Genomic DNA, 143,552 nt, shown 5'->3' on the forward strand with positions numbered 1-143,552 from the left:
CTCTTTCACTACGCTTTTACAAGTGTTCATAAATCATCACACGTGCTGTGGACTTTCTTTTCCACTTTCCATATTGCTGGCTTCCACTGGAAAAAGCTTTTATTAATGAGTTTGTCATGGTTTTGGTTTTTTTTGTTTGCTTGTTGTCCAACGACTAACTGCACTAATCTTGTCTTTCTTTGCAGAGACACGTCCCCGCTTAAGGTCACACTTTTACATTGTGAAGAGGTTTTGTTCCACCGTTATGTAATCGAGAAAACCTCTGTCCAAATCCCCCGGGGATTAAGAGTATATGTCAAACGGCTTCCCGACAGAGGTCACGTCGTAGCGGCTTCCCGGGTGCGCGCGCGCGCTAATGCCCGCGCTAACGCCGCCGCGTGTCTCCGCGTGTCCGCAGGACCACGACTACCTCAACGGCAGGAAGAGGGGGATGTCCAAGAGACTGACCAGGGACCTCCCGCTTGTCAAGCTTCTTAACATTTCCATCACCCTGTCCCCTTTCCTGGGCGTGGACACCACGCCGTTCCACACGTCCCTCGTCGACGGCACCCAGGCGTACTGGCTCAGCCTCCCGTCGGCCCCTCAGGGACAGCTGGTGAGAATCCAGGGACCCCCCCCCCCATCCTCCCCAGGTCGCTCTACGAAAAGGCTGCACGCGTTAAAAACGTGACAGTGACGTCACATCCCGGTGTCAAGAACACAAGACCCTCTAATCCCAACAAACCACCGAGCAAATTGTAATATTTATGTCTTACGGCTCTGTGGTATAGTTTCTTTTATAGTTGCTGTCACAACACTGCACTTCTGCTGACACTGCGTTTTAACATTGCGAGAGAGCGACGGTAAAGCACTTATATTCTATTCAAATTGTAAAAATGTCAATGAAAACGTTGCTTTTTTTTAAATAATTTTTTTTAACAAGCAAACTTTTTAGTAGCGACACAACATTAAAGGACGACTGCCATTTTAAAAAGTAGCAAGCTTGACCTCAGAGCCATGCTGTCAGTAAAAAAACACCCATAATGCAACATGATTTGGTGACATTTCACTGTATTTTCAATCAAATTGGCTTCATGTTGAGATTTTAGTCATTTTTCATGGAGCTGTGAAAATATGGACATTTTCATCTCGTGTACTCTGCGCCACAGCAAAAAGAAGAAAAAAAAAGTAAAGTTTAATGGAAAGGTTTCTGGAGTAAACAAGCCTGTGAGATCAGACTTCTTCCTCAACAGACTGCTATTCCAATAAGTTGACAAAAGTCTTTGCGTTTTGGGCCCCAAGTTGTTAAATCTCTGCTTTAAATGATCCGTTCAGTTCATAGTCTTACTTCAGCCGTCTGACCTGAACGTATTAGTTCCCGTGGTGCTGAGCCGAGTAAGAAAAAGGGGGAAAAAAATTGATTTGTTCATTCGTGGAAAACATATTTCACCTCAGTTCTCCACAACAACGAACTCTCCTGAACTCCAGAGAGCACTTTACTGTGTCAAAAAAGAAACCAGACGCATACTTTGATTTTTTCTTTTCTTTTTTTCCAAGTAGATACTTTCCATTCATGCCGCAGAGTCTCTCTGCAGTTTGACACAAGGCAGAACGTTGAGGATCCAGTTTTAATCCAGAGAACCTTCCCGTCACTGAGGCGGATGATTATTGATTCGTTTGGATGTTCACGCCCCCCCCCCCCCCCGCCCCACAGATCCCCGTGATGAGCCAGTGGCGAGGAAAGTTCTGCGTGAAGTTGAACATCACGAACCCGGGCGCCGTGAGCTGGTTCCTGGACCGGGTGGGAGCGCTGCAGGCCCACGTCGGGATGGAGTACGTCACCCTGGAGGGCGGCGAGGGCAACGTGTTCGAGGAGCAGGCCCTGCGGCCGCCGCCGCCGCTGGACGGCGACAAGTACATCGGCCTGCTGGCCGACCTGGCGACCCGGATAGGGGACTCCGCCATCGTGACGGCGGGGACTCGGTAACCGCCGGTATTTCCCGCAGAGTCGTGTTCTTAACCGGCTTCCGCCGTCAACGCTCACGACGTCTTGTGCTCTCCCGGGCGTCTCAAGGTCGAGCCACAGGCCGCTGTTTGTGAGGATGAGCCCCCTGGAGTCCGACTGGAGCCCGATGGGCCTGAAGGCCATCATTCCCTCCCTGCTGCACCACGCCCTGCTGGGGTACAACTTCCTCATTCCTGACGCAGTAGGTCAGTGTTTTTCAACCGCTGTGCCGCGGCACACCGGTGTTTCCGCGAGATCTAGACAGGTGTGCCGTGGGGAATGATCCAATTTCACATTTCTTTCTAAAAAAAAACACTTGCTAAAGTGTGTTGCAGAGTAATCATGTATAAATACTCTTCGCCACAAGATGGCAGCACAGAACTTTGCCGTTGAAATGTAAACTGACAGACATCAGTCTGGTTAATCTCCACCTCCTGCTACCATCTTGTATCAAAGTACTGTGTCAGTGACAGTGATGGAGAAGTTTTTGAAAAGGAAGAATGTGAACCAGGATCTCAGCTCTTCATCCATCAGGTCCAGGTTTCACACTGAGGGAGTCACAATTTTAAAAAAAAAGAAATTGGGAAAGACTTTTTTTCTGTATTTACTTGATCCCTGTTGATAAAGCATTGATGAGAATGACTTTATATTGTTAATAGAGGCTACAGAGTTTCACATTTTAACATTTCCGGATGCTTGGGGTGCCTCCAGAGTTTTCCAAAGACAAAAGTGTGCCTTGGCTCAAAAAAGGTTGAAAAACACTGCAGTAGGTAATATCAGTAGCTTTTACTCCAAGTGCAAACCTCTACTGTGGGGAGAAAGAAAAAAAACGGGGGTGTGTGTGCTTCATCTATGTCAGTTCATGCAAAAACATCGTGAGCTTTCCAATACGTTCACTGGTTCAGAGAAAATATCCAGAGCTTCGTGCTTTAAGCACAAACGTAAATTGGTTTGTTGAATTGAAGCGATTGGCTGTAATTGACAATGTAGGCGATTTTGGTTCCTGATACTTAAAAGAAATCCTCAAAGGAGTACTGGAAGAAGAGGAAGAATTGTACTTTATCGATATTATCATTATTCTTATGTACTTTTTCTTGTAATCCAGGACAATTTTATAATTTTGTACTCTTTTCACGTCTTAAATAAACTTGTTGGACGAAAAGAAAACAGTTTAACATTAACAATCTATAGATGCAACGTAGTTTTTCTAAATCTCCAGGAACCGTCGTTTGTGGTGACGCGTAGCTGCGTTTATGTGTAAATACGACGCCCAGACGCAGAGAAACATCACAGTTTTTTGAAAATACCCAAATACGTGTAAACGTGGCCTCAGTTTAAAGCTGGGATATTAACTTTATTTTGAAAGCAGAATCAACAAACCATTGGATGATGAAGGTTCCCCTCATGTAAACAAACAAAAAGAGACAAAAACAAAACAAAACAAAACAAAACAGCCATATATTTGTTAAATAGCATAATGATAGAAAGTGTACAAAATAATAGTAGGGTTTTGAAGGAGACTTACCAGAATCAGATTAATAAAGTCATTCTGATTCTGATTCAATAGGAGAACACGGACTTTCCAGTTGGATTGTCGTTACAGTGACTGGCTAAATAAAACGACCAAGTCCCGAGGAGAATATTGGACGTGGAGTCGTGGCACGAGGGAGGCAGACGTTGTTACTGTCCACCTACTGAGCATGTGCAGAAGAAGTGTTAATGGTTTGTTTTGGTTTGGTTTGGTTTTTCCCTCCTGTGTGCAGGCGGTTCTCTCTCCGGGGAGCTCGTCACCGATGAGGAGTTGTTCATCCGCTGGCTGGAGATCGCAGCGTTTCTCCCCGTCATCAGCTTCCACACGCCGCCGTGGGTCTGTGGCGAAGATCAGGTACACGGAACGAACCGGTATTTTTTTTTTTCTCTACGGGGTTTCTCGAAAAAAATTAAATAAAAAATTCTGTCCACACGTCTCAGTGTGAGGCTTCGGGGCATGTAGTACATCTCCCGGGCCTTTAGGGGCGCTGTGACTCACCAAACACACCAAAAAAAAAACCGCGAAAGAAAGACGTGGAGAACATAGACATTTCGAAGTAGATTCCTGCTCGTACAACTAGCTCTATAGGTCTACGCTCCCGCTACGTCAGGAGCTTCTGCAGCGCCACCCGGAGCACGTCGCCCGCCATCGTCGTGGTTATTAGACGACATCGTGGGGCGAATACGTCATGTTTTATCCACAGATGATTGGTGTTTGGAGACCACACCTCACAGCAGAGCCGCGGTTCTGGGACACGATTTGAAAAAAAACAAAACGAAAAAAAAAACGTTCTCGAGCTTCTAAAATTGGCGTTCTCGTGTGGACGTTATTCTACGCCAGGGGTGTCAAAGTCATTTTAGTTGAGGGGCCACATCAACCTAATCTGACCTCTGGAGGGCCAACAAGTCAAACATAACATGTTAAACTGCAGATATGGACAAATGTCAAAGTCTTTCCTTCTTTTGATCCTTTTGTAACTGCAAGAATTTGCCAGTCTATTCTGAAATATACATATTAAAGGAAATCAGATATTATATTTGGTAAAAAAAAGAAAAAACCTCAGTCGCCTGTATCTGGTATCGTATTCGGGATTAAAACAATTTGTCATCATCTGGAAATTTTTTTGAGTTTACGTGTCTAAAGTTTTATTTCACATAAATTGGACTCATTGTTTTATTGTGAAAGGCGTTGCGTCATGTGACCTCCACAGATGCATTAATGTCGGGGTGTCAAATTCTGACCGAGGGCGGTTTTGAATGTCATTTTTGCCAATCTAGTGTTTTTTTTAGATCAGCATCTGTCAGTCAAAAAAAAAAATCACATGGCGGGCCGGATTGGATCCTCTGGCGGGCCGGTTCTGGCCCCCGGGCCGCATGTTTGACACCCCTGTTCCTGTTCTACGCCCTCCATAACAAGGTATCGAGTGACGTGAGATGAGACGCCCTGAAAAGGGGAGCAGAAAGATTATCCCTTCCTTTTCACGGGGCAAAAAGAGAGAGTCGGTGTATTGATCCGGCCTCGGGAGGCTCGTCGTTGAGAAACGTTCCCACGGCGGCGCCGCCGAGACCCGATCTGCGAAAAACGAGGGGTGGAGGGAGGGGGGGGGGGGGGGGGGGGGGGGGTATTCAGCCCCCGGGCCTGAATCCCGTCGCTCTCCGCTGGAAAGGAAGAATGTGCTATTCAGCGGGAAAACAAGGCCCGCAGTCTCACGGCCCGAAGGTACTGATACTCCTGACGGTGTGGTACCAGGGGCTCAGGTTCCCAAACAGAGACGCTCTGGACGCTTCCAGCCAGGATAAAGGCTTTTCTTTGTCCCGCGGCTCCTTCACCTGTGGGGGGGGGGGGGGGGGGGGGTTTCGGGGGTCCATCTGTTCCGAATTACAAAAAGATTTATGGCTCCGCTCTCGCTCTCGACGGCCGGCAGGAATGATAATGAATTTAAGGACTAGGGGGAAAAATATATATATATATATTTTATTGGAGCAATTAAGATTTCCATGAGTAATTGACAAGTGTGACGGAGTGGGAGTGATCGACTGTTGGGGTTTTTTTGGGGGGGTTTTTTTCCACGAGAGGAGAGGATGCAGGCGGCGGAATATATTGGTTGTGACTCGCGTTGCGTGACGGAGATAAAAATAGGCCGTTTGGACGGCGAGACGTTTGACAGCGCCAATGTTTTCCATTTTGGTCTCTCGCACGGCCGTCATCTTACGAAGAGAGAGACTCAGGAGACATTCCGGTGGACAAAACGTCATAAATGACTCTTTTTTTTTCTTCTTTTTAAAAAAAAATAATTGCACTGCACCTTTATTCCTAACAATGCGTGAGACTCGCGTCCGTCCCGGCCAAGGTCACACGGCAGCGACTGCGCTGGAATCCAATAGCAATAAAAAGAAATGTTTAAAAAAAACAAAAAAAAGCCTCAAAACCACACACAGGCCTGGCTTCTCAATTGCTCATTCCTACAAATGTTCTCATGAAAAATACATCTTTTTTATAGATGCGGTCAGCTTTTTTTTTTTTTTTTTGGTTTTTGTTTTTGTCGTGGGACGGCGGGGGAGGATGTGACCCTTGGAGGAATGCTGGGAGACGGGAGGACGACTTGTGGACGGTGTCGAAAACCGCCGAGTCAGCGACGGGGTCGTCAAAACACGCCACGCTCAGCGTCACTATTACTCTTTGTGGCGGATCTTTTTAAGTGTTGCTTGGAGTTTTCTGGAATTTTTTCTTTTTCTATTACTCCCTGGGGTTTTTTTTTTTGTTTTAGTTTTTTTTAACAACGTGACACATTCAATACGACAGTCGTGTGTGTCGTTCCAAATGTGGCGAGCGTTATTCCCGTCTGTGGTTCCCGTGTCTGTGGGTGTACTTATTAACTGTTCTCGAAAACATGGGAGTTCACGGCACGAAGACAAAACGGCGATGGAGAGCGTCGACGCCGGATTCTATCCGGCTGTTCGGGGATCGTTTTCATCCGATAAAACCGCCGCAGAAATACAAAATCGTCTCAACAACGTCATTTATTTCAATATTTCCAGAAAGCAGGAATAAATTCAAACGGCTCCAGTCACGTTCTTCATATATGCAGTTAGACTGCAAGATTTAAGAAAAAAAAAAAGACTTTTATGTTCAAAAGCTCGAAAGGAGAAATATTCCTTTAAACTTTAAATTTAAATTCCTGAAGTTTTTCTTAGTATACGTGTTGAAAATGTCTGTTACTTTCCCAAAACCAAACAATAACTCGCGGAAAATGACTACAATCGCAATAGAAAGACAATCTTGACGACGCCTCGATGGTACGTCTCTGCCGTTTACGTGCAGACGAACATTGTTTTCCAAACGTTGCCACATAAACGTGAAACTTTCCCAAGACCAAGTTGGAAAACAAGGTTTTCTTCACTTGGTTCTAATGAAAACCTTCTGCAGGGAAATGTCAAGGAAACATCTTGAGCTTGTTGCATTATGAGTGGTTTTTTCTTTTTTTTTTTTTTTTCAATTTTTATACATTTTCTTGCAGGTTGCTTGTATTATGTTTGACATCCCTGATGTAGGACCTTTAATTTATTAAATCATTCAACTTTTCAACACTTTCACATGAGTCTCGTTGGTCCAAAAAAAACACTGTATTCAAAGTTTATTCGCCCAAATCCAGCTTTTTTTTCTTGATTTTCCCTCCATTAGAATATCGGATCACAGGAGCTACATTCAGAATCTGCTGTGTCTGTGTGAGCTGGACTGGCTCCGCCCACACACACGCCCATCTATGGGAAGATGGAGGAAGAACTTCCTCTCGTGGCGCCATGTGCCAGAGCAGAGCTGCTTAATTGTGGGAGGAGTCAAAGGGGGAGGAGCCTACCTTGATTGTGATTGGCTAAAAACCCCCGATGACACTATATAGGGTTTGATTTCTGATTGGCCGGTTGGAGCAACACACTTTTTAAAACCTGGAACAAGCCAGGGAGAGAGAGGACACACGTTCTTCACTTCTGGGGCGTCGTTCTAGTTATGGAGACGATTTGTACTGTTGGAAAACTTTTAAAAAGTTGATTTTGTTGACCCCCTTTTAAAATAAACTCTTTTAGAAATCACTTCGTTACCAATGTTTTTGGGGTGAATTTGTGTGGCCTGGCAGACTCGAAAAAAAAAAATCCTTCTTCCAGGTGCTGAACCTGACCCGGAGCTACGTGGCCCGGCACCAGAGGGACGTGGTGCCGCTCATAGAGAAGTACGCCGAGGAGTGGCAGGCGACGGGGAACCCCATCTACAGGCCCATGTGGTGGCTCAGCCCCAGCGACCCCGCCACCTTCGCCATCGACGACCAGTTCCTCATCGGAGACGAGGTGGCTTGACCAGACGGGGGGAGGGGTGGGGGGGTTGGGGGGGTCTGGTTCCCGGACGTTATACCGGATACACCCGGCATCCCATAGCGCCGGAGCCAAACCCTACGCTCGTAACCCCCCCCCCCCCCATGTCCTTGCTAATTGGGTGTCCGGTGTCCCTGTCATACCAATATTTGTTTTACCAAAACCTTGCCATGTGTGTGTGTCCAGGTCCTCGTGGCGCCGGTGGTGGAGAGGGGCGCCGTGCGGAGGGATATTTATTTACCCGACGGGGGCTTCCAGTGGCAGGACAGCCAGAACGGCCAGGTGTTCGACGGCGGGACGTTCCTGCAGGACTTCGCCGTGCCGCTGGAGCGCGTGGCGGTTTTCTTACGGAGGAGCTGAGTCGGGCGACTTCCTGTTACTGTTGTCCAATTGTTCGAAAGAAAAAAAAAAGTACTCGTGCTGTTCTCAAACTTGCACTTTTCCACTAAAGACCATTGACCCCATCTCGAGGAGTTCTCTTGAGATATGTAGAAAGATTTTTTTTTTTTATATATATATAATATATATATATATAAATATATATATATATATATGTATACTTTATATATATGTATATATATATACTTGCACTTTAATGTTCAAATTTGTGATGATTTTTCTCTTTTTAAAAAAACAAAACAAAAAAAAAAATCAGTTTTTACCTCTTGGTTGATTTGTTTCCGGACATGTTAATCCATTTTGCTTGTTTGTTGTTTTGTTTTTTTTATTTACATTTTTTTTTTTTTATAGTTCCGGAGGAATCTGTGTGTTTACATACTGCATTTCGACAGTCTTTAAACTTTTAGTCGCTGCTGGCTTTCTTGATACGGAGGAACAAAGCAAGCCCCCCCCACCACCCCCCTCCTTTGTTGGCTTAAAAGAATCACAGAATCTCTCAAGAAGACCAAACGAAGGTGTAGAAAGACACTCGGAAGGGTTTTTTTGTTTGTTTGTTTGTTTTTTTCGAGGGAATCGCTTGCTGCGTGAAAACCAGATCACAGAAAGCTTCGACGTGGTGCCACAAGACGCGTTCAATCGTTTGAGGAGCTTTTTACTTGAACTCATCAGGTCGAAGAGCTGTTTTAGCCGTTTAGTCTCTTATTTTGAAATGTACCTCGTGTTACAGTTTTTCACTGCTTCCTGAGGCCCCGTTTACACCAACAAATTTTTGAAGTTAAAAAAACAAAACAAACAACAAAAAAGCAAAAATGTCCTCGCGTTTTCAAAAATGGCTCCCGAAGTGGAACTTTTCGACAATGCTCTGATTCAGTTTCCTTGGAAACAGGGGATGGGGGGAGAGCACAACTTTTGGAAAACGTTCCACCTCTTGTCTCCATGGAAACAAGGGTAAACGCATCTTTCTGATAACAGATTTTGACCCTGTCTCCGTGGAAACGCAAGGAAACTTTTTTTTTTAAATGCTCCGCCTCACTCTCCCTGAAAACAGGGGAAAATGCACATTTTTAAAAACGCTTCATCTTCGTATCCGTGAAAATAGGTTAAAACGCAACTTTTTTAAAACGTCATGTCTCCGTGAAAACTTGGGGAACGCATCTTTCTGAAAATGTTTTGACTCCGTCTCCATGGAAATCTTAGCTTATATACTCTGACAATACGTATGTTTTTGAAAGCGTTTTGAGTCCATCTCCGTGGAAACGAGAGAAAACATCTTTTTGTAAGCATTTTGATTCAATCCCTGATGAATTGGGGCAAAATGCAACTTCCTGAAAACATATAGACTCCGTCGCCGTGGAAACACGGGACAGCACAACTTTATGAAAACTCTTCGTCCCCGTGGAAACGGGGGACATGTGACTTCATGAAAACGCTCTGTCTCCATGGAAACGGGGAAAAAAAGACAACTTTATGAAAACTTTTCTGAAACGCTGCTACTGGCCGTAGCGAACAGTCCTTGTTCTCCCATTGTTAGCGTTTATAACGTACGGTCGCCGCAGACGGCGCCCTCTAGTGGCCTTACATGCCGACTACATCGTTTTCTGCTGTGTGAATGCGAAACTTTTCGAAAACCACCTGCCTCTCTCGACACGCCGTGGTGTGAACGGGGCATCGGGACACAACAGCACATTATCTGTTCGTACTGTAACCAGGTGAGCTTGAGGCCAAGCCGCTGTTAATCTGCATATGTTTGAATTTAGATTAGAATCTTTATTAACCTGCTGTAATCAGGGCTTTTTAAATGAGTGGCTCCTTTTTTTTTTCTCTCTTTCTATTTTTGTTTTTTTTCCTACTAACTCATATTGTGTTGAAATGCTCTTTTAATAGCTTCTACAGAAAAAGGCTTTCAGTTGATTCCACACAGGATCTTTTTTGGTGAGTAGCTTGACATTTGAAGGGGAAAAACAACAACAACAAAAAAAGCTTATTCGGGACCTTTTTTCAGAAGACTGATGCCGCTCACATGTGTGTTTTAAGCAGGGTGTCCAAGACATTTAAGTTTACGCTTTTTTGTTTCTCATGACACATCTTGCCACCACATGTAATGTAAATGTATTTAAAAATAATGAAAAAGATCAATTAACTACAGTTATAAAAAAAAAGAAAAAATTATTAGTTATTTATTAGTGAGGCTTCTGCTCATGTATATTTTCTCTAAAATCTCCAATATTTTAATATACAAAACACTATAAATCACACCCTGCATCCAGTTTTCAATTTTATTTTTTGCGGTTAATTAAAACTTTACACCACACATGGGAGCAGTGGGACATTTTTCAATATCGCTTCAAGAAAAAAACGTCCGACAAGGCTTTTTTTTGTTTTTTTTTCTTCAAATATCAGCCAATTTTTATTTTTTTTATGTAAAATTTTTTTCAAAAATCACACACGGAAACCAGACAGAGACGCCTGTTTGGACACACTTAAGTAGTTTTAGTGAAGACACGGTGTCGTGTTTTTTTTTTTTGGACCCCCCCCCCCCCCCCAACGAGGTTCCGATGAGACGGCCGACTAAACTCGCCGCCGTCGCCGTCGACTACGCGACTTTAAATTGGACGAGTTCACCGCGTCGCCTCAAACACTCAGGTCTACTGAAGCTTATCCGATCACCCAATGTCTTACGTTGTTGAACACGTCAAGGTCTTAATCTCTCCTGAAGCGGAATGTACGACGGATAAACTGTGATTTCTCCCCCCCCGCCCCTCCCCCGCCCGCCGCCCCTCGTTCACATGTGAGATGTGAAAAAGAACAAAGTATTAAAAAAAAAAAAAAAAAAAAAAACACTTTGTGGTGTTATTCCTTCCCTCTAAAGACTGAGCGAACCACGTGCCTTAATATGCCACTCTTAAAATGCGGGCGTCTGGATTATTGCATTATCAGCAATGTGCATATTTACGATGACTGTGCCATTACAAGTGTTTTTTTTGTTTGTTTGTTTTTTCCTCTCTCTTCTGTAAATCAGAGAACGTAGAATGACAATAAAGTTTACATTTTCTTACTTCACCTCATCCCGTCCTCTCGTCGTTTCTTGATGAATTTTGAGTGAAAATCTACATTTTCTGTACGGTTTCCTTTTGAGAGAAGAACAATGGAAGGAGAGAGAAAGTCGGGTTGTTTGGAGGATTTTAATGAAATCTGCCAGAAAAAAAAACAAAATATCTGCACTGTTTTTGTTTAGTTTTTAGTTGTTTTTTTGTACTGAATTTTCTTCAAATCAAAGTCGCAAATGTTTGTCCTGGATTCATGTGGTATTATTTCCCTGAAGTGTGTGTGTGTGTGTGTGTGTTGTTCTACGTCTCCATCCACGCCGCTTCCAACCATGATGTTAACTCAAGCCACAAACGCCGCAGCTCCTTCCAGACCCCCCCGCGCGTCTTAAGCTAACATTTAGCCGCGGCGACGTTCAACCCGATTCGAAACCGACGTACGCTAGCGGCTTTTAGACAAACGTGGGGTAAAGATGGCTTCTCTTTTCTCTGAGGGTGAAGCAAGTGGCACATGAATTAAACTGGTGACAAGCGGGTGGGGGGGGGGGGGTGTGGGGGTTTGGAGGGGGAGGGGGAGGGGGGGCCGGATCTCTCCCAAAGTCTACTTATAGAAAGTGCAAGTCAAGGTTTTGGGTTTCAATGTCTGCTCTTCAGTGAATGGCTTTTCCAGCTTGACAATTAGGAGCTAAAAAAAATATAAAAAAATAAAAGTCCCGTTTATCATCTTTTCTTATTGTTTTTCTTTTTGTTCGTTTGTTTTTTCTCTTGTTTTAAACAGAGTGTAAGAAAGTTATCCATGTATCTATTTTGTTCAAACTCTCTTTGATCTTCTTTTATGTGCGGAAACAAAGAGAATTGAAATTAACAAACGGGCTTCAGAGCCAATCGGTCGTTTCTGGTGCGGAAACCTCAGGAATGCGTGTCTGGAAATGTTAGCCTGCGATCGGAAGCCCGGGCGAGTGTGTGTGGAAGGGTGTGTGTGTGTGTGTGTGTGTGGGACATTGATGTAAAAATAAAAAAGGAAATGACTTCCTCTCCATCACCTCAGTCTGGCTTCAACTGAATACTGGAGTCTTCACAGAGATAATAACTTTTCTTTTACCTATTTACATTAATATTTGTATTTTGATATCAAATTACATAAAAAAATGAATTTGACAATGTTTTTTATATTGTAGTTTATTTTTTTACTTTTCTGATTTTTTGTTTCATCTTTTTTGTTCTGTTTTTGCTTTTTTTAGATGGAGGGATTACATGTTTGTAAAAAGTAAAAAAAAATGAAAAGATCATTAAAAAAAAAAAATGGCTTTAACCGGAGGGAAACAACTCGTAGAGACGTATTAATCTCCTCTCTTATCAGCGTTTTTCATACCTGATGATTGTTTCTCCTTCTTCACTTTGGTTCAACGGCAGTCGGAATCCGGGAAGTTGCACTACCGCCACCTGCTGGCTCCAGCTCGTCCATCAAGAAAGAAAGAAAGAAAGAAAGACTGTCAAAATAAAAGCACCACGTCCCAGGAGAACTTTATTTTTCAATCCTCTTTTCTCCCTTTTTTAACACTTAAATTTTTCTCCCCGTTTTTATTTTTATTCTTCTCTCGACAAGACCACTTTTTTCTCCTTTATACCTTTTATGTGTTTTTCTCTCCACAAGATAATTTCTTTCTCTTTTTTCTTACTTTTTTTTTTTTCTCTCTCCATGAGATCAGTTTGTCTTCAGATTTATTATAACCTTATTTTTCCTGCCTTACCTGTGCGTCAGGTTTGATCCAGTCACTGGAGGTGAATCACTGAATATAAAAATGGCTGAGAAATAACTCAGGATCTATTTCTTTTAACTGAAAGGTTTTTATCTCCTCTTATCATTAATGAACTCGTAAGAAACCCGTTCACCTTCTCGACCACCGCACTTACATTTATTACCGTCGTTCTGATATTTTAAGACGTCTTCAGTTCGTTTTCATTCAAAATAGAAATGTTTTCAAAGCGTCAAAATCTCTTCCCACGAAATATCTGGAAACTTGTTGACGCCGGGAAAAAACAAACAAAACAAAACAAAAAAAATAGATTCAAAATAAAACCTCTGAAATGTCCAATCGTCAGCGGATTGGAGATGAATGAAGATTTCATCTTCTATTTGGGAATATTGTTGGAATTCTTTTCCTGGAAACGGAAAATGAAGCCACAAACCATCCACATTGAAACAACAGCCAGATTTCCACTTTTCCATAATTGCAGTCGATAATATCTTTGGAAATAAACAAAGAAAAAAGTTTTTTGATGCTGTACTCCTGCAGTTTGAATAGTTGTAAAGTTATATGATTATTAGACGCGATTATTGAATGTTGGATTAAACACATTTTACTTCTTCCTCTTTTCATACATGTTAAACTAGATGTGTATTTCTATAGGCTAGTAGTATGGTTGTCTCGACTCCATATATATATATATAGTTTATTTTTACATAGAATTCAAGAAGCAGGATGATTGTAAAAGTATTTAGTCAGCCACCAATGGTGCAAGTTGTCCCACTTAAAAAGACGAGGGAGGCCTGTAATGTTCATCATAGGTATAACCTCAACTATGAGAGACAGAATGAGAAAAAAAAAATCCAGAAAATCACATCGTTATTGACCAAATGCTTATTTTCCACCATAATTTGCAAATAAATTCTTTAAAAAATCAGACAAACAAGCAAGATTTGTGTCTCTCACAGACCTGGAACTCCTTCATCAAGAGGCTCCTCTGTCCTCCACTCGTTAGCTGGATTAATGGCACCTGGTTGAACTGGTTATGCACACCCCCAAACTCCACAAGTTCAAACAGGTGCCATTAATCCAGGTAACGAGTGGAGGACAGAGGAGCCTCTTAACCCTTCGATGCCCACGCGGGGTCAAAAAATGACCCCACAGGTTGTTATTCTTCAACATCTTTCAAATGAAAAGTTGTAATATCTTCATATTCCAGGCGTTCCTCAAAAAACATGTTCGTGACACGAGGCCATTTGTATTTTTATTTATCTTTTCATCAATGGGTAAAAATGACCTGCTGACATCACATTTGTTAGTGAGACTGTCAGAGTTGCTTAAGAATTAAAGTTTCATAAAAGATTCCATAGGAACTGCTCGGGGTTTATTTTTGACCCCACTTGTGGAGCAGTGGGGTCGTGATACAAAAACTGCAATTTCTTAAAATTAATGAAAAAACAATAAGGCCGTTGCTCGGCTAATCCCCAGCCGGAGGGCTTTATATTTTCTCACAAAGCAGCTCTAAGGCAGCACACTTGGTACACTAGAGGGTGTTCCATGGGTCCTAGTAGATAATTATGTAGAATCTGAAAGGTCTTCTTCATAAGCTATGTCAAAATATGTCTCCAGAGCCCAAAAGGTGTTTTTATGCACTTAGTGACCCTGTGACCTGATATGCAAATTAGGTCCTGGTCACCATGGTGCCCCTTCTCCCCAGGTGGAGTGTCCATGTGTGAAGTTTGGTGACTGTGGGCCCAGGAACTGCTGAGAAATGAGGAGAAATGTTTATATGAAAATACATGTATTGTGCAACCATGACAAGCAAACTTCAGACCCTACCAATCTTCAAGGTCAAGGTCAAGGTCAGGTCACTTGGTATGCTGGAGGGTGTCCCCAGAGTACTAGTAGGTGTGTATAAAATTTCAGAGCCCTAGCTCAAAAACCTAGGCCTCCAGAGCCCAAAATGTGTTTTTAAGCACTTCGTGACCCTGTGACCTACTTAATATGCAAATTAGGTCAAGGTCACCATAGTATCCCTTCCCCCTCTGAGATGTATCCACATGTGAAGTTTGGTCACTGTGGGCCCAGGGGTTGCCGAGATATAGGTAGAAACGTTCGAACGGACGTACGGACGTACGGAGACTGTTTCAAGATCCCCCTTCGGGGCCTATCAGCTACGGCGGGGTATAATAAATACAAATGCTAATGGACTCATGTCACAAACATGTTTTATGAGGAATACCTGGAATATAAAAATACTACCACTTTGTTTTAAAGATTTTGAAGAATAACAACACAGTATATTGCAAAAACGCATTGATTTGAATTGGGGTCATTTTTGACCCCACTTGTGGAAGAGTGTAGGAACTGGTAGGTTCTGGTAGGTTGTGTATCCGAGGGTTAAAGGAGTTCCAGGTCTGTGAGCCACAAATCTTACTAGTTTATTATTGACCAAATACTTATTTTCCACCATAATTTGCAAATAAATTCTTTAAAAATCAATGTGATTTTCTGGATTTTTTCCCCTCATTCTGTCTCTCTCTGTCTCTCGGTTATACCTATGATGAACATTACAGGCCTTCCTCGTCTTTTTAAGTTGGACAACTTGCACCATTGGTGGCTGACTAAATACTTTTTTGCCCCACTGCTTCACGTTCTACTTAAATTCCACTTCCCCCAACCCCTTTTCAGTCTATATATACGTTCTACGTCATTCTATGTGTGTAGTAAGTGCATATGTCCAGACAGGAGTGTATTATTAGTATATTGGGCATTGATTTTTTTATGTTCTGTATTTTTAAATAAATAAATGACACACGGGTCGTTCTATAGGTATAGTAAATACGTATGTCTAGATAGGAGTGTATATATTGGGCATTATTTGTGTTCTGTATTTTTAGAAAAATAACCTATATACACATAAACAGATTTTTTCTAAACTAAACAAATAAGCGACACACAGGAGTTGCAGCTGTCCGACATTCACTTTATTGTTAAAACTCTGTTTGGTATACGAGCCGCTTGTATTTTCCACACATCTTTAAATTAAAAAGGCAAACATATACAGCTTCACTCCCCCAAAAAACCCGGAAAACGGAACTCAACGAATAAACCACATGCGGCGGCGCAAAACGCGGTGAAAACTCTCGCGTCTGTGAAAACCACACCGTGGTGTCGGGGAGATTTATGTCCTTTTTTTTTATTTTTTATTATCATTTATTTTTTTAAACTTCTTAAATAAGCAAAGCTATAACTTAGTGCTCGTCGTCACATTCAGCTAGGCAAAGAAGCGCGGCGCGTTTAAAACCCGGCGGGAATAAATATGAACCGACAACATATACAGAATAAAAACAAAAAAAAACAAATGAAGTGAAGAGAACCACAGAGCGATCCTGCAGTTTTTAAACCTTTTACAGATCATCCGGATGTTCGACAGTCATGGAGTGCGAAAACGAGACGTTTTAACCCTTCCGGCGCCGCTCTTTATTATCCTACAAGCGAGCGACGTTTCTTTCCCAGACGCAACAACCTGAGAGTAAAACTAGACTAAATAAGTGCACACACACACACACACACTTCCTGTTGCTACACTGTGAAACCATAGCAGCTAGAATGGACACACACACACACACACACACGAATGGCGCAGCAGCTTCCGTGTCCAGATCAATGATTATCCATCATCTATGTTCCTCCTCGACTACAAACGAGTGTCCGGATTGATAATGTCAGTTTCTATTCAAAACTTCTCTTTGCATTCCTCAACGTGCAAGATTTTCTTTTCTTTTTTTTTTAAATGTCCTTGATGATTTCCCATCAAGTCTGCTGCTTTGGTCAGTGACGTTTGACTCGGTTGAACATGAAAGAGAAAGAAATAAAAAATCGCCGTCTCAACAACTTGAAATGTCTTTTCCTATATTAGACGATGCGACTTGAACACACAACTTCATGTGTGACTACAGACGTCCTCCCTTTCTGCCCTTTTTGTTTTACATTAGTGGGTCAGTAAGGCACCGGTGCGTACAGTCCAGTAAATAAACACTTTGATCTGTGCACTACCTGAACCTACACCACCTAAGCACATATAAACACCTCTCTCTCTCTCTCTCTCACACACACACACAGGAATATCTCCAAATGCCTTTCAATCATTCTTATTTCTGTAACATTAATTAACTTAAAAATAACCCCTCCCCCCAAAAAAAAAAAAAAAAAATCCAACGGTTGATTCTGTACACGTTTCGGGGAAGAATATATGCTTTGTTAAAAGTTTGTCATTTCTTTTTCTTCACTTGGTTTTCTTGTCCAGCTGGAAGAGATCCAGAATATCCAGCATGGCCTGTCGAATGTTGGCCCCGAAACGATGGGAATCCTGAGATGAAACAAAAAATGATTTTAACATTTTTTTATTTATTTTTTACACAAAATATGTCAAAATTAGAGTTAAAAAAGTGAATTTCTGCAAAAAAACTCACAGTTTCTGGACTGGAGTGTTTACTAGAGATGTGGAAGTTGATGAGATTCTCGCCAACGATGATGTAGGAGACGCCGTAACCGTCGTCCGCCACCTGGTGGACAAAGGAAGGAATGACGAGTTCAGTCAAAATATATACAAATAAAAAAAATACAAATAAATGAATTAAAATACATGAATTAAAACAAATAAAATTAATTAATTTATACATGAATAAATACATACAATAAATAAATTGATTTTAATGAATTTATACATGAATAAATACATAAAATAAATAAATAGATTTAAAATTTAAATAAATTACATAAGTTTAAACAAAAATAAATAAAAAATAATAAATAAAATCATTTAATAAATGAATTAATTGAAATGAAAAAAATACATATCTTTATCATGAATAAATAAATAAAAAATACATAAAATAAATACAAAATTGGGCCACATGGTTCCAGTGTGGCCAAACTACCCAGCAAGTTGTAAAAAGTTGTAAAATGTTGATCTCGTGGTCTTTTTCCACGAATAAATGTTTGGTTTTGTGAAAATACTGACATTTTCATCACAGATATGTGACGCTGCAAAGAAAAAAAAAGAAAAAAAACTCAAAACTACAGGTTAATATGGTGCCACTTCATCGTTTACTACAAAAGATAACGTGAACAATTGTCACGTGACGGTGTAGATTTTTTTTAAATTCCGAAATATAATCATGGAAAATATTTGCACGCAAAACATCGTGCTGCGTTTAATGACTTGAACTCGAGGGTTTCAAACGCAGTGCGGCTAATCCACCAAGAAAATGGTCCAAAGTCCAAAGAAAACATTGATTTTATTCACATTTTCTGAAACAATTCAAGTTGAGATTGTAGTAATTGGTTTTCGTCACAACAAAGACAAACCGAAATAGAAAAGGTTCAATATGTCATACATTTTCAACTCATCATGCAATAACGGCGCATTTTGCAATAAACCTTTGCAGCATTTCGTAATAATTTGTTATATATCATTACTAAATGGGAGGTTAAATGATTAGATGCTTGGTCCCACTGATGCATACTGGTTGAACTGGAACTTTAAAAATCTATTTATTTTTTTGTCATAATTAAACATAGAACCGTGTATAACGATAAAGATCTATATGTATTAAACTACGCACCAAATTATAAAATTTTCTATTGCCTTTAACAACATGGAGATGTGACAACGCGGTGTTGATTACATATTGCACCATTATTACACAACGCGGCGCCACACACGGTTCTACCGGTGTAAAACAGTAGCGGAACGTGGCTCCTGAACTAAAACGTGTCCCGGATCGCTTACCGGACCGAATCCACCTCCAGAAGACACGTATTCCGGGTGTCGGACCAGATCGAAGAGCTCCACCTGCTGCAGAGGCGTCTGGCTGGTGGACAGCCTCCAGGGCTCTGACAAGACCTACAAAATAAAAGTACGAAATAAAAAAAACATGAATATACAAGAGACGCGTTCAAACAAAACGCCTCGTCCTTCCGGCGCAGCCTTACCTCCTTGAGGAAGGCCGAGTCCTCCCCCAGGTATTTGGAAACCACGTAGAGGCAGAAGAGGTGGCGGTCGATTCCGTCGCCCGTCATCGCCAGGCGGTACATGTTCTGGTGCTTCTCCGCCGCCGCCTTGAGCAGCGTGAGACGCTCGTCTCTCTGCGCGAGGGAAAAGTACGGACGGGCGTGAGCCGAGGCGGCGCGATCGGATCGGGGGATGGGGAGGGGGAGGGGACGGGGGGGGACGTACCGTCTCGTCTCGGATCATGGCGCGGACGAAGGCGCAGGTCTCCATGGTGCAGGAGCGCACGGTTTCCGTCCGGCCCTCACGGAACAGGCGCGTCATGGAGGCCTCGTACGTCAGGCAGAACTTCCCCTTGTCCTGGTGGGGGAGAGGGGGGGAGGGGGGGGGGGGGGGGGGAGACGGAAGCCGGGGTTTTATAAAAAAAGCTCATGAGGTCATCCGCTTTATTTCACCGAAAAGTCGTTTCGCCAATGTGGAATTATGGAAAAATCTAAACATCTATAAGGAAAAGCGTCTCAAAAATCTGGAAAAATCTAAACATCTATAAGGAAAAGCGTCTCAAAAATCCAGAATTTCAGTGAGTTTCGTTTTGCGAGTCGTGACTGCCCCCTGCTGGAATACAAGAAGAGTGACACGTTTCTGTGGCACAGTCGTTTAGACCTGTGCTTTTCAACCTTTTTGAGTCAAAGCACACTTTTTTGTGTGGAAAAATCTGGAGTCACACCACCACCACCACCCGAAAATGTTAAAATGTGAAATTCTGTAGCCTCTATTAACAATATAAAGTCTTTCTCATCAAAGTTTTATCAACAGGAATCAAATAGAGAAAAAAAGTATTTCCCAATTTCTTTTTTTTTTTTTTTTTTTTAATAGTGCCTCCCTCAGTGTGAAACCTGGACCTGATGGATGAAGAGCTGAGATCCTGGTTCACATTCTTCCTTTTCAAAAACTTCTCCATCACTGTCACTGACACAGTACTTTGATACAAGATGGTAGCAGGAGGTGGAGATGAACCACACTGACGTCTGTCACTTTACATTTCAACGGCAAAGTTCTGTGCTGCCATCTAGTGGCGAAGAGTATTTATACATGATTTCTCTGCAACACACAGAGCAAATGTTTTTTAGAAAAAAATGTGAAATTGGATAATTTCTCATGGCACACCTGACTAGATCTCGCGGAAACACCAGTGTGCCGCGGCACTGTCAGTTTCGATTTCACCTGCAAAGTTCTGTGCTGCCATCTAGTGGCGAAGAGTATTGTAAGCGATCACGGAGTTGGTCGCTGCAGGGCATGATGGGAGTTCAGGTTATGTGTTGCCGGAAGGTAATCGAGGGTTATTGTCGGGGTTGTTGTGTGTGTTGGCTTGTCCTTGTGTTGTGTTTTTGTTCCTCGGCTCAGATAGTTCATTATTTCCTCTAGTTTGGTTTGTTGGACGTTGGTGATCAACCATGAGTGAGAAATGTGTTGTGTGGAGTCTCATCCTGTTATGAAGTTCCTGTCAAAATAAAAGCCTCTGGAGAGCAGCTGGCAGAAAAGAATCTCGACTCTCGCTCGCCACAGTGTCTACAGGCGATGACTGACGCGGGGACTCACTCGGTAGTGCGCCAGCTGCAGGGCGATCTGGATGAAGGCGTCGGGGCTGGTGCGGCACTTCTTGATCAGCCCTTTCCCAAAGTCGCTGAAGGGGAAAATGTGACTGTCCACGTCGTCCGCCAGAGCCCGGGCCACCGTCAGCGAGCTGTCGATCACCTCCACACACTGGAGAGACACACCGGGGGCCATTTACTGCTTTTGTTTTCGTCGTTTTGTTTTTTTTTTAATGAAAGATACGTGAAAATGACAAGAGGCACGTCTAACATCGCGAGTTTAAAGTCTCTTTTTAGGGTCCGAGCAGAGCCGAGCTGGTCGGGACCTTTAATTACTATCATTATTATTATTTTACTTTCTTCTGCTGTATTTTGACTCCCGAAACAAAAAAAAAAAAAAACAACTCCTCTATAGCGCCCCCTACACTGCAACACCTAAAATGTACATCAGGCCTTCCTGATGAAAATTCTAATGTTAATATAATCTGAGAGGGCGTGGCCACGGCGCTCCAATGATGGTTCGCCAGGAAAGAGGAAGTGTGTGTGTGTGTGTGTGTGTGTTTCAACTACAAAACCAACCAGCAGTGCCGACTTGTGGCCCGGCATGCCAGCGAGGTAGCCTTCAGCATTTCTACAGTTTTTTTTTTTGTTTTTTTTTTATTAATTAGTATTTTATTGTGTTTTCCATTTGATTTTATTGTGACTTTGTGTAGGACCTACTGTAATGTATGTATGCTTTGTGGACTATTTCTGTCTGAGGACGCTAATCCTTTCTACAGAGGCCGGGTAGACATATATATATATATTTAAAGTATTTCTTAATTTTTACCCCTGGTTCTGTGCTACAACTGTTTCTTGTATTTTTGTATTATCTATATTTTTCTTTTTCTTGTCTGTTTATTTTCCTTGGTTTATCGTGAGTATTCCCTTTTATTACAAGTATGAATATTATAAAGGACATTGAGTTTGGGAGCAAATGTGTTTGTATTGTGAAGGACTGACTGTTGTACAGCATTTCTACAGTTTTTCATGCGAACGCCAATGTCTTCTTTTTTTTTTTTTTTTTTTTAAAGCAAAAAAAAAAAAAAACCCCGATTCGTTTTCACTCGAAACGTCGTGGTGTGAACGGAACGGGGGGATGGGGGGGGGGGGGGTCTCACCTCGGCCGAGATGTCCCACTGCAGCCTCTGCGGCCCCGGCAGGTTGGGGTGAGGCTGCCCGCAGCAGTGACCCTCCTCGGTGTAGCCCAGCTTCACCGGGTCCATGGAGAGGACGTGCTGCGGGACACAGACGCATCGAAACCTCAAAAAACCACCGTCGCCGTCTCGGGTGCGACCCGAGCGACTCCGGTACGAGGGAGTACCTCCCACAGATGTCCGATGATGGGAGCGTCGGCCCAGGAGTGCTCCGCGTTCAGCCCCATGGTGCCGTTCTTGAAAACGATCAGGTTGAAGGACTTGTCGAACCACCTGAACAAAAATATTTTTTTTAATAAAAAACGTCCACGTAAGAGGAAAATGGCGGCCGTGTTTCTCCCCCACCCCCCCCCACACCTGTCGTAGCACTTCCCGTGCAGCAGCGACTTGGCGTAGCTGTCCAGGGACTTGACGGGGTTGGCCTCCTCGTACCGCTGCTCCGTGTCGTCCAGGGTCACCACGAACGCCGCCTTCTCGATGGCGTCCAGCGACTGCCTGTTCTTGCCGCGGCTGAAGTACGTCTCCCGCGCCTTCGCCCACGGCGTCCTGCGGGAGGAGTCCCGGCAATTCGTGACGTCTGAACGAACCGTTTGCGTCTTCAAATTGAAATTTTGCAGGTATAGAAGTCGCAACCGGGACCGTCCGAACGCAAGAAAGTGTTGGGAGAGGATGTGGAATGGTTGGCGGTCGTTCACATATATTCTGGGATTGCGCAATTTTGACTCCTTTCTGGAGGGGCGTGAAGATAAGAGCTAGATTAAGGTTCTGGGAGTCGAGGTACCGTACACGCCAGGCCAGTTTCTTCTCGATTTGACTCCCGAGAACAAGTTTACAAAAAATCAAATGGCGACCTATAGAAAAATACCTGTCGAACTGAATGGTCGCCTTCACGACGCGGTATTAATGTCTTAATGGTCCATCTTTTTATGTATTTGTCTCATATCGGTTCCGTTGTCATAGTATTATTATTGTTATTTTTCTTACATTGTCATGTATATGCCGTCTTGCTGTCGAGGAAAGTTCTGTAACGCGATTTCTCGTGTTCATGTTTATTATTAAAAAATAAATAAAAATAAAGTAAAAAAAAAAAAAAAAAAGTCGTGATGATATGAAGTGAAGTCAGTTCTACTTTCGAATTCCTGTTTCGACAACAAACCAAACAAGATCTGTTGAAATGCAGAAAGGTATTGATGCATGGCGAGGTAGTGTGGTCGTTCGCCCACCAGGTGGCAGTACTGACGCAGAGATCAGACCAGAGAAGTTGATTGCTTCTCCTTGATTTTCCCTCCATTAGAATATTAGATCCCAGAAGCTGCATTCAGAATCTGCTGTGTCTGTGTGAGCTGGACTGGCTCCGCCCACACACACGCCCATCTATGGGAAGATGGAGGAAGTACTGCCTCTCGTGGTGCCATGTGCCAGAGCAGATCTGCCTAATTGTGGGAGGAGTCAAAGGGGGGGAGGAGCCTACCTTGATTGTGATTGGCTAAAAATCCCCCGATGACACTCTATAGGGTTTGATTTCTGATTGGCCGGTTGGAGCAACACACTTTTTAAGTGTCTTCGATGATTCGATTGTGTTGAGATGTGACTGATCTCCACCCGTACATCCACCCACCTCTCCCCGGCGGTCAGCGCCGCCAGCCTCTCCTCTCCAGGGAGGGGCTCCGACTGGTCGGCCAAGATCCGCTCCATCTGCTGCTCGATCTCCCGCGGCAACAGCAGCCGGCCGTCGTAGAACATCCACACCTTGTAGAAGCGGCCCTTGTGGTACACGGCGATGTGCTTGCTCTCGTTCATGTGCTGCAGCGTGTCTGAGAGACGGGGCGGTAACACAACGGGAGGAGGAAGAGGAGGAAGAGGAGGAGGGAAAAACAAACAAACAAACAAACAAACAGAATCTCAAGGTCGCTGCAAAACAGTTGACGTGTCTTGATTTGCTTTTCAGTGCAATTAAAGAGATTTAAAAGATCATTTCTGTTCACTCTGAACAGCCATTGTCAATCAAATCAAAGTTGTTTTTTTTGTCGCCAATTTGATTCAGAGTGTGGACGTCGCATCATTTCATTCCTGGGACCGTTAAGACGTGTTAGTAATTCTGCCAAATCCCACAAAATGAAATGATGCGACGTCTACCAATCAGTGACGGATCCGATTTTTTTGCATTTTCACAGTTAAAAAGTGTCGTCAAGCCTGTCCAGCAGCTGGACAATGTGTAAATGGGGGGGAGGGGAGGGGGGGGGGGGGGGAGCGGGATGAGAAAGTAAAATGGGAGGAGAGGATGGGATTAGGACTACGATGGACTGAGACGATGTTCGTTTGCAAAGAGCTGAGCTCCACCGACTGAAGCCGATCCCAAAGCTTTGTGTGCCGTTTTGTGTCGTCGTTTACCGTGAAGTCGTTTCGGTGACGCTCAGTGTCTCAAACAAGCATCGTTACAGACCACAGAAAGTGTGTGTGTGTGTGTGGGGGGGGGGGGGGGGGGGGAGAGGGGAGGGGGGGTAGGAACACCACAAACAATCCAAACAACCCTAATATATCTTTTCAACACTTCGCAGAAAGTTTTAAAAGAAGAAGCACCTGGAGGTTCATCATTCAACACTTTTCCATCAGAAACATCAAAGACCAAAATCCTGGACTTCTTTGATTTTTTTTTTTTTTTTTTTTTTTTTAAACTTCCGGACGTTAAAACAATCTGGCTATTCGTCACAATACCGACTGCGTTCCATCACGCTGGTTCTTAAAAGACTCAATGCCCCGTTCACACGACAACGTCTCAGGTGAAAACGCCTCGCCTTCGTTTCAGAAAAGTTCCGCATTCACACGGCAACGTCTGAAAACGTGTAGTTTTCACGTTGGGCCACCAGTGGGTGCTGTCGCTTTGTTTATTTAATGGAACTACACACGCATGCGCACAAAGAACAACACCCTCTAAACATCAACAGTGGCAGAACGCGGACATTCTAGTGGATAGACGACCTTTAGCTGGATTATTACGATGACTGTGAAAATAAAACTACCAAGTCCCAGGAGAACTATAGATCGGGGAGTCACGACACGACGGAGACCGCCATTATGGTCACTGTCCATCTACTGAGTAACGGTTCAAAAAAGTTACATTTTCTGTAACTCGGAGGCCCATTGTCACGTAAACAAGACACTCAAAACACAACAGGAGTTCCGCGTTTCAACTTAAAACCTGCAAACGGGGCCCGACTATCCTGTTTCTCCTTCAAACACTCTTAAAGTCCTAGTGAAATGAAAATTCGACCTCCAAAACACTCTGGCTGTCGCTTCTAGGGACATTTTTTATGCTAACTGGCCGAAGGGTAAAATGTTAAAACACGGCAATCTGCGGGAAAATAGCCGATAAACAGCGGTATTTCATCACGAGTTGTGCACACGCCCAAGTTGTGTTTACATTATGGAGGATCAGAGTTTTGACGACGAAGAGGCTGAATTTAACCATATTTCATCATCATCATCATTTCAAACCCAGTGATTGATGAAGAAGACACAGAATGTGTCGTTCTGCCATCGGTGACCCCGTCTGGAACATGTTTGAGGAAGCAGAAGACGCTTCGTCCTCCATTCGTCCTCGTCTCCTCGCCTCAGCAGCCGCCAGTTTTCACCTTTGAGGCTTTGAGGCTCCTGACTTTTGGCAGAACGACCGACTTCCTGGATCATGTCGAAGCGCTTTTCTGACTGCGCGGAATCACCGAAGAGGAGTCCAGGTATTACTTGATCGCCTGAGCTAGCGGCTAGCCGCCTGAGCTAGCGGCTCCTGCTAGTCGCTAGCTGTGCGAGCTAACGGCTAGCCGCTCCCATTGCCTGTGCTCCTTCTCTCCTCTCTCGGTCTCTTCCAGGCTCAATCTTTCGTCAAGGCTCATAAAACGCCGACTACAACTTCAAAACACAGTAAAAACTTTGATATTTAAGAGGGAAACAAGCCGATATAAACACAACAGATGGAGATCTGCACAACTCTTGACGTCACGCCCACGAAGAAGGATTCCCCCGACTTCCTCGGCTAGAGATTCAAAATTCAAATAACTTTGTTTTGCGACAACAGTGGTGGGGCAGAGTCGGAGGAACCTTACAAGTAGAACCCCAACTATCGTTTTTTTTGCAAAGTAGTGTTTTACATTTCACTAGGACTTTAAGCTTCTTTCCTCGGTCACTTCATAGAAAATTATCATTAAAAGCGTCTCGCCAACGAGCTTCCCGTCATCTAAAACCATCGTCCGATGACGAACCGATGCTTCTACCGGGGGGAAAAAAAGTGAATTTGCCTCCAATAATCGACTTTTATTTACTCTCCCCCACGAGACTCGAGCGTCCGGCACTTCCAAGGTCACACGACCTCGACAGCCGTCGCCGCCGCCGCCGCCTTCCACAACTTTCACTCCCATGCAGATTAGCTGCTCACGCAACACATGCGTCGTCAAACTCGTGGAGTTCCGTTCGTCCCCCCCGAGTCCGAACAGAGGAGGAGGAACAGTAGGAGGAGTGTGAAGGAGGTGGCACTGCTCAGGGGTTGGGGGGGGGGGTTGTGAGGGGTGTGGGGGGGGGACACTCTACCTGTGTCTACACCTGGAACGCGAGTCGTGTTGAACATACGCTCGTATTGGGCTGAGCACATGGGGATAGTGTGAAGGAGCATGAGCTGAAAAGCAAAAGGGGAGAATCAAACACACAGATGACAAACTAAGTGACTAAAATCCCAAGAGAGCGGCAGCAGCAGACACACACACACACACAAACACACACACATACGCCTACATGGACAGGAGCATTGATGGAGGTGGAGAAGGAGTGACGGGGGGGGGGTTTGATAAGGATAGAGGAGGGACCTCAGGAGGGGGTGAGCAGGGTCCAGAAACCAGTGTCCGGCTACCTCGACGTGACCAGCAGAGCCCCGCCGCCGCAGCTCCGGCTTTACGTTTTAGCCGCGAATTGAATGCGACTGAAATGTTCAATGACACTCAACGCTGGGAGGGGGGGGGGCGTCGGGGGGGGCCGTGCTGTGCAGGGTCGAGGATAGGAGTCAGGGTTTCCGGTGGCTGTTGCCGTGGCAATGACCAGGGATCGCAGGAGGGGTTGTAGGGAGGAGAGGGGGGGATTGGGGGGGGGGGTCAGAGGGCACGGTGGAGAGTGTGCCCTCCTCTTACCTGTCTCCAAACCGGGGACGCGGGAGGTGTTAAACATTCGCTCCCACTGAGCCGAGCACAGCGGGACCTTGTTTGCCAGCAAGTATATCTAACGCAGCGTCCGACACGGCGGGAGGACAAAACAGAGACAACCGGGTGTGAGAGTGGAAACTCATGCATTGAAAGAGAGTCTGCAGAAGAAGTCGGCATTCAAGTTGTCGTTGCAAGTTTGTCCAGACAAAATTTGCACTTTGGGGGAGGGGGGGGGGGGGGGAGGAGGGAGGGGGGGGACACGTCATGCAGGCTGGTGCAGGAGAGGAAGACGCCGCGGCGGGGGGGAAACTACGGGTCCGCCGCCGCTCGTTTTAGCGAGTAAATCCACGCTTTACTTCCATCAGAAGTAACAAGCAACAAAAAAAGCAAAGCACAAAAGCTCACTGTAAAGTCACACAGTACAGCTACTGTTACATTAAAGATCTACAATGGGGGGGGGAGGAGGAGGGGGGGGGGAGGGTCAAACATAGTTTAGTACAGTCCGGTTTCATCGACCGCTTTGTCGTGGTGCAGAATATACGTGATGAAAAACTCAAAATTGTAATTTTTAACAAAAAACTAACAATTACGACTGCAAATACTACAATCTGAACAAAAAAAAAGAGGAGATTTTAATGAAACCTTCTGGTGCAAAATACAGTGAAAGGTCCAGGCTGCTGCTATGACTGTTGCATTCTGGGTGTTTTTACAAACTCGGCCCACAAAAAAAAACAAAAACGTGGTTTTGAGGCTCGTTTTGTACCAACGAGGCAACAAGGTTTTTAATCCGATATCTCAGCTCGGGTGTCCGGGTCTTAAGAAGCGTGAGATTCGACGGACGGGACTGGAGCCTCATGTTTGACCCCCCCCCCCCCCCTCCCTCCCTCCAATATCAACAATCACTCACGGCAAGATAAAACTCAAAGGCAAAACACAGGAGCGATAAGACGCTCCCGCACCAAACGGAACAGAAACACACTTGCGATCAAATCTATCAATGAGTAAATTATGTAGCGAGAGAAAGTTAAACATTGACACGGAGCCGATAAGTCGAAGAACGACCGATTGGGATTCCGCGTTTAGAGGAGAGGAAAACACGTTTTGGGGGGGGGGGGTGGGTGGAGACTCACTGGTTTGATCTGAGCTCGGTCCAGCTTTCTCCGGTACAGCATGATGGCGTGGACGGCGTTACCTGCCCTGGCCGCCTGGACGGAGGTGGGGAAGACGTACAGGAAGTCCTGGAGGACGAGAGAGGACGTGGGTGAAGCGGATCCTCGACACCGGGAACAAGATAATGACAAAAACTCTTGTCGATTGTCATTAACAAAGACATCCTCAGTAATAAATGAATCATTATTAAAACAGCGAAATCAAAGCTCAAGACTAAAAAAAAAAGTCAGTCTACAAAAGAAAAACATCTTAAAAGGAGGATAATTTAAATAGCCGGTGATAAACGTTTCTGCATTTATACATTAAGATAAGCCTTTATTGTTATTTACTTGTTACATTCAGCTCTTATGAGTAGGAAAGACAAGAAATGTGCAAACAGATAAGAATAGAGGAATCTTATATACAATGACTATCAAGAACTCTAAGGGCCAATATACAAATTATACATAAAACAGCCCTTATCGAAGTACTAACGATACTCTGCGGCAGAGTATTTAGATGAAATGAGTCTCTCACGCTCACAGGAGAGTTAAAATGATCAAAGCTTATTGGACTTTACTCTGGTATCATAAAAAAACAAACAAACTTGGCAATCGTCCTCGTATTTAATCGTCACGCACCCGACCGAGCCGCTGTTTACAAACAAAGACATGAAAGAGGATCTTACCATTGCATAATAGTTGCTGTTCACCATAATGGGCCCGCGGCCTCTCAGGTAAATGTACTCCTCCCACCAGTCGCTGACCTGAGTGGGGGGGGGGGGGGGGGTAAGAAATGAACGGCGTCAACGACTGGAACGGACGACAGCAGAGACGTTTATTCCCTTGAACTCACGTAGTTGGACGCCCACCAGGACTTGAGCTTGAGGTACCACTGCAGCCTGGGGCCCAGGTTCTTCTCAAAGTCCTTGGCCAGGCCCCTCATGCGTTCGTACTGCTCGTCCTCCATCAGCGGGCGAACCGACTCCAGGTACTGGCGAACACATTGAGGGGGGGGGGAAATCAGCAGTGAGTGCCAGAAATTGATAAAAAAAAAATTTTTAAATAGTCCTTCCCTGTGAGACAGTGTCAGTTATGTTACGTCTTCGGGTAAAATCGTGCCTTAATAACCTTTAACCTACATATACGTCATGAAAATGTCTATTTTACCCCCAAAATTTAGACTTACAACCAATAATGACTATAATTTCAACAAAACAACAGTTTTACTGCTACATTCTGATGCAAAATACAATGAAATGTGTCACACAAAAAAAACCATGTTGCATTATGGGTGTTTTCTTTAACAAACTCACCCCGACATGGTGGCTTTGAGGCTTAATGCTCGTTTGCCATCTTTCATGGCAGCATGAAAGCGACATCTCAACTCAGATCTCAGTGTTTTGAAATTAAAAAAAATAAAATCAACGTTTTTCTTGAATTTTTTTTTTTACAATTTTTTGTGTGTCGGTTTTGGCCCACGAGCGACATTAAAGTCGGACTCGGTGACGCTCGAGGGAAACACGACGACGACAGACCCGTCGACCTCAAAATGACCTTGAGACAAACGTTTTCTAAAACTTGTAACTCTTGGGTAAGTTTGTAACAAGTACTTTGTTTCAAAATGGAGGCTGAACCTCGGTCCAGACCAGTGGCGTGAAACAAAAAACAACCAAAATAAGGCTGCAACATCTCTACATTGTTAATCAAATGTAAAAGTTGGGACGCTTTGTGGACAGTTGAGGACAGTCGGTACCCTTGTGCAGGTGTCCTTGACGGAGGGGACGGGGAGTCGGGGCAGAGAGTTCTGGAAGCTGTAGAGCATTGGCTTCCTGCCAGAGAACACCTTCACCAAGAGCTGCGAAGACGAGGGAGAAAATAAACAGACAAACAAGAAAAATAAAATAAATCAAGTTACGCTTTTGTTGCGACGGTTAAATCTGCAGCGTGAAACACGTTTGTCGATATTCAATGTATAGTTGAATGCATTTCGTCGGGGTTGAGCCCTTGAAAAAAAAAAAAAATTCTAAATCTTTTGCCAAGCAGCTTATTGCGATTGCGCAATTGACTCGTAGGTTTAGCTTCTGGTAGCCCCCCCCCCTCAGCGGACCTCAGCGGCGGCGGGATCCGATGAGATGTTTGTGCCAGAGCGACCGATAAAAGCCATTTTGGCCGACTCCGCATAAATTCTTGAGACGTATGGCGGGAATTTCTTCGGAAAAATCTGGAGGTACCCCAACCACCACCTAAAAATGTTAAAATGTGAAACTCTGCAGCCTCTATTAACAATATAAAGTCATTCTCATCAAAGTTTTATCAACAGGAATCAAATAAATACAGAAAAAAAGTCTTTCCCAATTTCTTTTTTTAAATTTTTACTCAGTGTGAAACCTGGACCTGATGGATGAAGAGCTGAGATCCTGGTTCACATTCTTCCTTTTCAAAAACTTCTCCATCACTGTCACTGACACAGTACTTTGATACAAGATGGTAGCAGGAGGTGGAGATGAACCACACTGACGTCTGTCAGTTTACATTTCAACGGCAAAGTTCTGTGCTGCCATCTAGTGGCGAAGAGTATTTATACATCATTACTCTGCAACACACTGAGAGCAAATGTTTTTTTTAGAAAAAAATGTGAAAAATTGGATCATTTCCCACGGAACACCTGACTAGATCTCGCGGAAACACCAGTGTGGTTGAAAAACACTGGTTTAGACAACAATCTGCACGGTCTGCTTAAGGAAATTACTGACGTCGAGCGCCGGCGGTCGGAGCCCCCCCCTCCCGGAAACGCAGCTTTAAAAAAAATAAATAAATAAAAAATGCACGCCACGGTCGTAATCCGACACTTCAAGCTCAAAAAGCCTCACCATCCACCCTCGGGTGCTCCAGGACACGGAGCCGTGATGCGCGTACATCCAGCCGTGCCACGACAGCAGGCTCTTCAGGACGTTCCTCATGATCATGATGATGGTCACCCACAGACCCGTGCCCACCAGGACCCCCCCGACGATCCGCTGGCTGTCGGTGGACATGTACCGGCTGTGGAGGGGAGAGGAACCGTTAACCCGGCAAAGTCCCAGGTCGACGCGGAAATATTATCTATATTATATATATATATTCTCTGTTCTGGCGAATTGACATGCGGGACGCAAAATGTAGGATTTTCACAGAAAATGAACAATCGCTACGGACAAATACTACAATCTCAACATAAAGCTGATTTTAATGGAAACGTCTGGTACAGCATTACGCAGGTTTGTACAAATTCTCCCAGACAGCTGGTTTTGAGGCCACTATTCTTGAGAATTGTGTTAAATTTATTGAATTTATTGGTTGAATTCTAATTCGTCTTAATGTACAGCCCTGCCACCGCTTTATAGCAATAGCTCGTTTTATTCTCTCATCCATTACAAATGTTTTAATTACATGTTTAAACGAACGTTTGATTTAACGCAGGAGGTGCTAAACATGAGGCGCCAATCCGGCCAAACCACAAAGAAAACCGTTAAAAAAAAAAAAATCAAAGTAAACGTAGTTTTTTTTCAAACCCAGAGACCCGAGCTGAGACGACTTTCACTCGGCCGTGAAAAATGGCGAACAAGCATTAGCCTCAACGTCCCGCTCTCACTACGAGTTTGTAAAAACACCCAGAATGCAACAGCTATAGGAGTTTTCTTGGGACATTTCACTGTATTTTGGAGCAGAAGGTTCCATTAAAATTGTCTTTATGTGGAGATTCAAGTCATTTCCTGTCGTAATTGTTTGGTTTTGTGAAAATATCAACACTTAAAAGATCGCCACATTAAGCAAAGACCCAGCCCTACTATCAGGTTATGTTTTTTTTTTAATACGAGCCAAAATCGAATCTCAGCAGCTAAACTTGGCTCCGTCGTTATTTATGCAGCTTTGGAGCGATTAGCGTTTATTTGACTTGACGAGATCAAGTCACACTCTCATTGTGATCATTGATTAACTGTCAACAGTGCAAAGTCCACAACGTTTATGAGTCACGCCCGTTACCCAAGACTGCTCGTATCTCTGCGCCGCGTGTTCAAAGGGCCTAATGAGGAACCCGATGACGCCGTCATAAACGGCGCCCTTGACCAGAGAATCCACCCGCCCGAGGCATTAAAGTGTTGCGCAATACGAAAAAACATGATTGTACATCATGATTATGATTGATATTTTATTTTATTTTTTTTAAATACTACAACAATAATAAACTTGGTATCGTAGCGGCGGAAGCGCGTGTGAACGTCCGCGGCGGCTCACCTGATCGGTACATGCTGCCCCAACTTGGCGATGAGGCCCAGAGAAGGGTCCAGCTGTCTGTACTTGTTGTAGGACATGTAGGACACGACCACCACCATGAAGCCAGCCGGGCTGCCGGGGTAGACGCCCGTCATCACCCCATTCTGAAAGCGGGTGGAGGTGAAGAGGAAAAAGCTGAGTTAAAAAAAGGCCACCGTGGATCAACGAAATACAGATTTTTGGCGCCGAGCGGTGCATGCTGGGAGGAGGGCGTCCGGGGCTCGGGGTGATTCACAGGGACTGTGTGCAAAAGGTGACTGGGCCAAAGGCGAACGGCGGCAGGTCACAGTCACGGCGCGTGACCTACCGGTGTGATCAGGTTAACCAAATAGTTCCCCGGGTAAACATACGGCTTTATTTAACCAATTACAAAATAGTCCAATTATTATTATTACTACTACGTGTGAATTTATTCTGCAACAGAAACATTTTTATTTCCCTTTCCGCCACAGTTATGCCTCATAATTCTGTTCCATTTGAATATACGAAAATAAATAAACGCCTGAAATGTATCAAAGGGAAACTTTTTTTTAACCTTCGAGTACATTTGAATCGCCGCGTATTTTTACGAACACTTAAAAAGTTCCTCCGGTGATTTATGTTTCCACTTTGCCGCGAGACGTTAATGGGAATGGGCCCTCCAGTCACAGTTGTGTTGGGACCCGATTGACTTTTCACCTTAAAGCGGATGAAGCGTTTCTTCCAGGAGTGCAGGCCGGAGAGGTAGACCTGCCGCAGGGCCTCGTGGCACAGCTGCAGGTCGATGCCGTCGGGGGTGACGGTGAACTGGAAGGCCACCGCCTGGTGAGCTTCTGCCATGGTCGCAGCTACTGTGCAGGGTCACTGAGAGAGAGAGAGGGAGAGAGAGAGAGAGACAGAGACACAGAGAGAGAGAGAGACAGAGACACAGAGACACAGAGAGAGAGAGAGAGAGACAGAGACACAGAGAGAGACAGAGAGACACAGACAGAGACAGAGACAGAGAGAGAGAGACAGAGAGAGACACACAGACAGAGAGAGAGAGAGACAGAGACACAGAAACAGACACAGAGAGACAGACAGACAGAGAGAGACACAGAGACAGACAGACAGAGAGAGAGAGAGAGACAGACAGACAGACAGACAGAGAGACACAGAGAGAGACACACAGACAGAGAGAGAGAGAGACAGAGACACAGAGAGACAGACAGAGAGAGAGAGACACAGAGAGACAGACAGACAGAGAGAGAGACAGACAGAGAGAGAGACACAGAGACAGACAGACAGAGAGAGAGCGAGAGACAGACAGACAGAGAGAGACAGACAGAGAGAGACACAGAGAGACAGACAGAGAGACAGACAGACAGAGAGAGAGACCGAGAGAGAGAGAGCGAGAGACAGACAGACCGAGAGAGAGAGAGAGAGAGAGCGAGAGACAGAGAGAGAGACAGACAGAGAGAGAGACAGACATAACAGCATTAGACGAGAGTTTCCATTCCTGCAAAGCTCCAGTCGAAGACTTTAGAAGGAAGGTGGACGAGTCACGCTGGCGGAGGTCAAACCGGCTCACAAGAGGCTCCAATGGAAAAACCATCAAGGAATTTCAAAGAAAACACAGATTTCTTTATGGTTTTTTTTAAGCAAATTTCTTAAAAGTTGCACCTCGAAGCCGTGCCGTCGGGGTGCGGACATTTCGTCGCATTTTGCGCGAGAGCGAGGAGGGCGGATCTCACCGCGACCTCGCCGTCACCTCGAGGTTCACATGAGGACAAGCCAAGAACACAGGAAGTGAAGGGTCAGCTGACGCAGCGCCGACGGAGACGCTCGGGGAGAAACGCATCATGTGCCCGAATGAAAGACAAAGCATGACCGAGAAACTTTCCCTTTTCCGGAAGGCCCCGTGTTTTGTGGTTTATTTTCTTTCTGGCGTCACGTCGACGCAACCGGTTCTCGCCAAGACGACACCCGAGGCGACGCCAAACGATCCTGAACCGGTTCCACGAGTGTGACGTTTCACCGGGACGACCGACGGCGGGCAAAGTTACGGCAAACTCGACGGATCCACTTCTGAACGGCCAGACTTCTGACATTTGAATAAAGTTTACATGTCGGCCTCGTTTCAGTGGTGGGGCAAAAAAAACCATAAACAAATTAACAGAAGTCAACAGGCTGCTATAATCCTACCGAGATAATAAGATTATTCGCCTTTTTTTTTTTTTTATGGCATTTTGCCAGATAACCGGAGACAAAACTTCCCGTCAAGAGCTCGTCGGCTAATAAACACAAACTTAAGAGTGCGACGCACCCGAGAAGGGAATCTTACCTCACTGCTAATGTAGCATTAGCCTCAAAGTTATGCTGTCAAAGTGAGCTTGTAAAAATTTTTTTAATTAAAATATCCACAATGCAACAGTGCTTTGGACATTTCACTGCATTTCGCACTAAAAGGTTTAATTAAAATTGGATCTACGTTGAGATTGTAGTCACTTTTGGCCACAATTCCTTAATTTTTGCGGGAAAAAAAAAAGACGTTTTCATTATATATAATCTACACAACAGATTAGAAAAAAAACCAAACCCTGACACAGGGTTTTCTTGTCCACAAAGTGAAAACGCCAAACTTTCACCGCCTTTTCAGCGTCCGTTTACATGACAACGATGCTCGGAGCCGTGGCGACCTCAAAACGGCCCCCGAGGCGGAACTTTTCGACAATGTTGCTGCTGCTCACGCAACTTAAACAGTTGTTCTGCACGTGCTCAGTAGCCTCCGTCGCGTCACAACTTCCAGTCCATTTTATTTAACGTCACCTGTCACTTTACGCTTCTATATTTTATTTGGAGTTTTTAATTCTGTTTTGCCATTTCTATTTAGTAAAGGTTAGTGAAGAGTCTATATAATATTGTGCATGATTAGTTTATTGTTTTTAGACTTATCCTGCTTTATTTATTATTTGCTCTCTGTGTGCTGCTCCTGTTCTGTAAAAAGCTGCTGGAACTTGAATTTCCCCGAGGGATTAATAAAGTCATTCTGATGTTCTCCTGAGTTTTATTTTGACAGTCGCCATAGTAACGTCTGTCTTGTAACTGTCTGTTTTGTTACCAGTATGTTTAACTGCAATTCTATTATGCAACGTAAAGTGACGTTTTGTGTGTATGAAAGGCACCGACAAATAAAATGTATTATTATTATGATTATTAACGTGCATAGCGTGTGTTTCCATGAGTGCATTTGTCGTTTCCATGGAAACCGACATCATTCGAAGGCAAAACTTTTCTGCAACGAAAAAGAAGAAGCAGGGGGGGTCCTAAAAATAAAATAAGCGCCGTCTTCACATCCCAGTCCGATTTTTGACGTTCTGCAGAAACTGCTGCTCTCTGAAGGGAAAAACGATGCTTTAATTCGAAGACTGTGTTTATGTTTGATTGAATGAGAGCAATCTGAAAGCAGGACACGTTGTAGTGTGTGTGTGTGTGTGTGTGTGTGTGTGTGTGTGTGTGTGTGTGTGTGTGTGTGTGTGTGCAGCCAATCCCTTCCCCCAGCTACTTTCCAGCATCACATGATCCGCCCTCTCTGCTGCAGAAACTGGGGGAAAGGTCGCAGCGCTGTGCTGCTTGAAAACCGGGCAAACCTGGCAACACACCAATCCGCATATGCACACTTTTTTTTTTTTAATAATTACATTTCTAATACCACAAACGCAGCCAAAAACTATTCGATTTACACGTTTGATGTAAACGCGATTGTCTCGATATCTATATTTAGAAGCAGACCGATTGTCGATGTCTTATTTACTGACTTAGAAAACGTTGTAGGAGTAGAACTGTCATGACTTCACACTTCAAACACCAACCATAACCTACACATGTAGGTTAAACATGCGTGGTTGTTATATCGAGCACGTGGTTGGCGTTAAAACGGGGTCACGAGGGTGATCATCCAAAAAACACTTATTTTAATCCAAATCGATCGATCCTTATCGGGCCGTGTAAACACAATGGAGGGGGAAAGCATTTGTTTGTTTGTTTTTTTAAATTGTTACCTCAGATGTAATCACGTACCTACAATGCGGGACAGCTTGTACTGACCTTCACGCGCCAGGTTGACGTTTTACGCACGGATCATGTTTAAAACGTGTCATTGAATAACATTGTACACACGTCGTGCACATTTAAGGGATTCGTATGTCAAAGCCAACGCGACGCGTTGGCAAAGGAAATGACCTCCAACTTGGACTTTTGCCGACATTCACGAAAACATTCATGACAAAAGACTCACCTGGTCGCTCTCAATTTAAGCTGCGGAACTAAAAAAAAAAAAAAAAAAATGGCGCTTTAAATATTTAACCGCACAGTTCAATTAAAAACAAAAAAATGATTGTTTACCTAGAGAGGCAATTGTAGGATTTCACGGGGCAGTAAAAAAAATAATAAAAGCAGTAAACTTGATGTCAGCTCGCTGCCGCAGGGCCAAACAAACCCCGCCGACATGTAAACACCGCCCGGCTCGAGCTCAACCGGCGACGCCGGGGCGCGAATGCAACACACCGACAAACACTTCAACCGCAATTATCTTTCATTTATTTATTTTTTAACACGGTTTCGTTTAGCGTATCTCCTCTTTATTTATGTATTTTTTTATATGTTTTTGTTTTTTTTACCTTTTCCTCGCCGATATGTGCACAATTCAGGAAGCAACACCCGAGACGAGTGTCGCGACGCGTTCAAAGACGGGAAAAACAAACTCACCGGGGCTTCGTTGCCGGTGTGTGTTGCCGAGGATGTGACACGTCCCGACGGGCGGCGGAGGCAGACTGCGAACGTCGTTCACCCCGCATGAATGAGAGCGCACACTTTTCCTTTTTTTTCTCTCTCTCTTTTTCTTTTTTTTTTTTTTACCCTTCAACACGGCCTGCCCACTTTTTCCTGCAACGTCACGTCTCCTCGCGCCCCTTTTGCGAGTCAACGGTGGAAACAGCGCCCCCGTGAGGACGACGCGCGACGAGGTTGTCTGAGGTGCGAGCAGGTGGGTGGATAAATAAATGAATGAATGAATGAATAAATAAATAAATGGAGGGGTGTGTGTGTGTGTGGGGGGGCGGAACTCAGTGTACCCAGACAGGGTGTGGGTACAGTGTGTCTGCGCCGCCAGGGCAGGAGGATTCATAGGAGAATACAATAATGACGTCATCGTTTAAACAACAAAAAGGCCTCATATCCTCTTGTGTAAAAAAATACTGACATATCAACCTTTACATTTCAAGATATTATTCATCCCGGAGAAGAGTATAAGTGATGAAAATGTATTTCTAACTGTTTAACTCGGTGGTCTGCAACTTCTTTGGCTCTTTTCTCGTGGCTCCATGAAGATTTCACTAAATAATACCTAAATATTCCTAAAAAAACCAATATGTTATCTCGTTTTTATTTTATTCATGCACGTGAAGAGTCTAATTGCTGTTAAATACAACACACGTGCACTGTTACACTTCATATGTGACCTTTCTCTATATTTAAGTTTAAGTTAAATTAAATTTCTAGTTGTGCAGATGGCAGCCATGCGGGGTCAAGGGTCATGTATAGGCACCCGCAGCTGTGGCCACTGTGGGGATTAAACTCGCAAGCTTCCAATACCATAATTCACTTCTAAGCAACAGTTATTATTTTTTCTTACATTTCACTGTATTTTGCTCCAGACGATTTCATTAAAATTTTGTGAAAACGTAGACATTCTGTTCCGCAGCAAAGAAAAAAAAATGTTAAAGTTTAAATCTAAAGGTTATTATAATACTATTTTACCGGTCTGTCACGGTCACGTGATACAAGAGACTGCATTTCTCGTGATTACCCACGAGATGGCGCACTATGACTCTAAAACGTTGCACTGTTTAACGTAAAATCAAATTATTATTTTTTTGCCCCCTGTAATTTTGCAATTCTATTTAAAATACTTAGTCCGAATAACCTCAACGTCACAAACGACATCAATTTAGATTTCATGAAATGCAGACATCTTTCCAGATTTTTCTATTTTAAATTGAAAATGACAACAAATCAAACATATTTGACTTATTTCATCAGTTGATTATTTAAACATATTTGTTCGGATGACAATTTGTGTTCAAGCTGCACGCGGAAGGCGCGCCCCCACGCTGCCAGCCTCGCACGCACGCGCTCTCTCTCTCTCGCTCTCTCTCTCTCTCTCTCTCTCTCTCGCTCTCTCTGTCACACACACACACACACACTCTCACACACACTCAGCATGTGTAGCGGGACTCACGGGGGGCGAGAGTCCGTGTAAAACGGCACAGACATCAGCCGCGGACGGAACCGAGCCGCCGCCTTCTTGTTTTGTTTTTGTTTATTTGTTTATTTTTTTTTGGGGGGGGGGGGTCGTTTTGTTTTCACATTTCCCTCTGAACTGGACGGAGAATGAGAATAGTGGATGTCGTTTCCCCTCGCAGGTACAGCGGAGCAGAAGTCACTTCTAAAGGTAAGAGACGACCGCTTTTTTTACTTCTGCTTCTTTATTTACTTTTTTTAATTTTTTTTTTATTTTTAAATCCAACGCGAAAGACGGGAGTTTCCTGTAATAGTAACTGTTCGTGTGCACGTGCGCGGCGTCGCCGCGGTCTCCTCCCGTCGTACACGCCTCAACGGAGAAATAAAAGATTTAAGAGGGTTTTTGAGAGGTTGCAGGAAGTGAGGTTGCTTCCTTTTACAAGGCCTGGAAGACTGAGTGCTTCTCTTTTTTTTTGGGGGGGGGGGGGGGGGGGGGTTGTGCAGTTAGATATTAATCAAACTTAAGGTTCCCCAATGATGCCAAACTAGAATATAAAAAGGTCTTCTATCAGAACAAGCACAGGAATTTTTTTTTTTTAAATGTAGGACCGAATTTTGGTACGTGAAAAATCATTCTGTGCTTTTTTTTAACATTAATAATCAGGGCTTTAATACGTAAAATGAAAAGTTTAAATAATATTACTTTGCGACGTGTGAAAGTTCTGAGAAAAACAAGGAAACCAAACAAAAAAACAAGTAAGATAATGGAAGAAAATCAACTGTTATACGACTGGAAGTAATATAAAAAATAATATATATATATATATATATATATATATATATATAGACTTTCTTTGAGAATGTCTGGGTGTTTTTTATAAAAAGATTTTTTTAATGTTATATCGGTCAAATCTTGATATTTTCCCTCCAGCTGCCGCGACGCCATCTTTTATATCCCAGAAACCCTTGCGGCGGCAGGTTTTCCCAAGATGACATCATTTGGGGAAACGAAAACACCGTTTGCTGGATGCAAATTCCCCGTTTGTTTGTTAAACAAATTGACGCTGGTGTGATGGATTTAAAAAAACAACAACTGCGGGTTGGAAATGAGTGTTGATGCTTCTTGTTCTGGTGTCTTGGTTTATTCTCTGTCTAGAAGTGGAAGTTTAATTTAAAGATTTTTTTTTCCTGGTAGTTTGTTTATGCGACATTTCAAGTGAAAAGGTGTTGTTTTTATGTTTTCGTTTCGGAAAAGTATCACATTTACACGACAACCTTTTGAAAACGACGTCCGTTTAAACTGGAAATAGCAAAAACACTGTAGTTTCCATGTTGGGCCACTAGTGGGCGACACACACACGTGAGCATGAAGCAATCCGCTATAAACATAAACCATTGTTGGAACGCGGACATTCTAGTGGACAGAAGAACAAGTTGGATTGTTATCACGGTGACCGTCAAAATAAAAGTCCCAGGAGAATATGGACTGGGAGTCGTGACACTGTGGAGGAAAACATTGTTCCGATTGTTTCTACTGAGCATGTGCAGAACGACGACTTTCTGCGGCCGTGGTGCGCAGCAGCAGCCTGAACGATTTCCGAAAGTTGCATTTCCCCTCATTTACAGGAAGTCGGAGCGTTTTTTTGTTTTTTTTTAAGTTGGATTTTTTTGTCATTCAGAGCACCGCGGCTATTAACAGACCCCCACAACGCAAAGACAGTTTTTAGTTTTTGCGTTTTCACTTGAAAATGGCCTGAGGTGAGAGGTCATTATGGGTAAAACACCCATAATGCAACAGCCATAGGAGACGGTTTTAGGACATTCCACTGTATTTTGCACCAGAAGGTTTCATTAAAACTGGTTTTATGTTGAGATCGAAGTCATTTTAAGTCGTAAAAGTGATTTTTCTCAGCATTTTCTCCCACATAAACTAAGCTTGGAGTCTGATTTCTGAAAACTCTTGTCCCCGTTTGCGTCTAAAAGGGGCAAAGTGGGGATTTGTATTTTTTTTTTCCTGGATTCTGATTGGCTATCACGGTGTTCGTGCTTCTCGTCACACTGCCCCCTGCAGGTGTGGCTGCTCATCGCAGCTCTGAACCAGGTGTACATGCCAGTCGGTGTCAATGGAGGTTTTTTATTGTGGTTTTTTTTAAACGGTGGCCTCAGACAGTGAAAAACCTCGTCGTCAATTAACCCCAAACACATATTTTTGGAATGTATTAAAAAAAAAAAAAAAAAAAATCCAGAGTACCCATAAAAAAAACTCAAAAAATGCCAACTCTGCACGCGCACTTTTGTTTTTTGCCTCCCTTCTCCAATACCTCTGAATTTTTGTGAAGTGTGATAATGAGCCATCCATTCCCATCAGTTATGTGGAGCAGAGACACAATGACCCCCCCCCCCCCCCCGCTCCCCCCCAGGACCAGGAAGCCCCTCTTCTCTTTGGAAAAGGCAGGATTTTTTCCCCCCTCCATGCTGCCTGCATGCAGAAGTAGGCCAGTTATACTGTAATGTCATGTCATGCCTTGCCTCTGGAAGGTCAGCCGGGCGTCTCGCCGGTGGAGGGTGGGGGGGTCGAGGGGGGGGTTTCAGACCGTCTGAGTGAAAGATCTCCTCCAGGGTCCAGCGCTCTTTCTTTGACACGCATCTGCTGGTCTTTTTTTTAAAAAAGAAAATGTATTCCTCATATGCTCCTTTTCTTTTTTTTGTTGCGTCACTACCCCCCCCCCCCCGCTGCTAGCATGAAGCAGGAATACGTTTATATAAGTTCGTCTTACATGTCACAAGCCTAAAGCTCGCCTCGGAGGGATTCTGTGTCGTATATGTTGTGACACGCAATGAGTGCAGCCACGTGTCATTTCTGCCTCTTTTAATGCGAATATCAGTTTGTTTTTTTTTATTTACAAATGTGAAGCTTGATTTCGAGAACAAAACTATCGACTGATAGCTCAATTTTTACCTTGAGTGGTAAAGTAGTGTCATAATAACCTATAGATTTTAAATCTTAGTGACGAAAATGTCTATATTATTGCAAAATCAAAGAATTTGGTACAATTTCAACATAAAGCCAATTTGAATGAAACCTTCAGGTGCAAAATTGCGACAAACTCACCCTGACATCGTAGCTTTGAGGCTCTTTTTATAGTTTTTATTAAAACAATGTTTACTTTTTCCTTGAAATGTTCACAATTTACTTGGCCGGCAGTTCACTTTACGAAACATTTGGAGGAATTTTAGCCTCGGATCAATGATCGTTGACGTGCGAGTCTGAACACGTGGCTTTGATTTCATGGATTAAAAAAAAAAAAAATGTATTTATTTATTTCATGGGTAATCTGAATGCGACGTCATCACATCGGACTCGGTCCACCGATGGCCCGTCTCCTCGCCCCCTCAATCGGCGGCATTCACGGCGTCCTCCTTGTGATAATATTATTTCAGCACCGCGGCGACAATGGGCCTTCTGTCCGCCTGAATGGCGGCTTTATCACGTCCGCCGACCGGAGCCAGTGTCACTAAAAACGAACCGGGATTGGGCTTCGGGGCCTCGGAGTCTTGTTGTTGCTCGTCTTCGTCACATGGGCGGAGTCTCAAGTTCAAGTTCAAAGGGTGTGCAAAAGAGTTCAGAAGGTGCGCCGTCAACATTTAAAAGACAATTCACGATAGGAAAACAAAAAAAACATCAAACGAACAAACAACCAGTGCCACATAAAATGTCAATTGTGCAAGAAAAGTCCCTGTAAAATAAAATCCAAGTGTCTCAATAAAACCAATCAAACGGTTAAAACTCCAATAAATAATAATAATAAGTCATCACTGCTTGTGGAGCGAAACTGTTTAAATGGCGAGCAGTGGAACAAAAAGATTTTTTTTGAATATTCCTCTTGGTTGCCAGGATGTTTCTGGACGAACACAAAGTTTCAGAACTGCAGCATTTTGCAATAACTTGTTACATTTTGCAACAGTTATTACAAAATGCAGGTGTGTAGAGCAGCGTTATGTTACAATGTAATACATTTGTAACTCATTATGTAATAATAGTGTATTTTGTCATAATCTGCGGAATTCTTTTAATAAACGTTGTTGCATTTTGTAATAACTTGCTACATTTTGTAATAACTTGTTATTGTTATTGCTGTAATAACTTGTCAGTGCCACAGAAAATTTCAATTGTTAAAATACTGTACAATAAAAGTCCCTGTAAAATAAAATCCAAGTGTCTTAATAAAACCAATCAAACAAACAATCGATCAAATCCTTTTAAAAAAAGTAAAGGTTAAAACTCCAATAAATAATAATAATAATAAGTCATCGCTGCTTGTGGGGAGAAACTGTTTAAATGGCGAGCAGTGGAACATGATATTTAAAATGTGATTTCTTTACACATAAAAAAAAAAATATGTGTTGAATATTCCTCTTGGTTGCCAGGATATTTCTGGATGAACACAAAGTTTCCAGAACTGCAGTTTATTTTCTGACATGTCTGTTCAAGAGTCGAGACTTTAAATGGCTGTAGAGTCGCATTTATAACGCCGCGTCATGTAATAATGGTACATTGTGTAATAATGTGAACATTTCAACTTATTATGTAATAATCTGCCGCATTTCCTAATAAAACTGTTGAACGCATTATGTAACAAACTTTGCCGCATTTTGCAGCAACTTGTTACATTTTGCAACAGTTATTACAAAATGCAGGTGTTCAGAGCAGCGTTATGTTATAATGTAATACATTTTTAACTCATTATGTAATAACAGTGCATTTTGTCATAATCTGCGGAATTCTTTTAATAAACGTTGCGTTTTGTAATAACTTGTTACATTTTGCAACAGTCATTACAAAATACAGATGTTCTACTTTTTTTTTAAAGAAACTTTAATAATTTGGTGCATTATGTAAGAAATCATCGAACTTGATGCCTTAATTAGAAAAGCCGTCGTACCATCAGAATAACATTAAGCTTTCCAGCTTAATTAGGATTTATTACAATAAATAAAAGACAATTGGGACGTTTTATTGCTCAGGCCGGAATCAAAAGTCACTGTTTTCATTACAATAGAGAATTTTCTCACAAGCCAGAAACAAACGCGACGTTAATTATTCATTACTGACACAACAAATTACACGTGCATCCTGCATTATGTTATGTAATTGTTCTAGACGACACAAAGCATAGAAAACAATGAGCTGATATCCTGATATAAATAAAACCGAACCATTTCCAGGCTAAGCAATAACAATGAAAATAATATATATATATATATATTTCTTATTTTCTATATACACGCAGAATTGATTAGACCATAGAAGCTTGGCTGTTCATGCACACGCAGCAGGAAGCAGGTAAACAATTCTGGTCAACACGTCCCTCAGACCGCGGTGCGTGTTGAATTGTTTACATGCTTCCTGTTGCATGTGTTGATGAATAAATAGTTTTTGCTACCGTTGAGTTGCATGCACAAAAAAATTGGCATTCCAAATCATGTTCCTTAACAAATAAAGCTCTTGTCAGTTTGAAGCGGTTTGGACTGTGAGAGTCTCTGTTGTGCCTCCTGACGCTCGTTCATTTGTCTATAAATTGCTGAAATCTATTTCCCACACGTTTCCATTTCGGAAAATCGAGGTAGTAAACCGTCACTCAAAACGCAGAGCCGCTCCGCCGCCGAGGACACGAACTATTATTCCTCCTCCTCCTCCATGGGATAATAGCTGAATAGTTTGTTTTTCAGCTAAATTGGGCGATTTGGGGAATTTCCCATCTCGTGATTAGCCGTCCTTTTTTTAGATGCCACTTTTTGAATCTGTTTTTTTTTTTTTTTTCTCCACACACTTAAACCCCCCTTCTGTTGTTGAATCGATGAAGCTCCAGTTTTCCTTTCGGTGAACCGACTGTGAAAACAAGCGGGAAGAATTAGTGAGCGAATTGTTAAAAAGGGCTTTCATGTCTTATGACTCGACTGGGTATCAACTACAATTTCGGCTTTGATGTCAGACAGAAGATAGAAGTGGGGAAACAACTCGCATGGCAGTCTTTTAGCTTCTTCTTCATATTTCTCCTTCATTTCTTCATTTCAATGTCATTTCCTTTGCAAGCCATTCAAAAACAACTGACTGAAATGGGGGACATTAAATTAAACCTTTTGCACACGGTGGTGAACATCGGATAATTAGTTGAAATCGTGAAAACCATTCATATTTTTTGTTTCATTTATTCATCAATACTCACCCACTTGTTTTCCTAACTTAATAACCTGGTCATCTTTTTCATCACATCAATGTGATTTGGAAAAAAAATCAAAACCAATTAATTTCAAGAAAAATTCACATTTGATCAGGAAACTAAAGCTCCGTTGACACAACATTTTCAAGTGGAAAACATCAAACCTTTCTTGTGTTTTGGGTGACCATTTTCACAACATTGATCGTAAAACCTTTATAAAAAAGACCCCCCCACACCTCCCCCCAATCAGTCTCTATGGAAACGGGTCAAAACACAACTCTTCTCCCATCCAGACGGCGGAAAGGCTGAAAATAGTTCTTCTGCACACGCTCAGTAGACAATAACAACAACGTTTGGTCGTCCGTCCATACGAATGCCTGTGTGCCTGCCATTAGTTTGCATTTCATTGCAAAAAAAACAAAAACAAAACAACAACAGCAGCACCCACTAGTGGCCCGGCATGAAAACTACATCATTTTTCAAAACGTCGATGCATTTCCACTTGAAACATTGCCGTGGAAACGAGGCACTGGTCTGTAAAGTCTGCTAAATGTTTCCCAGTGTTTTCGTGTCCGAAGGTATATATATATATTCTAAAGCGAAGTGTTTACAAGTTTTACTTTGGCGGGACCTCGGTAGTACTTCCCGCTTGTGTTATGGCTGCGTCTCTGCCAGGAACGGGGGGTCCAGTTATGAGAATGTGGGTTTTCCCAGCAGGGGTCCTGTGGGTTTGTGTTTGTGAACGCCGTTCCCTTGACATTCCTGACCTCCCCCAAACCATACCCCCCCACCCCACCTCCAACGCTTGAGGGTTTTGGGTGGTGGCGGGACGGCGGGAGGACAGACCGGGAAGGGACAGGATAGGACAGCCTTGTCCCTTTGGGACAGCGAGCTATTCTGAGCATTTTTTCCTGGATATCCCCCCCCCCCCCCCCGGGCCACACGATCCACGCGCTACTGCAAGTTTATTTTATATGGATTTTACTGTTTTTGCATGGAAAATGAGACGGACAGCAAAATCCCTTGTTATGGAGACTTTGAGGCTCCTTGGAAGTTTCTCTTCAGGTTGCCAGATCCAGTTTTCACTATGATTTACTTGCTTATGTCGTCTCAATGTGGTGGAAAAATTACATTTTCTCACAAAAAAAATGTGATTTCTGAATTTTTTTACATATTTTTCCAGTTGTCTCAGAACAAGCTTTGATTTTTTATTTTTTTTTTATTTCATCAAACTTAACAAGATTTACCTCCTGGAACCAGAGTGTCAGCTCTTCTTTTATTATTATATATAAAAAAAAAATATTCTGCAGTTGGAAATGAGATTTAAGCGACAAAAAACCCCTAAAATTTCTCACACGAAAAAAACCTAAAATTAATCTTAAGAAAACAAATAAAAAGATATATCACCCAAAATCTCAGATTTTCTTCCAAAAAATGTGATTTCTGAATTTTATTTTTTTTTTTTTTCCAGAAGTCTCAGAACAAGCTTTGATATTTAAGTTTTTTTAAATTTTATTTCATCAAACTTAACAAATGAAGTCCTTTTTACCTCCTGGAATCAGAGTGTCAGCTCTTCTTTTATTATTAAAAAATACATACATTTGTAATTCCGCAGTTGGAAATGAGATTTAAGCAACAGAGAAAAAACCCCTCAAATTTCTTATTTTTTAAAAATCTTCTCGCAAGAAAAAAAACTCGAATTAATCTTTAAAAAAAAAAAAAAATAGATATATCACCCACTTCAATCCAGCTAAGACAAGATTAAATCAGTGGCCTTTTCGTTCGGCGTTCTCGTGGGTTAGTCACTTCCATGAACAAGTCCTGAGAGGAAAAATAAAAACAAAAAAACCACTGGAGGAAAGCAGAAACAATTGTCCATTGTCCATACACCGTCACACCTGCCAGACATGTTTACCAGCATGGAGCTTTGACTTTTGGATCCGAAGTCTGTTTTTGAGTCCACGCTTTTAAATGACTACGCAATCACCGATGATGTATATAAATAGGCATTAAAGGGGCGCGGGTCATGTTTCCAGATGACAAACAAGATGTAACGGGAGCAAATTGTTACAAATTACATTGCATTAATCACTCGCTCTCTTTATAGGGACGTTTGCACTTGTTTTACGTTCACGGTTTAAATTGACAGTTGAGCCACTGAAACAAGTATCAAGGTTTTCTATTATTGGGACATTCTGAGTATGTTGTTGTTATTTATTTTTTTTTAAATTTCAATCAAAACCCGATCATCCTCACTTATAAATACAGTAGTGAGTTCTGCCGTCATTAGAAATGTGAAGTCTGATGTAGACTCAGGTTAAATCATTGACGGAACCCCCTAATTTCTCTTCCTTTTTAGTATTCAAACGAACGTCCCAAAATATTGTTTGAATGATATAAAGAAGTGGCCTTTAAATTTGGAAACGTCCTTTATTGTCTCTGAAATTAATTACCTAAATCTCCCAAAATGCATATTTTTTTAACATCAAATTGCTATGAATTTACATACGTATTTACATTATTTACAGTACACATTTATGTTTATAACTTATCGCGAAGTATGTAAAACTTGATAAAACTCAATGAGACTCGAACTCTGAAGATATCGACTTGAAATTCCACAAATATCATCAGAATGGCAAAAGGAATAAATCTGGTCCATACCATCATTGATATTAGTCATTAAATTTTTTTAATTGCCTATATTTTGAACCACCCTAATGCTGAGTGCCCCGGTTTCCTATTTTAATTACATACGTCATTGGTTTGTCAGTAAAACTATTTTGAGATGAAATTTAGTAAAATAGCTATTTACGACAAACTTGATTAAAGCCTCTGGCCCCCGTTTAACATGAAAACTTGGTACCATTTTTGCGTTTTCATTTCGGAAAGCTTTCGCATTTAACACTAATTAAAAAATTGTATTTTTAATTTTTATATCCATTGGTCGAGTTGACGCTGTTAGCCTATCTCAGGGGTCGGCAACCCCGCGGCTCTTTGGTCCCTCCACTAGCGGCTCCATGCCGGAGCGCGGTGGTATGGGAGGTAAGGCAACGGGTGGTATGGGAGGTAAGACAACGGGTGGTATGGGAGGTAGGACAAAGGGTGGTATGGGAGGTAAGGCAAAGCGCACCCAGAGCCAATTGCGTTGTGCAGTCCCGCGACAAAGAGTGGGGTAAAATGTAGGCGGAGCGATGTAACGTCATTACGCAATAACAATGGCGGAGCGCCGACAGTTCCAGGAGGTTCATTGCAGACTTGTTGAGAGTGACGGAACATTCTAGTGAATTACACAACAACTACAGGACATTAAAGACACACCATCACACTCATGGTTCTAACAATCCACATCTCACACATTTATCTTCCATTTTAATAACGTGTAGCGATAAAGGAGCTGAGAGCTGCAATGCATTATGGGAGTTTCTGTTTGTCGTGTTTTAAATGTAATTATTGGGGGTTATGTTAGGTTTGTAGTGTTGCTAATCATTGTGTTTTTGTTGCTTTGTTCATGTTTATTAGCTGTAAGTTCAAGGTTTTATGTGTCGTGTCCTCCTGGCGTGGTCTAACTGTGGGACTGTCAAAATAAAAGACTGATGTGCACGTCTGTTGTAAAGTAAAAGCTTTTTCTCTCGCGTGCTTCTTTGACATGACTCACCATAACATCACAGTGATTTTGTGAGTGACAATGTAGGCGTGTGTGTCTCTGGGTGTTGTTCTATCTACTTTACTTTGCCTGCACGGAACACGGGGAACAAAAACACCTTGTGCTCCTCGTCTCTCCCTTCCTTGCTTCCCTTGCTTTTTTTTTTTATAAAAGAATTTAATTTCAATTTTTTTTTCTTTTATTCTCTGCTTCCTTTCGGACACATGAACACACTGTGTGTCTGACAGCCATAATAGAGCCGGAGATCTGAAGCCATCTGGGACTCCAGACTACTTCATGTGGAAATTTAAGCCATGCGGCGGCTGGTTCGCCCCCCCCCCCCACCCCCACCCCCCCTTCCCCTCCACTGGAATGACAAACGATAAGCACTACCGCCAATGTAATGACGGGGGGGGGGGGATAATAATGTCCAGTACAGAGCATTCTTTCTGAGTGATTATTGTTCATTTGTCCCAATAATTACCGGATAAATCCTGCAAAGACAACATTATTCAGGCAAATGTATAAAATGACCAAGTGATGATTTGTGCAGGAATATTAATGTCCAGAGTCGAGAGTGATTGTTTGTGTTTTTTTGCACAAATTATATAAGAATATAGTGAACTTGTGGGAAAGTTTAGGAGTCATGAGTTGGGGAGTCTCATGTCACAGATCCTGAAATAAGATTTAATATCTTACTCTGTGTTTACTGAATATGACTTCATTTTATTCTGTTTGTACGCTTTTTGTTCATGCCTTTATTCACGTTCAGCGTGATTAAAAAACGGGTTTATAGCGCGAGTTAGCTGTAATCTGTTGGCTCATTGGCGATTGCTCACGTCTCCTCAAGGCTCCGTTCTTTGTGTTCGATCATCTTGCAGGTGAAGTAAAGTCTGTTATATAGTCTTGAATGCAAACAACCACCAAGCAAACAGTAAAAACATTGATTATTTTCTAACGCATTTTTTTAATAGCAGCAGACAGTCTTCCTCACGCTCATGTTGTCAGGGTGAGTTTGTGAAAACACCCATAATGCAACAGTTATGGGAGAAGATTTATCGAATTTGGAGCTAAAAATGATTTTTATTTTGCAAATTCCCTTTTTGTTTTTTCCCCCGACATTTTTCGCATTCCGTTCTACCGTTCCTTGTGGGTTTCCCGTAGTTCCTGTTGCGCTTTTGCGTAAATCTGGGATAAAACTACTTTTTATTCTGGGATTGTTTAGAAACAGTTTGACTCTGAGGACAATCACAGCAGTAAAGTTGGACTTTTGACAATATATCTCATGTCTGCAGTCATTTTTAAGTGCATTGAGAGAAAAAAATCGAATTGAAACTCAAATTTTTCTTATTAAAAAATCTTTTTTTGTTTTTTTAAGGACAAAAAAAAAGCCCTAGAAATTTCAGGGTTTTTTTCCCCACCATAATGTCTCAATTAAAATTGGCTTCATGTTGATATTGTGGTAAATTTTGGTGACTTCTAGTGAGTCTGGTGACTTAATGCGTTAAAGACCAAAGAAATGTAGACTGTCGTACAAAAGCGACGAGATGCAGTACCGGCATCCGCCTGAAGGGTCCCGTCTAGCAAATGTTAACGTGCAGCCGAGCGGCGTTTCCCCCCCGCCAGGTTCCTAAAGGTCGAGCGAGTCCGCGTCCCGAGCTCCTCTCATCTCGAGCGCCAGGCCGCCTTTGGCTGACCACGTCGGACCGACTCATCATCCAGCTGTAAACACGACCAAACATCTGGCGCTGCTGCGCGTCTCGCTGATTCCAACGTCGGCAGCAGTAGAAAGACGGGCCAGTTAAAAAAAAAAAAAATTAGATTTCATTGAACGATCATCTTTTAAATTGCGTAGGATTCAGTTTAAATGTTATTTTGAATTAATCTGTTCTCAGAAGTATGTTTATGGATGTCGTATGAACTTTGCCGACCGACACGAGGTCGTTGAGTTTCTCGCGTCGGACTTGGGTTTTGTTCACTGCTGCCAAACTCCTTCTAATCCCAGGCTTTCATTCTTACTTTGCTCTTGTATAATCCTCCGTCTTAAATCGGATGCCCCCGCAGATTAACATTGATTATGACCCAAAGGAGAGATGATCGTGGATAAAGAGAACTTAAACATGGACAGTGGGAAAAGAAAGTATCTCATTTATATTGAATATTAAAAGGCTTTATTTTTTTTTTATTTTCTAAGAATGAATATATTCACTTCCCTTGTGGATCGATCGGCTTTTGAACCAATCAGCGAGTCGATCTGGTTCCAAGGCGAGGGGGGGGGGTGGGGGGGGACACAAATGGCCTCTTGTTGCCCGCGCTGAGATCGGCTTTAAGCTACAGCGTCCGATTATTTATGGCTTCGGGTGACGGCGTTTCGTTTTTTGTTCAATAAATCAACGGAGGAAGTTGCGACTTGACGCTCCTCCGGCTCAAAGCCCCCGACTGCAACGTGGCTGGGATGTGACTCAGAATGCTCTGCAGGTTGTTCAGCGGTCGACACAACGGTGCACTCTGAGCTCTGCTAGCGCCGGCTGGATTTAGAGATCGGTGTCATAACAGGAAGTGATGTCACCTCGGGCCCCCCGGGCTCGGTCTTCTTGTCCTCTCGGCAGCCGAGTCGTCAGACTTGAGCAACACGGGGAAGTTGTTTCACACCGACGTGTTGGTTAATAGTGATTATATCAAATGTAGGAAACACTAAGATGTATCAGATATGAACGTCTTTCTCATTTAAACAACCAAAAAAACCCCAAAAAACTCTTGTGGAACCCCCACGGTGTGGGATTTTGCAGTAGCTTCTCTCCTACCCGCTGACATTTACGGGCATTACTCACTTTTTCTTTCCTTCCGCCTTCCACGTGTTCGACACCCCCCGACGCTTGTCCTTGACCACAGCCAGCCACCTCTGTTTACCGCAAGATCAAAAAAGCCGTTTCAAGTAAATTCCTTTCAACGACCGACCACCACCTTTTCTCCGAATCCCGCCTCAGCTGTTTTCTGCTGCTGTTCACCGAGCCGTCGCTCACCACTCAAGTTAATCTGCCCTGTCCCCTGCTATGTCTGGATAATTGAAGGCACCGAACCCCCCCCCCCCCCCCCCCCCCCCATGTTGTTGTCACAGTCTCTCTGCAGTGTTTAATTGAACCTGTTGTTGAAGGAGTGGCAGCCGTCGGTTTCCTTTTCTTCCTGACCCCAACACAATGGTATCAGCAGTCTGGAGACTCAACACAGGAAGTCGGTGTCTAAACCAGAAGTGTCAAAAACATGCTTAAAGGGCCACAAGTGGTCCAATTTCATCTTGAGTGGGTCGGACTGGTAAAATTGTGGCCCGAGTTTGTTTTTTTTTTGCTTCGTTGTGGCATGTATATGTGTTTTAAATTGTCGATTACAACTGAAAATGTCAACATAAAGTCAAACTTGATAAAATGCTCTGCTGCAAAGACTCCTATAATTGTTGCATTATTATTATTCTTATTATTGCCTGCTACACTTTGTTTGTTGAAAACAAACAAACAAAGTTTTCTTTGAAATTCTGACCATTTCTTGGTGGTTTGGTCAGATTGATGCGTATTGCATTCACCTGGGAAAAAAAAGATCAGCTCTACTTTTCTGAATGAAGATTATGTCAAGAAAAGACTAAATCGTATACAAGGAAATATTTCTATCAGTTTATCTGAGTCAATTGGACCGTGATGCCTCTTAATCCAGAAAGGCCCACTTCTAAAAACAAGTGTGAGATTCGTTTTAAACAACAAATGGACAAAGATATCTAATGTGTTTGTGTATAAGATGATTTAACTTCTGTCAAAGTAACATAAGGACACATAGACTTTTATACACTAGATAGTTTGGAGCTCCGGCCTCCAATAAGGGCTCATGGATGAAGAGGTTCACTGAGGATGAAGAATATGGCGTACCCAGGTAACAGAACCCAAAGCAAAGATGAGCGAATGAATATGTCTGACTTAACAACAAGAGAAACTCAACATGGTCATGTTACTCAAACATATTTGTGATATGCACATCAAACAACTGCCTCTGTGGATTTGTTTGAGTGTAATTGTATTGATTCATCCAGCATTCACACAATTCTGTATGCAAAGATACTGAAAAGGAGGCCACCAGTGTTTCTTGGATGGGGGCGTGGCTTATTTGGCCTTTGATGTCACGGGGGTGTGGCTTAGTTAATGGGCGTGGCTACAGTTGGCCTTAGATCTACTGGCTTTGATCTGAAGAAGACGAAAGAGCCTTGGATCTGAATGAGGTAATTGCACTTTTTGCCTTTGATGTGAAAAGAGGCAGACTTATTGAAACACAAACTCTCTCGCACACACAAACAGAGGAAGACAGTCAAGTGTACAACTACAAGGACGTAGCAACTGCTGATACAATCGCGAACACATTTAGGTTTTTTTAAAAACAGGTTTCAGTGATGTCTCAAAAGCACCATCCCAACGGAAGAGGACAATTTCAACAGGGCGATGACTGTGCTGCTTGCCCTAGCATTCCTCAAGAGGCTATGGAGAATCGCCGTCGTCTCCTTGAGATATTGGAATACCGTGACCAGGGAAGTGTCCACCTAAAAGCTGGGCTGGAGGAGGACAAGAGAAAAGACAAGGAGACGCAAAAAGTCATAGATAGCTCCAACAAGGAGGATCTCCAGAGGATGGCTGGACTGTCAGAAGCCTCCTCAGATTTCGCGGCACCTCAAAGAACCAAGAGGGACTGCAAACGAGAAGACACTGAGCTGAAGGCACGGCTCGTTGGCTTTTCACATAAGATTGCTAAACTTCAGAAGAGAAATGAGAGTATCTTTGCAATGTTTCATGAAGACCTTGGTGACTTAAAAAGCCAAGACCTCCAGGAAGAAGAGTACATGACGGTGAAGGTCAGAGCTCTGGAGGAGAAGCTCCAGCAGGAGGTGAAAGAGAGAAAGAGGCTGCTGGCTGAGAAGGAGTTACTCCGGTCTGAGAAGGAGACGCTCCAGTCGAAGAACGAGAACCTGCTTCTTGAGAAGGAGTTAGTCCAGTCTGCGAAGGAGACGCTCCAGTTGAAGAACAGGAGCCTGCTTGCTGAGATGGAGTTCGTCCAGTCTGAGAAGGAGACCCTCCAGGCTCAGAACAAAATCCTGCTTGCTCAGAAGGAGACGCTCCAGTCTCAGAACAAGATCCTGCTTGCTGCGAAGGAGTTCGTCCAGTCTGAGAATGAGTCGATCCAGGCACAGAACAAGATCCTGCTTGCTGAGAAGGTGACACTCAAGTCTCAGAACAAGAACCTGCTTGCTGTGAAGGAATTCGTCCAGTCTGAGAAGGAGTCGATCCAGGCACAGAACAAGATCCTGCTTGCTGAGAAGGAGACACTCAAGTCTCAGAACAAGAACCTGCTTGCTGCGAAGGAGTTCGTCCAGTCTGAGAAGGAGTCGATCCAGGCACAGAACAAGATCCTGCTTGCTGAGAAGGAGACATTTCAGTCTCAGAACATGAAGCTGCTTGCTGAGAAGGAGTCAGTCCAGTCTGAGAAGGAGACATTTCAGTCTCAGAACATGAAGCTGCTTGCTGAGAAGGAGTCAGTCCAGTCTGAGAAGGAGATACTCTGGTCTCAGAACAAGAACCTGCTTGCTGCGAAGGAGTTCATGCAGTCTGAGAAGGAGACGCTCCAGTCTCAGAACATGAAGCTGCTTGCTGAGAGGGAGTCAGTCCAGTCTGAGAAGGAGTTACTCTGGTCTCAGAACAAGAACATGCTTGCTGCGAAGGAGTTCATGCAGTCTGAGAAGGAGATGCTCCAGTCTCAGAACATGAAGCTGTTTGCTGAGAGGGAGTCAGTCCAGTCTGAGAAGGAGATACTTCGGTCTCAGAACAAGAACCTGCTTGCTGTGAATGAGTTCATGCAGTCTGAGAAGGAGATGCTCCAGTCTCAGAACATGAAGCTGTTTGCTGAGAGGGAGTCAGTCCAGTCTGAGAAGGAGACGCTCCAGGCTCAGAACAAGATCCTGATTGCTGCGAAGGAGATGCTCCCGTCTGAGAAGGAGACGCTCCAGTCTGAGAAAAAGACGCTCCAGTCTGAGAAAAAGACACTCCAGTCTGAGAAGGAGACGCTCCAGTCTGAGAAAAAGACGCTCCAGTCTGAGAAAAAGACGCTCCAGTCTGAGAAGGAGACGCTCCAGTCTCAGAACAAGATCCTTCTTGCTGCGAAGGAGTTCATGGAGTCGATCCAGGCACAGAACAAGATCCTGCTTGCTGAGAAGGAGTCAGTCCAGTTTGAGAAGGAGTTATTCCGGTCTCAGAACAAGAACCTGCTTGCTGAGAAGGAGACCCTCCAGTCTGAGAAGGAGTTACTCCGGTCTCAGAACAAGAACCTGCTTGCTGACAAGGAGTTCGTCCAGTCTGAGAAGGAGACATTTCAGTCTCAGAACATGAAGCTGCTTGCTGAGAAGGAGACGCTCCAGTCTGATAAGGAGATGCTCCAGTCTGAGAAGGAGACGCTCCAGTCTGAGAAGAAGACGCTCCAGTCTGAGAAGGAGTTCGTCCAGTCTGAGAAGGAGACATTTCAGTCTCAGAACATGAAGCTGCTTGCTGAGGAGGAGTCAGTCCAGTCTGAGAAGGAGACGCTCCAGTCTGAGAAGAGGAGCCTCCACGCCCAGAATGAGACTCTGCTGGCTGAGAAGCAGACCCTACACTCTGAGAAGACCCGGCTAGAGGAGGCCATGCGGGGCTTAGAGGAGGAATTCCAGGCCAAGAAAAACAAGAAGAGAGGCTTCTGGAGGCGGCTCTTCAAGCGCAATGACAACAGAGAGAAGAAGGCCAAAGAGACAGCAGAAGACACCAAGAAAGTTGGGGAGGATAAAGAACTTTAACTCGTTTCAGTCATATGATAGCTGCCATATTTCAATTCAGTTGGCACTATTGAGTTCTGCCAGTCAGGATACGTTTGTATTAGAGTTTGAATGTTCTACTTTGAAAACACTTTTTGTTGTGCACGTTTAAAAATAAAACAAAACAAAAAAACAAAAAGCTGACTGCGTCATCTCTTATTTACTCGCTGTTCAAATATCTCAGGCTGACAGCTTTTAACGAAGCGGCCATCTTGAAAACTGGTGGCCATCTTTGGATTCTCAGCTGGAGAACATATTTTTCTGAAATCGCATATCCTGAACATAACTTAATGACACAAACAAACCAAATATGGCACTTGTATCACCAAGTAAAATTCTGGGGTTGCGTTGGGGTGTTTTGTTATGGAATTGTTGACTTGCGTGGGATGTTCACGCCACGCTCGCTCTGGAGTCGTTCCCCCACAGCCTGAACTCTGGAAGAAGTATTGTTGGCACCATCCAACAAACCACACCTTCTGAGGATTGTGTCTTACTCCATAAAGCTAATAAAACCATCGCTGATTTTATATACGACGTTCTACAAAGAACTGGAGTCTGAGATGAGAGCAAGGAACGTGTTACCGGCATCATTGATTACAACATTGTGTGCTGGATGTTTGTTCCCGGTCGTTAATTTCATTAATTTCACACATCAACTTCTTTAAGCTGTGAATTATATTTAGAGCCCATCGTCGACATTCGCATAACTCAGTTCTTTCACGGTTTTTCTGTGTACGACTGTCTCGGGCCGACGGCTTTTCCTCATCGCGAGGTTAAAGCCACTTTGCAGATTGCTTATTCAACAGTTTAAAAAAAATGTGCTGATGCCTAAAAAAAAAAAAAGAAAACGGCCTGGGACAGATGGGAAAAGGAAACCTGTAAAAAAAAAAAAAAAAGAAATGGGGCGGGAAAAAAAAGAAAAAGGAAAGAGTCCATTTGTTCAGTGGTCAGGTTTCACTGGCCATTTGTTAAAACGACACGCTCAGCTGTTATAATGCTGGAGAACAGATTCTAAGATGGATTTAAATCTAAATACAGAAGGGGCATGATAGTTCATGGGTAGTTTTATTTCATTATTAAATGACTTGACTGTTTTTATAGGGAGATTCAACACGGATCACTTTGAATCATTTTAATTGAGTCAGAGTGTGTCCTGGCTAGTGAAAGCCTGCTGCTCCCGTCCGGTTAAAGGGTCTTTGTGTAAAGCGGCAGGTGGCGTCACACCTGTTGTCCTGTCAGATATGCAGACTGTCGGAGGCCTCAGCCGGGCGAGCGCCCGGGGGAAGTCGTCCTCACTACGTCACTTTTTGGTTTAATGGGCCAATATGTTGAATTTCACTTTTCGTTTTGTTTCCTGTTTATATTTTCTTTTGAAAACATTTCAAAAGCTGTCGCCAAGAAGTGTTGCGGACTCTTGTTTTCTTTAAACAACAAAAAGGAAAATTGGTACTATGAGGACCGTGGTTTCGTCAGTTACGGTAGAACTTCTCATGAATGGACCTGATAAGAGATCGGGATTTAACCGTTAGCGCACCTTAACGAGCGACAACCTGCCAAACGTGGACAACGGACTGGCCCTCCTGGCGAATCTGGAACTAAAAGGGACCCAAAATGCTTGGACTGGACCCGATTATATGAGTAATCGGGTCCCTGTGGTGGCGTCTGCATATTCATTTTTAGTTGTGATTAATCGCCGCGGCGCTTACGTGCCACTTTCACGTCAATACGCCAGGGGACTCAACTATAAGGCTCGAATTCAGCCCCATAAAGCCACCTAGTAAAGTGGTTAAATAGGGTATTATAAGATAAGAATTAGTCCTCGGTGGCCCGATTGAAGCCTCCTGCTGTCCAGTTTTCGGCCTCATGTTTGACACTAAGATATTAAGCGCATCACCAATTGTCTTTCTGCTCATGTAGATGCCCCCCGGCCAAGAGTCTGCTCAGCATAGCTGCCATAGTCCAAATACCCAAACGTGACTCTGAATCGCTGATGTGGCACCGCGAGCGACAAGACTGTCCTCTTTTGGAGGAATTATTCAGGCCCGACAACTGTTGAGCAGCCGAGCGGAGCTGCCAGGACGCATCAGGCCGGGGAGAGCAAGTGGGTCAGACCGGAGTCGCATCAGGGCGATACTGTGAGAGAGTGGGTTGGGTGGGGGTGGGGGTGTGGGGGGGGGGGGGGGGGCATCGTCTGGCATCGTCTTTCCTCCCGCGATGAGGCCAGTCAGTTGCTTTCTTGCCTCGTAATGTGCGTTTAAGTGTCGGCGTGTGCGCACAGATGGAGACTAAAATAACCCCATGCATGTGCAAACGCGCATGCACTGTGTCACACTGCATGTGCGTCAAATGTTATTGTGCCAAGCTCAATTCACGGATTAGTATGTGTTCTCAGTTCTTAGTGCATATAGCACACAGTGTTATGAGGGAGGCAGGAGCTAAATATTTAGTCAAACATGCCACAATGAATATATACCTAAAACAAATTCGGCACATTTTGTATTGTTTTGATTTTATCGATGCACATGAATTGGCTTTTAAAGGGCTTTTAAGAAAGGCACAACTAAAATTGGGGGAATAAATAGTTCCACAAGGAATATGAACTAAAATGTCTCATAAAAAATAAAAACCTAAAATGACTAACATTTCTAAAATAAGAAATGTCTTTAAAACAGGTTTGAAAAACACACACAAAAAATTGCTTTAAAATTAAATATCCATGGTTAAAACAGCTAAAATGTCAATATGTTTAGCAAGAAATGCTGAAAAATTAAAGTGAAACCTGAAATCTGGTAGAAAAAAAATGTCTGAAAGTGTAATGAAATGTTCAACATGTGAAATGGAACCTCATGAACACAACAGAAGATACAGTTTTATTGTTTTTTTTAATGTGTATCAAAACAATTTAGCGTAATTTTAAAAGGCTTGACATGTTTTGTGGCTCCAGTTGAATTTGATTTGGTGGAAACGTGACAAAAGCAGCTCCTTTCCATAAAGGAAGTTTTCTTAGTGATCATTTTCTGGCTTTTTAACTGTTTTACTGTGACAGGATTCATCTCTGGAATGTTTATTAAAGATGTGCACACATAAAACGTCAACGCAACAGTTATATGAGAATTTTTATTTGTTTTTTGACATTTCACTGTATTTTGTCTCACTAAAAATCAGATTCATGTTGAGATTGTAGCTGTTTTCTGTAATTATTGTTTGGTTTTGGGGTGAAAAGTGAAATAAACGACTCCTTTATTTCCAATAAACATTGTGTGTCGTTTACATTATTCTGTACTCCTATAAATGTTGGTTTTTTTGTGCCAATTCAAATTTTTTTTATTTTATTTTTTTTATTCCCACTGTAGATTTAGAAATGAAGAAGGACATAGACGCACTGATAGCAGAGGAACGGGCGGAAATCATTTCTAAATATGACAAAGTAAGTATTTATAAGATTTGACTCTTTTTTTTTTTACGGAAACGTAACATATTTGACGTTTTGTAGTTTAAAAATGAACAATTTCCAATCGTTTGATCACAAATTTAAATGAATTAGATGAAGCTGATGTCAGAAATCCCTTTAATCATCTCTTAAATATAAATTTTTTTTTTTTAAGTGCCTGAAATCTCGACTTTTCTGTGTTTTGTTCCAGGGCAGGCAGGACGGCGTCGACATCGATCCCTGGGAGGACGCAGACTTCAGCATTTATAAAGTCACCGACCGGTTCGGTTTCCTGCAGTGAGTAAATTCAGGCCCTCGTTGACGCGACGGAAACGTTTTTGCTGCATTTTTTTTTGCGAACGTTAATGTCGTTGTGAAAACGCAACTTTCTGAAGGAGGCGTTTAATCGGGGAACTTTTTGAAAACAGTCACGACTCCACTGAAACGGTGGAAAAGCTAAATTTTTGTTAAAAAAAATGCTCCATCTCCATGGAAACGGGGGAAAATGCAACTTTTACAAACGCTGTTATTGCGCATGCGCGCCACCGTCGTGGTAAATAGCTTCCTCCGACTCCCAGTCCGTATTCTCCTGGGACTTGAAGGCTTTTATTTTGACAGTCACCGTAATAACAATCCAACATGGTCGTCTGTCCTCTAGAATGTCCGCGTTCTCACATTGTTGATGTTTTTAGTTAGTGGCCCAACATGAACCCAAACCAAACTGCATCATTTTCAGCGTCACTGACGTTTCCATGGAAACGCTCAATTTAAAAAAGACAAAAAAACAAAACGTCTCGTGTAAATGAGAACTTCTAGCGATTTCCTTGTGGCGGTTAACATTTCTCGAGGAGATCTTTATCTGTCTTTAATTTCCTGTAATTTCTCACTTTTCCTGTCTCTCCTTTCTCACGACGTTGATCTATTTGATTTTTTTTTTTTTCTTTGCTCCAGTGAGGAAGAGCTGCCAACGCCCAGTGCATTTGAAGCAAAAGTATGAACTTTATCCTTCTTAAATCTAAATCTAAATCTAAATCGATGCCCTGTTGCATGTCCACAGTGAAACAACCGCACGTTGCTCCCGTCTTTTTTTTTTTTTTTTCTCCAGCAAAAGCAGCAGGAGATCGAGCGAGTGGAGAAATGGCTGAAGATGGTGAAGAAGTGGGACAAGTACAAGGACAGTGAAAAGGTTGGTCTCCCGTCTCTCAGTCAGTCTGCCGCTTCCCCTTTTGTTTCGCCGCTCGATTGTGTGATGTATTGTTTCCGTTTCGTGTTTTCCATTCCTCTTTTAAACGCTTAATTTCCTCTGTCCCCCGGCCGTTTGAGTAAACGTCGTATGTGCCCTGAAGAAAAAGGCGTGATGGAACATTTTTATTGGCTTATATTGTGACGGCGTATGTGATTATTTCACCTAATAAACCTAAATCCTGAAGGTTTGCTTTGCTAAAATCGAGCTTTAACAGGTTCAGGGTTGACTTCTTATCCCAGTCGGTTCGATACGGATTCAACAAATAGAACGTCGCGTCTCCGTTTCAGTTGGCGAAGCGCATATATAAAGGAATCCCTCTGCAGCTGAGAGGCCAGGCCTGGGCTTTGCTCCTGGACGTAGAGAAGATCAAAGAAGCCAACCTGGGAAAGTACGAGGTACGGTTCTTACAAGTTCCAACGACCACGACGGCGATGAGATGAGATCGGGCTGTGGCGGTGGTTGTTGACTCGGTGCGTTTGCCTCCTCAGAGGATGAAGCGGCAGGCGAGGAGCTTCTCCACCGAGATCAAGCAGATCGACCTGGACGTGAACCGGACCTTCAGGAACCACCTCATGTTCATGGACCGCTTCGGGGTCAGGTGAGTGCCGGGCGCCATGTTGACGCCACGACTCTTCAAGTGTCTTTTGTGTCTTTTTTTCTTCTTTTTAATAACAGCAGCGTTGGCATGTAGCTAACGGGCAGTACTCGTCCTTTCAAAATAAAATTCGGTGCAACGCTGGTTGAAAATCTGTTTGAAGATTTTGAGTTTTAGGTTTTTCATTTGCGACGAGAGCAGGAAAAAAATTTAGTTTCTCTGTCGTGGCGGGCTCCTTTTTATTAATCTTTTTTTCATTTGGGAATACAATGGTACACACAAAAAACATACAATGGATATAATTTCCCAGCCTTCTTTTTTGTATTTTTTTTTCACAAACAATAAAAATAAAAGAAATTAAAGCTGCAAGCAGCGTTGGCTGGGAACTCACTCAAGCCCGTCGGGGTGGGCACGATCCTCTAGACCGGATCAGAAAGAGTTTTGGAAGTTTTTTTTTTTAATGACTTTTATTTTGAAAAAACGGCATCAAAGCCAGCTAATTAGCTAGTGATTCGTGACCGCAGCACACCCATTAGGCCACCTACCAAATTTCAGTTCAATCGGACAATGTTTGTTAGCATGCTAACGGGCATGCTAGGCCGCGAGCTATCCGAGCTCACCCTAGCCCTAACCCACTGTCGGCGGCGTACGAATTACAAATGGGACCTGCCTGTGGCCTGGCCTTTTGCGAGGTCCCTAATAAACCCAAGACATGGAACAATAACAATCTTAACACTGCCTCTAATAGTACATATAGTAAATGTATATATTACAAACACAAACGTATGCATATTCATACACAAAAAAGTCAAAGTAAAATAAATTTAACTTCAAAAAAACAAAAAAACAAAGACAAACAATATAATTAATAAAATAACACCAAAATAAAATAAGGAGGTGTGTGTGTGTGTGTGTGGGGGGGGGGGGGGGGGGGGTAAGCTTCAGTAGATTAAATTAAATTTAAAAACAAATTTGCTTTAAAGTGTGAGCGGTGTCATTGTTTTGTTCGTCGCCTCACACGTTGAAGTTTGCACCTCTGCTGATGCTCGTTTTAGACCTTTGGCCTGAAGCCACACACACACACACACACACACACACACACACACACACACACACACACACAGACCCACAGAGGTGGTTTCCTTGTCTCTATTGGCCTTCCTGTCAGAGCTCAGAGCCCCACAGGAAATGGCATTTCATGGTAGAAATATGCACATGAACATCAAAACGCAAATGATGACAGATGGCCGGACGCATCAAACACACATTTAAACTCAAACGAAACCCAATTAAAACAGCACACAGTCCCCACGAGTTAAAACACTTAAGTTTGCGGGGACCGTGAGAGTCGTCGGCGTAACTCCTCCGCTCGCTCTTTGTAAAACGTAACTTCCCCCTTCAGCTTGAGTCCAAACCGCCATCCTGCCCGGCTGCCCGCTGCTCGTCTGCAGCTGCCGAGACCCTGGAGGCTATTTAAAGCTGCTTTCCTGCCTCTGTCACTGTCTACGAGACATTCATGTACTACACAGGCCCGGGGGGGGGGGGGGGGGGGGGGGGGGGGGGGGGGGGGGGGGGGGGGGGGGGGTGGGGGGGGGGGGGGCATCCTCTCCACATCTCCATATTGTATTTGTTATTTACTCACTGTTCACTTCTGTTCACCACGTAATCAACTATCCTGCACATACTGGAGAATAAGTTAAAACCCTTTGATCTCTTTCAAGACTAAACACGCCCTTTTATCATTCTTTTAACTGTTGACGAGTGAGTGATCTCGTGTCGTCACAGACATCCCTACGTAACTTAGTGAACTTGGTGAAACCAAACGTCGGGGGATCACTTTTCTAGATGAGCCCAGCTGGATGCGGCGGCGACACTTTGTCCATCTGGAAGGAAAACGTGGAGGAAAAGGGAGGAGAAAACAGGCAAACTCTGCACAGAAACGTCTCCAGGATCTTGTTCAGCCACTTCTAGAAGCTGTTATTGAGTGTCAGGCTGGTGCAGCAAGTAAAATACTCGTGATGTACGTATGGCTTCAGGTGATTTAGATTTTTAGTTTGAGTTCATTTTGGATATTTCACTTTTATTTTGCACCAGGAGGTTTCATTATTATGGAAGCGTATTGGGGCCACTGAAGAAGAAAAATTCAGAGGCTTTAAAAAAAACAAAAAAACTTTCATGGCATTTAAGAAAAAGTCGCAATTTTTTTTTCTTCACTGATTAAAACGCTTAATTTTGACTATATATGGTTGCTTACTGCTTATGGACCAGTGATTTTACACAGGATTTCCTTGATTAATGTGAACACATTTTATAAGCACCGAGGTCCGGGCCTTTGTCCTTCGTACTCCACGAACTTCCAGCGCTGCAGCTGTGTCTTATTGTCTTCATACTGATGTGTTTATGAGCTCAGTTCTGTTCTGAAGCACCTTTTCACCGCTTAATTAATCCGCCTGCGATGCAGTTTGAAGCGGTTACATGGGCTGGCATGTGGATGGATGGACTTTGTAAAAAAAAAAAAAAAAAAAAAAAAAAAAAAAAAATCTCAACTTTGATTTTCGACTTTTTTTGATGTGCGTGAAGGTTTTGTTTTGGTTTTTTTAGCCTCTGAATTATAATTTGTTTTCCTTCAGTGGCCCTAATACTCTTCTGTACATTATAAACTTGATTTTAGTTAAAAAAAAAATTTGAAAATAGAGACATTTTCATCACTTATATAACAAAGAAAAGAAAAGAAAAATCTCGATTTTTATTTTTATTTTAGCCTCTGAATTTTTTTCCTTTCAGTGGCCCTAATACTCTTCTGTACATTATTAACTTGATTTTAGTTTAAAAAAAAATTTAATACAGACATTTTCATCACTTATATAACAAAGAATAGAAAAAATAATCTTGATTTTGATTTTAGCCTCTGAATTGTTTTCCTTCAGTGGCCCTAATACTCTTCCATACATTATAAACTTGATTTTAGTTAAAAAAAAAATTTTTTAAATAGAGACATTTTCATCACTTATATAACAAAGAAAAGAAAAATCTCGATTTTTATTTTTATTTTAGCCTCTGAATTTTTTTCCTTTCAGTGGCCCTAATACTCTTCTGTACATTATTAACTTGATTTTAGTTTAAAAAAAAAAAAATTAGATAGACATTTTCATCACTTATAAACAAAGAAAAAAAAATCTCTATTTTTATTTTAGCCTCTGAATTTTTTTCCCTTCACTCTTCCATACATTATAAACTTGATTTTAATCAAACATTTTTTTTTTTTTTTTAATTAAATACACACATTTTCATCACGTTTATGTTTTCTCTTTCCATGGCATCACTTCTCAGCCCACTGGGGGATGAAGTCGGACACCAAGTGTCCCAAAGCGACTTTGACCATCTGCTTTAACGGCCTGAATGTTGTGTTGTGTCCGCAGGCAGCAGGCCCTCTTCCACGTGCTGGCGGCGTACTCCGTCTACAACACCGTGAGTCCCGTCGCCGCACACCGACGCCGTCTTCCTCTGTTGGCTTCCTCCGTTTGACGCCTTTGGGCCACGTGCATCTTTTATTGATCACAAATGCTAAAGTCGAATTGATTTGATTCGGTCCTCTTTTTTTTTGACAATGGGAAAATAAAAAATAGATAAGAAATTTTATTTATGGGTCAAACTATGCAGCCAGAACCTTGAAATGAAAAAAAACAAAAAAAAAACATTCCTGCTAATGCATTTTAGTTTTCAAATTTTGATCACCGTTTGCTTTTTTAATTTTGAAAATGAAAACTTGGATTGATTGTTTGGATGATTGATCATTCATTTTTATTTATGAGTCAAAAAAAAAAAAGGAAGAAGAAAAAGCTCCAATCCTTAAACTTTATGAAAACCTGGTTCATATATGTGATTTTCCTATTTTAAAAGTGTGATGCATTTCAAGTACAGCTGTTTGTTCCAGATGTAACGACGTCTCCTGCATCCGCTTGAGTCACGTTGGATTTTCCCTGTTTTCACATCGAGCGCATGAGCAAACCTCCACGACTTGTCCGGGCACGGATCGTTGCATTACCTCCTTAACGCCTGTCCTTTGTACTCCATGTTACTCCACATTGCTCCATGTTACTCCACATTACTCCACGTTACTCCACACTACTCCACATTACTCCACATTACTCCACATTACTCCATATTACTCCACATTACTCCACATCGCTCCACATTACTCCACATTTCTCCACATTACTCCACAGTACTCCAGATCGCTCCACATTACTCCACATTACTTCACATCGCTCCACATTACTCCACATCGCTCCACATCGCTCCACATTACTCCACATCGCTCCACATTTCTCCACATCGCTCCACATTACTTCACATTACTCCACATGGCTCCACATTACTCCACATTACTCCACGTTACTCCACATTGTTCCACATTACTCCACATCGCTCCACGTTACTCCACATTGGTCCACATTGCTCCACGTTACTCCACATCGCTCCACGTTACTCCACATCGCTCCACATTACTCCACATTATTCCACATTACTCCACATCGCTCCACATTACTCCACATCGCTCCACATTATTCCACATTACTCCACATCGCTCCACATTACTCCACATCACTCCACATTACTCCACATTATTCCACATTACTCCACATCGCTCCACATTACTCCACATTACTCCACATCACTCCACATTACTCCACATTACTCCACATCGCTCCACATTACTCCACATTACTCCATATTACTACACATTACTCCACATCGCTCCACATTACTCCACATTTCTCCACATTACTCCACAGTACTCCAGATCGCTCCACATTACTCCACATTACTTCACATCGCTCCACATTATTCCACATTACTCCACATCGCTCCACATTACTCCACATCACTCCACATTACTCCACATTATTCCACATTACTCCACATCGCTCCACATTATTCCACATTACTCCACATCGCTCCACATTATTCCACATTACTCCACATCGCTCCACATTACTCCACATTACTCCATATTACTCCACATTACTCCACATCGCTCCACATTACTCCACATTTCTCCACATTACTCCACAGTACTCCAGATCGCTCCACATTACTCCACATTACTTCACATCGCTCCACATTACTCCACATCGCTCCACATCGCTCCACATTACTCCACATCGCTCCACATTTCTCCACATCGCTCCACATTACTTCACATTACTCCACATGGCTCCACATTACTCCACATTACTCCACGTTACTCCACATTGTTCCACATTACTCCACATCGCTCCACGTTACTCCACATTGGTCCACATTGCTCCACGTTACTCCACATCGCTCCACGTTACTCCACATCGCTCCACATTACTCCACATTATTCCACATTACTCCACATCGCTCCACATTACTCCACATCGCTCCACATTATTCCACATTACTCCACATCGCTCCACATTACTCCACATCACTCCACATTACTCCACATTATTCCACATTACTCCACATCGCTCCACATTACTCCACATTACTCCACATCACTCCACATTACTCCACATTACCCCACATCGCTCCACATTACTCCACATTACTCCATATTACTCCACATTACTCCACATCGCTCCACATTACTCCACATTTCTCCACATTACTCCACAGTACTCCAGATCGCTCCACATTACTCCACATTACTTCACATCGCTCCACATTATTCCACATTACTCCACATCGCTCCACATTACTCCACATCACTCCACATTACTCCACATTATTCCACATTACTCCACATCGCTCCACATTATTCCACATTACTCCACATCGCTCCACATTATTCCACATTACTCCACATCGCTCCACATTACTCCACATTACTCCATATTACTCCACATTACTCCACATCGCTCCACATTACTCCACATTTCTCCACATTACTCCACAGTACTCCAGATCGCTCCACATTACTCCACATTACTTCACATCGCTCCACATTACTCCACATCGCTCCACATCGCTCCACATTACTCCACATCGCTCCACATTTCTCCACATCGCTCCACATTACTTCACATTACTCCACATGGCTCCACATTACTCCACATTACTCCACGTTACTCCACATTGTTCCACATTACTCCACATCGCTCCACGTTACTCCACATTGGTCCACATTGCTCCACGTTACTCCACATCGCTCCACGTTACTCCACATCGCTCCACATTACTCCACATTATTCCACATTACTCCACATCGCTCCACATTACTCCACATCGCTCCACATTATTCCACATTACTCCACATCGCTCCACATTACTCCACATCACTCCACATTACTCCACATTATTCCACATTACTCCACATCGCTCCACATTACTCCACATTACTCCACATCACTCCACATTACTCCACATTATTCCACATTACTCCACATCGCTCCACATTATTCCACATTACTCCACATCGCTCCACATTGCTCCACATTACTCCACATCGCTCCACATTACTCCACATTACTCCACATCACTCCACATTACTCCACATTATTCCACATTACTCCACATTACTCCACATTACTCCACATTATTCCACATCGCTCCACATTGCTCCACATTACTCCACATTGCTCCACATTACTCCACATTACTCCACATTACTCCACAGTACTCCACATTACTCCACGTTACTCCACATCGGTCCACAGTACTCCACATTGCTCCACATTACTCCACATTACTCCACAGTACTCCACAGTACTCCATATTGCTCCACATTACTCCACATTACTCCACATTACTCCACATTACTCCACACACCAGCACGGCCTGTTTTCCTGCTCCAGTTCACTTCCTGTGTGGCAGAGGTGTTCAAGCCAGAGGAAATGGGCATGTGCCATTCCCTTTTTTCCTTTTCCCCTCTTCTCACACACACACACACACACACACACACACACACACACACACACACACACACACACACACACACACACACACACACACACACACACACTGCTCTGAAGAAACTGGGTCAGTGGGAGAGCCGGGAGAGAATGAGGAAGGGAACGATGGAGTGGGGAGAGAGAGAGAGAGAGCGAGAGAGAGGGGGGGGGGGGGGAGTGTGTGTTTGTCCTTTTCGTCTGTATGTGACGGTAGAGAAAAATGTGAGGAATGTGTAGTTCCAGCCTCACTGTTGCCCTGTTTGTATTTACTGATTCCCTTGAAAGGACAGTTTGGGACGTCCTTTTGGAGCTGCGCGATAAATCGGCCTTAATATGGACAAATGCTGCGTGTGTGTGTGTTTTTATGTGTGTGTGTGTGTGTGTGTGTGTGTGTCTGGGCTTGCCAAAGGCGAGGGCAACTCAGTGGATCCCAGTGAAGTGAAGTGGGCAGTAACTCAAGTCGAAGACACGACATTACCCAGACTTTACGTCAAAAGCCAGTAAATATTTGAACGACCTTTTTGCCGTGCGGCGGCGGAGACGGCGATCCCGCGGCCGCCGGCCGTCTGTCCTCAGACCCCCCCCCCCCCATCAGACATGCAGGTGGCCCCTCGCCGACTCAGCGTATTGAATTATGAATCACCTGCCCCCCCCCCCTCCACCACCATCATTCTCAGCAGCCCGTAATTCCCTTCTGCCCTTTCGCCCCTGCAGGAAGTCAGCTACTGCCAGGGGATGAGTCAGATCGCCGCCATCTTGCTCATGTACCTGAACGAGGAAGACGCCTTCTGGGCGCTGGCGCAGCTCCTCACCGGCGCCAAGCATTCCATGCACGGTGAGACGGAGGGGGGGGGGGGGGACGCAGAGTCACGTCTGAGTCACACTAATTCATTAAGACGGACAGGAAATAGGCGATTTTAAAAAATGTTTTAAGACTAATTCCAAAAAATCTTCATAGATCTTATATAAAATGTGTTATATTTAAAAGAAAAATCTAAAACTATTGGTATAATTGAGGAAAAACAAGCGTATGCTGTGTGTCTCATGCCATATATGGAATATTGTGTTTTGGGGAAGTACATACAGAACACGTATAGACCCCCGTCACTAAATATATAATAAATAAAGTGGGGAAACTGCTAATAAACTATTTATGGAATGTTGCACGTTAAAACTTGTCGATATTTTATACTTTAAAAACATTCTGAATAGTATTTCGACTGGAAAACAATACAAGTCTTCCCGCCAGAATTAATTTTGAATGAAGAGGAAAATGCTTATAATTGTGTGTGTTTTTAGACGCGTTTCAATTTGGGTCGTCATATTATAGGATGGACTCAGCCACGACTTTAAATTGTGTAAGATTTTGTTGTGCTCATAAAAACAACAACAAAGAAAAAACCTGAAATAATTCATGGTTACAATGAAAAATGACTGAAATCAGACACGATTAAGAAGAATAGTGTAATATTATGTTTCTTTTTTTTCTCTTGCATCACTGGTGTTCAGTGTTACTTTCTGAAACATGTTTACACAGTAACTGTAACCAAAATAAACCATTCATTCATTCATTCATTCAGTTATTCTTCCTCTTGTTGTCGTTAAAGCAGAGAGCTTCTCTGCATTTATCTCCATTTATGGCCTGATTTTATTTTCCCTCTCTCTCTCTCTCTCTCTCTCTCTCTCGACTAGGATTCTTCATTCCGGGATTTCCCAAGTTGCAGCGTTTCCAGGCTCACCACGACCTGATCCTGTCTAAAATGCTGCCGAAGCTGAAGAAACACCTGGTGAGTCGCAGAGTTTCTGCACTGCAGCTTCATTTCTCTTTGTTTGATTCATTTACATTGCAGAAACTGCACGTTAAGGACGATGGTCGGTGTGCGTCTTGGTCATTGGAGTTACAGATTTAAAAAAATAAGAATTAAAAAGAAAAAAATAGAATTGTTGTAATTTGAGTTTTATTTTAAAATTCAAAAAAATCATAATTGAAATTCAATAAAATACTTAGTCAGGGTCAAGAATGGACAAACAGTAGATTTCCATTCTGTTTCTCAAAACAAAACAAAAAAAATTAAGAGGAAAAAAAACACGTTTCTTCAGATCACGTCACCGGAAGTTGCCGTTTTTCAAAATAAGAGCGCATATGAGCCGGTGCTGTGGGAAAGAGACGCTGTTGATGGACATGGATCAGTGTGTTGTTTTTTTTCGAAACAATAAAAAAAAAAAAAAAAAACCTGTGTCCCAGGAATGAGGACAAGACTGCAAAAAAACAAACAAACCAAAAAAAAACGCAGACTTGTTTTCAGCTCATTTGATCCAAATCCTGGCTCTCTTGCCAGAAACGCAGCGCTGCCCTCATACGCCCTCTTACTTTGAAAATTACAACTTCTGTTTTTTTCTCTGCTCTATAATACATTGAATTTCAATTTTCATTTTTGAACTTTTAAAGTGAAACGACTAAGTTATTTGTCTTATCACATCTTTTTTCTTAACTGTAAATCCAATGACCGAAACATCCACTGACCCACGTCTTATTTCCGGTCCGTCCGTCGGCAGCGTTTCTCATTAACTGTGTTTTTCCCCCACAGGACAAGGAGCAGATGACGACGGGGATTTACACCACCAAGTGGTTTCTGCAGTGCTTCATCGACCGGGTAAGCATTTTTCGCTCGAAAACGGGAAAACTTTGAGAGCGTTTCGGGAGTTTGTTTCCACGGCGACGCGACAACACGACCAACTCGGTTAATTGGTTTGTTATTCTTATTTTTAAATTTATTGAAAACGGTTACTGTTGAAATTTAAATCAGAAAACTGCAAAAAAAAGAGGAATACGATTTGTATTGAGAATTTGTATTAAGTAATTAATACCATTAGTGTTTTTTTGTTTTGTTTTGGGTTTTTTTAATAAAATTTTGCTTGTGTGCCATATTAAGGTATACGTTGTATAGTTATCAATCGTCGCTCGTTCCGCATTCAACTTTAAAACTAATTTTGCTTGGGTTGATTTCAAGTTTTAAATTGTAGCCCCAGTGTGTGCTGGAGTTTGACCCCCCCCCCCCCCCCCCCCCGGTCCTCAGACACTTAGAATCCGAATAGGTGGAAATGGTGGAAAACACAACTTTGGAAAAAACACTTTGCCTCCATGGAAACGGCGGAAATGCTGCTACTGCACACGTGCACCGTGGCCATAGTAAATAGTTCTTCTGCACACGCTCAGTAGACGGACAATAAGGACAGTGTTTCCCTCCAGTGTCATGACTCCCGGTCCAGATTCTCCTCGGACTTGGTACTTTTATTTTGACAGTCACCGTAATAACAATTTAACATGGTTGTCTGTCGACTATAATGTTCGTGGACTCGATATCGCTAAGGTTATTGGGTTTTTTTTTCTGCATTTGTGTGTGGTTTCATTCGGAAAAAAACAAACTAACATTGCCTATTGGTGGCCTAGCAAGAACATGTTTTATGTCATTTCTGCCGTTTTGCTAAAAAATGGACATGATTTTCAAAACGTTTCATTGTAAATGCGAGAATAACAAAGAAAAACTTGAAATATCATGTAAACAGTCTGAATTTCTCACAAACATGAAACGGCACGTTTCCTCCGCGTCTGTTAAACTCGTCTCCATAGCAACAACATCGCGGCATTAATTTTCCATGATTTAATTTATTTATTTTTTTTTTCAATCTCTCCTCTGCGTGACAGACCCCGTTCACCCTCACCCTGCGTTTATGGGACATCTACATCCTGGAGGGGGAGAAGATGCTGACCGCCATGTCTTACACCACCCTCAAGCTACACAGAAGTGAGTACGGCCGAGCCGAGCCGGGCCGAGCCGAGCCGAGCCGGGCCGGGCCGAGCCGGGCCGAGCTTCTGCCTGCTGTTGCTATACCAGCCAGGGGTCAGTGTGTGCTCCCTCCCGGTTGGCTGCGTCGCTGCTGGACGGCTTACGTAACACAACGGGCCAGTTGCCGTGGAGATGAGTCAAAAGCAGACTTTTCATTGGACGGACTCACGAGCGTCGTTCCGGCGTATTGGTGGAAGTCTTGGGGGAGAAAAATGAACACTTGGCATGTCTACTTTACATTATTGTTTGTAATCATCCTGATGGATTAGCACTGCTCATGAAGCAACAGTTGCTTTAACTGATTGACACCATAGATCAACCAATCATGTACGAGGAGATCAAACCCCCCCCGGGCTTTATGACGTCCACGGCTCCTCTAAACCAGGGTTTTTCAACCTTTTTTGAGCCAAGGAACACTTTTTTCTTTGGAAAACTCTGGAGTCACACCACCACCACCCGGAAATGTTAAAATGTGAAACTCTGTAGCCTCTATTAACAATATAAAGTCTTTCTCATCAAAGTTTTATCAACAGGAATCAAATAAATACAGAAACAAAGTCCTTTTTTTTAATTGTGCCTCCCTCAGTGTGAAACCTGGACCTGATGGATGAAGAGCTGAGATCCTGGTTCACATTCTCCCTTTTCAAAAACTTCTCCATCACTGTCACTGACACAGTACTTTGATACAAGATGGTAGCAGGAGGTGGAGATGAACCACACTGACGTCTGTCACTTTCGATTTCAACAGCAAAGTTCTGTGCTGCCATCTAGTGGCGAAGAGTATTTATACATGATTACTCTGCGACACGCTGTTTTGTTTTTTTAGAAAAAACTGTGAAATTGGATAATTTCCCACGGCACACCTGACTAGATCTCGCGGAAACACCAGTGTGCCGCGGCACAGTGGTTGAAAAACACTGCTCTAAAAGATGTGTGTATTGTGTGTGTGTGTGTGTGTGTGTGAGATCAGAGCGCCTGCTGAAGCTGCAGCTCGAGGACCTGAGGGAGTTCCTCCAGGAGCAGCTGGCCGCTTCTTTCTTCCTGACGGACGACGTCGTGGCTCAGCAGTTGCACGATTCCATGTCGGAGCTCCGCGGCAAAAAGCTGGACCAACATCCGCCAGGTGCCGCCGCTTTTATTGAGTGCTCGTGAGGCGAGATTGACAAAATGTAAATTGTGTCCTGACAAAACACCAAGAGTGGGAGGAAGATATATCCATAACTAGAACGACGCCCCAGAAGTGAAGAAAGAGTGTCCTCTCTCTCCCCGGCTTGTTTTAGTTTTAAAAAAGTGTGTTGCTCCAACCGGCCAATCAGAAATCAAACCCTATATAGTGTCATCAGGGGGTTTTAGCCAATCACAATGAAGGTAGGCTCCTCCCCCTTTTGACTCCTCCCACAATTACTCAGCTCTGCTCTGGCACATGGCACCACGAGAGGAAGTACTTCCTCCATCTTCCCATAGATGGGCGTGTGTGTGGGCGGAGCCAGTCCAGCTCACACAGACACAGCAGATTCTGAATGCAGCTCCTAGGATCCAATATTCTAATGGAGGGAAAATCGAGGAGAAGCAATAATAGAACATGTTAAAGTGTTGGAAAGCTGAATAATATGACCTCTTTAAAAAAAAGTTGTATCGGTGCATCCCTAGTTTTTGGTTTTAATCTTCTTCTTTTTTTTTTCGTTTCTCTTCAAGCCAAGTCCGAGGAGCTGCCTAAAATGCCTCTCGGCCAAGAACGCCCGGTTCACATCCTGCCCCTACAACCCCACGCTCCCGCGGAAGTCAAAGTAAATGTGCAGCCTCAGCATCAGCCCGACGCGGAGAGCCGGCAGACGGACGGCGTCGCCTCGCTTCCGGTCCCGCTGGAATCCGCCGGCCTCTCCGGTGCAACCGAACCCGGCCCGGTGTCCTCGGACCCCGCCGCCGCCGCCGCCGCCGTCCATCCACAGGGAACACCGTCCGGTCTGAGGCCTTGCAGAGCCGCGCCCAATCCTCCGAAAGACCGCCGGCCGCCAGCCGCGGTGGGGTCGGCCGGGGTTCCGGACCAGTCTCTTGCGGACGTGGGGCAGCAGGACGAAGCGGAGAGTCAAGAAGAGGCGGTGGATTGGCCGCCGCCTTACGAGCCCCCGGCTTTTTATTCGATGCAAACCGGAGAGGCGATGGAGGATCTTCCAGAGCTCCCGCCGCCGCCTTTCTTTTACACCGAGCAGGACCCTCGGGAGACCGACTCGCCGCCGCCGCCGAAGCCGGCCCTGAAACCCCCCACGCAGAAGAAACCTCCCCCTCCCGCCAAACCCTCGTCCCTCCGAGCTTTCGCAGCTCCCTCCTCCTCTTCTTCCTCGTCGCCCAGACCCCCTCCCCCGAAGCCCACCAAGTTCCCCGTCTCGCTCTTCGTCCCGGCGTCGGCCGGGGACCGGCGGCCGTCCAACACCTCGCAGTACGACAACCTGTCGGAGGCCGACGAGGACGACCGCTTCCTGGAGAGGCTCCTGGGCTCCACGCCGGAGGAGACGGACGCCCCCGGCGCCCCCGCCGCCAGAGACTACGACCCCGTGGCGTACCCGGTGCCGCCGCCGCCGGTCTTCGTCCCCCCGTCGCCGTCGCCCCGCGCCCTCCCCAGGCTGCCCCGGGAGCCCGACTGCGCAGAGGGCGGCAGCTGGGTGGAGGACGCCGTCGTGCCCCCGCCCCCGCCGGGCTTCGCCGACCGACTCTCGCCCTCGCAGCGGGCCGCGCCGCCGCCGGCCCACTGCAAGGCGTTCCCCCGCGGCCCCAGGGACCGCGCCGCCTTCCCGGCGCCCCTGCTGTACACCGGATCCCCGCCGGGGCAGTCCAGGTCCTCGGGACCGTCTCCGGCCGGCGTCCAGACCGGCCGGGACTTCTGCTGGACGCCTTCGGGGGGACAGGCGCTACCCAAGTCGGTCACCTTCTGAAGGACGGGGGGGGCGTCTCGGATGATTCGTGACGGAAGACGAGTCGATGCAAGGCCAGTAAGCCGCCGTGTGCGTAAGGCGGGCGTTTAATCAGAGCAGGAATGTCGAACTGTTTTAAACTTCCTGGTTTTTGGGGTGCGTCTGCTCTCGTCGGCACACGGAAACGCGTGGACCCGAATCAACCAGCCGTGCTTTTTTTTTGGTCGCCGCTTCAGTTTCAGTTTCATACTGGAAGTGTCGCCCGTCACCAGGGCGCTGACGGGAACAACCAAAACGCCCACAGGCTTTCGCCGAAGCGGCGGCGGCGGGACGTGAGCAGGCTCTCACGCGAGCCAAACGCTTGTTTTATGTCCTTTACTGTCAAACTGCTCATTTCAAACGTCTACATTAGAAGTTGCGTCGTTGATTGAAGCGTTTTGATGCTATTTAAAAGCAATATCCTCTTGAGGTAAGTTTGCAAATTTACACTGGTATAAAGTTTTTTATTTAGTTTTAATTGCGAAATCACCGGTTTGGATCGTCCTGCTTTCGGTTTCCAAACAAAGATTCGCACAAACGGCGGATCAGCGTGACGCAATGGCTCGCTGGTGTAAATACCGAAGTTCCTTTATTCTCCGGCTCACGTCAGGTAGCAGTGAGTACTCTCTGGGGAGTTTTTTTGTACTTTGTTAGGATGTTGTCATTTTCCGATGCATACTTTACATATCTGATACTTGACTTCACAGCAATGATGTACATGGAATATTACATGCAATATATAGGTTGAGGCATATACTCATTTAAAGCCCATCGATAAGAGTATTTGGTGGAATGGCTCCATCTGGTGGTCAGAAATGTTACTTCAAGAGGAAAATCTGTGTTAAAAAGAGAAAACCATGAAATAAAAAGCAGTCATTGTTGCTCCATGTTCCAACATTAACTCATTTGCAGCTATAATTTAAATCCACTGCAGTATTTTCTTCTATTTATCCACTTTTGAAAGACGGAAGTTGAGCCATTATCTACTGCACAAGGACCTGTTTATATATTGCATTGCGTTTTGTTTTTGTTTTTTGCATCGAGTTTGATCATGTCATTGCAGATCTTCTGTTTTCGATCTGATGGAGTCCGATGCATTTACGCGACAACTTTGAATATTTATAAAGAGACAAATTGTCAGTTCGTCTCATTTTTTCCTTTTCCTTTTTTTGAAGAAGACCCACATCTGCTTTCAGATATTTATTGCACACAACCCCAACAAAACCACGTAGTTCCACCTACTGTACACATCTTATGTTACTTCATATAAAGCTGCGTAGAGTCTCGCTCCGCGAGGTAAACCGGAGCGCCAGAGGATTTAAAGGCGATCGCAAAATTAACATGATAAACAGTAAAGTAAAAATGACAAAAAAAAAAACAGTTAAGGCAACCACCAGAATAACTCCCATCATTGATCTGCCCAAAGGAACAGATGACATGCAGATATTCTTTTTTTTTCTCATTCGCATATGTAGGAAATTTAAAACCTTTATATATAAATATATATATATATCTCAGTGCATTTATGTTGAATCTTGTCTTTTACCACAAAATGCTCTGAGGGGAAATCATGTTTTGTGTATATAAGTTAAAAACTGAAACCGCACGCAGCTTCAGCGCCGCCGCCCGTATCCTTCGTCTCCTTCATACCCTGAGCTGACCAATCAGGGTGCAGAGCGAGCTCACGCTGCTCTTCAGCTTGGCCTCGTCCTCCTGGGCCAGCGACACCCCGGCCAGGCGCGTGGAGCCGTTGGCCCCCATCATGCACGGCAGGCTGACGAACACCTCGGCGCCGATGCCGCCCCAGCCCTGCGGGGGGGGGGGGGGGGGGGACCGTCAGATTCACTCTCGAAAGCCTCGCTAACGCCGCCGGGTTTCTGCTGGAAGTGCCGTCGTATGTCGTTTTTTTTTAATCTATTCTGAAATGTTTAATTTGCGATAAAAGCTGAGGTGGACGGGTCAGATCACGGAGCCACAGACTAACTAATATCCTCCTGATTGGGCCAGACGGGTAAAAATAGTGCCTTAATAAGCTTTAAAATATAAAACCTCAAAGCTTCTCTTTGTTGTGGTGCAGAGTAGACATGATTCAAATGTCTCTATTAAACGATTACAATGGGAAAAATGACTACAATCTCAATGAAATGGTGCAAAAATACAGTGAAATGTCCCAGAAAACCTCTATAAGCTGTTGCATTATGGGTGTTTTTTACAGATCTTTCAACTCAGATCTCACTACGCTTAAGCTTTTTTTTTAATGAAGGTGTTTCTTTTAAATTTGGACCATTTGCTTGGTGAGGCCTTAAACTCACTTTGTGGTCAAACCCCCCCCCCCCCCCCCCCCACTCATACCATCAATTATTCTCTTCACGTCCGACAAGATGCATGAGCAGCTAGCGGAGGGGAGCTACCTGAGCCAGCGTGGAGACGGAGTGCGTCTTCATCTTGTTCTTCAGGACGCTGTTGGTGACGTCGGCGATGGACAGACCCACCGACCACGACCGCTGGCCCCGATTCTTCAACATCTCCAATCCTCTGCGGGGATGAGAAAGGATGAGAACCAGGATGTGCTTCATTCTGTTGCCAGGCTGTTTAGCTTTAAAGTTTTCGTGAAATGAAAATTCGACCTCCAAAACACTCTGGCTGTCGCTTCTCGGGACATTTTTCATGCTAACTGGCCGAAGGGTCAAATGTTAAAACACGGCAATCTGTGAGAAAATAGCCGATAAACAGCGGTTATTTTCTCTGCTGGGCGGAGCTTCTGACAATAATAGAGTGACATCACGAGTTGTGCACACGCCCAAGTTGTGTTTTCATTATGGAGGATCAGAGTTTTGATCCAGTGATTGATGAAGAAGACACAGAAGGTCGTTCTGCCATCGGTGACCCCGTCTGGAACATGTTTGAGGAAGCAGAAGACGCTTCGTCCTCCATTCGTCCTCGTCTCCTCGCCTCAGCAGCCGCCAGTTTTCACCTTTGAGGCGTCCTGACTTTTGTCAGAACGACCGGCTTCCTGGATCATGACGAAGCGCTTTTCCGACTGCGCGGAATCACCGAAGATGAGTCCAGGTATTACTTGATCGTCTACTAGCCTCCCAGGCTAGTGGCTCCCGCTAGCCGCTAGCCGCCCGAGCTAGCGGCTCCCACCGCCTGTGTTCCTTTTCTCCTCTCTCGGTCTCTTCCAGGCTCAATCTTTCGTCAAGGCTCATAAAACGCAGACTAAAACTTCAAAACACTGTAAAAACTTTGATATTTAAGAGGAAACAAGTCGATATAAACACAACAGATGGAGATCTGCACAACTCTTGACGTCACGCCCACGAAGAAGGATTCCCCCGACTTCCTCGGCCGGAGATTCAAAATTCAAATAACTTTGTTATGCGACAACAGTGGTGGGGCAGAGTTGGAGGAACCTTAGAGGTAGAACCCCAACTATCGTTTTTTTGCAAAGTAGTGTTTTACGTTTCAGTAGGACTTTAAATGTGACTTTGGTTTATCGTATTTGGACACCTGTCTAACAGCGGCTTGGTGGAGCTGGATCCCGGGGCGATCTCTGGCGGGGCGTTGGTGTTCAGGGGGGTGCTGCTCATCACGGCGACTGCAAAGACAAATTCAGGGCGTCTTTTTTTTTTTTTTCCAGGGTGTCTCCTCGCGAGAGGACGAGGAGACACCCTGACAACTTTTAAACATTCACGCTCACCCTTGTTGTCCGAGAGCTCTCCGATGACCCAGGCCGCTTTGAAGGTGTTCAGGTTGATGTTGAGGGCGTGGGTGAGTCGCTCCGAGTCCAGGTTGCACCCGATTCCCACCACCCGAGTGGGCGGCAGCCCGCTCTGCCGCCAGGCCACATGGGTCATGATGTCCACTGGGTGGCGGCGAGGGAAGGAGGAGGAGGAGGAGGAGGGTTCATAACGGAGGCAATCAGACGGGAGCGCAATCACGCAATCACGGAGAGACGGTCCCAACCTGGTTGAGACGCGATGAGCATCACGGCGTTGGGACTGAGACGGGCCAGATTGGGGACGATGCCCCGGTACAGGTCCACGTTGGTCTGCACCACGCTGGCGTACGACTGCTCGCTGCTCCACGAGTTGGCCGTCACCACCACGACCCAGGATCCCGCCGTGGCGGAGAAATCTGACGGTGGGAGGAGCCGAGGGAGAAACGGGTGCGAGAGGAGCGATTGTAAAACCCCGGTTTGTTTTTCTTGATCAACCTAAAGTTTTTTTTACCCCGTCAACATTTGGCAAAAGACGTTCCATCAGTCCAGGTCCTTTAACTGTATGCAGTGGATACACACATCTATCTATCTATCTATCTATCTATCTATCTATCTATCACGCACAGGGAGAGCATGCAAACCCAGTATTTGAACCCACGACCCCCTCCCTGTGAGGTGACAGTGCCATCCACTGCTCCCCCGTGCGGCGTAAATGATTTATTTTTTGATATTTAAAATAAACTCTACACTTGCCACGCTGATTTATTTGTCTTTTTTTCCTTTTGTGACGCAAGCGAAGTAAATGCAGACTCGGCTATTTCCTCACGAGGTGAATCTCAAATCGGCGAGTCACTGTCGAACCGGTTGTTCCTCGGCCGTGGGAGTGAGTCATCGGAGGACGAGCGTGAGCCTCGCCTCCGGAGCGGAAAGTGACGTTACCTCTGGAAACCTCCACCTTGGGCAGGTTGAAGATCTCCAGGTCTGTGCTCCCGCCCTTGGTGGAACTCTCGGCGACGTCGACGAACACGAGTTTATCCACGTTGCACTGGAAGAGGAGGCGGAAAAACACTGGAATCACGTAACAAGTTGCCTTGGGATGTCGTGAGACGGAGCCAAAGAAGAGTTATTTTGGAATTACAAAGGGTAGAAACACAAGTCAGCTGATGGAGAGAAAGGTTGGAGTTGGGAGAGCGGAGGACCGCCACAATAAGGGTTTATGACTGCTCGTAACGCCAGAGCGTCGTGACGTCTCCGCCAGTGTGTTGACAGGAACTTGGAAGTCTAAATGCGACACGGAAGTTAAAATACTCTTTATCGATCCCTCTGAATTTATAGTTTCTAAATGGAACACGCGATATCGACAAAATAGCTTTGAATTTTCACAATAAAACTGGAACATTTGATGGGATTGCATGTTCCTGCCGCAATAAAGTACCAGCAAAAGTTAAAAAGTGTCATTTTCACAAAAAATCCCATCCACTTTGAAAGGGAATTTTTTTTTCAGAGACGGTTTGCCGAATTATCGAACGTCAAAGCGACACGAGTCCCAAATTTCCAACACGCGCTCCCAGTGATGCAGCAACAATCTGACAGAAGCAAAAGAATTAAGAAAAAACAAGGCCCCTGGGATATTAATCTTTGCGCCTCGTCTCTTAAAGGGACAGGCGCTCAGAATGACCTTCGACAGGATGCTCATCACCGACGCCATTCCCAGATCGCCTCCTCCGATGACGGACACTTTCTTCGCTGGCTGGTCGTGATGTCGGACTCCGGCTGAAATCACAACAAGTCACGCTGATGAAGCAGCAGTTTTTTTGTTCGTTTGCCCCCCCGCCCCAGGCGGGATTAAAGGCCAACATCAAAGCGGAGCACCGTCTTTCATCTTGAGGTTGGAGACGAACGCAAGGAGCTCGTGGGGATCCTTCTCGCCCCCGGCGGGCTTGGCGGAGAGCGGCGGCTCCTCCTCGAACTTGGCCGTCATCTCGTTCAGGAGACCCACCACGGAGGATTTGGGCTGTAGGGGAGGGGGGAGGGGGGAGGGGGTTAATCAGAGACCGGCGGGGGCACCTCACGACCTGGCGGAAGCAGGCGACGCTTTACGTAGTCCCAGTTGTGCAGCCCCGGCAGGTAGATCCGCCCGCCGGCGTCCACGTGCTTGCCCTCCCGGACCACCATGTTGGACGTGGGCCTGAGGAGGCAGATGGGCGGCGTGAAGGGGAAGGAGTCCAGCAGCCACAGCTGGATGGGGAAGTTGTAGGAGCGACCTGAGAGGACGGAGGACGGAGGACGCCGGGCCGTCAGTACGGAACGTGGCGTCGCCGCCGGGGAGGTTTTTTTTTGTCTGGGTCGGCCTCACCTTCGTACTTGACCGGGAGGTTCCCCAGCAGCTTCAGCAGGTCTTTCTGGGCGCTGTCGCTGAACGCTGGGGAGCACAGCGGGCGCCGTCAGCGTGCGTGCGTGCGTGTGTGTGTGCGTGTGTGTGTGTGTGTGGAGGAGAAGGCCCAATACGACCGTGCAGAAACTCACTGTAAGTGTCAATGGACGGAACCATTCCAGGGTAGATCCGCTCGATCTTCTGCAGCTCTTCGATGGCAACATCTCGAAATTTGTACTAAACCGACAGCAAGAGGAAAAAAATTTAAACGGAGGGGGGGGGAGGGGGGGGGTTCTACTGCCAGCTGGGCCGATCTGTGTGGAGTTTGCATGATCTGTGTGTGTGTGTGTGTGTGTTTCCTCCCACGATCCCAAAAAACATGCATGTGAGGTTAACGGATGATCCTAAATTGTTGTGAACGTGTGTGTGTGTGTGTGTGTGTGTGTGTGTGTGTGTGTGTGTTTCTGTGACGCACCAGTGACCCGTCCCGGGTGTATATCCTGCCCTCGTCCATATTTATCTGGGATTGGCTCCGGTGACCCCCCCCCCCCAACAGGATTAAGCTGCATAGAGGATGGATGATGGGAAAACCTACTGTATGTGTATGTGAAGCCTATATCTCTGTATCAAGTTTAATCTCTTTGAAATGCACATTATCATGTAAGAAGAGACATAATACAACACCGATTTATTCAGTGTTCATGATATTTGCGATACGAGACACAGCTTTAATTCAACCCACCATCGGCTACGTTTAGGTTTGCCCCCCCCCCCCCCCCCCCCCAGAATCTTATTGAATTTTTTTCAAACAAGATCTAAATGTATTTCTCTTTCTTAGAGCTTTTCTCGCGCTTGAGCAGTTCCCAAAGCTCTGTACGCTGTCGGTCACATTCACACAAACATTCACACGCCAAGATCACATGCATGAATGTTCCTGTTTTTCCCTGACATTTCCGACATTTTTCACTGGTTGATAATCCCATCGTGTGACATTCAGAAGGTGTAAAACATACCTTTTAGTTTAATCTTTAACTTGAAACACACATTCCATCAACTGGAGCCTTTTAATAAAATCAAGCGATGCCACTTGTTTTGTTTAGCGTGGCTCCGAGTCTCGTTTTAACGTTTAAAGTCTACGGATTTCCAGCAGATTGCTGTTAATTACTAGTAAATACAATCATTGTTTACTGCACTTCCAGTCACGTGGTGGGACGCTGTTGCTTCTTTTACCTGTTGGAGGAAGAACTCAATGGTTTGTATTGGAAACGTGACTACAAATATATTTATCTATCTTTTATTTCATCTTTATTTGACCAGGAAAAAAAAAACCTTGATTAGATTAAAAAATTAAGTTTATCAAGAGTGTCCTGGCCAAGACAAGCAGCAGTACATTACGAATCCAGGCATGAATGTATATCTATTTATTTATTAAGGGGTCAGCAGATGTTATTATGCTTTTAATAAACAATCATAAATACTCCCATATATAAACTTTATGACTGATAACACAAGCACAGAAAGGATGAAAGTAACAGAAAACACTATTTAGATGGAGTTATAGAGTTTTATGGCCACAGCAAGGAAGAAAAGCATTTTTTAAAAACATCTATTCGAGTATTTTTATACTTAAATGGTGTCACTTGCCATAAAGTAATTCTCTAACTTTTATAGAATGTATTCTCTAGGTCAAATTCTCCATCAAATAAATATGTTGTACAATATCCAGACACTGTTTGGATTTAGATTAAGCCAATCCCCAAGCCAAGGCTTAATTTAGCTCGAGATGAATTGATCACAGTCGGAAAAACACCACATTGACTTAAAAGCTTTCAATTGGAGAAAGAATCCTTAAAAACTTGTAAAGGAGGGCAGCAAAAATTATAATAATTACATAAACATTAGTAACGTCTTTCTCTTGATTTGTCTGGCGGATTTGGGGACTTTTTCTTTTTCTTCCTATGAGATCTTAACTAACAAATCTGGTTCTTCAACTTCTTGGACTAAAGGAGAAACAAATCAGTCCACTGTCCAGCCTTCATACATTCAAGTTTCGCCTCAAACGTTCGAACAAAGTCGGTAATTCAGAGAGAAACTGACCTTTGAGAGCGTCCGCTGTATTTTCTCTCCTTTCAGTTCCATTTATCCAACAAAAACGGAAGAAAATCTGGGTTTTTTTTTCTTAGTGTTTTCAGCTTCAACTTCAGATGTCAAGCACCAAACTTCCGCAAACTTTCAGGACGACGTCATCATAGGATTAACTCAGGCCACGCCCACTGCAGGTACGGCAAGCCGCGAGGGAAGAAACACTGGTTTCTATTAAAACCGAAGCCTGCAGCTCAGGAGCCAGGTGGCTCTTCAGCTCCCTCTTCTGGTGGCTCTGTGACATTTTCAGAAGAGTTTTTCGAAATAAATGTTTTTTGCTGAAATGTTTTATTTTGTTTGCATAAATCACATATTTTCAAAGAATGATTTAACCCCCCCCCCCCCCCCAAAAAAAAAAAACAAAGTCAAACAGCCAGTAAAGGTGAATATTCAGAAAAAAGAGGATAAAATAGCCAAAAAAAAAAAAAGGGGGGGGGGGAGAAAAAAAAGGAATAAAACAAGTGGAGAAGAGTAGGCAAAAAAGAAAACAATTTGCTCGATCAGGTCAAACTGTTCCAACCAAAAAAAAAAAAAGAGAAGTGGACTTGAGTTTGGGAAGTTATTTTAACCTTTGTTTTATCAGAAAACCCTTGTTGAGATTAAAAATCTCTTCTTCTCCCCGTCAAGAAAGGCAGCAGTTCATTTCTGTTCCAGACAAAACAGGCACATAAAAAATGTCAATACAATTAAAAAATTTTTTTTATATTTTCTTAATTTTACTCTGCACCACAACAAAGAAAAAAATACTTAACAGTTTAAATTTCAAGGTTATTTTGGGATGAAATTGGGATGTATTTCTTTTTTTCTTTATTTCTTTATTTATTAACAGGATGACCCCTTGAGATGTAACCTCGTTTGCAAGGGGGTCCTATAACAACCATCTCGAAACAATAATAATAAAACAAAATAGATGCATGTGGCTCCTGAACTGAAATGTGTTTCTCCACTAATGGAATAGAAGATGGATAGATGGATGGATATTTGTTGCACTTAACAAGTTAATATGGAATAAAATATAATGTATTGTTTTTAGGTTTTTAAACGGAGATGATGTGTCACTCTGTGTCCTTTTTTGCATTTCATCTCGATTTCCATCTGTCTTTTGTTGCTGTGGTACCATAATTCTAATAAATACCTTGAATCGTGGTCGAATGGATGAAACAGAACGGCATATGCACTACTGTTCTTATTTTGAAGAAGGACTCTTATTTTGTAGAAAGACGCGTGACACATTTCCGCCGACGTCGACCTTTGCAAAACCGGAAGTACTCCCTCGCTGAACCTCCTCTCTTCCGTCAACGATCTTTTGGACCTGTCTTCTTTTTTTTTTTTAAGTTGCTGTCATTTCTCGCCTTTTCTCCCCATCAGACCTCGGACGGAGTTTATTTTGTGTGTATTTTTCTTCTTTTTGTTTTTTGTTTCTTCATTTTCGGGGCCGTTTCTTCCGCCCTCCCTAATCTAACCCCCCCACACTTTTGAATGGCCCTCGCGTTATCTCGCCGAGTTCTGGTGAGCTGACGTGAGCACACGCAGGGCTAAGCTGTGCTAGCTGTCGCGAGCGATGAAGGGACGTGTCTCTTCCTCCTCCTCCTCCTCTTCTTCCTCCTCTTCTTCTTCCTGAACCGCTTCCCGTGTGCGGCGTTGGATGAAGCTGCCCGTCGAGCCGCGGCTGAGTGAGGGCGGTCTGCCGGCGGGGCTGCGGGGCTGAGCGGTGGACCCGGGGCTCGGGGACTCGGGGACTCGGTCGGATCAGCAGCCGCCAATAATGATGGACTTCGACAATATTCTGGACCTGGCCTCACAGAACCAGGGTGGCAGCGGTTCACAGGTCATCTCTTACCTTCTGGATCTCAAATTTTCTACTAAGTCTTGTTGTTTGTTTGTTTTTAAAACGTGTCAGTGGGGAGCTGATAAGATACAGTGACCCCCCCTGATTGGTATTGGACGTTTAAAGGGGTCTGTATTATACAAAATTCACTTTCTAGTGGGTTTTCCGACAGTAATAATGACGCCCCAGAAGGGAAGAGACTCTCTCTGGTTTGTTTCAGTTTTTAAAAGTTTCTCCAATCTGTTTTTTGTTTTTTAAACGTGTCAGTGGGGAGCTGATAAGATACGATGACCCTGATTGGTATTGGACATTTAAAGGGGTCCGTATTTTACAAAATTCACTTTCTAATGTGTTATAATGACGCCCCAGAAGGGAAGAAACTCTCTCTGGCTTGTTTCAGTTTTTAAAAGTTTCTCCAATCAGAAATTAAGCCCTACATAGTGTCATCAGGGTTTTAGCCAATCACAATCAAGGCAAGCTCCTCCCACAATGGGTGCAGCTCTGCTCTGGCACATGGCACCACGAGAGGACGTACTTCCTCCTCTTCCCAAGATGGGCATGTGTGTGGGCGGAGCCAGTCCAGCTCACACAGACACAGCAGATTGTGAATGCAGCTCCTATGATCCAATATTCAAATGGAGGAAAAGCTGGATTTGGAGCGATAAAACTTTGAATACATTTTTAGGCCAATGAGACTCGTATGAAAGTGTTGAAAAGCTGTATAATATAACCCCTTTAACTACAACATCAACTGATCAAAGTTGTAATACCGAGAATTTGTTTTGTTTTTTTCCCCAGAGGAGATATAGTTTACAAACTGGACCGCCCAAAAAGGATGCCCGGTCCAAAAGAGTGGATCCTGCTGCTGTGAAGGCACTGCTGAAGAAGAAAAATGTTGAAGCCAAGCAGAAAGGTATTAGTTCAATTTTATTTCTATAGCACCAAACACAATACAGTCGGGGGTGGGGGGTGGGGGGGGGGTCACAATTCCACATGATGAGAGATTGGACGAAACCTGCAGAACCAGACTTGGAAGTTGGGCTCTGCTCGCTGGCTGCAAAATGTGGACTGGATTTCCTGAAATGGAGGCGGGTCTCAATGAGGTGTTGAGTAATGAGTCATGAAATCCATTCCGCAGTTTCCAGCCAGCCAGCAGGCTCGCTAAGTAGCACGGTGCTATCCTACGTTTCGTGACAATATGTCCGCTGTTTGGACGTATTATACGCTCAAAACAAAGCGACCCAGCAACACGGATGTTTGCGAAGCTGTTGTACGGCGACGGCGGTCTCTCTGCAGCCACACGTCGTCGTTTTAAAACTCCGGCTCACCGAGGACGGAAATGACATCAAAACAATGAAAAGCGGCTCCTCCGTGCTGCGGCAGAAATACTTTGTACTGCTTCCTTTTCTGGGCTTCTACTAACCTCAGGTTCCCTTTTGAGAGAACACAGGCATACGTTTGTACATTTCATACTTTACTGTCGAGAGGAGTTCATTACAGCCTCGTATGATATTATTATAAAAGCAAACACATCTCTGGTATCAGAATAGTATCGGTATCAGCAGATATCCAAATACATAGATTGCAGGAGAGAGGCACATGTTAGTGACATGTAATAGTGAAACATGGAGCAATAGAATGTCCTCCAGCAGTCTACAACTTTAGAACTTAACTGGAAAATGGTCCTGGTTGGCCTGAACCGTCTCGAACACTTTATCGCAGCTCCTGCGAGAACCCTCCGGAGCGGCTGTTCGCTTTAACACGTCCAATTTGTTTCAGAAATTGCGATGAAGAAACAGAAGGACGGTCTCTTGGCCAAGAGGGTGGAGTTAAAGTCGGACCGCAAAGCGCGCGCCATGGCGTCCAGGACCAAGGACAACTTCCACGGCTACAACGGCATCCCGGTGGTGGAAGTTCCCAAGAAGAGGAGAACGAAGCAGGAAATGCAGCAGGACAATTCGAACGAGGAGGGATTCAGGAACGACGCGTACGACCCCGAGGACGACGAGGATAATTATGAGTACGAGCAGACGGATTCAGAGTCGGAGCAAGAGCCGGCGCCGCTGAGACCGGTTAGACCTGGCGGCGGCGGTGGCGGTGGCGGTGGCGGTGGCGGCGGCGGCGGCGGCAGCAAGCTCTCCGCTAAAAAACCCAGCGGGCCGATCAAACCCGCTCCGCCTCCTTTGAACTTTGCAGATTTACTCAAGCTGGCTGAGAAGAAGCAGTTTGAGCCGGTCGACCTAAAACCCAAGAAGGTGAAATCGGATGAGAGGCTCCGCACGGCGGAGGAGATCAGGGAGCTGGAGCTGGAGCGCAAGGCCAAGAGGCCGGACAAAGACCGGGAGTCCAGGACCGAGAGGGAGAGGGACGTAAAATCCCAGTCCGGCTCTGGCCTGGTCAGAAGAAGCACTTTAGAGAAGGACCAGAGGAACAGCAAGCCACAGAAGAGCCTGCCGAGTGGCTCGGGGAAGAAAGCTCAACCAACTCAGTCTAACGACAAAGGGCCTTCTCATTCCAAGTCCTCCGTGAACAGAGAGAGAGAGACGGCTAAGAAGTCTCCCGGTGACCGAGACAAACCGAAGATGGGCGCGCCGAGTTCCTCCGGGGCCACAAACTCTAGAGTTCCTACGAAGGCCTCGTCTTCTCAGGGGTCGACCAAACCGGTTGGGGCGCGGCCCTCGTTCGGCCACAGGCCCAGCACCTCAAGTGACCTTAGCTCCAAGAAGGAAAGCTCGTCTTCGCTTTCCAGAAAAACGCCAGGAATTCCCACGGCGAAGACTTCGGGTCCAACCGGCGGCGGCCAGAAGTCTCAACATGGGGGCTCCCAGCAGAACCGTCCCGGTCCGGCCGGCCCGTCCAGACACGGGCCGACGCCGGGAGGACCCAAGACCGGGAAGGGAGAACCGCCGCGACCTGGGATGAACAATGCGTTGAAATCGAGCGGAAGCTCGGCGTCCAGGCCTGCGTCCGGCGGCGGTCCGCCGAGGCCTGGGGGCCAACCTCAAGGGAGGCCTGGGGGCCAACCTCAGGGGAGATCTGGAGGCCAACCTGAGGGGAGGCCTGGAGGCCAACCTCAAGGGAGACCTGGAGGCCAACCTCCGGCTAGACCTGGAGGCCAACCTTCGGCGAGGCCTGGAGGCCAACCGCCGGCTAGACCTGGAGGCCAACCTCCGGCGAGGCCTGGAGGCGGTCTCCAGACAAAAGCAGGAGCTGTGCCACAGGCGAAGGCTAGATTAGGTGGTCCACACGGTCACCCGGGAGGGAGTGGGCCACGGCCTCAAGGAGTGGGACCGGGCCGGCCGGGGGGTATGCTAGCAGGATCGGGACGGCCCGGTGGTAGTAGCACTGGATCTGGACCTGGGAGACCCAAATGTACTGTGGTGTCCGAGACCATCTCGTCCAAGAATGTGGGCGGAGTACGACCCGGAGGACCGCCCAGACCCGGAGGTCCGCCCAGGCCCGGGATGCAGCCCAGGCCCGGGATGCAGCCCAGACCTGGGATGCAGCCCAGACCCGGGATGCAGCCCAGACCCGGGATGAACAGACCCCCAGGTATGAATCGAAGCAAAGACTTTAAGGTGTTATCGGTAATTATGGGTCTTTCTGTCATGACTGCCGTTTTTACACTCAAGAAAACAGAAATAGATTCACGGTATTAAGAGGACAGCATTCGCCTCAAAGCCGTGTCATCGGGGTGAGTTTTAAAAAAATACCCATAATGCAACAGCTCCAGGAGAAGCATTTCGCTGCATTTTTCACCAGAAGGTTTCATTAAAATCGGTTTTATTTTGACACTGTCGCAAAGTTAACAGTTTGGTTTCAGCAGAATATTGTCATTTTCATGAAATACTCTAGTGGTCTGCAGCCTTCTATGCCCAAAAAGAGACATTATTCCGACTTTCCACATTTCCTCATTTCCTTTTAAAATGAGATCAAAGCAGCTTCTCAAGTTTCATATATTGTTTTGATACCAAGACTATCTTATGTTGCATTTCTGAAGTTTCAATAACAATTCGGGATGTTGAACGTACACGCAGTGGCCCCGGAGCTAAAATGGGTTTGACACCTCTGATGTGGAGCGTCACCTGCTGATCAACTTTGGCTTTGTGACACAGAACCTTTGAAGTTAGAATTTGCTGTTGACTCTGAGAGAAATGCAGTGAGAAATGTCACCAATGTTACAGAGGAGAATCTTAATTTTTTATATCTTAATTGTTGCCCAACACCAGATATATTTGGTCTCTTTGCCAAATCACATGAAATATGCAGGTAGTAGATCCAGGTCTTTTGTTTGTTTTTTTTTTCTTTTTCTGTTATTCTCCTTTTTTCAAAATTTTCCTTTTTTTATCTAAATGTTAACTTTTTATTTGGTTCTTCCCCCTTTTTTCTCCTTTTTTTTAACTTTTATTTTCTCTTTTTTTTATTCACCTTTTTCTTTCTTCTTTCTTTTTTCCTCTTTAATTTTTTTAATTGTTTCTTTTTAAATATTTTTATTTTTCCTTTCTCCCTTTTTCTCCTCTTTTCTATTTTCCTTTTATTTTCTCTTACATTGTTTTCTTAAATGTTTTTTCCCTTTTCTTTTTCTATTTTCTTCTTTCATCCTTTCTTTATTAAATATGTTTTTATCTTTTCCTTTCTCCCTTTTTCTCTTTCCTTTTTTCTCTTACATTTTTTTCTTTAAATTTTTTCCATTTTATTTTTCTCCTTTTTAGTATTTTTTTTGTTTCCTTTTTTAAATGTTTTTCTTTTTTCCTTTCCCACTTTTTCTAATTTTTTTTTCTTTTTTCCTTAAATTTTCTCACATTTTTCTTTCTTTTTTTTTAATGTTTATCTTTTTTTCTCTCTTTTTTCCTTTTTTTCTTTTTTCTCTAACATGTTTTTCTTTAAATTTTTTCCCTTTAATTTTTCTCCTTTTTATTATTTAGGGACCTCGCCAACGGCTGGGCCCTAAGCCCAGCCAACGGCAGGTCTCTTTTGGATTTCGTCGTCGCCAAAAGTGCGGGCCCTCCGAAGGAGGGCCCGCACTCATCCGGTTACTCTCCAGACCCTCTCAGAGTGGCCGCGCCCCCAAAGGGGGTGCGGCCACTACCTGGTGGCGAAATTATATATTGTATTTCGAATGTTTCTTCTTCTTATTATTTTTTGGCACTCCTGACTTGGCTATTGCCTCAAATTTGACCCCCTAAACATGCTCAAAAACTCACCAAATTTGACACACTCGTCAAAACTGGCGAAAAATTTTATAAAATCTAAAAAAATCCCCCAAAAGTCCAAAAATGGCTCTCTAGCGCCACCTAGACACATTTAATCGCCCGCCACGGTCCGTAGGAATGTCGTACAGAAATGTCGCGAATACGAAACTTCTTCGTCTACTCGAGCCCTACGACTCACGCGCTCTAACTTTTGACCTAACTCCAACAGGAAGCCGGCTATTTGCCTTTCAAGGTAAGGTGTTCGCCCAAAAAAGGGAGAAAAAGGCCGAAACGGAAAATCTAAACCATCATAGGGCGAAGGTCGTATCGGTTAAATTGAGATATACAAAAATAGAGGAGATTGTTTACTACTGAACTCTAGAGGGAAATTTTCTTACCTAGTCCAGTTTAATTTTTATTAGCCGTCCAAGCTCCCCACCCCCTAATCGCCTTTTTGGCTCCTGTCATCCATTAACATGGGGAAACCGAAAATTCTCCCCCAAAATCAACGATTTTAAACTCCCCGAACTACTCTTAACTGTTTGCAAACCGTGACTCTCAGCCACAAACCGAGGGCATCGCCACTACCGCGAGACCCTGCCGAACAAGAGGATGTAACATATGTGGGGAAAATTCCACAACAAGTCCCCAGAATGATGAGTTAAAGCGGCACAGTAACATTTTTTTCATTCTACATTTTTACATTGAATCCTGATGGGAGATATCCGGCGTTGTTGCCAAACAGCGCCCCCTGGTGTCCAAAGTTTACCTCCGACTGCTTCCAAGCGTACACCGTCTTAAAGAGGACAAAAATTCCTACAAAAGTATGGTATTTTTATCCACATACTCCCCCGATAAGTATAGATTAAGAGCACTTGTTCGCAAAATCTTTGAATATAATCCTCTCTGGCTCACTCTGCCGTCAGAGTGTCCGCGCTCGGTGCAGCTGTGAAATTCTCCACTGTGATTGGTCAGTGCATCACTCCATATATGGGCAGCTTCCTGTAGCTTCAGGCTCATCACTGCTGTGTGATTGACAGCATGGAGAGCCAGGGACATTACAGTGCTGCTCTATGGGCTGACCTCCTGTTTGTTAAAGGCCAGGTTCCTTTTGTAATCCGTACACAACTGACAAAGGCCCTCAAATTCATGTCGGTGGAAGTTTTTGAAAAACCTTTCATGTTTCATAAGTGCTGCGTCATTCACACCTTTCTACACCACCGACAAAGGCCGGGCCTCCTAGGCCCGGCACTCCACCAGGTCACTCCATCGTCCCACATTGACCTCCGTAGGAGGCCTGGCCTGAGGCCATATAATTCATGTCGGTGGAAGTTTTTGAAAAACCTTTATTGTTCCATAAGTGCAGTGTCATTCACACTAGAATTGAAGTAAGACCAGATTCGGGATCGGGGCAACCTGGGGAGTACCACACTGAGCTTTTCAGGTGTATCCGCTAGCTTGCGGCATAGCATGCACATTAGCATGCTACCAAACATTGTCCGATTGAGCTGAAATTTGGTAGGTGGCCTAATGGGAGCGCTACGGTCACAAACCACTAGCTAATTAGCTGGTTTTGACCCCGCATTTTCAAAATAAAAGTCCAAATTTTTTTTTTTTTTTTTTTTTACTTAAATAATATAATTTTTTATTAACCGTTCATAGCCACCCCCCCCCCCCCCCCCCCCGACGGGCAGTCTCGAGGTCCCGACCAATGCTGCTTGCAGCTTTAATTTTTTGTTTCCTTTTTTAAATGTTATTTTTTTCCTTTCCCACTTTTTCTCCTTTTTTTTCTTTTTTCCTTTGATTTTCTCACAGTTTTTTTTACTTTTTAAAAATGTTTCTTTTCCTTCTCCTTTTTTTCTTTTTTCCTCTTACATTTTTCTCTTTAAAAGTTTTTCCCTTTTATTTTTCACCTTTTTATAATTTTTTTTGTTTCATTTTTTAAATATTTTAATTTTTTCCTTTCCCACTTTTTCTCCTTTTTTCCTTTAATTTTCTCACATTTTTTTTCTTTATTTTTTTAACAATTTTTTTCCCCTTATTCTTTAACCTCAAACGCTTTCTTTCGGTTCAGGTCCAATGTTGCCGCCCATCACGTCGGCGTACAAGAGGAAATACGACGAGGAGGAGGAGAACGACTCCGAGATGGACGATTTCATCGACGACGAGGGCGATGAGCAGGACGAAATCTCGAAGCACATCAGGGAGATCTTCGGCTACGATCGAAAGAAGTGAGCGCCGCCGCCGCCGCCGCCGCCGCCGCCGCCGCCGCCGCCGCCGCCGCCGCCGCCGCCGCTGCTGCCGCTGCTGCTGCTGCTGCTGCTGCTGCTGCTGCTGGCATCTGAGACGCTCTACTAATGTTTTTTCTGCTCCCGCAGATACAAAGACGAGAGTGACTATGCACTTAAATTCATGGAGAGCAGCTGGAAGGACATGCAGAAAGAAGAAGCCAGGAGGTAGAGAAGAAAATAAAATAAAAAAAATAAAAATAACACTCCACATCCACTGGATTGCGATGAATTCTTTTCATTTAATGCCGTTATTTTTCTTTCTTTCTTTCCTTCTCTCTCTGCAGCCTGCGGATGGCAGTGCAGGAGGACCAGGAGGAGGAGAAGCGAGACTTCGAAGAGCTGAAAAGAAGTAATAACGCCAAAAGGAGAAAAACCTGAAGCTCCGAAGGACGAACTTCGGATGAATTGAACCAATAAGACGACGGCGGCGGCGGCTCGGCTCTCCAGACATTGACAGACCAGTGGCACGGTCCACCTGCTGCTCTTTTGCTGCCCCCACCTCCTCCACCTCCACCCTCCACCCTCCACCCTCCCCCAGAGAGACTCCAACATTAATTTCAGGCGGAAAAAAAACGCACATTATGCACAAATAATTTCAATTCTTCAATTTCACTCATCCCATCTCCTGTTATTTATTTCCATCATTGTCCTAAAACTAAATCTTTAAAGAGAAATGAGTTCTTTCAAACATCTTAACGTACATTAAACCTTAGTCATGAGCAGTTTTTTTTGTTTGTTTTTTTTGAGTGGAATTTGTTACATTTCGTCTTTTTTTTTTTTTTCTTTTTCCCCAAACAGCCTTAAAGACTGTAAAGGAAAATTACACAGTGAACATGGCAGTTTGACCTGACGTGTATTTATCTTCAAATCGATTTGCGGGGGAGGGGTGCAGTGCATTTTATTTAATTGTTTTAAGTCTTAATTATGACAATCTTTGGTAATATCTACCGATCATGAGTTAGATAGTATGGCTTTTGGTTGTCGATTGAAAATTCAATAAAAAATATTTTTCTTGCCAAGAAATAAGTTCTTAATTTTTTTTTATTTTTTTTTTTATTTAATGTTTTCTGCCATTTTCAAGAGGCAAACTTCTTGAATTGCAACCTTCGTGTCAGCGGGTGTTTTGGGTGAGTTGAGATGAAGCGGTGTGTTCACACTCGTCGGTTTAATCTTGCGTTTTCAGAGCAGCAGACGCAACACGACACTGAGATCAGTGAGGAAATAGAACAGCCGAGCTGTAATCTCTTCACTGGCCACATCCAGGCAAGATTTAAAAAATCTAGAGGTTAAACATAGTACCAGAATAACAATTTTGAATTTAAATATTGGAAGTTTTACCGTGGAGCAGCGGATACGTCTTAATATTTTGGCAAAAACAAGCTATTAACTACAGGAAATGACAAAATTCTCAACAAAGCCATGAAAATATTGTGGAAAAAACTTCTATAGCTGTTAAATTATGCATGTTTTTTGCTAATACCAAACTAATTCAAGCAACAAGTCAGCTTTAATGCTGATAGCTCAGATTTTGTGTTTTATTCGCAACTCTTAAGGGATTAGTTTAAAAAGTGTTCTCTTTGAAGTTTTGACAATGTTATTGGTAATTTGGTCAGATTGGACCCTCTTATCTGAGGAAAAAAAAACATTCACTTTCATACTTTCACACCATTTCTTTATAAAAGTGAATCAAAGCTCTTTATGAAGATAAAAGTGCAAATTCCAGTTTTGTGTTTTAAAACAGAAATGTCCCCTAGTTCGGAATGATAAAAATGTATTTTCTTCTGTATTTATGTCAAATAAACTGTCTTATGCGCTTTTATTTAACCCTAATTTAAAATACATTTCAACCTACAGTAAATACATATAGTACGTATAGATTACGTGGAATAAAATTTGTTGGAAAGTAATTAAATGGACCAAAGTCGAAACACATTTGATCGTTCCTACCGCCGGGACATTCTAAAACATAACGCATCACATGCTTTGGCAGCGTGATAAGTAATTAATGTTCATTTGCATATCAAAGTGTGCAAAACAACCTGTTTTTCCCTCTGATGGTTTCAAATTAAAAGCATCAATCAGACGCTCCGACTGGGAGAAAGAGACGCTCCACCAAAAAATAATTACAACTTCAGCGACAGATGACGGTGGATTGTGAAATAAATGTTCTATTATGTGTCAGAGGACTTTTTCTGCCACATATTATTAATATTCTGTCCATGCATCTCACGTGGTGCAGATCATATCCCCACCACAAGGTGGCACTACTGCTGAGCGGATCCTTATTTTGCTAATAAAGCCACAGTTTGAAATCCTGCAGGTGTGGAAGGATCCTGTTGACGCCTGATCAGCGACAAGACGCAGACACTTGCAGCAAATCCTCCAGGTTGTTATTATTATTCCCGGGGACGTTGTTGTGCAGGCGGCCTCTGCCAGTGGTTCAAATGTTGGGAAAATTCAGGTGAGCTTGGAAAAACATGCTTGATGCAACAGCTATACGAGAGTTGTTGTTTTGTTTTGTTTTTTTTACATATAATTGTATTTAGCACCAGAAGGTTTAATTAAAATGAGCTTTGTTGAGATTGTTGTCATTTTCTGTCATGATTATTTGACTTTAATTTTTTTGTGTGTGCAAAAATAGACATTTTTTTGTCACTAATACTCTTGCACAAGAAAGAAAAACTTTGACGTTTAAATTTAAAGGTCATTATGAAATCGCGGCCCCTGAACACACATGTACGTCACCATATTGAACAGTTAATTATTGTATTACCTCTATCTTAATAATACTTTGTCTTTATTCAATCTTCTTTTCACGCCTTTGTCTTAATCACCTTGTTTTAATGTATTTCCTTGTTGATGGTGCTATATTGATCTATTTTCCTCGTTATGGTCTGTGATGAGTTTACCTCAAACTGATTAGTTTAACCTTTTCTTGTGTGTGTGTGTGTGTGTGTGTGGGTGTGTGTGTGTGTGCGCGCGCGCGCGTGAGCTCCATTTCTGTAAAAAAAAAAAAACGTAAATAAAGGCCATCTGCTCCGATATGTAAACAGCGCCGGTGGCTCCTCCCCGCGGAGGGCGTGGCCTGCCCCATTGTCCCGCCCCCACATGGCGGGCATCCTCTCCTCCCATTGGCTGCCAGTTCGGTTGGGCCAGCCCTCGTCGCGCGCGTCGGCACGCCCCCCGCCCCGGATCGAGGACAAAAACAATCGGCATCCCTCTTCCAGTCCAACACAAACAAAGCGGAACAAACTGAATCTCATCACCTTTTTTTTTTTTTCGGTCGCCGACACGGATCCAGCGAGGGAGAAATGGTGTCTCCGGTCACAGTGGTGAGTTTATCAGCGTGTAGCGGCTCGAGACTCACGAAGCGAGACGTCTAGATAGAAGAGAGGGGGAGAAAAAAAAACCACAACAAAACCTCCGCAACGTGATTTTATTGATTCCGCTCAGACGCTCGACTCGCGTTTTAATGGTTCCCCAAGGTGGCCGTGCCGAGTCCCAGGAGGTCTCTCACCTCCCGGGTGGTTAATTTTAATTTTAATTACAATCGCAGCGGCTTTGTGTCATCCTGTTATCCTCAGGTTTATTTCATGTGCGCGCGCGCGTGGCTGTGCGCGATTTCCCGCACGTGAACTCAACATCCCTGCGTGGTTTTGTTTGTTTTGTTTTGTTTTGTTTGTTTGTTTTTTTGGGGGGGGCACATCCCACTGAGGGACGCTTCCACACATTTCCAAAGGTACAAAGAGGAAAGAAAAACAAAAAACGTGTCATGTGACGACCTTTTTTTGGTGCCTTTTTATTCCCCTCTTTCCTGTGTCCTCCGGTCACGCATGCGCCGAGCAGTTGCTTTTCTTTTTTAATCTTTTTTTCATTTTTTTTTTTTTTTTTTTGCTGGACTTGTGCTTTATTTAGACTCAGTTGTTTCAGACTATGTGAACTGGCTGTTTTGACAGACGGAAAAAAGACGCGAGGTGATGACGTCACAGGGTTTTTAATGAATAATTGAAGCGGCTCGAGCAGCTTCTTACTTTGACAGCAGCTATGAAATGTTATCCCAATGATGAAGGATGGTGTGGTGGTGAGACTTGGCCTGAAGTGAACCCCTGGTGTGTGTGTGTGTGTGTGTGTGTGTGTGTGTGTGTGTGTGTGTGTGTGTGTGTGTGTGTGTGTGTGTGTGTGTGTGTGTGTGTGTGTGTGTGTGTGTGTGTGTGTGTGTGTGTGATGGAATGAAGGTCCAGTGTTTGCTGGACCTTTATCAAACCAAGGCTTCAGTATTTCAGTAAAAGAAAAGAAAAAAGCAAAGTAAAGGTCACTGTTTGATTAAAAAACCCTTATTTCCATAGCGCCGTACACGAGAAAGTGTTTTTGAGATAATATTTATAAAGAAAACAAAGACTAAATCAGAATCGGCAGGGTTTTTTTTGTCATGCAATGTATGAAAACCCCCACAAAATCTCCTCTTTAAATAAAAATATATATAAATATCAGCTTAAAAAAAATGTGCAGCTGTAAGAATAGTGGAGACGTGAATCAGTTTGTGCAAAGTTGCAGGTGAGGAGAAAAGGAAAAGCTTTTTAACAGGAAGAAACCTGCAGAACCAGACTGAGACCCGGAGGTGGAATAATTGTATTTTATTTAATGAACATTTTACGTCCTCTTTCCAGCCCCTGTATAAGTTTCTGCTAAGTATCAAGCGTTTAACCTTTAAATATTTATAAACTATAAGATTTGCTGCATCCTGTCACACATAATTGACAGGTTTGTTTTTTTTCTTCTTGATGTAACGGATGAACTCTGGTTCTTTACAGACGATCCTCTCTTACCGGTGCACAAACCACCCAACGTTATCGCAGCGTTCTACAGTTTAACCTGCGATTTATTTAGGTTTTTTTTTTGTTTTTTTAAAATTAATTCACAATTTGTTTTCTTGGAAGTTTTCACAAAATTGCGTTCTGCTCCAGAGCTTTCGTTTAATCTTCCTTTGTACGGTGACTTTGACTTCACCGTACGTGACCTCGGATCATCCTTGTTGTCGAAGCAGCTGTCGGACGGGAGGAAACGTTACGTCGAAGTTACGTCGAAGTATTATTGTCATGTGACTCGCATGCCGGCGCTGGACTTAAGTTACAGTTTCCAGTCGTCACGCTCGGTAACGCCAGAGTTTACAGCTCTTTAAATATTGACATGGATCACGTTGCTAATGCTGCGAGCGTCTGACCCAGAACGGCTGGTTGGATGTCTGGGATACTTTTTTTTTTTTATACATTATTTTCTGGCCTCCGTTATTCTATAAGTGTGCAGATCAATGAGGGCCTTCTCTTTATGCGTCTGTATATATAAATATATATATATGTGTGTATATGTATAATTCTTTTTAAATTAATCGAATAATTGTTTGAGACCCAGTTTAGGTGGAAAAAAACGCCTCGTTTTCGTTTCAGAAAAGCTTGGCGTTTCCACGGCAACGTTTTGAAATTCATGTCGTCGTCATGTTTGGGTCACTAGTTGGCGCTGCCGTTTTGTTTTTGTCATGAAACCACACACACACACAAGAAGAACAATAGGCAAAAACATTTTACAGAAGACATAGCGAAAAACGAATTTTATTTTGAAAAATTTGAGTTTCACCTTTGTGGGTTACCGTAGTTACTGTTGCACTTTTGCTTAAACTCAGGTTAGAGCTTGAATTTATTGAACGATGAAGCCTCATTTAGTTTTTTTTTATTTTTGGGATTATTTATATGCAATTTTAACGCCGAGGACAATCACTGCCGTGTTTACATGTTTTTATTATGGTGACAGTCAAAATAAAAGCACCAAGTCCCAGGAGAACATGGACTTCGAGTCGTGACGCTCTTGAAATTTTGCAAAAATATAATATTCGATCAATTAGTGAAGTTTGTTCTTTCTTCTCCAGCCCCACACCTTCAGAAAAGGTCGCAGTGCTCTTCTATTTGGAGTTATACGGTATTTGCTTGTTACTGTGTTTTCAGTGTCACGTGAACTGAAATTTTGTTTTTTCGCTTTGAATTAAAAAAAGAAAAGAAAGAAAAGGGCGCAGTGCTCTTCTATTAGAAAGTATACGGTATGTACTTGTTACTGTGTTTTCAGTGTCACGTGAACTGAAATTTTGTTTTTTCGCTTTGAATTTTAAAAAAAATTAATAAAATGGTGCAGTGCTCTTCTATTAGAAACTATACGGTATTTACTTGTTGCTGTGTTTTCAGTGTCATGTGAACTGAAATTTTGTTTTTTCGCTTTTAATTACAGAAAAAAAAGTAGTGTAAATGGGATTCAACTCAATATGAATAATTGATAGACTTTCCACGATGACTTTGTTGTGCGGCCCGCTATTAGAAACCGAGGGTCAGCGCAACCTGCTGACTCGTCAGTAACCGTGCGGAACGGTCAATCATTAACCCTCGCCTTGGTAAACGAGGCGACGGACGGCTGCTGGCAAACGGCCCCCCGTCCTTTTATCCGACCGTACGAGGGTGAACTTGAAGCCGACCCCGAGATAAACAAAAACGATAAAGACGACAGCGGAGCGATTTATGAAATGCAGCAGGTGATCGTGTTTACGTTGATTGGATGGAACGATGCGCCGCAATCACATTTTTTTCTGCTAATGGGATTACGGCGGCGTTGGTACAGAGTGTGAGCTCCTGATGCCAGACGGGATCGTCGTTCCTCTCAGCCAGTGGAGCTCAACTCGTTTGTTTGAGCGGCGAGTTAAAGGACATGACTTATTTAGGAATATCTGTGTGACGGAGGAGGGAAAAAGACTGCGCCCCTCTTCTTGATCTCTTAAGTTTATTTTTGTTGTTGCATGTTTTCCCACACTTACATGTTTCAAACACATTTTAAACATGAATAAATATAATGCGAGTAAATAGAAAATGTAGTTTTTAAATTAAGGGTTTTTTAATGACTGGTTGGGAAACCCTGAGCAGAAACTACTGCAATCCGTTACCGTCAATACACACACGTTACTACACACACACTACTGTCACTACACACACACTACTGTCACTACACACACGTTACTACACACACGTTACTACACACACACTACTGTCACTACACACACACTACTGTCACTACACACACGTTACTACACACACGTTACTACACACACACTACTGTCACTACACACACACTACTGTCACTACACACACGTTACTACACACACACTACTGTCACTACACACACACTACTGTCACTACACACACGTTACTACACACACGTTACTACACACTCACTACTGTCACTACACACACATTACTGTCACTACACACACATTACTGTCACTACACACACTACTGTCACTACACACACGTCACTACACACACGTCACTACACACACGTTACTACACACACATTACTGTCACTAAACACAGTGTGTAGTGACAGTAATGTGTGTGTAGTAACGTGTGTGTAATGACAGTAATGTGTGTGAAGTAACGTGTGTGTAGTGACAGTAACGTGTGTGTAGTGACAGTAATGTGTGTGTAGTAATGTGTGTGTAGTGACAGTAATGTGTGTGTAGTAATGTGTGTGTAGTGACAGTAATGTGTGTGTCGTAATGTGTGTGTAGTGACAGTAATGTGTGTGTAGTAATGTGTGTGTAGTGACAGTAACGTGTGTGTTGTAATGTGTGTGTAGTGACAGTAAGGTGTGTGTAGTGACAGTAATGTGTGTGTTGTAATGTGTGTGTAGTGACAGTAACGTGTGTGTTGTAATGTGTGTGTAGTGACAGTAATGTGTGTGTAGTGACTGTAACGTGTGTGGTAATGTGTGTGTAGTAACAGTAATGTGTGTGTAGTAATGTGTGTGTAGTGACAGTAATGTGTGTGTAGTGACAGTAATGTGTGTGTAGTAACGTGTGTGTAGTGACAGTAGTGTGTGTGTAGTGACAGTAATGTGTGTGTAGTGACAGTAATGTGTGTGTAGTAACGTGTGTGTAGTGACAGTAATGTGTGTGTAGTGACAGTAATGTGTGTGTAGTAACGTGTGTGTAGTGACAGTAATGTGTGTGTAGTACCGTGTGTGTAGTGACAGTAATGTGTGTGTCGTAATGTGTGTGTAGTGACAGTAATGTGTGTGTAGTGACAGTAGTGTGTGGGTAGTGACAGTAATGTGTGTGGTAATGTGTGTGTAGTAACAGCAATGTGTGTGTAGTGACAGTAATGTGTGTGGTAATGTGTGTGTAGTAATGTGTGTATAGTAACAGTAATGTGTGTGTAGTGACTGTAACGTGTGTGGTAATGTGTGTGTAGTAACAGTAATGTGTGTGTAGTAATGTGTGTGTAGTGACAGTAATGTGTGTAGTAACAGTAATGTGTGTGTGACAGTAACTTGTGTGTGTGACAGTAACAGGATCGATCCCAGATCCCAGCAGGACAAAGATGTTTATCTTCTCTTGACAAACAGTTTCGATGCTCCAGGAGAAGCTCCAGTGTTTGTTTCTCCTGCGTTCAGCCTGAACCAGCAGATAAACCCAGAACCCAGAACCCAGAGGTGACGGAACGGAGGGACGTAGAAAAGATTCCCGTCGTGACGCCGGAAGGCTGAGGAGGTGGAGAGAGACTGACGTGGAAATGTGATCAGAACATGTAAAGGTGTTTAAACGTGCATTACCACATTGAATGGATGGTTCAAGAACTGGTTCCTCTACATGTTGATGCTTCGGCTTGAAGGAAATGACAGATGAATGTCTCACACACACACAAACACACACACACACACACACACACACACACAAACACACACATGGATGTATATGCATACAAACACACACACATAAAACACAGTTGCAAATACACACACAGACATGCACAGAAAACACATAAAGACACCGACACATGTATACACACACACATACACACACAATCATGTATATACACACACAAAAACATGTATACACACACACACATCTACACACAAAAACATGTATACACACACACACGCCTACACACAAAAACATGTATACACACACACACCTACACACACAAACATTTATAAACACACACCTACACACAAAATCATGTATACACACACACACACATATACACACAAAAATATGTATACACACACATCTACACACAAAAACATGTATACACACACCTACATACACACACCTACACACAAAATCATGTATATATACACACCTACACACAAAAACATGTATATACACATAAACACACACAAAATCACATATACACACACACACACCTACACACAAAATCACGTATACACACACACACACACACCTACACACAAAAACATGTATAAACACACACCTACACCAAAATCATGTATACACACACCTACACACAAAATCACGTATACACACACACACACCTACACACAAAATCACGTATACACACACACACACACACCTACACACAAAAACATGTATAAACACACACCTACACACAAAATCACGTATACACACAAAAACATGTATACACACACACACACCGACACACAAAGCATGTATATACATACACACACACAAAAAAATATGTATACACAAAGAAACATGTGTACACACACAAACACACATAAAACGGTGCATAAACACACACACACACACATATATATACACCACAGAGGCATGCAGACACACACACACACACACACACACACACGGCTTTATGTTGAGATTGTAGTCATTTGTGGTCTGTTTGCTATCTTCACTCCAGTTTTTAATCCTTGCCCCCACCCTGACGTCCTCCGTCCTCCACATCTTGTCCCCGTAGCGCTCAAACCCCACCAAGTGACCCTTCCCTCACTTCCCCTCCTCCATCTTGGTCTTCTGGTCCCCCGCCATGTGAGCGATTCTCAGAAGCGTCGGTGGGTGGTCGTTCTCCCTCCTCCGCTGACCCGCCGGGGCCTCCTGCCTGTGGACGGAGAGAAATATGACTTGTTCTCACTGTTACAAAGGAGAAGTCCAGCCTCGGACGGGACTCGCCGTTCTCACACACACCCGACACAAAGGGGGGGGTCAAAAGGTCACACGGAGTCGGACCAGGGGTGTGAGAGAGAGAGAGAGAGAGAGATTTTTTTTTTTTTTTGGACATGTTTCCCCTTCGACTTTCCGCCTCGGCCACAAGACATGGGCCCGTCTGGTGCATGGCGAGAAACTAATGAGCACACAAATCACCCCCCTCCCCCACCCCCCCCCTCCTCCCTGCCTCCGCATCGCCCGTTAAGCAACATGAAGTTGAACTCTGCCGTGACAGGATCTGAACTTTTAAGATTTTTATAACAAAATGTGTTTCGTCTCCCCGGTTTATTGTGGCTTCGCTGCAGAAAACAGTTCTGCTTCAATAATCGGGATCGTTTGGTGTCATTCTAACGTGTGCTTTTCATTTTAAATCTTTTTTTCTTTTTTTTTCAAACAAAAGATTCAAGAAGCAGCTTTAGAGTAAAATGTGATTATTGAATGTTGGCGGAGAGTTACATGAAATACCTTTTACTTCTCAGACGTGTGTGTGTGTGTGTGTGTGTGTGTGTGTGTGTGTGTGTGTGTGTGTGTGTGTGTGTGTTAAGGGGAAAGGAGAGCCAGGCACGCTAACCACTAATGCAACTATTGTGTGTATTTATATATGTATACATTTATATATGCAAGTGTGTGTGTGTGCGTGCGTATGTATATATATATAATGTATTAAATGTATTTAATACTAATGTGAATTTATATATATACACACATACATACATATATAAATTCACATTAGTATTAAATACATTTAATATGTTATATATGTATATATATAATGTATTAAATGTATTTAATACTAATATGAATTAATTTATATATATATATATATATAACATATTAAAGGTATTTAATACTAATGTGAATTTATATATGTATGTATGTGTGTATATATATAAATTCACATTAGTATTAAATACATTAAATACATTTTGACATGTCTGGAATGATAATTAAAAAAGCAAAACAAAAATAAAACCCATATTGTTCAGTTGTTTCTCGACCACAAAGACAAGTTCCAGCAACTTACTGAGATTTTTTTTTTTTTAAAGTCTTGCGCAACTTTGTAAAAGGCACCCCTTTAAACCCCCAGGTGAAGAGCGAGGGGCCCAAGCTGGTGCCGTTCTTCAAGGCGACGTGCGTGTACTTCGTCCTGTGGCTGCCCACCTCCAGCCCGTCGTGGTTCAGCGCCCTCATCAAGTGCCTGCCCATCTTCTGCCTGTGGGTCTTCCTGCTGGCGCACGGCTTCAGCTTCCTCGGCGCCCGCTCCAGCGCCCGCAAGATCCTGGCCGGCCTCATCTTCTCCGCGCTGGGCGACGCCTTCCTCATCTGGCAGGAGCAGGGCTACTTCGTCCACGGTGAGCGCCGCGTGCTTTTGTTTTTGTTTTTTTTTGCCGTGGACAGAAATGTTTGTTGCGGTTCGCGTGTTTAGGAGATACTCATGTTGAGGGTTTTTTTTTAAGGTTTGTTATTAGATACTCTCGCGCTGTGACCCGAAACAAACACTGACAGGAGAGGAAGTGAAGAAGACATCGTCTCATTTATTGGTCCGGAAGGCCCGTCGCTTTAGCCCGTGGCGGCTAGGCTAGTTAGCTCATGGCTAGTGGGTAGCCACAAACAACCGTGATGTCGGGTCTTCAGATCGTATGTCAATGAGAGTCTTCCTCACGACTCCACATCTGGACACATTTTCCAACTTTTTCTTTCTGCGTCTAATTCTTCTTATTCGCGCGGCTAGCTTTGTTTGTTAATTTAATTGCACATTGCTAATTCCTTTGTTCCATATTGACCCATCAAGGGTGTTGATCAGGGAGTGGTGACGGCGGGACACTTCGAGCTTCTTGTGTGTTCTATATCGTGTGTTCTATATCGTGTGTTCTATATCGTGTGTTCTATATCGCGTGTTCTATATCGCGTGTTCGTAATGCATTCACACTCTACACAAAATGTCCCACAGGCCTCCTGATGTTCGCCATCACGCACATCCTCTACTCGTCCGCCTTCGGCATGAGGCCCGTCAACCTGCGTGCGGGCCTGGCGATCGGCGGCGTGTCGTCGGTGAGCTACCTGCTGCTCTACCCGTACCTGTCGGGCCCCTTCACCTACCTGGTGGCGGTCTACATCGGCCTGATCGGCTTCATGGGCTGGCGGGCCGTCGCCGGCCTGCAGCTGGCCAACGACCCGTGGACCTGGACCAAGCTGTCCGCCTGCCTGGGCGCCGTCCTCTTCATGGTCTCCGACCTCACCATCGCCGTCAACAAGTTCTGCTTCCCCGTGCCGCACTCGCGGGCCATCATCATGGCCACCTACTACGCGGCGCAGATGCTCATCGCGCTGTCGGCCGTGGAGTGCCAGGACGCGGAGGCGGCGAGGAAGAAGTGGACATGAGCGGTTTGTGGCGCACGGCGAGCCCCCCCCCCCCCCACCAACTCACCCACCCACCCACCCATACCCGCTTCCGCCCCGAGTGATCATGGACACGTCACGCTGCCAGATCCCCCGACCTCCCGGGCCTTCATCTCGGTGTGGCGCCCTCGCACCGCTGTTACCATGGCGACCGACCCCCACCCCCACCACCACCACCACCAGCCTGTCCGTGGTCATCGCCCCGTTATCCCACTCGCATGGTCGTCTTACGCGTCTTCTCAGCGTGAAGACTGCGTGGTGTTATCCTCAGCCCTGCAAACCTAGAGCGGCGGTCTCGCTGCCACGTTACCATGACGACAAGAGTAGTAATATTAACCTGCTATATATATATATATATATATATAGTATTACTTTACTTTTAGCCATTTTAATTTGATGGGAGCGTGTGTGTGCGTGTGCGTGTGCGTGTGCGTGTGTGTGTGTGCGTGTGTGCGTGCGCGCGCATATATTTGTTAGATTAACATTTTACCTCGATTTCAGTCTTTCCACACACTGACCTCCGACCAGTAACACAATTCACCCTTTTATTTTCCTCATGTTTTGTTGCCAGTGACCTTTTCTTTTCTTTTTCTTTTTTTTTTTTTGTGTTTGCCGTTCCTTTTTTTTTTTTTGGTGTATGTTCCCCTGAATTAAGGGTGCTATTCTCAAAGTGAGGATCATACCCTCGCGTGTTCTATCATCAGTGGTCATTTCCATTTCACTCACAGAAACCACACTGCTTTTGCCCCCCCTACCCCCACCCCCCCCCCCCCCACCCCCCCACCCCCCCCCTCCCCACACGGGTATCTGTCAACATGCTGTTATACTGTTTCAAACCTCGTTCCAAGTGGCAAAAAAACGCATCGGTTTTTTTTTTTCGTTTCAGAAAAGTTTTGCCTTTACGCGGCAACGTTTTGAAAACCACTTAAAACGGCGTCGTTTTTCCACGTTGGGCCACTAGTGGGTGCTGTTGTTCACTTTTTCCCGGGAGTGTCCGGACTGGGAGTCGTGACTCTTCCGTTTCTGAGTGTCCATCAAGACAGTGGAAGCGATTCCATCTTCCACCTTATCAATTACCTGCATTTTCAGTGCCCCCCCCCCCCCCCACCCCCCCCAGCAGCGTTGTCGTGGAAACAGACAACAGGAAACTGCAACCAATGTCGTGGTTTAAATCTTGGGCCTTGAATCTCGACAAAGGAGGCGGCGATGGAAAGTTGCTCGATTGCGAAAACGAAAAAACATAAAACTGAATGTGTATTTCAGCTGTAATGGTTGAACACTTGTATTGGGGGGGGGTGGGGGGGGTGAGACCTGCGACAAAGAAAGCGCAGTAGGGCGGGGAGACGAGGCCGTGAGGCGGTTTGTTTTGTTTTAGAAGCGCTGGTGCAAATGTCAACACACCTGACAAGTCGGCGCTCCCGCTGGTTTTGTTATTCGGAAAAGTTCACAGGGATCCGACCGCCGGGCCGGATCGGCCGCCTCACGCAGGGGGTGGGGGGGGGAGGGGGGGGTGGAGCTTATGGGCCTTTTTTTGTTGTGTGTATATGGGCCTCAGAAGACCTTCACTCACTCGTAATGACACACACACAAACTTACACATTTGCCCCCCCCCTTCCCACCCGGGAGGAGGGGGGGGGGGGGCGGCTGGGCCCATGGGAAAAAAAAAAAAGAAAGGAAGATAAGGGAACTGGTTTGTCGTGTGAGGGAACAACTTTCCCATTATTCCTGATAATTCCCCTCTCACAGGACATCAGATTTAATCTTGCAAAATCCAGCCGGGCTAATCCCCCCACCCCCCCCCCCCCCCCCCCACCACCACCACCCGCCGTCAGGTCAGCTGATACTTTAATCTCCTACACCCCCCCCCCCCTTGGTTTTTTGTGTTAGTTTTTCCCCACCTTTCGTTCATTCTGTTGCGAAATGAAGTGTCTTACAGAGTATTGAATACTGTAACTCTCTCCTCAGTTGAAGCACGTCTTGTATTATTATTATTATTACCTTGGCCTCGGCTGTAGAAGTGAAAGTGTGTACGTACTTGCAACAAGTGAGAAGCAGCTCAAGGCCAGAAAAAAAAAAAAAACGATACTGTGAACCGACAGAATTTGACGCGTCGTCACGCTCGCTCTTAAAGCTACGGCTTTCATCTTACGAGCAGGACTTGAGTATTTTACTGAACGGATCCAAACTGTGGGAACTCTTAACTCTGTAACGACTGTTTCTATTGTATGACTTCTCTTAATGTGTGTCGACAGTTCGTGTAAATCCAGGGGTGTCAATCCGACCGGATAGAGTGTGAGTTTATATAAACACCCATACTGCGACAGCTAACAGGCCGCAGACATTGGAAAAGGGCGATATAAGTGAAAATCACTGTAATTTGCACCAAGGGGGGGGCGGGTTTCATCAAATTTGGCTTCATGTGATTGTAGTAATTTTCCGTCGTAGGTATTTGACACTTTTGACAATGTAGACGTTTCCTTCACGTGTGCTCTGCGCCAAAAACAAAGAAAAACGTAAAAGCTTGAATTGAAAGGCTTTCATTCCGCTATTATACCGATGACACCCCATCGTCCGCCTGACTGTAAATCTTTAATATCCACAGAGTAAAGGTATTATTTACCTTCGACCCCTCTAAGAGGGACATATAAATAGTTTAAAGCAGACACACTCAAATATTTAACAGTTTCTACTGTTGGCTAAACAAACATACCCGTGTTGTGGGTTTTTCCATCTACTGGGGTCAATGACCCTGAAAGCTGTCCGCACAAAAAACAAACAAAAAACAAACAAAGAAAGAGAAAAAAAAGTGTTTCTGCATCACATGAGCCACCGTGACGGTTCTGCAGACGGACCGCGGCGGCGTTGACGCCGCAGCGACCGAGAAAGACACTCGGCCCAAGGTGGCTATTCTTGGCTAATGCTTTGTCAGACGGTTCCTCGTTTTCCTTCTGGGCCGGCGGTTTGCTCGTCAGCACAATATTTCTGCTTTGTCAGTTCCATCGGCGCGGCTGCGTGACCGCTCGTCCTCTGCGCTGCCTTTTTAATACCCCCCCCTCCCCCACCCACCCCCTTTAAATTTGACTTGGGCGGATGACGGGTAGAGAACTCGGGCGAACTTGCCCTGGCCTCTGGTAAATCCGTGTCACGGGAAAGGAGAAGGGAGTCGAGTCGTCTTACTCACCCAGACAATGGGGGGGGGGGGCACTTTATGTAAGCGCCACTTTCTTTTGTCCTCCCGTCAGAGGAAAGCCTCCGGACTTTTTGTTCACACGCAGTTAGAGTGGACAGTCGTGCTTATCGGAGGAGTTCCGTTTTTGACCGTTCAGATTCTTTTTTTTTTTAATGAGGCGTCCCAACATGAGGTTCGTGGGCCAAAACTGTCCGGGAAGATCCTCCGATCCTTAAAAAGTTCTTCAGAGTAGAGGAGACCTTAGGATTTCTGTTTACACACAACGTCTTCAAGCAAAAAGCCACTGAACACCGAAGACCCCCGGTAGACCGTCAGAACAATGTGCTCGTCTTCGGGCAGTACGGTTGTTTGGTTTTGTGAAGCTATAGACATTCTCACCGCACGCACATCCTCGTCACAACAATGAGAAACTTGAAAAGTTTAAAGCTAAATGTTATTTATGGCACTATTTCACCGGTCCGAACCTCTCAAGGTGAGGTTGCGCTTCACGGGGGGGGCGACTGAACCAAAATGACTGACGCACCCCTCCCCTCTGACTTAAGGCGTCACAAAGTGGGAGAATCTCGGCCGCCGGGGTCGTGAAAGCCTTCGCGCTGTTCGCAACTGTACGAGACGAGCTTAAACAATCGTTTTTTTCAGACTGTGAGCAGAATCTGCGCCGACTATCCCTTCCATTCAGGAAAGATAAACCCCAAATAATTTTTGCGATTCTCGCACGGTCCGATCTTTCGTCTCGGACGGCAGTTTTATTGCAGCCTTTACACAACTTCTTCTACGTTCTTGGGCACAAAATGAACCAAAGCTTCAGACGATACTGACCCAATTCAAGTGGGGGGAATCGGATGTATTAGAGTCTTCTCGTGTATCGGGAGACTTTCGGCCTTCCGTTCAGGAGGGACGTTATTGTTGAGATGATATCGTAGCTGGAATTGGGTTAGAAGGTGAAACATGATGCACACACACACACACACACACACAGATGGTGAGGCCAGCAGGTGCATCACTTTACCTGGGCCTGTCAACAGTCCTGTTGTCCTGAGGACAGGAGGGACCCGAGAGCTGCGGGACGTCCATCAGTAGCTGTTGTACAGTAGAAGAGGACGGCCGTCAAAAGTTGGCACTTTTATTTGAATGAAAGCTTGCTTTGTTTCTTTTTAGTATATATATATATAGATATATAGATATATTTTTCTTTTGATTTTTAATTTGAAACGTTGCGCTGTCGCAGCAGGTTGACTGTAAAGTTTCCTGACGAATACGTACTATGGAAAATGGATCGTCCCCGTCGGTGCCGAACTTCAATTCTTCTTATTTATTTTTGAGAAGTCCATTTTTTTAAATTTCCTCTTTCTAACGTTGATCTTCGTTACAACCGGTGTGTCAAACATGAGGCCAAAAGTGGCCCTGGAGAAGCTCTGATCTGAAGAAAATGGTACAAATTTGAAAGAAATCAATTATTTTCATATGTAATTTCTTATGAGTAGCGGATAAACTTAAAAAAAAAAGATTTTTGGGACATTTCACTGCATTTTGCACCATAAAGTTCCATTAAAATTGAGTTTTTTTGTTGAGATTGTGATCATTTTTAGTCGGTATTGTTAGCTTTTTGCCTTTTTTCATCACGTATCCAACAAACAAAGACTTTAAGCTTTGAATTAAAAGTGTTATTTCACCGGCCTACCTTGTGTTTGACACTCCCTAAATCAGGCCAGTCAGTCTCCTTACAACCAGGAATCATCGTGTACTGTTTTGTCTGAACTATATGCTCCGTTTTTAAATTTTGTATTTTTTTTTTTAGTTACTTTGAGAGGGAATCTAAGATTTTGAAAGTGACAAATCAACATAAGAGACATAGCAGCACCCATTTCCCCCCGAAAGTGTTACCTGACCTTTTAGTATAAATCTTTATATAAAGTGTTATTTAACCCTTCGCCACTGTGGCAGTGGAGTTTTATTACCCACAAATTGCACATGTCTTTTGGACGGCACCCATTAATGCATCATGCCACTTCCTTTTTTTCTTTTTAGAAAACACTTTTTTTTTTTTTTTCTATTTTAAAAAAGTTTTTGTCCTCGAGTTTCACTTTGTTGGTTTATTCCTTTTCACGACTGTAGAGGTGAATTAGATTATTTTGCTGTAGAGAAACTGCTCTGAATGTGAATATCTATTGGAGAAATAAATGCAGATGCAATGCAACTTCAACAAATTTTGGCGATTTTGTCGTTATTTGTCATTTTTTTTGTATTTATTGTTGGGTTTTTTTTGTCAAATCGCAAGTCCGTCATACTTTTGTGGTGTTTGGTGTTCCGACTGAAGTGCTGTTGCAGGAGAGAAAGGACTGGAGGACAACGGGCCGCTCTGTTCTGGTAACTGCTGCACTCCATTGTCTGGACCAGGAGCTTTTCAACAGCCATTCACACTGCTGCCAACCAGCCTCTCTCTCTCTCTCGCTCTCTCTCTCTCTCTCTCTCTCGCTCTCTCTCTCTCTGTTGTGTACTTGTGTCTTCCTCTACCCAACAATTACACAAAGTAATACATACGTCACATTGCTACAAGTAGAAACTTGATGTGTTGCTGGGAAACATTAGTGTCCTACAGATGTTCATTTAGTCTTTTCTTACTTTAGCATAATGTTCCTTTATAAGCGACAAATGAGTAAAGAAAGATGGTTTTTATACGGTGGCCTGGAAGGGCAAAACACTACAAACTTCAGAAAATGGAGAAACATTACCAAATACAATAAAATAAACACTTACAAATAGAGAAAACTATTTGGTAGTTTGCTATTTTTAATTTTTTTTAAAACCAAGCTGGCAGCAAAAACCCTGCTGTCAGTAGGTTCCACATGTTTCCCTTGTGTTGTGGTGAATTTGTAAGTGTTTTCTCTATTTGTGAGGGTTTTTTGTATTTGTAAGTGTTTTTTGCATTTGGTAGTATTTTCTCTAATTCTAAGTGGCTTTTTTGTATTTGTAAGTGTTTTTTGTAATTGTAAGTGTTTTCTCCATTTGTAAGTGATTTTTGTATTTGTGAGTGTTTTTTGTATACGGTAGTGTTTTCTCTATTTACGGTAGTGTTTTCTCTATTTGTAAGTGTTTTTTGTAAGTGTTTTCTCTATTTGTAAGTGTTTTTTGCATTTGGTAGTATTTTCTCTTTCTAAGTGGGTTTTTTGTATTTGCAAGTGTTTTTTGTATTGGTAAGTGTTTTTTGTATTTGTAAGTGTTTTCTCTATTTGTAAGAGTTGTTTGTTTTTATTTGTAAGTGTTTTTTGTATTTGTAAGTGTTTTTTGTAATTGTAAGTGTTTTCTCCATTTGTAAGTGATTTTTTGTATTTGTGAGTGTTTTTTGTATACGGTAGTGTTTTCTCTATTTACGGTAGTGTTTTCTCTATTTGTAAGTGTTTTTTGTAAGTGTTTTCTCTATTTGTAAGTGTTTTCTCTATTTGTAAGTGTTTTTTGCATTTGGTAGTATTTTCTCTTTCTAAGTGGGTTTTTTGTATTTGTAAGTGTTTTTTGTATTGGTAAGTGTTTTTTGTATTTGTAAGTGTTTTCTCTACTTGTAAGAGTTGTTTGTTTTTATTTGTAAGTGTTTTTTTATTTTTTATTTGTAAGTTTGTTTTGCATTTAATAGTGTTTTCTGAAGTTTGTACTGTTTTGCACTTCCAGGCCACTGTATTTCAACCTTGCTGACCTTGTTTCAACAGCATCTACGTTTTCCAACAAGGTAAAAAAACAACAACATCTTTTCTCACTCATTTATCGCTTTTACACTATCAGTATCCAAAAGCATCAATATTTCATGGCAGCATCACCGACATATGCAGCTTCTGCTGGTCTTGACTTGTGAGCTGGATATAGAGTTTGATCACGTAATAAGAATTAATTACAGTAAATGTTACTTTATCGTGTATTATTGCTCACACTGATCACAAAGTCTTTCAAACTCATTTCCATTCAAGCTATTCTGGACATTTTTTTAACATTCAACTTTGTACCTTTAAGTCCGTCTTAATAAAACGTTTTTTTAAACGAGAAGTAAATTTGCATGAAAAGCACTTTCAGTACCTTTTGAGTGCAGCAAGTCTTTTGTTCCCACACTGACCATTCAGGGTCTCACTCCGAACCACTTCCACTTTATTGTGGAGGAGTGAAGAGGCTGACGTGGGTTTCCACCGCCTCTTGGCTTTGAATTGATTTGAACCTGGCAACCCCCCCCGAGGTCGCCAAGCGTCCCCGGTGGGTCCAGAGAAAACCGGAGCGGGAGGGAGCCAGAGGTCCCGACGTCAGGATGGAGAGAGGCCGGGGCCTATCTCTGTTGGTCTGGCAGCCCCTTCGCCGGAACACATTCAGAAAAGAGTCGAATAGAAGACTACTAATGTATAAATATGCACTTTTTTTTGTTTTTTGTTTTGCTGGGTAGACGCTTGCGTCATCAGCCAAGATGAACCCCCGGGACCAAAAATCCAGCTGAGTCGCGTGTGGCTCCTCCTGACTCAAGAAAACTGTGAAGGAAGTGAAAACGAACTGTAGTTCACCATGACTTGATGCACAAGAATCTCCTCCTCACTTCGCCAGTCGGCGCCAACAGCAGGGGGGGGGGGGGGCGTTAAACACGAGGCCCGCGGGCCAGAACCGACCCGCAAGAGGAGGCCCCCGGTCCAGCCAAACCATTTCGCTGTATGTTGTATAATTAAAGTGGACTTAATGTTGAGATTGGACTCATTCCCATGGTAATATTTATTTATTTATTTATTTATTTATTTATTCATCCATCCATTCATTCATCTATATTTTTTTTTCTTTTTTTATTAATTAATTAATCAATTAATTCATTTGTTTATTTATTCATCCATTCATTCATCTATATTTATTTATTTATTATATATATATAACATTTATTTATTTTTAATTAATTAAGTCATTTGTTTATTTATTCACCCATTCATTCATTCATATTTATGTATTTATTTATGTATTTTTTATATATATAAAATGTATTTATTTATTTTTAATTAATTAAGTCATTTGTTTATTTATTCATCCATTCATTCATCTATATTTATTTATGTATTACATATAACATTTATTTATTTTTAATTAATTAATTAATTAAGTCATTTGTTTATTTATTCATCCATTCATTCATTTATATTTATGTATTTATTTATGTATTTTTTATATATATAAAATCTATTTATTTATAATTTTAATTAATTAAGTCATTTGTTTATTTATCCATCCATTCATTCATCTATATATATATATATATATTAATATATAGAACATTTATTTTTTTAATGAATTAATTACTTGATTTATATATTTTTCCAATGTACACATTTCCATTGTATATACTCTGCACCACAACAAAGAAAAGTTAAATTTTAAAGGTTATTAATATTGCACTGTTTTCCCGGTCCGGCTCACGATGAAATGAATGTGAACTTTCCTGTTTCGCACCTATTTACTCATCCAGAAACACTCCAGAGTCCAGAATCAAACCACTACCCTTTAAAACATTCTAAATGACTTTCTGAACACGATTTTAAAAACAACTTTGAACACACAGGACACAAATATGATGGAGACTTTCGACTACAAAACACATTGAAACATTCATCATCATTTGTAATTTAATCATTTAGATTTTCACAATTCAGATAAACTCTAATGTGGTTCGAATGACTTCCCATCTCTGTGAACTGGTAGAAAGCAATTTTTCACTTATTATCGGAAAGTGTTTCCCATGTCTGGTATAAAGTATCCCGCTGTTCCAGAGAAAACATTAGAATCCCGATAAATCATGGCTGCTTTTGCAGCAATGTGGTGATGTTATGGAACAAAGACATGGAACAGTCGTTTTAACTACAAAAGGTAAGTCAAGATTAAAATTTTGCCCATTTTGCATCAAACTACTGACAGACTAAGATAATGAGAACGCGCTGTACCCTGCAAGATCAAGACAGAATATATTGTTCCGCACACAAATTGAGTCTGGAACAGCAGGTTTTATCACATTATTTGAGAGGAAATGAAAATACAGAAGGTTAAAGAATTAAATTGAAACTTTTTTTCTTTTAAATGGTGGAAGAAGTAGAATAATCTCTGGCTGAGTGATGAGAAACTCAAAGTACAGTACGCGAATCAGAGCGCAAGTCTGACCCCTGGTGTTCAGTTTGTGTATTACAGCGGTCTAGTTAATCACAGGGAGAAATTGTCAGTAATTCATTTTTGATCGAGTCACCAGGATTTTCAGGGTCAAAATAGGTGATGTCGCACTTAAACGCTGGCCATGTGTGTATACCTTATGTACAAATAGAAGAATAATACCTTGACAGTACAAGAACATCATGCAATAGCCTCTTTATATATGTTTGTGTGTGTGTACATATATTATGTCTTCAAAATGGCTAAAACAACAAAAACAAAAAGATAAAACATACTGAAATGGCTGAAATACACCAGCAAGCAAACTATCAAAACAGTACAAATAGGTAGAACTGTTATTAGTAAATTAGCTTGGCAATAATGAGAAATACAAGCAAAAGTGGCCCATACAGCTAAAACAAGAAAAAATGGTTTGCAAAAAAAAAGGTAAAAGAAGATTAAACTGGTGAGAACTCACCCCCCCCCCCAATAATTTTTTTTTTTTACTTTTTCTTACAAATTTCAAAAATTGTTTTACGAGTATCAGTATCTATAAATAACGTGAGGTTCCTCAGGGCGGAACTAATTATAGGGGACAGCATTAAACGCAACACAATGACATGCTACAGCCGTATTTCAATTTATGTATTTAATTATATGTATATTTATGATGTATTAATTCATGTATTTATTTCTACAAGCTTTATTATTCTTTATTTTTTTACTCCGCCGTCACTGAGCGGAGCACAACCTTTCTGAGCCGTTGCAGACTTTCAGGTAAGGGAGGGGCAGAAGCTACTGTAGCTAATAGCTACTATTAGCGGCTATTAGCATTAGAGGCTATTAGCATTAGCGGCGCGGCTACTACTCGCGCTCGTCGCTGCTTTTAGCCCTCTATTGACCAGCCGCCACTGTCTACTCATGGATTACTCTAATTAACACAACCAGAGGCATTATTTATTTTCGTTGAATCGTCACTCCTTCACTTTTAATAAAGTTGCCGGCTCGCATGCAGTTCCGTTCTTCGCCATTGAAGTTTGGGGGGCGCTGTTCTTAAAAACGTCACTTTAAAATCATACAGCGGTTCAATTTCAAACAGAGAATCTTTGTATATTTCAGATGTACGAAGAAAAATAAGCTGTGGAACTCTTGAGGAGCAGCAACAGGGAGCTGATCCAGGTCTGTGGAGGCGTCTGTCTGAAGGTAATGTCTATATATAGCTTTATTAATATTCAGCACTGTGTTTTGATGGTGATGAGGACTGGATCTCTGGTAGTCTGGGCCTATTTAAAAAAAATGTTTTTTAATTCTGATGGTTTGTTGTTTTATTTTGTATTTTTTCCAATGACTTCCAGACAAAACATCCATGTAACTTCCAGGAAATTCATACAAAAAAACTTAAATTGGGGCTTTTTCGCGTCTATAAATAGATTTATTAATATTCAGCACTGTGTTTTGATGGTGATGAGGACTGGATATCTGGTAGTCTGGGCCTATTTTTTATTTTTATTTAAAATTCTAATGGTTTGTTGTTTTATTTTGTATTTTTTCCTATGACTTCCAAACAAAACATCCATGTAACGTCCAGGAAATTCATACAAAAAACTTTCAATTATGGCTTTTTGTGTCAAATTGTGGCCCTAAACCAGGGGTCGGCAACCCGCGGCTCTTTGGTCCCTCCACTGCGGCTCCTTGAGCCTCGGTCCCACTGCAGTTCTTCCCGGAGGGACGTAAGGAGGCAAGGCCCCCCCAGAGCGCAGTCCCGCTACAAAGAGTGGAGTAAAATGTAGGGTCGTGAACGACGCAGCGACGTGACGTCATTACGCAACAATAATGGCACGAAGAACATAGGATTGCGGCTGCAGGTCATGACAGCGACTCAACTGGTATCTGAAGCTGGGAGCTTCCTGTACCTTTCACAGTAAAACCGCTGCGCTGCGGAGGTTCATTGCAGACTTGTTGAGAGCGACGGAACATTCTAGTGAATTACACAACAACTACAGGACATTAAGCAATAAAGGAGCTGAGAGCTGCAATGCATTATGGGAGTTTCTGTTTGTCGTGTTTTAAATGTAATTATTGGGGGTTATGTTAGGTTTGTAGTGTTGCTAATGATTGTGTTTTTGTTGCTTGGTTCATGTAGTTTAGTTTATTAGTTGTAAGTCGTCGACCAGCAGTGAAGAAGGTTTTGTGTGTCGTGTCCTCCTGGCGTGGTCTTCCTGTGGGACTGTCAAAATAAAACGTGTGCGGCTCTCTGGGTGTTGTGTTCAGTGGGAAACGGGACCAAATGGCTCTTTGAGCATTAAAAGTTACCGACCCCTGATCTAAACCCAGTGGGGGAAGACAAGTTACCCCCCCCTCATGAAAACCTTAGTATAATTCACACGCTGCACAACAAGCTCAGTTCCTGTTATTGAGTCTGATGCACGTGGGCCCCCAGAGGACGGCCGCACGTCCTTGAGAAGATATTTACACGCCCCGACTTGCACCTCCGGGCAAGCAAAGCGTCTTGTTCGACGGAGCCGCGATAAATGAGCTTGTTGTGAGGAGGGATTTGGTTGGATTACTTTCAACTCGGCACTCGGAGGGAGGATTTATTTATTATGCTCCCCGTTTGCACGACGGGGGAAGACGATGTTGTTTAGTGCAGCCTCCGAATCTCTGGGGAGGAAGAAAGAAAGAAAGAAAGAAAGAAGGAAGGAAAGAAAGAAAGAAAGAAAACACAGTCGCTACTCATCTCCTCAGTCTGGAGGTTTGTTTCCCTGGAAGTACGAGCTCCACCGAAACAGTCCTGTTGGGAAATACAAAACAAAAAAAACAACAACAACAAAAAAGGAGATGATAAAAAAAAGTTTTTTTTTAAAGAAAGAAAGTGAAACCCACGAAATACTTGCAGGTATATTTGATATAAGGTGGCGCAGTGGCCTCCGGGTCCCGTGATGGACGTCTCCGGTGTCGCCGGCTTTGTCTTCAAAGTGTAGGTCAGACACTTCAAAGTCTTCCTCTCATTTCTCTCTTTTAACTTCTTTTCCTTCTGCACCTGAAACACAAGACACTTCTCGGGGGGGGGGGGGGGGGGGGGGGGGGGGGGAAGTCATTTCCATATATCGCTTTTCACTCTTGTAAATCCCCGGCGGTCCTGCTTGTCTCCACTGTTGTCGGTGTACTTTGTTATTGGATTTTTATGAAATGTCAAGAATCTCAAAAGACAAAAAAAAGTGCTCCATCTCAACACAGATGCTGCAAAATAGTGTTGTTCATATTTGCCATCTACTTCACGGTTACCATATTTACAAACTCATGCATTTTTACGTGAACTGACGTGACGCTGTACATAAAGAGAGATATAATACAGCTTTTGCTTGATTTACAGTCACGGGTCAATTTGCTGTTTTCGACTAATTTTGCTTTTAATCTCTATGTTTCAAGATTAACGACTTGATAAACTTTAATGCTTGGTGGAGTTTCCTTTTCCGGCACAACCTCACCTGTGTGACTCTACAATTATTTAGTCATTTTGAAATACTGGCTGAACACCCTGGACCTAAAGCTATATGACAAAAATTATAATAATACAAAATGCGATTTGGAAAAAGTTAGCTTTTTTTTTTTTTTTTTTTTTAATATTGAGAGCCACAAACGTGTAATGAAAAACTTTCAGCACTTAGAAAGCATATTCAATTAGTATATGTACAAACCAATGCACATATATATCCCCAAAAACACATGTATATGTAACTCTACATAAAAAAAAAAAAAAAAAAAATATATATATATATATATATATATATATTTACATTTTTTTAATTTAAAAATAAATAAATAAACTGAATAAAAAAAATAAAATTATATATATATATATATATATAACATGAGAACATAAACGCACTAGTGTTCAGGCCCAGATTACTCTAACAGGTGAAATAGTACCATAATAATTTTGTAATTTAATTTGATACGTGTTGTATACGTGATGAAAATGTCTATATGTCACAATTACTACAGAGAATCATTCCAATCTCAACATAAAGTTGATAGTGCGCAAAATATAGCTTTTTTTGTGTGCAGCTTTTTTTCCCCAACAAATGACAAAAAGGGGAAAAACAATCAAATGAAGTAAAAGAGAAAAATAATAAAAAAGAGAATACAGCTAAAACTGCTCTAAATATTAGGAAAGGCAAAGCGGCTGTAAATAATTAAACAGCTGAAGCGACCAAAAGCAGGAAAATCCATGAAAAAATAAACTCTAAAAAAATACTAAATGTGTAGATTAACTTCAAGAATACAACCTGCAAATGTTTTTGTTTTTTTTATTACAGATTAATAACACGTTTTGCGGCTCCAGACCAAGTTTATTTGGTGGGAAAATTGCGAAAACGGCTCTTTTTGTCGCAGAGGTTTTAGACGCCCTGGCCCTCGCCACAACAAAGACAAAGTTTAATATTTTAATTCAAAGACTTATTTTGTTTTCCCTTCGGCCCACTCAAGATGGAGTCGTGCTCGACGCTGCAACGCCTCCATGTTCATTTTAGTCTCATCTGTTGTTCGCTGTGCAGCATAACTTCAGTTTCCATGACTCTGCCGTGAGACGGCGTCAACTTTGCTTTGTTTTTTATTTCCCCTTCCTGCTCTTATTTTTACCTCCTTGTCAAATCGCATGCCAGACCTTGTCGTGTTCATGTGATCCTGTGATCCAGTTCTCCGTGTGACGAGCTCACCTCCACCCGTCGGCTGCAGCGAGTGGAGCTCTTAAGACCCTGTAGATATTTCTGGATTTGTGCAGAGAAAAATGTGGAGATGTGAGACGTATTAGACGGCAAATGGCTTTTCAGTTAAAACTTGCTTAAATGACTATAAAACAGTAAAAAAATTAAAATTGCTCATATATCGAAGAATGCTCCAACCATTATAATGTGCCAGTTTAGCTATAAATAGCTAAATTGGCTAAAACAGTTTTAATAAAGCAGGAAAAATCTATGAAAAACAATTAATAAAAGATATCTTAATTTTAACTCGGACTTGTCACAAATTTTTGCATGCAAGATTAAAAAAAAAAAAAAAAGTATGTATTTATTGGCCTTAATTTTGTCAGAAGAACCACATTGAGATTAGAAAAGAATCACTTTTACAAGTGTTGTCCTGGCAGTCGTACATAAAACACGTTTACAGCGTCAAAATTCTACTAAAATGTCCTTAAAACCAAAAAAAAATTAGCAGCGAAAACAAGGAAATTAAAAAGAATTAAAAAAACAACAACATTTAAGGCAATCCTGTGCTTGTGGGAAGCATCACACTTAAAAAAAAAAAAAAAAAAAAAAAAGAAGTGAAATGACACATTGGCAGTTTAAATCCCATTGCAGTGCTCGTCGCGTCCAGTAGGAGGCAGCGTCCTGCCAGGAATACCGGTAAACGCTGAGCAGTGGAACTTAGCAGTCATCCCTCAACAGGGAAGCAGATGGCAGGGGGAGATGCATATGTCAGCACCCACAAGTTAATTGCTTTATAATAGCTATTTAAGCTTCACTTAAGCTCCCAGGCTGGTACAGAGAAAGCGCAAAATCCACTCCAGAGCGGTTATAGATAAAAGGATCACAGAGTTGTTGGTTGTTTTTTTTTTTTTTTACTTTCCGTCTACTTTCCCTCGTGATGCACGGCGGCGTGGCGGCGTGGCGTCTCAGCTGACACAACCGAGATAGACTCTTGCTATAGGTGCGTTCACCTTTTTTTTTTTTTTTTTTAAAGCGTTTCGAGCGCCCGGCCCTTTAAATGCACCCGCGTTCGTTAAGTCGGCCGGATCGGTAAAATAATAACTTTTAAGATTTTAAGCTTGAAATTTTTTTTTTTTCTCTGTCGTGGCGCCGAGAATACGTGACGGAAATCTCTATATTAGCACAAAAAAAACCAATTACAACCAAAGTTAAGTTCATGTCGTGTGTTTTTATTTTCCTCGGATCCATGCTTTAATGTTTTTTGGTTGTTCATTAACTTTTTTTTTTTTTTTTTTTATTCGTCTCAGTCTTATAAGCACCAATTAGACCAAACAAGTTTTTTTTTGGTTTATTTTAATCAGTGGGATCACATGCATGTGGCTCCACCAGTGAAATAATGTATTAACAACCACAACGCCAAGAGTTGACAGCAAACGTTCAAGTTTAATCACATTTTTGTTTTTCATTAAAATCTCAGTTGTTGAAATTGAACTTTAAAGTGAGGTATTATTTGCGCTGCTCCGTGGACTAGCGAGCGAGCGACGACTGTTTTTGTGGATTTTCTTGCCTGGGATCTAGACGTTCAGCAAAAGGAAGATGGTGTTAGAACGGTTTTTCAGTTAAAACTGCTTAAATGACTATAAAGCAGTAAAAAAAAATAAAAAATTGCTCATATCGAAGACTGCTCCAACCATTATAATGTGCCAGTTTAGCTATAAATAGCTAAATTGGGTTAAACAATTTCTAATAAAGCAGGAAAAATCTATGAAAATAAGACAAAAAAACATTATAAAATATCTTAATTTTATCTGGGAGTTGTCACAAATTTTTGCATGCAAAATTAAAAAAGAAAAAAAGAAAAAAGTATGTATTTATTGGCCTTAATTTTGTCAGGAGAACCACATCGAGATTAGAAAGATGTGGAAATTTTAAAGTCTGTAGCCTCTATTAACAATATAAAGTCATTTTCATCAAAGTTTTATCAACAGGAATCAAGTAAATCCAGAAAAAAAGTATTTCCCAATTTCTTTTTTTTAAAATTTGACTCCCTCAGTGTGAAACCTGGACCTGATGGATGAAGAGCTGAGATCCTGGTTCACATTCTTCCTTTTCAAAAACTTCTCCATCACTGTCACTGACACAGTACTTTGATACAAGATGGTAGCAGGAGGTGGAGATGAACCACACTGACGTCTGTCACTTTACACTTCAACGGCAAAGTTCTGTGCTGCCATCTAGTGGCGAAGAGTATTTATACATGATTACTCTGCAACACACTTGTCTAAGTAACCACTCTCGCTTTAAAAACCCATCCATGCCCTCTGCTGCAGAGCTCGGTTCTCGTCTTATTTGTTTGCAGCTCCCTGAATTTAAGGTCGCCCTGCGCATGCTAAAAGGCCGCGGCTACTCGTTAGCGCCGCGCGTATCGTGACGGGCCATCTTCCTCAAGCCTCTTAATCTAGAATTCACAGGTAGAGCCGGCAGGCGAGTCGCGTTCAGACACCTAGAGTTTATGCAGAAAACGTTTTTAGAGTACTCTCTCTCTCTCTCTCGCTCTCTCTCGCACACCTCTGCAGGTCTTTGTCAGGGGCTTTGATCTCAGCAAAGGGGGGGGAGGGGGAAAAAGAAAACCCCACTTATCTAAAGTTTATACACCGCAGTGAAGTCTTTAAGCGGAGTTTGCTCGGTGTCATTGAGAGTGTGCCAACTGCTAAAGATAGACGACACGCCGCCGCCATCTCAGGCGTTGGGAAAGGGGCTTTGTGTGGCGGGATGCTGAAAGGACACGACTCCCATTAAAAATTCAAGGTGCCGTTGAATAGAAAGAGACGTTCAACCCTCCTCCTCGCCCTCTCGGGCGGCGTCGCGTCTCCTGGAAAATCTGGGACAGACTCTCCCTCTGGGACCTTTTGGGGATTTCTGTACCTGGCTGAAGGACTTCCACCCCCCCTCCCCCGCAGCGGAGATCAAAGCCCCTGACAAAGCTCCGATGAAGAAAAATGAAAATACAACAAACAAACTGCAATTTGGAATTTGTTTGTTGTTTATCTCTCTGTTGAGTTAATTAGCTTTTGAGGTTTGAGGAGAAAAGACGAGATTGCGCACGTTTCTTTTCAAGACGGTTTAAAAACAGTCCTTTCATGGTACTTTTGACTGAAGGAAAAAAATGGCGACAAGCAAACAAAAAAGTAATAAAAGAGAGCACAGACTACAGGAGGGAGGCAAATGAAAGAATTAGTGAGAAAAGAAACGAGCTCCTCCGGCAGCTTCGGTTTGTCCTGAAACTTGTAAACTTTATCAATTAAGTTCCATTTATTTTTAAAAATATAATGTTTTATTTTCACTTTTTGCGTCATTATTTCCAACGCTCTCTAATTGGGGGGATGCCGCCATATCTGGCAACGCTGGTCAGCCCATGTAGATTCAATTTCAAGTGTTTGTTAAATATTAGTCACTTGTGAGTTAAAAAAAAAAAAAAAAAAAAAATCAGAAATGGCTGTGCCTCCCGTTGTTCTTCTAGAAACCTCCAGGGGGCAGCGCGCCGGGAACCGAGCGGGTTTAAAAAGTGACCGACGGCGCTGTTGAATTTCGAAGAAAGAAAGAAAGAAAGTATTGTCAATAACGGGACCAGAGGGAGAGTCAACAATAGCCGATAGCGGAGGATCTTTGTTTGCGTGTTTATTTATTGAACGCACATCGTGCCCGTGGCTTTACACAACTCGTGCGCTACTCTTTCTTTCGCGCGGTCGCTACAGTCGTCCTTTCGGTTTCACGTGAAGACCCAATTAAAAAGGTAATCCGCACACCTGCTGGGGGAGATAAGGCATTGTGTTCGTACCGCCGACGAAACGCTGCTCTCTGCCTCGCTCACTCTGAGTTTTGGACTTTTCCCTCGTGGCCAGTCCCGATTTCCTCTCTCTGAAAAGTGCTGCGTAAGAGAGCAGAGTTCCACACAGGAACGTATACAAACGCTTTAGTTTATCACTCTGATTGTTATCTTGACTGCACTGGCTGCACTTACAAGGTATTTTAAGATAACTAACATAACTAGTGAAGTCGAATTTACGTTTTCGTTTCAGTAAAGTTTTGCCTCGCAGTGACGCTGAAAATGATGTAGTTTTTATGTTCTGCCACAAGCGGGTGCTGTTTTGTTTGTTTTTGTAAAGAAAGCACGTTATAAATATTAACAATGGAGAGAACGCCGACAACACCACCGCCGCCTGGAACTCCCACAACCCACCAGATTACAGAACTTTAAATCAATCCTCAAAACTCACCTGTACAAACATACTTTTCTCTAGTCTGATTTTATTTTCATTGTTATTTTTCATTATTTTTTTCCCCCTATATAAAGGGTCGTGACAAAGAGTTGACAAAATGTATACAAGTTTGATTTTTTATTATTATTATTATTATTATTATTATTATTATTATTATTATTATTATTATTATTATTATTATCAACCAAGTCTAACTTTATTTTTATTTTTTATTATTTTTGTTTCTCTTATATAAAGTGTCTTTGAGTGTACAAAATATATACACGTTTTATTATTATTATTATTATTATTATTATTATTGTTATTATTATCAAGTAAGTCTGATTTTATTTTCATAATTTATTCCCCTTATATAAAGTGTCTTGACAAAAATATATACACATTTGATTTTTTATTATTATTATTGTTATTATTATTGTTATTATTTTTATTATTATTTTTGTTATCAAGTAAGTCTGATTTAATTTTCAGAATTTTTCACAATTTTCCCTCCTTATATAAAGTGTCTTGACAAAGAGTTGACAAAAATATATACACATTTGATTTATTATTATTACTATTATTATTATTATTATTATTATTATTATTATTATTATTATTATCATCAAGTAAGTCTGATTTTATTTTCATTGTTATATTTTCAGTCTTTTCATTTCTCTTATGTAAAGTGTCTTTGAGTGTACACAAATATATACAAGTTTAATGCATAATAAAAACAATAATAATAATAATAATAAAGCACCGTCGTCGACGCCCAAAACACAACGAAAGTCTTGTGTTTTCCCTTGAAAACGTTGTTGTGTAAACGGTGATGAACTGTTGCGATGCACAGTGCAACAACTTTTATTGTCGCATCAGTAAACAATATTTATTTGGAATAAATATTATTAGTTGTATCCCTTCGCGTGTGTGTGTGTGTGTGTGAGAGAGAGCGAGAGAGAGACTCAGGAGGTGTATAGAAGATAAATGGATGGATAATATATTCCACTCCAAAGTGTTTCCTCAAAGTGTGACCCCCCCCCCCCCCCCCCCCCACCACCACCACCCCCCACCACCACATAAGCGAAGCGGATAACCTCCACACAACGGTGTTTTGGCAAAATGTACATTTGAAGAAGCATTTAAAATGCGTTTTACGCCCCGCAGCAGACGGCGCCACATGTTGTGGGTTGAGAGAGTTAATTAGTTCAGTAAAGCTTTGATAAGTACCACGGGAAGTTGTTTTTTTTTTCTAAGCAGCCAAACGCTTTGATGGTGTGACTCTGCAGTCTGAGGGCGTCGCGGGAGGCTGGGAGCTACGAAATGCAGAGCAGGTCGGCGTCTCGCTGCAAGAGGAAGACAAGAACATCTCTTTTCCCCGCCGCTCTGCCTCTTTGTTCAGTGTCCTTGATCTCTCTCTCTCTCGCTCTCTCTCTCTCTCTCTCTCTCGCTCTCTCCCCTGGAAGCCCCGTTTCAAGTGAGAGCATTTTATTTATTTATTTATTTATTTATTTTGCGTTTTCGTTTCAGAAAAGTTCTGCGTTCACACGGCGACGTTTGAAAACAATGTCTGTTTCCATTGGACAAGGTTGAAATCATGTAGTTTCCCTGTGTGGCCACCAGGGGGTGCTGTTAACCACATGTGGCTCTTCGGCGCCTCAGTAGCGGCTCCCTCAAATTTTTTGTGAAATAATTTAACTATTTTGATTATTCATTATTATTATTATTATTATTATTATTATATATTATTGATTTGCTCAATGGATCCGTTGGGTTTTTCTTTATTAAAAGCACCGAGAAATGACACATTGTGCATTTGGTGCTATATAAATAAAGTTGAATTGAATTAAATTGCATTTTCTTTTAATGCTGGTTTTCACAAATAGGCTAATCTATAGACAAACTAAGAAAGGTCACTTAAGATGAGCTAAAAACAACTTAAAAACAAAAAGTCAAATAGCTTAAACAGCCAGAGTTTGCTAAGCTGAACATTTATTACATTATTGCTTTATTTGCATTATCGTTACATAATGCGGCTCTACGAACCTGCATTTTGTAAAAACTGTTGCAATATGTAATAAGTTGTTACAAAATGTGGCGTTATGAGTTGAAAATGTATTACATTATTACATATTGCACCGTTATAATGCCTTTGTTATAGACTTTGTTGGTGTGTGTGTGTGTGTATATATATATGAATATATATATATAACAAATGACTGTTGGTTGAGGTGAATAAGAGGTAGGACTAAATAAGATTTGCTTCTTTTTTTTTTCTTGCGTCGCTTGTAATGTTTGTTTGATGGGTTTTATTTTTTCGTCTTATTGTTGTACCCACGTCTGAAATTTAAAGGAAAAAGCAGCTGAACCCACTGTCAAACAAAGCTGTGCAATAATAATAATAATAATAATAATAATAATAATATAAATGACAGCATTTTAAATTTCAACCTTTTTAAGCTTTTATTTGCTTTCGTGCCAAGTATACGTAATTAAAATGTCTATATTTTCCTCAAAAAAACCAAACAATTACTCCAGAAATGATCACAATGTAAGAACAGCTGTAGGAGAAGTTTTATGGACATTTTACTGTTTTTGCACCAGAAGGTTTCCTTAAAATTGGTTTTATGCGGCGATTGTGGGCATTTTCTCAAATAATTTGTTTTGGAAATCAGACGTTTTTCTCACATATACTCTGCACCACACTCAAGAAAATGTTTTTATTCAAAGGTTATTATGGTTTAATTGGATTTCTTTTGTGCATTTTAGTAATGGCGCCAGAAACTTTTCTCACTATTATGATTACTAATAATAATAATAATAATAATAATGCATTTGAATTATAGGCACCTTTCAATAGTCTCAAGGTCGCCTGACATTCGTTCCGCTGTGTGGCGAAGGTTGTACTCTCAATGGGATGGATTTAAATGCGGGCGAAATCTATTTCTTTTCACGCCCTCCTGAATCCGCACAGAGAGGCTCAACTGTACGTAACGTTGACTGATGGCCGGACGGCGGCGTGTTCAAGACGGCGAAGGAGAAATTAATTGCTCACGTTTCCAGCTACAGTTAATTATGTGACAGTTTAGGAAGGACACCAGCAATTACTGGAGCCGTTGTGGGGGGGGGGGGGGGGGGGGGGGGCTGGCAACCTTTACTGCCAAGAACACTGCAGCTGTGGAGGAGCCAGTTTGTAATGGGCCGGCACCCAAATATCAAGGAAATGACTGAACTTACTCTTTATTGTGGAACCAAACACAGGGGGGAACTTTTGTACACCATTTTTTTGTGTAGATATAGGAGGTTGTCCTCTGCGTGTGTGTGTGTGTGTGTGTCTCCTCTGCACGCTGATTGATTGTGAGGCGGTTGAAAGTAAATTGCCGTTTTCTAAACGTGTCCGTACGTCAACAGATGCTTTTGCGTGACGCCCTTCATGTTTACAGGACTTATAATCCATCAAATCATCCTTCTTATTCTTTTTTTTTTTTTTTTTCCTGTGCAGACGATTTGAGTTCGTCACGTTACTGTTGTTGGAGCACAAACCCAGTGTGTCCATACATCCATACATCATACATCATACATCATCCATACATCCATACATCATCCATCCATACATCCATCCATACATACATACATCCATCCATACATCCATACATCCATACATCATACATCATCCATACATCCATACATCATCCATCCATCCATCCATCCATACATACATCCATCCATCCATACATACATACATCCATAAATGGAAACGCCATTTACAAAGCAACAATTTTAAGTGAAATCCCCAAATTTATTTATTTATTTTTCTGTTTCCATGACAACGGTGATACTGAAAATGCAACCTTTTTTGAGAAAGACAAACAACGGCACCTGCGAGTGGCCATACATGAAAAGAACATTGTTTTCAGCGTTTCTGCCGTTTCCATAGAAACGGCACTGTTTTTCATCATATTGCGAAACGACGTTGACTGAGGCGTTGTCGTGCGAACGGCCTGAGTGAATTTCGCGTTGTGGTCCGTCGCGAGTTGTTCTTCACTGGAACAACCTGGGCAGATTGTAAATGAATCCATATTGTATGAATATTCATGCACGCAAAATGAATAAATCCATGTCCAATGTACACAAACCTAGATATAGACGTATCTACCACACGTGGATATATTCACGTATGACGGATATATCGAGTTCAACATGTCCCAGAGTCATCGACTCCCAGAATGGAAGCACACCGATCGATGCAAGTGTCTTCTTTTCTTGTTGTGAATGACAGAGTGAATCCTATTAGACAAGGGATGTTTGAAACGGAGGACGACATGAAGGGAAAAGACCAAAAGACCAAGAAGTACTTAAACCAGGGGCGTCAAATTCCTTTCAGTTGAGGAGCCACATCAACCTGATCTGACCTCTGGAGGCCCAACAAGTCAAACGTAACATATTAAACTGCAGATATGGACAAATGCAAAGTCTTTCCTTCTTTTGATCCTTTTGTAGCTGCAAGAATTTGCCCGTCTATTCTGAAATATACATATTAAAGGAAATCCGATATTATTATATTTGCAAAATATCTGCATCTGGATATCATATTTTCATTCAGGATTAAAACAATTTGTCATCATCTGGAAATTCTTTTGGAGTTTACGTGTCTAAAGTATCACTTCACATAAATTGGACACCTTTATTGTGAAAGGTGTTGCGTTGTGTGACCTCCACAGATTGCATTAATTAATTCTGACCAAGGGAGGTTTTGAATGTCATTTTTGCCGATCTCGTGTTTTTAGATCCGCCTCTGTCAGTTTTTATATTTATACTTAAAAAAAAAAAAAAAAAAAAAATCCCATGGCGGGCCGGATTAGATCCTGTGGCGGGCCGCTTCTGGCCCCCGGGCCACATGTTTGACACCCCTGACTTAAATGATCCCGTTATTGACTTGAGAGTGAATACGAGTAACGAGGTGCTCATTACTCAATGTTTTCCGTATCTCACAGTGGAGAACACTGCCATAAGTGTCAAGTAGCTAATTTAATTTTAAACCCATTTATTTATTCACTGCGTGAAACGAATTCGGAGCATCGGATCTCGTTATTTTAAGTCGCTCGCGTTCGGCCGCGCCGGTGTTTTCTATCAGCCGAGTCGATGTACCGAAAGAGTTGGATTTTTGGTTTTGCTGCAGCTCCAATCGCTCGCAGACGTTGACGTTGACTTTGTCCTTTCGCCTCTAATCTGTTTCATTTGGAGAGATTCCAGCTTTTTTTTTTTTTCTTTTTTCCCCGCAACCAGGCTCCGGCTTGCTCATGACGTCATGTTTCGTAGTGTGGCGTCGTGACTCCCAGTCCCATCTTCTCCTGGGACCTGGTGCTTTTATTTTGACAGTCACCGTGATGACAATCCAACCCTCTTGCAAGAGTGATCGGCGGCGGAGTGGACAGAGAGGAGGGAGGAAACTTTTTTCCCAAAATAGAGCTCTTTTTTAAATTTTTCTGATTTTACAAACCTTTTCTTAAAAAACGGTGCAAATATTTACAGTGTCCCAAATGAGGTCCCAAAATCAAGGACAAAACACGGAAAAACAAAAACTATGAAAAATGCAAAAATAAGACTGGCTTCAAGTTTGCCAGGCTAAATTAAACTTGATTTAGCCTCGGTCCAACTACAACTCCAGCTCTGGAGCATTCTACTGGGTTTACATACCTGCAGCCCCTCCCACAGATGAGCCCAAAAAATAAATCAATTAACTAAATAACAACATTCTAAGTGAAAAAGAACAAACACAAAAATGCATAAACACCCGAAATTCTTTTGAGTAAATAAAATCTCTTTTACACCTGATAAAATACATTTTCGTCTGTCCACGAGGAGGACCGCACTGTGTGTGTGTGTGTGTGTGTGTGTGTGTGTGTGTGTGTGTGTGTGTGTGTGTGTGTGTGTGTGTGTGTGTGTGTGTGTGTGTGTGTGTGTGTGTGTGTGTGTGTGTGTGTGTGTGTGTGTGTGTGTGTGTGTGTGTGGGTTCATTGCAAAAAAACAACAACTAGAACTGGCACTCGGCTGAGCGCACACCTTCGCCAGCGCCACATTTGTCACCATGGAAACCAACGGATTCCAAGGTTATTTTAATCCACCACACCACTGCTTGCATCATTTGTCGTGCTTCGTGGAATTTCTTCTGTTTCACACCGACGGACACACGGTTTCCGTGTCGCCACCGCCCCGACCCAGAGCGATGACGTCGCTCCGCCGCCCAGGGCGATGACGTCACTCCGCCGCCCAGAGTGATGACGTCGCTCCGCCACCCGGAGCGATGATGTCACTCCGTCACCCAGGGCGACGACGTCGCTCTGCCACCCGGGGCGATGACGTCGCTCCGCCACCCGGGGCGATGACGTCGCTCCGCCACCCGGGGCGATGACGTCGCTCCGTCACCCGGGGCGATGACGTCGCTCCGCCACCCGGGGCGATGACGTCGCTCCGCCACCCAGAGCGAGGACGTCACTCCGTCACCCGGGGCGATGACGTCGCTCCGCCACCCGGGGCGATGACGTCGCTCCGCCACCCAGAGCGAGGACGTCACTCCGTCACCCGGGGCGATGACGTCGCTCCGCCACCCAGAGCGAGGACGTCACTCCGTCACCCGGGGCGATGACGTCGCTCCGCCACCCGGGGCGATGACGTCGCTCCGCCACCCAGAGCGAGGACGTCACTCCGTCACCCGGGGCGATGACGTCGCTCCGCCACCCAGAGCGAGGACGTCACTCCGTCACCCGGGGCGATGACGTCGCTCCGCCACCCAGAGCGAGGACGTCACTCCGTCACCCGGGGCGATGACGTCGCTCCGCCACCCAGAGCGAGGACGTCACTCCGTCACCCGGGGCGATGACGTCGCTCCGCCACCCAGAGCGAGGACGTCACTCCGTCACCCGGGGTGATGACGTCGCTCCGCCACCCAGAGCGATGATGTCACTCCGTCACCCGGGGCGACGACGTCACTCCGCCACCCAGAGCGATGACGTCACTCCCCCACCCAGGGCGACGACGTGGCTCCGCCACCCAGAGCGATGACGTCACTCCCCCACCCAGGGCGACGACGTGGCTCCGCCACCCAGAGCGAGGACGTCACTCCGCCACCCGGGGCGATAACATCACCCAGGGCGACGACGTCGCTCCGCCACCCGGGGCGACGACGTCGCTCCGCCACCCGGGGCGACGACGTCGCTCCGCCACCCGGGGCGACGACGTCGCTCCGTCACCAGGAGCGATGACGTCGCTCCGTCACGCGGCGTGTCAAAGGGTTGGGGAACGACGACGGAGCGGTTTGGCGTTGGTTTGACGCCGATCATGTTTAAAGTGAAGAAAACGCCCTTGGAAATTACCTTGACCTTTGACCCATGGACCTATCCTTGGATGACGACAAATCACCGATGAAAATTTCATGCGATTCCGGTCAATAGTTTCGACGAAATGTTGGTTACATACATGCAAACCCATAAATAAATAAATACATGCGTCCAAAAACCACCACGTCACCCCGTCCCCGTCGGCATTTCTGCCGTTTCCGTGGAAACGGACGTTGTTTCCAAATGCCCGAAACAAAAAAAAAAACAAAAACGTAAAAGCGTTTTCGCTCGACACGAAAGGTGAGAACCGCTGGCATCACTTCCCCGTAATCGGCTTTGCGCTCCACCTGGCTGGCATCGCAATGACCCACTTTTCTTTCTTTTTTCTTTAATCCTTTTTCTTTTTCACTCAAACGCAGAGAACAAAAACACAATAAGTGGGTTGAATTGTGTTATTTTCCCCCCCCCCCCCTTCTGTCAACATTGAATGTGAAACAGCCTGGATGTTTCCTCTTGATGAAAGACCCAAGTTAAAAAAAAAAAATCCAAAACAACAATAGTCATTCTGGCTTCTGTTGTTAGAGCTTCCTAAGTGGCTACATAATGAAGGCAATCTGTGCTGGAGGCTCGTCAGAAAAAGAAAAAAAAGACGTGCTCAAAGCAAACACGTGTCATAAACTAAGAAAACAATAATACGTGTTTCCAGAAAGTGCAACACTGGCAAGCCGAGCTATTTTTAATCCTCCCGCATTTAGACTCATTTCACTTCTTCACGCGGGGAATGAAATCCACCGCGCAGCGATCGCTGAGTCGTCGGTGGCAAAGTGAACGCCGCAGACCTCGCGACGGAGGTGGAGGTGGAGGTGGAGGTGGAGGTGGAAGCGAGGAGGTTTGTGCCCGAGGCTTTCGCAGTCGGAGAGAAAAGACTGCAGTGGCTCGGCGCCATGATAAAACGCCGCCTTCTTCCCCGAGACGCTGCAGCCATCTGCAGATGAACAATTAAACCTTAAAATGTAGTCCCTGCCCCACACGAGCTTTTTAAAAACATTTTTTTATTGAACTTTATAACAGACATCCGCAAACAACTGGTGTACAATGGATTTTTTGTTTTTGTTTTGTTCCAAAAGCGTTAAAGGCCTAGTGAAATGTAAAACACTACTTTGCAAAAAAACGATAGTTGGGGTTCTACTTCTAAGGTTCCTCCGACTCTGCCCCTCCACTGTTGTCGCATAACAACGTTATTTGAATTTTGAATCTCCAGCCGAGGAAGTCGGGGGAATCCTTCTTCGTGGGCGTGACATCACGAGTTGTGCAGATCTCCATCTGTTGTGTTTATATCGGCTTGTTTCCCTCTTAAATATCCAAGTTTTTACAGTGTTTTGAAGTTATAGTCGGCGTTTTATGAGCCTTGACGAAAGATTGAGCCTGGAAGAGACCGAGAGAGGAGAAAAGGAGCACAATTGGTTTGAAAATTAGGAAAATTAGTTGAAATATCAATATTTTATTTGAATCGTCTACCATACCCCTGGTGTGGCGGGCCGGATCGGCCTCGGGGTTAAATCTTCAGTCTGTTGGTCGTCAAACCGTCAAGCAAATGGAGGTAAATATCGCCTCCAAAAAATGTTTTTGGGGGAAAAAAAACCCAAACCAATCTCGGCATAGTCTAGTGCCCTCAGTCTCATGTTTCCTTCAGGTTATTTAATTTATTTCATCTCCTCTCCAGTTTTCAATCATCCTTTCACCCGACCAGTCGAGCCCGACTTCCCCTCTCCTCCTTACTCATCTGTAAACATTGAGCAATGTTATTTTCCCCCAGAAGGAAATTCGGTAGGACACAGCGGAGCAGAAAGAAATGCCACTCTGCACCTGTTTCGGGGGGGTGGAGGAGAACGGAGGAAGGAGGGGGGGGGGGGGGGGGGTCCTCGGGCACAGAGGGCAGCCGGAACGGATCCGGTGGGGATGCAGGAGGCGAAAACCTCTTAATCCCTGTGACATTTTAGCTCAGACCTCTCATCAAAGCCCGCAAGCTGGGAACGGAAGAAATCGAAGGGGGGGGGGGGGGGGGCTGTGAGCAAGAAGACTTGACGGGGATGAAGGCTGAAGATGCTCGGCGAGCAAGAGGAACGTCAGCGGGGAAACGGCGAGTGGCTTGGATGGACGGGAACCGTAGCGCCGAGGAGGCCCGGCTCGTGCCTCTCGCGCTTCCCGAGTCCGTCTTTTGTTTGGGAAGGCAAACGTCGTCGTGCGGCGAGGACGTACGCCCCGTGCATACCGAGTCCCCGGCGACGCCTGCGCTCGGCGATATCATTAACTTGGGCGCCACCACTTCGACACCTGTCACGGCCAACTGGGTATTCATCCTTCCTCACCCCCCTCCCCTATGGGCAATGTCTGTCTCTCTCGAACACCACCCCCTTCTATCTCCAACGCCTCGTCGGCCTGTATCTTCCCACCGCACGCCGCCTCCTCCGGGATCCATCCCTGGGCGTCAAATGTTTCCGAAGGACAGGGACGGCGCAAGGGAAGGGATTTCAGGGTGGGGGAGCCGGTTTCAAGAGTAGGAAATCCAATGGGCAGTCAAAAATGCAACGATAACGCAGAAACCAATTTACACCTTCGCGTTGCGTTACTCGCCAATAAGTAGAGCCGCATGAGTGTGAAACTTTCTGCTCACTTGTATTTTTTTTCCTCCCCCCCCCCCCGTGAGTTTAAAGTGTTTTAGATGAGATGATTTCCCGCCACTGGATCAGCAGTTTTCAACCAAAGTTTTTACCGGTTGAACACCTCAGCGTTTGAATTTTACAGTGTTTTGAAGTTATAGTTGCCGTTTTATGAGCCTTGGCGAAAGATTGAGCCTGGAAGAGACCCGAGAGAAGGAGAAAAGGAGCACGAGCGGCGGGAGCGGCTAGCGGCTAGCAGGAACCGCTAGTTTAAAGTGTTTTAGATGGTTACCTGCCACTGGATCAGCAATTTCCAACCAAAGTTTTTACCGGTGGAACGCCTCAGCGTTTGAATTTTACCGATGTTTTTCGCAAAAAAAAAACCCCGACTCGCCCGGATCGCGTGAAATCTTCAGGGATGATTTGTCGTCACCCAAGGACCAATCGATTAGATTTCGGGACGTTAACGGCTAACCGTTTATGAATAAATCCGAAAAAAACTGCGATAAATTTTCCCATACAAAGCTGATGGGAGAGGAGGAGATTGTCTGTTGCCATGGTGACACTCTCCCCGCTCACTGTTTCACACGGTGATGTAGCGACCTCTTTAGCGTTGATATAAGCTAACGGCTATCACGCGCGCCACGCTAACTCGATTCCGCAAACAAATGTGGTGCTGGCGAAGGACTGCGCTCTAGTTTTATTATGTAATGACAACTATGGGTTTTTTCTCCAATTTGTCAATGCAAAAGATGAATTCAGTTCTAAATTTGTTAAGTTCTTTAATAAAGCCATATTTACAGAACTTAAAAAAAAATTAAAAATCCTCATGCACTTTGAGAAAAAACTTGAAAATAAATGTCAAAATTGTATTTATTTGTTTATTCTTTTTGGAATTCAGAGTTTGAATGTCTGGTTTTACACTGGATAATAATAGTTTTGGATAAAAAGCCATCGGGGCTCAGTGCCCGTGTCTCTAATACTCCATAAGAAGTCAAGTGTGGAGCGGCGTAGAGCTGCAGGCTGCACCGTCTCTTCAAAGTCCTAATTCTGATGATAACTGCACTTTACGGCCGTTTATGAGCTCAAGCCTGCTCTGAAGTATAGTTTCACCAGTTCATCAAACTGCCTGCAAAGCATTTTGGAGAAACCGTCACACGCTGGCTACTTACACTTCTTTCAAAGTGTGTGATGGAGGGAAAAAAAAGAAAAACTTGACATTGAATTTGGACCTTTTTTTCTTGAAGTACATGACAAGTTTTGTTAGTTTTTTTTAATCTATGATTGTTTTTTTTTATTTTATTTCTTCAGTGGCCCTATTATAGTCTCTTCTATACATACTCTATGTAATCTATTTTATTTTCCGACAGATTCAACTTTCCCTTCAGTCTGGGTCACTTTGAAAGTTTGTTTGTATTTATTGGAGGCACCATTTAAAAAAATTTATTAAATGATTCTGTATAACTTCTCACTGTGTCGACCAGCTGAACCTGTTGAATTATTATTAGTATGATATGTTAACTATTTAGCGTCATAACTAATAGCATGTAACTTATTGACTTCTAAAGTTAATGCGTAAACTTAGCATTGAATTAATTTACATGCTCAAATTTTTAAAAAAAACTACTCACCCACCTCTATAAAACATAAAAAAAAAAAAAATGTTATGCCTCTGAAAATCAGAAGATCTTGAACATTAAGTAGAAAAATCTCTGGTGTTAAAAGAAAACAGACGATCAAAGGTGAAGAGAAGACAAACGGAGCCGTGACGGTGTCCTCCGGCCGAGTTAGAAACTTCACACCAAACTGTTTGATTTCGCACATTGACTCGGTTTGAAAGTCACCCTGTGCGTGTGTGTGTGCGTGTGTGTGTGATGAAATACCTTCAGTTTTCACTGCAACAGTCCAAACCAAGGTGAACGCTTTGAAGTTTTTTTTTTTGTTGTTTTTTGTTTTTTTCCCCCCTTTGTTTCGACGTGAACGACGCCCGGCCGAGGTCACTTGCTTAAGCACTCGTTTCAATACGCCCCCCCCCCCCCCGACCTGAACACCCGGGCGTTTCATTCACTTGCTGGGTGTTTGCGCCGAAGCTTACATTATTAATCCACGGAGACGGAGGATTACGGGTTTTTGCGATGCGGAAAGGCGGCAGCTGGGACAAAGTAAATTAAGGTCATATTCATACGGGCCCAGGTTTTCCCCCCGTCGTCCTTTGATCTTTCACCCACGCGCGTATAATCGGGCTTCGCTGGCTTATCATGGCTGCAGCTGGACGGACGGGTGGGGGGGGGGGGGGGGGGGGATCAACCACATGGCTGATACGTCTAAACAAACACCGAGGGGGGGGGGGGTCATACCAAAGCCTTTGATTCATCCGACGTTGTGCTCGTCCCCCACAGGTGTTGTCGCTTCCAGACTGATTCCACGTCTTCATCACTCCTTCCTTTGACGACACGGTTCGGGAGCGGGATGATTCACACGTTTTATAATTCCTTTCTTTTTTTTTTTTATTTTATTAAAAAAAGACATTTTTAAATACATTACAGTCATTCCAATGTGCTTTTATAGAGAAAATAGAAAAGCCCAACATATCCACATGACCAAGCAGGTTTGGATAGGATATAGGAGAGGAAAGACAGATATATATATATATATATATATATACATATATACACACACACACACACATTTTGTATATATATATATATATATATTTTTTTTTTTTAATACAGTAATCACAGTGATCCAAATATTTTCCAACTGCCATGAGATCAACTATATTTTTACTTTTAACTTGAATGAGTTGAACCGTCACGACTCCACCTCGTCGTGATGAAATCGGGCTCCTGCACTAAAAAAAAAAAAGTGTGACGTCAGAAATCTTCCACGAGCACAAGTCAATAATTCTCTTCACTGTACTGGTACTCTGGCTCGTCTACGGAACAAAGAAAACAGGCTGGGAGACGAGATCCGGACGCAAACGGAGGTTTTATCGCTAAAACCCGGAGTCCAGGTCGACCGATGGACACAAAGCCGGCGCTTCTTGGTTCAGCCTTTTAAATACACTTCTTCCTCCCGTCAGACTCCTCCCCTTTTCTTCTCGATTATTCATCGTTGGCTCGGAAATAGCCGTGTTTTTTCACAATGCATATAGGAGGCTCCTATTAGCGCTTATCTGTTCGTCGTATGTTCTAATGGAGATTTGATTACACAGGCACTCATAATGGTGTTACAGAAAAAGATAATTCTTCAACACTTCACGTGTGTGAAGTTGAGGATTTTTTTTTTTAGTGCTATATGAGAGAACGTGTGCTCGGGGAGAACATGTAAACTCCACACAGAACGTCAGTGTCTTTGCTTTAGAATAGAATAGAATGCCTTTTATTGCCACTATACCAGGTACAATGAGATTAAAAACAACTCCAGTACCAGTGCAACAGTGTACAGAATATATAAGAAACGTATTAAGAAAAGAAAAAAAAGTGCAGAATATGTATAAAAAAAAAAACATAGTAAGGAAAAAAGTGCAAGAAGGAGGGTAGGGGTGTAAAAGGAGGTAAGGTGCACAGTCCAGTCCTGAGAACAATATAATATATTGTGTGCAATTTACAGGAAATAAATACAATACTATATACAGATGTGTTCACATTGTGGGTGGAAAGTAAAAATTCTATTGCGCTTTATAAAGTATTGCACAGAAAGTCCAGTTTTGAGACACATTCAATTTACATTCAACTCCAATTCAACTCAATTTAACACACTCCTAATGTGTTAGATGACATAAATCCCAGCATGCTTTTGGGTTTATTCGCCCAGACTCGTAAAAATAATATGAGAAGAGCTGACACTAAATCTGTATTTCTATTTATTTATTTTTTCTTTACTTGTTCACCACAGTGGAGCATTTCCATGCATCTTGTCTATTTATGGAAATGTGTATCTGAAATATGAACGGATGTGACCACAAATATTTGCAGTCCGGAAGAAGCTCGGCGGTAAAAGATGAAGAACCTCGTTATTTGTCTGAATGTTGATTTAAAAAAAAAAAAAAAAAAAAAGAAACTACTTTTTCTATCTCAGCAGTAAAGTGAGTAAAAAGCTGTGTAACTCATCCGAATAGCGTGTGTGTGCGCGTGCGTGTGTGTGTTCCAGTCTGTGACCAGCGGGTGGCAGTGGTGCGCGCGTCTTGTGCGCTCTGCAGGGTGTCGACACACACACACACGCACACACACACACACACACACTGGGAATCTCTTTAAATAATTTGTGAGCAGACGTGTGAACAACTGCTAAATCAGGAAATGTTATTTCGGCTCCGCACATTAAATAGATAAAACATTCAATAATTTTTGTCACTTGCTCTTTAAATATTCCATTGAAATGGATTTTTTTTTTTTTTTCCCTCCGTCGGAAGCTATAAACTCCACTGGTCCTGACACTAATTAACTTCCCGTTTGGAACAGGGAATCTAAATCAGCTTTGACAATCAAATAATAAAAAAAAAATAATAATTTTAACATCTTGAATTTTAAATGAGATTTTGCTGAGAATTATATGTTGGAATAATTATTATCAAGAACCTGTTGGTGGTGGTGGTGGTGGTGGGGGGGGGGGGGGTGAGGCTGTCTTACACTAGTATGTATTTGCAATTTTTTTTTTTTTTTTTTTTAAATTCTGGATCTAATTTGATCGTAGTGACTTGAAACGTGACTAATCCTAAGGCTTGTGATTAAACGCAGGACGCTGACGGAAGGTGGGAGAAGAAGAAGAAGAACAGGAGCGATAAACCGAGTCTCATCCTGCTGGGGGGGGGGGGGGGGGGGGGGCGAGGGCGAGGGGGGGGGGCGACACGCATCGTCCCGCCCCCTCCGCGCGCTTCCACTGGATGCGGGCGCTGCCGGTCACCGCGCGCGCAGGTTCGGTTGCCCTGCGCCGTGCAGACGCTCAATTGATGGGCGTACTGAGGGGAGAGAGAGAGAGAGAGAGAGAGAGAGAGAGAGAGGGAGGGAGAGAAAGAGAGAGTGTTACGCGTTTTATTGTAGCAAAACAAAAAGCATGTTTCCCGCTGGTCGTCCTCCAGCCTGCGTCTGGTTCCTCCGCTGCAGCCTCCCCGGAGCGCGCACGCCTCTCCTCCGCGCTCCGCGCGCGCTGACAGGCGGCTTCCGCGACGCTATTGCGGCGCTTTAACCGGGAGAAGAAGAAGAAGGAGAAGAAGGAGGAGAAGAAGAAGAAGAAAAAGCTCATGACAGAATAACAACACGGGGGCTGGTCGAGGCGCCCACACGTCAGAGCCGTCTGATCACTTCCACGGCGCGGCGGCGCTCGGATGAAGCGGGGACTCGGTTTCGGGTGAAATGCACCTGCCGCTGGAGGAGGAGGAGGCGGGGGCTGGGAAGGGAGAGAGGGGGGGTGGTGGTGGTGGTGGTGGTGGTTGTCGGCAGAGCGGCACATGGACCGGAGCGGCTCGCCCGCACGTCACGTCGGACAATCGGGGAGTGTAACGATTAACCTGCCTTGTCACGCCGCCATGGAGCTTCCCCACAGTTTGACGATCCGCATCGGTTGATCTCCACTCCACGAGGGGGGGGGGGAATGACAGCTGATCGCCCCTCCTCTCCCGGGACGCGCTCCGCCTGAATCCGCGTCGTCTGTTTTTTTTTTTTTTTTTTTTGGTTTTTTTGGGGACAATTATGGAGCAGCGCGCGCGGCTGTGACACCTGGGCTGCTTTCCACCATAAACCTTGTTTTTTTTTGTTTTTTTTCCTTTCTTTATTCCTTCTTCACATTCCAGGTGTTTTGCCGACAAGCCGCACTTGATTTGATTTTCCGCGGACCTGCCGGAGGAGATCTATCCATCCATCCATCGGTCCTCGTGGAAACTACGTCTCTCCTCTCCGCCACTTTGCGCTAAAACCCCGTGGCCGGGTGGTGGTGGTGGTGGTGGTGGTGGTGGAGGGATGATGATGATGATGATCCTTGAGTAGCCGATCAAATAATCAGCGTCGCGGTGTCAAGGGGGAGGGCTTTGAGCCGCCGGGGGGGGGATTTGTGTAGATTATCACGGGACTGCTATTTTGTCCCCTCGCTCACACTATTAACGGAACTTAGCGGCTTTTTTCATCCGCAGCTCTTTTTTTTCCCCCTTTGCAAACTCCTGTTTACAAGCCTCCTCATTCATTGGGAGGAGGAGAGGAAAGAAAAACGTGGGGTGGGGTGGGGGGGGGGGGGGAATAAAGAAACCAGGTTGCATTCATAAGCAATGACTCCCACAGAGGTGTTTGGACCCGGATCAGAGGAAACGACGCGTTTGGCACCGCCGTTACGCAGCGGATGCGGTGGGAACGAGACGTTTAACACCCCCAGGATGCGCTCAGTTTGACCGGGAGAGCTGGTGGTCCCACAGTTCGGGAGTAAATCCAGGACTCTACCCCCCCCTACCCTACACACACACACACACACACACAGCTTCGCTTCCTGGACTCGTTTCGACTCTGAACCGGGCGGCGACCGGAGGATGTTTCTGCGAGGATGCTGCGCTTCCCCGTGAAGAAGATCCGGAAGCAGTTCAAGCTCCTGCTGCTGCTGGTCCTGCTCACGTCGGCCGTGTGGTTCACGTACCTGCACATCAACCAGGGCAAGACCATCAAGCTGCACTTCAACTACGGGAAAGGTGCGTCCGCCTCCCGCGTAAAGTTGTTCCGATACTCGAGAAATCAGGAAGTCGGTCACTTCAAGCGAGTGGAGGCTTGTTACGCGTCAGGTGATCAATTAGTGCAGGGACTCCGTGGGGGGGGGGGGGTTGGAGGAACTGTCTTTGAGTTCATAGGATATTTTTAAAAGCATTTAATGTCACAAAACGACTGAGTTTAAACATTTGCATTAAGAGTAAAGCATTTTCTTTAAAGTGTCTGCGGTATATACAAAGGTGAGTTTGTGAAGAAGAGAAAGATGGAGAGTCGCATGAAATTAGAGGGAAAAACTGGCAAAGGGGAAGTTTTGAAACTTTGTGGAACTCAGAATATAACAAATAATCTGTATTTCACTTTCCCTGTGTTATGAAGTTCCTCCAACTATTGTTTGGTGACGGTACAGGTTGTAGTGGTGTGTGTGTGTGTGTGTGTTGCTTCGGTTTGCAATGGGGAACCGTCTGTGAGGTCGTCTCATTGTAAACAAATCTCCCGCAGGAACATAAGAGCATTTCCTGGGTGACATCGGCAGAAATTACGGCGCCGTAAAGAACGATAAGGCCGCCGTAAAGTTGTCACCGTCGGCGTGACGGCAGTTAATAACTCCCGCGTGAATAAAGATTACACTTTCAGATCTGGGACGCGTCGCCCGCCACACACACACACACACACACACACACACACAGAGGCTGTAAACAACAAAGGTCCCGGCGCCACCGACTCGCCGCGTACGGTTTGGGCCGCTGGGCCGGATCCGATATGGCGGTAAAGGAAGGAGGCGATATACGTAGAGAGGGAGCGTGTCTCATAAATTAAGTATCGTTTTCTCCTGGAGGCTGCGACGCCGTCTCGGGTCGGGTCGGGTCGGGTCGGGGGGGGGGGCTGGGCCCTCGCCTCCGACATTAATAATCAAAGGACCGTGTCAAAGGTCACGGGTACGACAGGAAGATATGAAGGTGGCGTGTAGCACGTGTGTGAGTGTGTATGTGGGAACGGCAGATTGTCACCTGCTGCTTCTTCCTGCTAAGGTTTGGCGGCGATCCGTGTGAAGAGAAAGTGATCGGCGAGTAAAAGAGTGGGATCTTCCAGACCGCGGATTTCACGCCGGCCGACGGTGTACTTGTAGCTCCCGCAGCTGTCCTGTGTAAGAGGATACCCAATGATTAGGATGTCCTTGAGGAGTGTGTGACACACACACACACACACACACACACGACTGACATGCAGGGATCATTTCATTGTCTTTGATCTCCACTGGGCGGTGTGGGGGGGGTAGGGTTCAACCCCAGCAACAGGGTAGATATAGACTTGACTTTCTTCATTATTTGAGAAGAGCACTTGACTGAGTTGTGAGATTTATTTCTGCTTGAAATTTAACATTTAAAGTCCCAACAAATTTGCTTTCGACACGTTTTTTTGTTGTTGTTTTTTTTTAGCGCAGGAGCCCGATTTCGTCTCGACGAGGTGGCGTAGTGACGTTTCAATTCATTCAAGTTAAAAGTAAAAATATTTAAAAAAATAAAAAGACGCTCCCCGCAACAAAAACCTCCAATCCGACGCGGTCTGAATGAAAGGAGAAGGTCAGTCTTATGATATCTGTCCCTTTTGTTGCATCACAAAGGGGGGGGGCGGAGCTACATCACCTTCAAGCCCCGCCCCCTGGTGTCGCCGATTGAGCCTACGTCCGTACGTCTTCTCAGCGCTTGTGTCGTTTATTTTTGTTTTTCCCGTCGCGATGCGTTTGGTGTCAGTCGGTGAACCTCCCTTCTTTGTGTTCCGGGTCGTTCACAGTTCCGCGTGTCGGTCGTCCTGAAGAAACCCCTCTTCCAGTCTTTCCCAGGCGACAGCGCTCGCCGTCCGACGGAAGCCGCCTAATTGACTCTCTTCCATTTAGCGGGCATCCGAACAGGGCGACTTACTTAACCTCTCACGAATAACACGTCCCCTCTCGCGCTAAGCGCTTCTAAGTGAGATGTCGCCTATTACTGGAAAATGGGACTCTATGAAGTGTGTAAATATTCATGCCAGACTGGCGTTTGATTTTTTTTTTTTTTTTTGTCTTTTCTTTTCCCACAGACGCGTATCTTCATTGATTTTTTAGCACCCGAGGTGGGGCAGGTAGTAATAATGTAATTTGAATTTTTTTGGCCCGAGCCCTTGCCTTATTTGAATATGAAATGGCAATTTATCACATTTCCATTTTTCCTCGTCCTTATTTTTTTGGGGGGATTAAATTAGATTCATCTCCGTTATAAAAATCCGCGCTACTTCTCGTACTTTAGACAATGTCTCGCTGGCTTATTTCCAACACACTTGTGAGAAACATAAACATTTGGCACGGCTGAGCCCCGCGTCTGACTCGTCGTGAATAATGAGTGTAAAGCCTGGCAGTGACAGAAAAGAAAAAGACAAAAGCGCAGCAATCGGAACTATATCCCTGGTTGAATTGTGTATTGTCCGATAAGGATCTTGAACGGGAAAGGAGCTGACGGCTCTTGAACGTTCATTCTCAACTTTATCTCGCCCCGTAAATATGACCAGGCCTTGCTTTAGTTTTGGTTTTTTTTTTTTTCCCCTCCAGAGTTGATGTATTGGGAAAGTGTATGATTAACATCAGTTTACATACTTTTTGTGAAAAGGTTGACGGACGTGCCATTACTCAGGAGTGGGTCGGGCGCTCATTATTCACTCTGCGGTTGGTTAGTCGGGGGAGGGGGGGAGGGGGGAGGGGATCAATCACGGCACCGTCCTTTGGTTCCAGAGCCGTCGTTATTCAGAGCACTAAGCCGGCCACAGCTGTGTTGGGAACGGACCGTCATTTCTCTTTCCCGCTAAATAATTCAGTCGCGGGGCCGGGAAGCGTGTGATGGACTGTGTGATTGAAGGGTGACGGACGCTACGCTCACCTCTTTGTGTGCCGTGGGGGGGGGGGGGGGGGGGATCTCCAATCACAGGCGGGATTGAACGGATCAGAACCTGTTTGTTGAAGTGGAACGTATAACACAAGGCGATTTGGGTGGGGGGGGGGGTCCTGATGAGTCCGAAGGCTTCAGTCGTTTCCATCGTGTCGAGCCCAAGACAGGAATATCTCCATTGTTTTCTTTGAATTTCAGTTCCTGTATCGTCTAGGACAGTGTTTTTCAACCGCTGTGCCGCGGCACACTGGTGTTTCCGCGAGATCTAGTCAGGTGTGCCGTGGGAAATTATCCAATTTCACATTTTTTTCTAAAAAAACCATTTGCTCTCACAGCGTGTTGCAGAGTAATCATGTATAAATACTCTTCGCCACTAGATGGCAGCACAGAACTTTGCAGTTGAAATTGAAACTGACAGATGTCAGTGTGGTTAATCTCCACCTCCTGCTACCATCTTGTATCAAAGTACTGTGTCAGTGACAGTGATGGAGAAGTTTTTGAAAAGGAAGAATGTGAACCAGGATCTCAGCTCTTCATCCATCAGGTCCAGGTTTCACACTGAGGGAGTCACAATTAAAAAAAAGGACTTTGTTTCTGTATTTATTTGATTCCTGTTGATAAAACTTTGATGAGAAAGACTTTATATTGTTAATAGAGGCTACAGAGTTTCACATTTTAACATTTCCGTGTGGTGGTGGTGTGACTCCAGATTTTTCCAAAGAAAAAAGTGTTCCTTGGCTCAAAAAAGGTTGAAAAACACTGGTCTAGGAACCGGTTCTTGTTAAACTTAGAACCGGTTCTGTTATGTAGTATTTTAGTGGCCAAGAGGCGACAAGGAAACACACAAAAAAAAGCATAGAAACATGTTCAGAACAATAGATGACACTCTACTGTTGCTCAAACTGAGTAGATATGGCATCAGAGGGGCACCTCAGTGGATTTCTAGTTAATTAGAAGAAAGAAAGCGGTGTGAATAATGTCGAATCAGAATCCTATATTAAATGCGGTGTCCCTCAGGGGTCGGTCCTCGGATCATTTTATTTCCATTTTTCATTTTATTAATTAATTTAAGTGTACAATCACTCATTTATGTATAGAAATATCTCTATACAAAACCTCTTTTTGCGAATGTAAATAAATACATTTGTGTTTTATTTAGAAATATATATTAGCACATCTATCTATCT

The 143,552-nt window shown here is 43.6% G+C and overlaps 7 protein-coding genes across 9 annotated transcripts in view; 5 read left to right on the forward strand and 2 right to left on the reverse strand.

Annotated features, from left to right (window-relative positions):
• The window catches only part of LOC308136830 (SITS-binding protein), a 27,581-nt gene extending 19,264 nt beyond the window's left edge, over positions 1-8,317 (forward strand). Inside the window, exons 5-10 of the mRNA XM_080505360.1 lie at positions 398-595; positions 1,694-1,962; positions 2,054-2,190; positions 3,748-3,869; positions 7,676-7,855; positions 8,066-8,317. Coding sequence (XP_080361486.1) covers positions 398-595; positions 1,694-1,962; positions 2,054-2,190; positions 3,748-3,869; positions 7,676-7,855; positions 8,066-8,239 — 1,080 coding nt within the window. The 3' untranslated portion in view covers positions 8,240-8,317. The remainder of the gene's footprint in view (positions 1-397; positions 596-1,693; positions 1,963-2,053; positions 2,191-3,747; positions 3,870-7,675; positions 7,856-8,065) is intronic.
• A 7,725-nt stretch (positions 8,318-16,042) lies between these two features.
• On the reverse strand, positions 16,043-37,381 carry cpt1ab (carnitine palmitoyltransferase 1Ab (liver)). Of its 3 annotated transcripts, none has more exons than XM_080505470.1 (19): positions 37,248-37,381; positions 33,201-33,365; positions 32,484-32,626; positions 31,079-31,250; positions 29,962-30,063; positions 29,062-29,199; positions 28,895-28,972; positions 28,188-28,295; positions 26,456-26,540; positions 23,493-23,688; positions 22,232-22,420; positions 22,042-22,147; positions 21,839-21,955; positions 20,686-20,850; positions 19,315-19,446; positions 19,071-19,223; positions 18,868-18,981; positions 17,546-17,638; positions 16,043-17,442 (listed from the first exon to the last, which is right to left on the reverse strand). In XM_080505470.1, the coding sequence occupies exons 2-19, from the start codon at positions 33,339-33,341 to the stop codon at positions 17,359-17,361; spliced, it is 2,316 nt and encodes a 771-aa protein (XP_080361596.1). In that variant the 5' UTR covers positions 33,342-33,365; positions 37,248-37,381; the 3' UTR covers positions 16,043-17,358. The 3 variants fall into 3 exon arrangements, with proteins under 3 accessions (XP_080361596.1, XP_080361598.1, XP_080361597.1); XM_080505472.1 differs by lacking the exon at positions 26,456-26,540 and adding an exon at positions 27,046-27,133; XM_080505471.1 differs by lacking the exon at positions 37,248-37,381 and adding an exon at positions 36,561-36,581.
• A 1,605-nt stretch (positions 37,382-38,986) lies between these two features.
• LOC308136606 (uncharacterized protein) lies at positions 38,987-75,593 on the forward strand. Its single transcript, XM_080505024.1, has 14 exons — positions 38,987-38,991; positions 58,869-58,942; positions 59,157-59,242; positions 59,897-59,936; positions 60,051-60,131; positions 60,479-60,586; positions 60,680-60,789; positions 64,206-64,254; positions 68,421-68,541; positions 69,399-69,493; positions 70,295-70,360; positions 71,413-71,512; positions 72,525-72,677; positions 73,250-75,593. The coding sequence occupies exons 2-14, from the start codon at positions 58,877-58,879 to the stop codon at positions 74,482-74,484; spliced, it is 2,310 nt and encodes a 769-aa protein (XP_080361150.1). The 5' UTR covers positions 38,987-38,991; positions 58,869-58,876; the 3' UTR covers positions 74,485-75,593.
• A 96-nt stretch (positions 75,594-75,689) lies between these two features.
• Positions 75,690-82,821, reverse strand: uevld (UEV and lactate/malate dehyrogenase domains). Its single transcript, XM_080505025.1, has 12 exons — positions 82,695-82,821; positions 80,750-80,834; positions 80,580-80,645; positions 80,324-80,487; positions 80,096-80,237; positions 79,902-79,996; positions 79,163-79,268; positions 78,469-78,639; positions 78,203-78,367; positions 78,013-78,100; positions 76,914-77,037; positions 75,690-76,311 (listed from the first exon to the last, which is right to left on the reverse strand). The coding sequence occupies exons 1-12, from the start codon at positions 82,734-82,736 to the stop codon at positions 76,147-76,149; spliced, it is 1,413 nt and encodes a 470-aa protein (XP_080361151.1). The 5' UTR covers positions 82,737-82,821; the 3' UTR covers positions 75,690-76,146.
• Positions 82,822-84,049: 1,228 nt separating this feature from the next.
• Positions 84,050-93,105, forward strand: spty2d1 (SPT2 chromatin protein domain containing 1). The gene is made up of 6 exons (XM_080504359.1): positions 84,050-84,567; positions 85,366-85,480; positions 86,347-88,119; positions 91,834-91,990; positions 92,138-92,215; positions 92,335-93,105. The coding sequence occupies exons 1-6, from the start codon at positions 84,505-84,507 to the stop codon at positions 92,426-92,428; spliced, it is 2,280 nt and encodes a 759-aa protein (XP_080360485.1). The 5' UTR covers positions 84,050-84,504; the 3' UTR covers positions 92,429-93,105.
• Positions 93,106-95,361: 2,256 nt separating this feature from the next.
• On the forward strand, positions 95,362-104,447 carry tmem86a (transmembrane protein 86A; the record flags this gene model as incomplete). Its single annotated transcript, XM_080505614.1, has 3 exons — positions 95,362-95,382; positions 103,153-103,417; positions 104,017-104,447. 3 exons carry the CDS (start codon positions 95,362-95,364, stop codon positions 104,445-104,447), a joined length of 717 nt encoding a protein of 238 aa, XP_080361740.1.
• A 34,469-nt stretch (positions 104,448-138,916) lies between these two features.
• The window catches only part of b4galnt4a (beta-1,4-N-acetyl-galactosaminyl transferase 4a), a gene marked incomplete at its 3' end in the record, with an annotated part of 189,151 nt that continues 184,515 nt past the window's right edge, over positions 138,917-143,552 (forward strand). The window contains exon 1 of the mRNA XM_080504793.1: positions 138,917-139,434. Within this exon, the coding sequence (XP_080360919.1) occupies positions 139,293-139,434 (142 nt within the window). The 5' untranslated portion in view covers positions 138,917-139,292. The remainder of the gene's footprint in view (positions 139,435-143,552) is intronic.

This window comes from Blennius ocellaris, assembly GCF_963422515.1.
Source record: "Blennius ocellaris genome assembly, chromosome: 11".
In the NCBI taxonomy this organism is placed as follows: Eukaryota; Metazoa; Chordata; class Actinopteri; order Blenniiformes; family Blenniidae; genus Blennius; species Blennius ocellaris.

Coding starts and splice junctions, on each gene's coding strand:
- spty2d1 (XM_080504359.1), top strand. CDS start 84,505: ATGATGGACTTCGACAATATTCTGGACCTGGCCTCACAGAACCAGGGT. Junction 85,481..86,346: donor TGTTGAAGCCAAGCAGAAAG/GTATTAGTTCAA, acceptor AATTTGTTTCAG/AAATTGCGATGAAGAAACAG. Junction 88,120..91,833: donor CGGGATGAACAGACCCCCAG/GTATGAATCGAA, acceptor CTTTCGGTTCAG/GTCCAATGTTGCCGCCCATC.
- uevld (XM_080505025.1), bottom strand. CDS start 82,736: ATGGAACTGAAAGGAGAGAAAATACAGCGGACGCTCTCAAAG. Junction 78,640..79,162: donor CAAGGTGGAGGTTTCCAGAG/GTAACGTCACTT, acceptor TCCCACCGTCAG/ATTTCTCCGCCACGGCGGGA. Junction 76,312..76,913: donor CCGTCTCCACGCTGGCTCAG/GTAGCTCCCCTC, acceptor CCCCCCCCGCAG/GGCTGGGGCGGCATCGGCGC.
- LOC308136606 (XM_080505024.1), top strand. CDS start 58,877: ATGAAGAAGGACATAGACGCACTGATAGCAGAGGAACGGGCGGAAATC. Junction 58,943..59,156: donor TCATTTCTAAATATGACAAA/GTAAGTATTTAT, acceptor GTTTTGTTCCAG/GGCAGGCAGGACGGCGTCGA. Junction 70,361..71,412: donor TGCAGTGCTTCATCGACCGG/GTAAGCATTTTT, acceptor TCTGCGTGACAG/ACCCCGTTCACCCTCACCCT.
- cpt1ab (XM_080505472.1), bottom strand. CDS start 33,341: ATGGCAGAAGCTCACCAGGCGGTGGCCTTCCAGTTCACCGTCACCCCC. Junction 21,956..22,041: donor TCATCGGACATCTGTGGGAG/GTACTCCCTCGT, acceptor TGTGTCCCGCAG/CACGTCCTCTCCATGGACCC. Junction 17,443..17,545: donor AACACTCCAGTCCAGAAACT/GTGAGTTTTTTT, acceptor GTTTCATCTCAG/GATTCCCATCGTTTCGGGGC.